This window comes from Dromiciops gliroides, chromosome 1 (genome assembly GCF_019393635.1).
Source record: "Dromiciops gliroides isolate mDroGli1 chromosome 1, mDroGli1.pri, whole genome shotgun sequence".
Taxonomy (NCBI): domain Eukaryota; kingdom Metazoa; phylum Chordata; class Mammalia; order Microbiotheria; family Microbiotheriidae; genus Dromiciops; species Dromiciops gliroides.
The window spans coordinates 64,357,159-64,493,571 of record NC_057861.1 but is presented as its reverse complement, the minus strand read 5'-3'; the positions used below and the strand labels follow the sequence as shown (position 1 = coordinate 64,493,571).

The window sequence follows — 136,413 nt, the reverse complement described above, 5'->3', positions numbered from 1 at the left end:
TCAGGCAAGAGAGAGGAGAAAGGGAGGGGCAGCTAGATGGTGCAGTGTATAAAGCACCACCGGACCTGAATTCAGGAGAACCTGAGTTCAAATCCGGCCTCAGACATTTGACATTTACTACCTGTGTGACACTGGGCAAGTCACTGCACCCTCATTGCCCTGCAAAAAAGAATATGAGCTTGAGAGCAAGGACTTGTCTTGCTTCATTCATTCATTCATTCTCATTCACTTGTACTACTTTAGTGGCTAGAAACAAATTTAGCCACAAGTTAATAAGAATAATTAGTCGAAGGGGCAGCTAGATGGCGCAGTGGATAGAGCACCAGCCCTGGAGTCAGGAGTACCTGAGTTCAAATGTGGCCTCAGACACTTAACACTTACTAGCTGTGTGACCCTGGGCAAGTCACTTAATCCCAACTACTTCACTAAAAAAAACCAAACAAACAAACAAAAAGAATAATTAGTCGAAAATAAGAAGCTTTTCAGGCTTTTTTCGCCCTGTGAGAAAATAATTAATAATGAATTTCTTGGAGGGACTCAGATCAGTTTCAGTCCTTTCTCCCCTCCCCTCCCCCATTCCAGAAAGTCCAGTTCTGGAGGAACTGCAGCAAATCTTACCTGGGACAAACCCAAGGGAACAAAAGAAATGGAGATTGATTCTTTTGTTTAGCTAAATGAAGAATCACACCTAGATACTGGAATTTGCCCTTCTTTTACATACTCTTTCTTGAGTTCATTTTTAATTTAGTCCACCCACCTTCAAATCATATAAAATAAGTGGAACTGAATGGTGCTAACCAATTAACTTAGATCAATGTATAATGACCCCTCCCCCCCATCTAAAGAGGATAAAACCCTTGGCTATGTCAGAGTCCCACTCTTGGCCCTCTCTTTACCCACCCCCTTGGCTCTGAATGCCTTCTCTTGGTACTCGCTTAGGACTATGTAGGTATGAAGGCCTTGAGACTAAGAAGTTAGGAAGACGCTCAGTCAATACTTTACTAATATCCAATATTAATTAATAATAAATGTTTACTACCAAGATTGTTATAATAGCCATTAATATATAAATAACAAGCAATTGATTTATAAAGTACAGTAGGAGCAATACTTTTAGAAAACAGCCACATTCCAGGTGAAGGTTTAAGTTCTACTCCTAACAGCCTTATGAGCAACAGCCACAAGTTGTCCTTGGTCTCATTCTCCTCTTTCCTCCTAACAACTGAATCTATTTTAACCTGTTAGTGGAATTGACAACCTGTTTTCAAATCCTGACTCAATAGCTAAAATTTTATAAAGCACTGCTTTATGAATATCACTTCATTTGATCCTCACAACAAGGGAAGGGGAGATAGGTGTTCTTATTATCCCCATTTTACAGATGGGGAAACTGAGGCATATAGAGTTAAGTGACTTACCTAGATTCACACTGCTAATAAATATCTGAGGTCCTATTTGAACTCAGGTCTTCCTGGCTCCAGGCCTAGCACTCTACCTCACCAACAACCTTTCTTAGCCTGTTTCCTCATCTGTAAAATAAAGTTAATAATACCTATAAGGTTGTTCTGAAATGCAAAGCGATAATGTAAAGTGTATTGTAAAATTTAAAGTGCTATATACATTTTTGTTGTTTGGAGGCACTTTTTTATGCCATTTGTTGTGGGTGCCAAAATGGCTGGTTGTCACTCTTACTATATACACATTGACTTCAACTAATTTCTACAAATTACTATAAACCCTAAAGTAGTAGAACTGGTGGTCTTGGAAGAATGCACAGAATGAATGATTGTATGTTAATTTGTTTAGTTCTACTTTATTAAATCCTAGAAGTTTTATGTAAATTTAATTCCTTATTTTGTGGTTTATTTTTCTATCAATTATCAATATGTTTATAATAGAAATATTTAAGAATTCAATAGCATATTTATTAGAGAAATGCAAATTAAAACAGCTCTGAGGTACTATCTCACACCTATCAGATTGGCTAATATGACAAAAAAGGAAAATAATAAATGTTGGAGAAGCTGTGGAAAAATTGGAACACTAATGCATTGTTGGTGGAGTTGTGAACTGATCCAACCATTCTGGAGAACAATTTGGAACTATACCCAAAGTGTTATGGGACTATGCATAGCCTTTGACTCAGTAATACCACTACTAGGTCTGTATCCCAAAGAGATCATAGAAAAGGGAAAAAGACCCACATGTACAAAAATATTTATAATAGTTCTTTTTGTGGTGGCAAAGAATTGGAAATTGAGGGAATGCCCATCAGTTGGAGAATGGCTGAACAAGTTATGGTATATGAATGGAATGGAATACTACTGTACTGTAAGAAATGATGGGGGGCAGCTAGATGGCGCAGTGGTTAAAGCACCGGCCCTGGATTCAGGAGTACCTGAGTTCAAATCCGGCCTCAGATACTTGACACTTACTAGCTGTGTGACCCTGGGCAAGTCACTTAACCCCCTATTGCCTGCAAAAAAAAAAAAAAAAGAGAGAAATGATGAGCAGGCAGATTTCAGAAATACCTGGAAAGACTTACGTGGACTGATGCTAAGGAAAATGAGCAGAACCAGGAGAACATTGTACACAATAACAGCAACATTCTGTGTTGATCAACTGTGATAGGCTTGACTCTTCTCAGCAATACAATGGTCCAAGATAATTCCAAAGGACTCATGATAGAAAATGCTCTCCAAATCCAGAAAAAAGAACTGTGAAATCTAGATGCGGATTAAACCATACTATTTCTAATTTTTTTGTTTTTTGAGGTTTTTCCCTTGTGTTCTGATTCTTCTTTCACAAGATGACTAACAAAGAAATATGTTTAATGTGATTGTACATATATAACGTGATAAAATAATGGGATTTGGCAGCTGCCCAAGGGACCCTACCTGAAGATTGATTTGGAATTGATTAAATTGGGTGAGACTGAGAAACTAAGAACCTACCTAAGATTGATAAAATCAAGACCATGCCTGGCTGACCCTGAGTGGGGTGTTGTTCTCAGAGGCTATGGACTACTACATCAACAAGAGACCACCTTCAACCAATCAGCTTGAAGGACCTCCCTTTTCAGAGAGGGAGACAGGAAGTAGGAAGGTGAGGGTGGCTCACTGGATCAGTCTCTTTTTTGTTTGCACTTCACCTTGGCAGCAGACAGGGAGGGAAAAGGAGAATTGGCCTCTTTTCGTCTAGGACTTCAGTAGTGGCAGAACTTCATGTGGGCTGCTAGGGAAAAAAGGTTTCTCTCTGGTTATACCATATGAATCTAAGCTAGGGTTTTCCATTCTATAAGAGATCTGCTCTTATCCTATCTCTCTTCACTAACTTCTTTTTTTTTTTTTCGTTTTACAATTTTTTTGGCAAGGCAATGAGGGTTAAGTGACTTGCCCAGGGTCACACAGCTAGTAAGTGTCAAGTGTCTGAGGCCAGATTTGAACTCAGGTTCTCCTGAATCCAGGCCCAGTGCTTTATCCACTGCACCACCTAGCTGCCCCCTCTTCACTAACTTTTTTTTAAAAAATATTTTCCACTGTGAGTCTTTTGGAATTGTCTTTTTTTTTTGGGGGGGGGTGAGGCAATTGGGGTTAAATGACTTGCCCAGGGTCACACAGCTAGTAAGTGTTAAGTTTCACTAACTTCTAATACGACTTTAATAAATACTTAAAAGCCTGAACTCTTGCTGAATTTATCAATAATCATAGCCAGTTCCCCCCTTCCAAAATGGGGGGGGCAGGTTAGGACCCACATTAGATTTTAAACATCACAAACATATATCAGATTGCTTTCTGTCTTGGGGAGGGGAGACAGAAGGGAAGGAGGGAGAAAAATTTGGAACTAAGAATCTTATGAAAACAAAAACAAAACAAAAAAATTCAATGGCATAGCAGTTAAAGGATAAAAGCAGTTTTCAATAGAAGAATTAGAAATGATTACCATGTGAAAGATTACACCAAATCACTAATAATAAGAAAATTGAGAATTAAAATGACTCACACACTCCAAACTGACAAAAGATAGAAATAGTGTATGTTGGAAGGGCTGTGGGAAGAAAAGCATACTGATACACTATTGATGAAATTGAATTGCTCTGACTATACTGAAAAGCAATTTGAAATTACACTAAAAAGAAGTGGCCATATTCTTTGACCCAGAGATCCCTTTGCTAGTCATATACCCCATGGAGACTAAAGATAGGATGAGAGATCCCATAAAGTCCCAAATATTAATAACAGCACTTTCATAGTAACAAAGAATTGGAAACAAAGTAAATGCTTATTAATTGGGAAATGGTTAAGTAAATTGTGGTGGGTGAATGAAATGGAATATCATTTCATCAAAAGAAGTAACATATGAAGGATTCAGAGAAGTAGAAGATTCATAAACTGATCCATAAAAAAAAGTGCACAATGAATAGAACAATATAAATGGAAAGAACAACAAAAAAGGAAACCAAACATTGAATACTTAATGACTTATATTACTTACTAATTAAAGTATTCTTTAATACTTATAATGACTAAGAATTTTGGCCCTTGAGAAGTTTAAAGAAAAAAATATATACCTTTCTTTCCCTTTGGAAGAGGTGCGGGCCTAGGTATATGGACTATTATTTATACAATTCACAAGCTGTTGGTTTTTGCTGAGCTGCTTCCCCCTCAGCCTTTTAAAAAAAAATCTTTATTACAGGGGATGGCTCAATGGATAGCAAAGGCAGGAACGATATATTTGGAAATTAAGATGATGTAAAAACAAAATAAGATCAAACAATTCAAGTGAAAAAATAATGACACAACTTCAGGGTGGGAGAGACATGGTGGAGAGAAGAGAACAAGCATTCATATAGTGCTATGTGCTAGTTACAATGCTACAGGAGCTGTGGGAAAAGAGTCACATTAATATTCCAATAGTAGAACTGAATGGATCCGGGGGGCAGCTAGGTGGCACAGTAGATAAATCACCGGCCCTGGATTCAGGAGGACCTGAGTTCAAATCTGGCCTCAGACACTTGACACTTACTAGCTGTGTGACCCTGGGCAAGTCACTTAACCCTCATTGCCCCACAAAAAAAAAAAAAAACTGAAGGGATCCAACTTGTCTGGAAAACAATATGAAACAATTTTCCAAACAATATGGAACAGTGACCAAACAGTCCATACCTTTTGACTGAGAAATATCACTATTGAGACAATATGCCACTGAGATCAAAGACAAGAAAAGTCCAAAATATGGCAAAATGTTAATAGCTGTACTATTTCTTTTTTTTTTTGCAACAAACATTTATTTTGTTTTTTCCAGTTACATGTAAGGGTAGTTTTCAACATTCATTTTTATAAGATTTAGAGTTCCAAATTTTTATCCCTCCCTCCGTTTCCTCCACCGTCCACAAGACAGCAACCAATCTGGTATAGGTCATATATGTTCGATACACAAGTGCTCTTTTTTTTTTTTTTTTGGTGAGGCAATTGGGGTTAAGTGACTTGCCCAAGGTCACACAGCTAGTAAGTGTCAAGTATGTGAGGCCGGATTTGAACCCAGGCCATCCTGAATCCAGGGCTGGTGCTTTATTCACTGCACCACCTAGTTTCCCCCCACAAGTGCTCTTTTTAATCAGTTTTTTCTATGGGAGTGGATAGCATGCTTTATCATTAGTCCCTTGGGATTGTCTTGGATCATTGTATTGCTGAGAGTAGTTAAGTCATTCACAATTGCTCATAGAACAATACTGCTGTCACTAAGCACAATGTCCTCCCCGTTCTGCTCACTTGACTATACATCAGTTCATATGCGTCTTTCCAGGTTTTTCTGGGATCATCCTGTTTGAAATTTCCTATAGCACCACACCACTCTGCTACAATCATATACCACCACAACTTCTTCAGTCATTTCTCAATTGATGGACATTCCCTTGATTCCCAATTCTTAGCCACCGCAAAGAGTTGCTATAAATATTTTTTGTGCAATTTTTCCCCCTTTTCTCTTTTTCACAATTACTATTGTTAACTGTTATTATATTATTGTTAACTTCCATCCTATTCCCTTCCCCATGATATTTACTCTATTATCTATCTTCTTTCACCCTATCCCTCTTCAAAAGGGGTTTTCTTCTGACTATCTCCTCCTCCAATCTGCCCTCCCTTCTTTTGTCCCTCTCTCTTTATCTCCTTCTCCTATTTTCCTGCAGGGTTAGATAGATTACTCCACCCAATTGAGTGTGTATGTTATTCCCTCCTTGAGCCAATTCTGTTGAGATTAAGGTCTTTGAGCCTATTCTGATGAGTGTAAAGTTCATTTACTACCATGCTCCTTCCCCCATCTCTTCCCCCACTCCATAAGCGCTTTCCTGTTTCTTTCACGTGGGATTTCACCCCAGGCTACCTCTGCCCTTCCCCCTCACCCAGTGCATTCCTTTCATCCCTCAGTGGTTTTTTTTGTGTTTTTTTTTTGTGGGACAGTGAGGGTTAAGTGACTTGCCCAAGGTCACACAACTAATAAGTGTCAAGTGTCGGAGGCTGGATTTGAACTCAGGTCCTCCTGAATCCAAGGCCAGTGCTTTATCCACTGCACCACCTAGCTGCCCCCTCACCCCTCAGTTTTACCCTAAAGATGTCATCATGGGGCAGCTAGGTGACACAGTGGACAAAGCATCCACCCTGGACCCAGAGGGACCCCAGCCAAAACCCGGCCTCAGAAACAAGACAGTCACCCACTATACAACCCCAGCTATGTCTCCCAACTCCAATTTATGGTTCTCTAGGGTCTTGTATTTGAAAGTCAAATTTTCCATTCAGTTCAGGTCTTTTCATCATGAATATCTAAAAGTCCTCTTTTTCGTTGAAGTCCCATTGTTTTCCTCTGAAAGAGTACACACAGTTTTGCTGGATATGTGATTCTTGGTTGTAATCCCAATTCCTTTGCCCTCTGGAATATCATATTCCATGCCCTCTGGTCCTTTAACATAGAAGCTGCTAGATCTTGTACTATCCTGACTGGGGCTCCACAGTACTTGAATTCTTTCTTTTTGGCAGCTTGCAATATTTTCTCCTTGACCTGGGAGCTCTGGAATTTGACTATAATATTCCTGTGAGTTTTGCTTTTGGGATCTCTTTCAGGACATGATTGGTGGATTCTTTCAATTTCTATTTTACCTTTTGTGTCTAGAATATCAGGGCAATTTTTTTCTGACAGTTTCTTAGAAGATGATATATAAGCTCTTTCCTTGATCATGGTTTTCAGGTAGACCAATAATTTTCAAATTCTCTCTCCTGGATCTATTTTGCTGGTCAGTTTTTCCAAGAAGATATTCACATTGCCCTCTATTTTTGTATTAATTTGGATTTGCTTTATTGTGTCTTGGTTTCTCATTATGAGAAAATAATGGGATTTGGCAGATAATCAAAGGCCCATCTGGAGATTAATCTAAACTGATTGAATTAAGTGAGAGTGATTGACTTTGCTGATGAGCCTACTTAAAGTTAATCAGATTGTAACCACGCCTGGCTGGCCCTTAAGAACGTATTGTTCTCAGAAGCTAAGGACTTTGAACTCAACATGAGACCACCTTCAAGTCCAGTGAACCAATGGATTTGAATAACACTAACCAATCAGCTTGAAGCAGTGTGTAAGGACCGCCTCTGCTCCAGACCTATAAAAAGCTTACACACTCAGTTTTCGGGGACAGTTCGTGGTTGAAGCAGGCTTGTGGTGGAGGACTTGAGGAAGAACCCAACCAGGCTGGAACTCTAGGCTACATAGGCCTTTTCTTAACTTTCTGAACTCCATGTGTTTCCCTTTTTACAAATATCTAGTATGCTTTAATTAATGCTTAGTGCCCAAAGACTGGTGCTAAATTTTCTAATTTAAGGCAACCATGCATTTAGATTTTAAACATCACAGCATAAAGTCACTGGCTTCCATTTGTTCAATCCTAATTCTTAGGCAATTATTTTCATCAGAGAACTTTTGTATCTCCTTTTCCATTTTCCAACAGCTTTTCAAGCTGTTGACTTTTTTCTCATGTCTTTCCTGCATCACCCTCATTTCTTTTTCCATTTTTTCCTCTACCTCTCTAACTTTATCTTCAAAGTCCTTTTTGAGCACCTCTATGGCCTGAGACCAATTCATATTTTTCTTGGAAGCTTTAGATATAAGGGCCCTGATGTTGCCATCCTCCTCTGAGGGTGCACCTCAATCTCCTTTATCACTAAAGAAACTTTCTATGTTCCTTACCTTTCTCTGCTTATCTTTCAGTTCTTTAAAGTGGGGCACTGTTTCCAGGATGTACTGTCCCAATCTTCAGGGGGTCCCAGGTGGTATGATTTAAGGAGGGACAGGTTCTTCACTCTCCTGGCCTGTTCCCTGGTCCATAGATGACCCCAGACCAAATTGCTAATCAACCAGCTTTGTGTGCTGTGGTTGTCAGCTCTGATGAGCCTGTGCTCTTACCCCACCTGGGCCACTGTTACTCAAGCCTACCTCCTGGTTCCCAGCAGGGGTGAAAAACCCAAGTTCTGCCTCAGCACCAGCAGAGACCTCTGTAATCTTCCCCCTGCCAAGGGCTCAGCCCTCTCACCAGACTGTGAGCTTAGTTCCAGACAACACTGGCACTGCAACTGATTCAGAGACTCTGGCGGTCTCCTTCTCTGGTGAGGCCTTCCTGGGACTGGATCTGTGTCAGGGTGACTGTGGGGTTGACTGTGCTGTCTCAGCACAGCAGCTCCCTCCTTCCGACCTTCCAAGCTGTCTGTGATGATTAAAATCTAATGTGTATCCTTACCTGCCTCCCAGTGTGGGGGGAAGAAGTAGCTATGGTTTACTTATAAATTCAGCAACAACTTAGGCTTTTAAGAATTTATTAAAGTATAGTAAGGGTTAGCAAAGAGAGAGAGAGAGAAAGCTACCTTCACCTAGCTATCCAAGAGAGAACACATGAAGTTCAGAAAGATAGAAAACCTGTCTACCCTGGCCTGCTTCTTCTACCACCATGAGCTTGTTCCAACCACCAAAGAACCAGTTTCCCAATCCATTTGAATGGAAGCTTCCTGTGAGACTGGAAGAGGGGCAGTCCCCACACAGCTCCAAGCTAATTGGCTGGTAGTATTCAAGTCCATTGATTGATATGACTTAAAGGGGGCCTTTGAATAGAGGCAACTTCCAGGACACCAGGCAGTTTCCAGACACCAGGATGACCTAAGATCATGTCACAATGTCTCTCTCAGCAGGGAGTGGCATCCTGGTTCTCACACATCCTTGGCTGGAAAATGATCTCAGCACATTCTTCTGTGGATTTTGTTGCTCCAAGGATTGTCCTCTGGCATTATTTGGATGTTTTTTGGAGCGTTCATGTAGTGAGTTTGAGAGTTTACTGCCTTTCCACTGCCATCTTGGCTCAGCCCCGGAAGTCTCTGTACTTTTTCTTTTTTCTTTTTTCCAGGGCAATGGGGTTAAGTGACTTGCCCAGGGTCACACAGCTGGTAAGTGTCAAGTGTCTGAGGCCAGATTTGAACTCAGGTACTCCTGACTCCAGGGCCAGTGCTCTATCCACTGCGCCATCTAGCTGCCCCAATGAAGTATTTTTAAAAAGCAAAGGAGAGGGGCAGCTGGGTGGAGCACCGCCCTGGATTTAGGAGGACCCCAGTTCAAATCCTGGCTCAGACACTTGACACTTGCTAGATGTGTGACCCTGGGCAAGTCACTTAGCCCCCATTGCCCTGCCAAAAAAAAAAAAGCAAAGGAGAATGGGTGAAGTCAAAACAATGGTGGGGGGTGGAGGAGAGGCTGTGATTCCCACAAGTTCCAGATAAACCTGTCCACTCATGCCCAAATAATGTGGTAAAAAAAAACAACAACCAGAGCAGTCTAATGCACATAAGAACAGAGTGAGACTATTTCTCAGCAAAAGAGGGCAATTCCAATCACCTGCTGATCAGGCTGAACATCTCAGCTTGCAGTCTGGACCCAGCCAGGGACAATGCTTCCAGCACCTGTCAGAGTCTTCAGCACCAGCAGCTTCTGAGGCTCTGATCATGGACTGGTGAGAGGGTTCGGCAGTAGGCTGAGGTGAAGTTGAGGCAGTCTCTGCTGGAGTTGGGGCAAATCGCCCTGGGTCTGAACCAGTAGGCTGAATCCAGTGGTGGTGGCCCAGTGGGGGAGGGGCACAGGCACTCCAAGCTTCCGACCATAGAGAATCAGAGTTCAATCAGACTTCTGTTTCCACATCGAAGAGAAAGCGGGCCATGGTTACTCACTGGCCCGGCAGGCTGAGAAAAAGCCCAGTCATCCCCTGGGCCACGCTGTAGATTGAACAGTGTGTCCTGGAAGCAGTGCCACACTTTAAGAAGGAGTTAAAGGGCAGCTAGGTGGTGCAGTGGATAGAGCACCAGTCCTAGATTCAGGAGGACCTGACTTCAAATCTGGCCTCAAACACTTGACACTTACTAGCTGTGTGACCCTGGGCAAGTCACTTAACCCCAATTGCCTCACCCCCCCCCCAAAAAAAAAGGAGTTAAAAGCCAAGAAATAGTAAGCCAGGATGAGTAGGCAGAGAAAGCAGAAGACCATCAAAAACTTCTTTGGGGGAAAGGCAGACCACAATACAACCTCAGAAGAAGAAGAAGAAGATAATAACAGGGTCAAAGCTCCAACACCCAAAGTTCCCAAGAAAAATATGAACTGATCTCAGGCCATGGAAGCTCTCAAAAGGGACTTTGAAGAGAAAGTAGGAGAGATAGAAGGAAAATGTAGAGAGAAGGGAGGAAAGAATGGAAAGAGAAATGAGAGCAATGTAGGAGTCATAAGAAAAAGAGGAAAAAATGGATTTTCAATGAGAAAGAGAACTGTCAGGCATTTGTTATGAAAAGACCTGAACTGAATAGAAAATTTGGCTTTCAAATACAAGACCCTGGAGAAGCATAAAAAGGTAAACAGGAAAAAGACTTCATGAGGGATATTAAAAGATCAAACTGTTTATATTCCTACATGGGAAGATAATACTTCAAACTCAAAAGAACTATCCCAGTCAGGAATTCACAGAAGACACAGGTCTGAACTGAATATGAAGGGATGATATCTGTAAAGCATTTATGTTTTGTTCTTTGTGGGGCAGACAGGGTGGGGTGTCTTATGTCTGGGGTCAGATTTGGGCTTGGGACCTCCTGGGTCCAGGGCTGGTGCTTTGTCCACTGTGCCACCTAACTAACCCATGATGACCTCTTTAAAATAGTGTTGAGGTATAGGAGAAATAGACTGGGGGAAGGGGAAGGGGAGAGATGGTCTGGAGAGAGGTAGTTCACAAGAAGGAAACAAGAGGGGCAGCTAGGTGGTGCAGTGGATAGAGCACCAGCCTGGAGTCAGGAGTACCTGAGTTCGAATCCGGCCTCAGACACTTAACACTTACTAGCTGTGTGACCCTGGGCAAGTCACTTAACCCCAATTGCCTCACTAAAAAAAAAAAAAAAAGAAGACGGAAACAAGAAAAAAGCTTATGGAGGGGAGGGGAAGAGGGGGAAGGAGTTGGGGAGTGAGTGAACCTTAATATCAGAATTGGCTAAAAGAAGGACTAACATACATACTCAAGTAGGTATAGTAATATATTTTTTCCCTGAGGGAGGGGAGGGAAATTGGAGGGGGGGGGTGAAGAGGGGGAGGAGGGAAAGGCAGATTGGGGGAGAGAGCAGTAAAAAGCAAAACACTTGAGGAAGGTGAAGATGTTCTGCATTACTGCACAAGTATGACATATTGAATTGCTTGATTTCATAGGGAAGGGTGAGGAGGGAGGGAGGAAGAAAAATTTAGAACACAGAATTAACTCAAAGACCTTAATCTCATCAGAGTGGGCTCATGGAGGGAATAACATTCACACCCAATTGGGAGGAGTAATATATTTTAAAACAATGGCATTGGAGAAGAGAAGCTCACATAGCATTTCCCCCCTCTGTAATAAACCCGGCATAAATTATTTTATATTTGTAGTTATTGGTGGATAGGTCATTCTCGCGCCCCCTCCCCCCCCCCACCATGAACTCCAGGTGGGCAAAGACCTTGTTTTATCTAGACTTCGTATTTCTTCCAGTTCTCACCATAGGCCTCTGAACATATTAGTGACTACAATACAATTCCACCAATTTTTTTTTTAAGTGAGGCAATTGGGGTTAAGTGACTTGCCCAGGGTCACACAGCTAGTAAGTGTTAAATGTCTGAGGCTAGATTTGAACCCAGGTACTCCTGACTCCAGGGCCTGTGCTCTATCCACTGTGCCACCTAGCTGCCCCCCACCAATTTTTCTTAACATACACTACAATGTGAGGCACCATGTTTGACATTAGGAATAGGAAATGTGCTGTGTTTTGCAGCTGCTTCTTCAGTCTAAGAGGTCTCTCACAGAAGGTGCAAATTAGATTAGAAACAAAAGAACTTTATCTGTGGTATTTTACCTCATAAGGAAAGGGTTGTGGTTAAACTTGGGATACCAAGGAACATGAAGAAGTAGAGGTAAAGGATATACCTGGTTTATAGTCTCCAGAGAAACAAAGAAAATTGCTTCCAGAAGGGACAGGACATCTGTCTGGGGTGCAGGAGGGGTGGGAATCTAGACCAAGGGAACCACCATCTTCAAGATGCAATAAGAGGAGCAAAGGGTCATAGCGAGAGGTGACCCCCTGCTCTGCCATCCAAGTAATGCTAGGTGCTTGTCACTTCTCTTATCACACAAAATAGGATTGCTCAGGGACAACTAATAGGATACAGTGTTTTGTGGAGAGGGGCAGGGTCTCCCTCAGGTGTGTCTGACTGATTTCCTACCCCAACACCCAGACATTGCAGCAATAGGTAGCAAGGTTAGATAGGAAAGTTCTAGAATGGGCAATTCCAGGAAAAGGTTTAGAATAAATTACTGGGGGCAGCTAGGTAGTGTAGTGGATAGAGCACCGGCCCTAGAGTCAGGAGTACCTGAGTTCAAATCTGGCCTCAGACACTTAACACTTACTAGCTGTGTGACCCTGAGCAAGTTACTTAACCCCAATTGCCTCACCTAAAAAAAAAAAATTACTGAACAGGAACAGGGGCTATGTCTAGGGCAAAGAAAGTCAGGTGAAAGTCTAGGTACCTAAAACCAGAGATGTGTTTTCTGCACTAACCTAAAAAGCCAAAATAAAGTAGTTCCTGCCCACAAGGAGAATTGAACTGAATATTCAGGAAGAGAGGCAAAAATGATACCACCTATGGCCTCAGATTTCTGTACATACCCACAGAAAACATAAGTGATTAAAAAAAAAAGATAGGGGCAGCTAGGTGGCACAGTAGATAAAGCACTGGCCTGGGATACAGGAAGACCTGAGTTCAAATCATCTCAGACACTTGACACTTACTAGCTATGTGACCCTCAGCGAGTCACTTAATCCTCATTGCCCCTCCCCCCCAAAAGGTAAATTACAGATCTTAATGTAAGAAAATAAAATAAGTATTATCCAGCAGGACTTGATAGAAGTAGAAGGTGCCAATGAAGTGGTATACTCTATGTAAAGAAACAGGCCAAAACCAAGGCACTTTGTCTATACCTTGCACATAGTTAGCATTTGATAAGTGTTTTTCCATGTATTCATTCAGTCCTCATCCTTCTTGACCTTTGAGTACCTTTTGACTCTCTTAACCATACCCTCCACTAGGATACACCCTTTCCCCTCAGCTTTGATGTTCCATTTCAGTCTCCCTCACTGGATGGATCATCCATGACCCATGCCCTAAATTTGAGTGTACCCCAAGACTTTGCTCTGAACTTTCTTCTCTCTCAATGATCTCATCAGTTCCTTTGGGTACAATTAGCATCTCTAGATAGATATTCTTTTTTTTTTTTTTTTGCAGGGCAATGAAGGTTAAGTGACTTGCCCAGGTTCACACAGCTAGTAAGTGTAGTAAGTGTCAAGTATCTGAGGCCGGATTTGAACTCAGGTCCTCCTGAATCCAGGGCCAGTGCTCTATCCATTGTGCCACCTAGCTGCCCCAGAAGAAATCGTGGAGAAGAGGTCCATCTTCTTCATCACTACCAGCAACAATTGCCGACCAAATGCCACCAACAGGCAGACTAGCAGACAAGGGCCCTGGCAATGGCAGCAGCCCCAGACCACCATTTCTACTTCCAACTCAGCCCTCACAACTATCATCCAGGGAAGCAACTACTGTGGAGGAGGGGCCAGCCATCCTCACCAACTGCCAACCATCTGCCATACAACAAAAAGTCATGCCAACCTAGCTGAAGTAATAGGGCACCCTGAGGAAAAAGGGAAGGGGGAAGGGAACATCTATTTATTAAATACCTACTATGTGCTAGGCACTGTGCTAAGCACTTTACAAATGTTATCTCACTTGAGATAACAACGAAGCATTGCATGTGCCAGGCCTCCAACTTGACTACCATCTCCCCCCAGATCCTGATGAAATAAGTCCAGGATCCAAAGCCTAGGAGCCTTGGGAATAATGATGCTTCCAGCCCAGTGTCCTGGGAACCAACCCCTGTGGCGATGTAGCCTGGCAACTGCTCCTGCAGGTGCAATAGCCATAGCTATTAGAAACCCAGAAAATTCTTGCCACCGAAGTCCTTGGCACCCGCACATGGTCGAACATTAGAAGCTGTTGGAATTTTATTTGTGGAAATGACATTAAAGAAGAGGCAATGCTTCGCCAAACCCTTAATAAATGCCTCATTCATTCATTCATCCATTAACTACTTCCTAGTACCAGACATTTGTGCTAAGACTAGAAATATAAATAGGGCTACAAGAAAGACAGTTTCTATCCTCCAGGAGTTTATATTCTATCAGAGGAAGATTAAAACATAAAAAGAAAAAAGAAAAGGGTGGGATAGGATGGGAAGTTCTCCTAGTGGAAGGGGTTGGGTTGTAAAACAGAAGTCCAGGAGAACTGGATTGAATGTATCAGACCAACTCAAAATGTAAATAAGGTATAAACAAGTCCTTCACCATTTTGAGAAGTTTTAAAGCTCTTTGAGATGTTAGATAATGACTTTCTTCCTGGAAGAAGAGTCCCAGGTCTGTGTTTGGAGGCCCAGCATTCCCTGGTAGATGTCACCATGGAAACCACCTGCTTATGGATGAACTAGAAATACAAAATGGTCAGAGATATAGAACTGGAAGGTACATTAGACAGTGCCTACTCCAACCCCTTCATTGGACAGATGAGAGCAGATAGGTTAAGGAACTTGCAAAAGGGGTAAATAAAGGGGTGCTCAAGGTCTTAAAGGTAGGAAACAGCAGGACTAGAATTTTAACTCAGGTTTTCTGACTCAAAAGTAAGCACTCTCGGGCCAGCTAGGTGGCACAGTGGATAGAGCATCGACCCTGGAGTCACGCGGACCTGAGTTCAAATATGGCCTCAGACACTTGACACTTACTGGCTGTGTGACGCTGGGCAAGTCACTTAACCCCAATTGCCTCACCAAAAAAAAAAAAAAAAGTAAGCACTCTCTCCCCTCTTCTCCGAGCTGTCTCAAGTTTCTATAGCCATCTTCCACTTCTGCAGTGGATAATGAAAGATTTGCAGAAGTGGACAGGCTATCAAAACCATTAATCTGTTTATACTCAAATGGGAGATCTTTGCCCACTACCCAGTGAATTGATGCCATCTTGGAGAAACTATCCTTCCCATCCCATCCCATCCAGCCATCCCAGCAGTCCCCCAAGCCATCTTGCTGTCTGCCTACCAGGTAGCTAAATACTTCCCATTGCCCCATTTTACTTCTTTCTCTGGGAACAGTAATCAAATCAGCAATTCCTTGCTTCTGGAAAGGGCCTATCAACTGACTGCCTATACACAAACCCATTGTCTCCATGACTTCTCAGATCTTTTTGGGACTCCATGACTCACTGTCTCTGTGATTCTCTAATCAAGAACCAACTCCTATTAATCTTTTTTGGGGAGTGCGGTGGGGCACTGAGGGTTAAGTGACTTGCCCAGGGTCACACAGCTAGTAAGTGTCAAGAGTCTGAGGTCAGATTTAAACTCAGGTCCTCCTGAATCCAGGGCTGGTGCTTTATTCACTGAGCCACCTAGCTGCCCCAACTCCTGTCAATCTTACCTCCCAAATATTTTCTGTATCCTTTCCCCTCTCTTGCCAGTTCCTTAGTACATGCCCTCTTTATGACCTTCCTGGACTATTGCCCTCATGTTCTCTGTGGGCTTCATGCCCAGGCCAAACCAGACTAAATGCCAATTCCTGAATTGATTATGCACTTTCCCACCCCTGTGCCTTTGCTGAAGCTGTTCCCTCTACCTGTAATGCTCTCTGACACTCCTCTCACTTTATATGGCAATGGAGTCTTAGAAAATTTAAGGAAAGTCTGATCTCATAGGTATCATTGAGGCTCCTTGGGATGAGGCAACTGAAAGGAGAGATATCTATTTATCCATCTACTTCTAAAGGAGAGAGAGAGAGAGAGAGAGAGAGAGAGAGAGAGAGAGAGAGAGAGAGAGAGAGAGAGAGAGGTCATGGGGGTAATGGGTTTGGAGTCATGGGGTCCTTAGGAATTCCTCCTTTAAAAAAATTACACCTTCTCACACACAAATCCAATTAGAATAAGATCATCTTTTATTTAGGTGCTAGGGAGAGGAAACCAAGAGAGAAGTCCTTGGACTTCTTCTCATGGGGAGATAGAATGGCACAGAGACATGGTTCTCTGAGATATCTATCTCCTCAAGCAGGAGAAAGGCAAAGACTTTTATAGAGGACTGATGGTATGATCATCTGACTGTGGAAAGTTCCCTTATTGGGGGTAATCACCCAAGGGTGGAACATCCCCCACTGGTAGTGTGTAATTTAAATTTCTAAATGTGGATTCTAATCTGTCCCCCCAGTTTGGGGGGAAACTGACTAAAATCACTGATAAACGAATTTAGGCTTTTTAAGGGTTTATTGAAAGATAGTAAAAGAAAGAGAAAGATTGAGAACAGATTTCCTATAACCTGGCAATTCTAAACTTCCCTAGCTTCTACTTCTGAAGTCCTCTGCCTCCACGCTGATCTCTCCCAGCCAAAGAGCCCTAGCTCTTTTGGCATCTTCTGATTTCTCCTTCCTGTTCTCCTCCCAGAAATGGGAGGTTCTTCAAGCTGATTGGTTCGCTGGGCCTGAAGGTGATCAAAGTTCAAAATTGTTAGCTTCTGAGAACCATGCTTTCTTAAGTACCCTTAAGTACCAGCCAGATGTGCTTACAATCTAGTAAGTGGTCAACAGTCAGTCGCCTTATCTAATTCAATCAATTTAAATCTCCAGGTGGGTCCCTGAGTATCTGCTAAATCCATTATCTTAACACAGTAGTATGCTGGGGGAAGTTGGGCAAAAGGTGGGTTTCAATCTCTTGAGCCATCTCCACCCCAATGGTGCCCACTCAGACAACAGCTATGCCTAATGGGCTTATCTCTCTTGCTTCCAGGTGTGTCTGTCTTTTTGTCAGCTGGGGAGTTTAAACTTTAATAGTCCTAACCCCATAACAGATAGATAGATAGATAGATAGATAGATAGATAGATAGATAGATAGATAGATAGATAGATAGATAGATAGATAGATAGATAGATAGAGATAGATAGATAGATAGATAGATAGATAGATAGATAGATAGATAGATAGATAGATGGATGGATGGATGGATAGATATAGAGATATAGTTGTGTGTGTGTATGTGTGTGTATATATATATATATATATATATATATATATCTACTAAGTAGATAGATGCATTGATAGATAGATAGATGATAGATCTCCCATATCAGCCATGTATCTCATCCATCACACATACATAAATTTATCTGTGTATATATATATATATGTGTAATGGATGGGATACATGACTGAAATGGGAGATCTGTCCATCCATCCATCCATCCATCCATCCATCCGTCTGTCTGTCTGTCTATGTATCCATCTACCTAGTACATGGATAGTGTGAGAAAATAAATTATTAATAATGAATTTCTTGGGGGGATCCAGAAATTAGTTTTTGTCCTTTCTCTCCCCACCTCCCCCATTCCAGAAAGTCCAGTTCTTGAGGAGCTTCAGCAAATTTTATCTGGGACAAACCTAAGAGAACAAAAGAAATGGAGATTGATTCTTTTGTTTAGCTAAGTGAAGAATCACACCTAGATACTGGAATTTGTCTTTCTTTTACATACTCTTTCTTGAGTTCAGTTTTAATTTAGACCACCCTCAAGTCTTGTCAATCAATGGAACTGAATGATGCTAACTATTTAGCTTAGATCAATGTACCATGACCTGTCTCTATCTAAAGAGGATAAAACCCTTAACCATGTCAGGGTGGTACTCCTGGCCCTCTCTTTACTGGCTCCCTTGGCTCTGAATGCTTTCTCTTGGTGTACACTCTTCCTCTTACTTATATCCAATATTAATTAATAATAAATGCTTACTACCCAAACTGATATAATAGCCATTAATATATAAATAGCAATCAATTAATTCATAAAGTACAGCAGTAGCAATAATTTTAGAAAACATAATACATTTATCCACTGCACCACCTAGCTGCCCCTAAACCTCTTCTTTATCCTTACCATGACCTTTAGTCTCAGCCCCTCCCTTTTCTCCTTGTACTTCTGAACCAGGGTAGAAGTTTCATGATTAAAGAGAGTACAGGGGCAGCTAGGTGATGAAATGGATAAAGCACCGTCCCTAGATTCAGGAGGACCTGAGTTCAAATCCAGCCTCAGACACTTGATACTTACTAGCTGTGTGACCCTGGGCAAGTCACTTAACCCTCATTACCTTACAAAAAAAAAGAGTACATATATGAGAGATTCAATGGATACACTTTGGTAACTGATTTGATTTGGAGGGATGAGATAGAGGGAAGAGTCAAGGGTAACTTCAAAGTGGTAAACCTGTTTGACCAGAATGATAATGATGACTGATATATCAACAGAAATGGAGACATTTTGAAGAGTGATAGCTTTGGCAGGAAATAATGATACTTTCTGTTTTGGACATGTTGAATTTGAAATGGCTCCAGGAAATACAGGAGGGGATGTCCAGCGGGCAGACAGTAAAACTGGATTGCTCAGGAGAGACTGGGGTCTGGATATATACATATATATATATGTACATATACATATATAATATATATAGTATATACACACACACACACACACATACATATATATATGTGTGTATATATATATAGTGACAATTGGAGTGACGCCCCTTGCTGAAGAGATACTGTAGGAAAGCTCCGCCATGAGGAAAAGGCATCTGAGGGCAAGCCATGTGGCTTGGAAGGTCAGTTCCTTGGCGTCAGGAAGTGACGTTTGATGTTTCCGGTTTAGACCGGAGGCTTGTGGGATGAAGAAGGGGTGAGGCTTTCTTTTTTTTTCTGTCAGGACCTTGTGGGGAGTGGAGCAAAAATGCTGGCTCCCTGAGATAGATAGATGTAGGCACCTTGGCCTCTTTCTCTCTCCTCAACAAATTCTTATGCTCCTTAATAAATGTTTAAAAGTCAAACCTCTTGTTAAAGCTTCTAATTCACTGGTGGCCACTCATTAGAATTTTAGACAGTATAGCTAGAATTTTAGCCACATTACAGAAACCAACCATACATATATATATATGTTTTTATAAAGATAAAAGAGTATGCATGCTTTTTATAGTTACTGATCTCTTGTTTACTTTTGGGGCATGACAATACCACCTGCCAAAAAAACCAAAACAAAATGACCTGGCATTCTCTTAGCAGTTAGTGGTTTTAGCAGTTAGTCCATAGAATTAGTTCACTAGTCTGTCTACTTGGGAAAGGCACAGAAGATTGATGTTGAGTTGAGATGGAATAGGAAGAAAATAGTGGGCTGAGTTGCATTTGGGAAATCTCATAATACTTTTCAAAAACCCCATTCTATTGCCTAACAGGAAAACTCAGCTTTTTAACACCTCCAGATGATGTAGTAGATCTCTGAATGATAGAACACTGCAAGCTCTGAAGAATTAAAATCATGGGCAACCCCCAAAGGATAATAGAGAGAGAGAACCATGGTGGTTATAAGCAGGCTGCATTTTTTTTGTGTGTGTTTTGTTGTTTGTTTTATTGTTGTTTTTTCACAGGGCAGTAGGGGTTAAGTGACTTGCCCAGGGTCACACAGCTAGTAAGTGTCAAGTGTCTGAGGCTGGATTTGAACTCAGGTCCTTCTGAATCCAGGGTGGGTGCTTTATCCATTGTGTCACCTAGCTGCCCCTAGACTGTGTTTTATTACCAAGGATTATTTGCTCATCTTCATGAGCACCCATGAAATGTTAAAAGTCCAGAGGATGGCCTCTAGGCTTCTGGGTAGATTGTTTGTGAAGGGCCTGTGGGAAGACATGGATAAGAATCTCAACAGATAAAAAAGCACAAATGTATTTCTATTTACCCTGATGGAAGGAATGCCTAGATGGGAGTACTTCATAGACTCATTGAAGTATTATGGTAAAACTAGTTTAGTACTGCTGTGGTACAACTACCATTATTGTGACTATAGAGAAAAGTCAATAATAAGCAAATTTGCTTATCTATCCAAAAGTCCACTATTTCAGTAAATGCTTTTGCTGTGAGCCATGTCCTCTGCCTGACCAGGGTAAAGGTAAGCATGTTTTTTTATTTTATTTTATTTTATTTTTTGCAGGGCAATGAGGGCTAAGTGACTTGCCTAGGGTCACACAGCTAGTAAGTGTACTCCTGAATCCAGGGCCAGTGCTTTACCACTGTGCCATCTAGCTGCCCCTAAAGGTAAGCATGTTGATGGGGAATCATTAGCTATAGTATGGCTATATAGAATGGATCCACGGACTATCTTGAACCTGGGATAGTTATCTCCTAGGAGAATCAACTTGTGAGTCAGAGTTGGAGAGGTTATACTATATATATATATATATATATATATATATATATATGTCTTATCTAATAATAATAATAATAATAGCTAACATTTATGTAGTATAATCCAGGCACTGTGCTAAGTGCTTTATAATTATTATTTCATTAGATCCTCACAACAACCTTAGAAAGTAGGTGCAAATATAATTCTCATTTCACAGATGAGGAAACTGAGGCAAATAGGAGTTAAATGACTTCTCCAGGGTCACATAGCTAGTAAGTATCTGAGCCTGGATTTGAACTTAGGTCTTTCTGACTCTAGGCCCAGCACTTTATCCACTATACTAGCTAGTTGCCCCCAATATCTATAAACTCGATCTAATCCAACATTTATTAAGCACCTACTATGTGCCAGGTACTGTTCTAAGTGATGGGGATACAATTAATAAAAAGTAAGAGAGTTTCTGCCCTCAAGGAGCTTAAAATCCAAAGGAGGAGAAAGCACAAAAAAAGGAGATGGGAAGTGGGGTCCAGGGGGAGGTGGGGGAGGTGTGGGGGGGTGGGAGTTGTATTTTGTCCTGTGGAATTGAAACCAGACTGGGCAGTAGATATAAAGTAGAGTGAGCTGGGAGTCCACTTTCTGATCCCTATAAAGTAATGCATTTGGAGAAGTTCAGTATTTTCACCTCCAATGAGAGGAGAGAGGAGGCTGAGGGAAGGTGGTATCCATCAAGGCCTGAGTTAGCAGCATGGTGGTGAGTTCAGAAGTGATGAGCTTGGGTGGGGCATCTTGTTGGAAGACCAGACAGGGCAGTGGATTCAAAGTAGAGAAAAGTGCTCCATAAGGGCAAGAACCAGGATGTAGAGGTAGCATTTTGTATCTCAAAGAATGCAGAAGAGAACTGGATTTAAATCATGCCTGCACTTAGGAAAATAAGAGTATTTCCTTTATTGATAAATAGTAAAAGGATATGAACAGGTAGTTTTGTTTTGTTTTGTTTTGTTTTTTTGTAGTTAGAATAAGGTGGTAGTTTATTTAGAGGCAAGGGAGGGGAAGGGTGGGGGGAGGGAAACCATGAAAGAAATCCTTGGACTTCTCATGGGGAGATAGGCACAAAGCACGTGGTTCAGAGGTACCAATCTCGAACAGGTAGTTTTCTATGGAAGAAATCCAAGCTATCAATATCCATATTAAAAAAATTTCCAAATTGCTAATAATTGGAGAAAGGAAAATTAAAGAAACTCAAAGTTATCATTGTATACCCATCAGATTGGCAAAGCTGACAAAAGGGGAAAGGGACAAATGTTGGAAGGGCTGTGGTAAAACTGGCATACTAATGCACTGTTGGTAAGGCTGTAAGTTGGTCTAGTCATTGTGGAAAAAAATTTGGAATTCTAGGCCAAAAGTTTCATAACTGTGAATAGCCTTTGATCCAGTGATACCAATACTAGTCCTATACCCCAAAGAGATCAAAGAAAGAGGAAAAGGACACATATATACAAAAGAATAATAGCATTTTTTTTTGGTGAGGCAATTGGGGTTAAGTAGTTTGCCCAGGGTCACACAGCTAGTAAGTGTCAAGTGTCTGAGGTCACATTTGAACTCAGGTACTCCTGACTCCAGGGCCGGTGCTCTATCCACTGTGCCACCTAGCTGCCCCTCATAATAGCATTTTTTATGGTGTCAAAGAACTGGAAAATAAAGGGGTAACCATCAATTGAGAAATGGCTGAACAAATTATTGTATATGAATATAATTAAATACTAGTGGGCTAAAAAAATGATTAAGGGAATGGGATCAGAGAAACTGGGGAAGGTTTGTATGAACTGTTGCAGAATGAAACAAGTGGAATCAAGAGGAACCTTTATCCAATAACAGCAATGTAAAAATAAACAACTTTGAAGGATTTAAGAAGTCTGATCAACTCAATGACAAACCACAATTCTATTGAACTGATAATAAAACATGTTACCTACCACCTGAAAGAGAAGCCATGGACTCCCAGTACAGATTGAGACATTTTTTTGGACATGGCTGATATTCAAATTTATTTTGCTTAACTTTGCATATTTGTTACAAGGATTCCCCCTCCTCTTCGGTGTAAAGGAGGAGGGATAGAAAATAGATTTTTTTGGTTTTTGACCAAAAAAAAAGCTAAAAACAAATCTTGCTTCTATATCTAATACCTGGGTGACAGGGCAAGTTTCTGAACTTACTCATCTATAAAGTAAGAATGATAATACCTGCATTGGGAGGACCAAATGAGATAATAGAGGTAAAGTTCTCTAAATATCAGCAATTTTATCTACATTTTGTATCTTGCCTAGCATTCATCCCCATAATCTATAGAGTAGGTGTTTGATACTTGTTAAATTGAATTGAATCAAAGAGAAGCGCAATGTGAAGCAATAGCTAGAGAGTATAGGCCTTGAAGTCAAGATGGCATGGGTTCAAGTCCCACCTTTGACATACTGGTTATGTTTCCCTGGACCAGTCACTCAACTTCTTTTATTTTTTTAAATCTATTTTTGGGTTGAGTTTTGGGGGGGGGGGGGCAATGAGGGTTAAGTGACTTGCCCAGGGTCACACAGCTAGTAAGTGTCAAGTATCTGAGGTCAAATTTGAATTCAGGTCCTCCTGAATCTAGGGCCAGTGCTTTATTCACTGCGCCACCTAGCTGCCCCCCACTCAACTTCTTTTTTTTTTTTTTTTTTTTTTAGTGAGGCAATTGGGAGGTTAAGTGACTTGCCCAGGGTCACACAGCTAGTAAGTGTTAAGTGTCTGAGGCCGGATTTGAACTCAGGTACTCCTGACTCCAGGGCCGGTGCTCTATCCACTGCGCCATCTAGCTGCCCCCCCCCTCAACTTCTTAATGCCCTGAGTAATTCTTTAAATTGAAGAGAAGATTGTGATGAAAATGAGTGGGAGAAGTTTGTCCCTGGGAAATCACCAGTCTAGTCTCTATCCCTTACAATTACTGCAAGGACTATCTTTTGCTTTTCTTTGTATCTCCAGCATTTAGCAGGCTAATTGGCTATTTAGTAGGTACTTAATAAATGCTAATAGACTGACTGACTGGCAGACCTGAGTTTTTAAAGTCCAACTCCTTGGAAAAGCCATCCAAGCTCATCTCCACCTAACTTTCCTCTCGCTGTGCAGTCTGACCTCCAAACTCTTTCCAAGTTTACCGTTGATCTCTTAGTTGCTAAAGTGGATGATTGTCCCTTCTACTTATCCTTCTAGACCTTACAACTCTCTTGTTTCTTCTACTTCTCTGTCCCTTTTAATAGGCAACTAGAGGGCACTGGCCCTGGAATCAGGAGGACCTGAGTTCAAATTTGACCTCAGATACTTCCTGACTATGTTACCTTGGGCAAGTCACTTAACCCTGATTGCCTCCAAAGAAAGAATGAGAGAGAGAGAGAGAGAGAGAAAGAAAGAAAGAAAGAAAGAAAGAAAGAAAGAAAGAAAGAAAGAAAGAAAGAAAGAAAGAAAGAAAGAAAGAAAGAAAGGAAGAAAGAAAGAGGCAGCTAGAGGATGCAAAGTGGATGGCATGGTGGATAGAGAGCTGGGCCCAGAGTCTTTGACCTAAATCTAAATCTAACCTCACATACTTACTAGCAGTATGACCCTGGGGAAGTCACTGAACTTACTGTTTTCTCAACTGTAAAAAGGGGCTAATGATTGCATCTACCTCTCATCAGCACCCATGGGCTAAATGATCATTTCTATGGAGATGACCTTGTTTTTATCTTCACAGCATATCTGGTATATGTCCTCTTCTCTCTACCTATACAGTCAGAACCCTAGTTCTGGCCCTTATCACCTTTCAAGTGGATTATCAGAACAGCCATCCATTTAAATTAATTAATTATTTATTACAATTTTTTTTTTGAGGCAATTGGGGTTAAGTGACTTGCCCAGGGTCACACAGTTAGTAAGTGTCAAGTGTCTGAGGCCAGATTTGAACTCAGGTACTCCTGACTCCAGGGCCAGTGCTTTATCCACTGAGCCACTTAGCTGCCCCTAGAATAGCCGTCTAACTGGTTTTCCTCCCCTAAGTTTCTCTCCATACCAATCCATCCTCCAGTCAACTTCAAAAGCGACTTTACTAAAGCCCAGCTATGATCATGTCACCCACGTCTGCTCAATGAGCTCCAAATGCTCCCAATTAACTACAGAATCAAATATAAATGCCTTGGTTTGGTACTTACAGCTCTTTGTAACCTGTCCAGTCTTCTTATGTTCTCCTCTCATTTATACATTCTAGAATTCAGCCATGCTGGTCTCCTTGCAGTTCCTCAGACATAACATTCTATTTCCCATCTCTGTGCTTTTGCGTGGGCTACCCCAATGCATGCCTGGAATTTGAAGCCCCCTTGCCTCTACCTCTTGCTTTCCTTGGCTTTTTTCAAGACTCAGCTCAAATCTTATCTTCTGAAAGATGACTGGTGCCTTCCCCCACTTTCACCTACTTTATATATCTTGTATGCACTTAGCTATCAACATGTTGCCTTCTCCATGAGAATGGATGTTTCTGAAGAGTAGGGACTGTTTTTTGTCTTTCTTTGTATGCCCATTGCTTAGCACAGTGCCTGGCACATGTTGTTCAGTTGATTTAGTCATGTCTGACTCTTTGTGACCCCGGTTGGGGTTTTCTTGGCAGAGAAATTGGAGTGGTTTGCCATTTCCCTCTCCAGCTCATATTACAGATGAGGAAACTGAGGCAAACAGGGTTAAATGATTTATTCAGAGTTGCACAGCTACTAAGTGTCTGGAACCAGGTTTGAACTCAGATCTTCTTGATTCCAGGCTCAGTGCTCTATCCACATCGCCACCTAGCTGCCCATCCTGGCACATAGTAAGCACTTTATAAATGTTTGTTGATAGACTGAATGATTGACTGATTATATATGGCTCTCATCTTTCTTCTGAGCTCAATGCTGCTTTACCATCTGCAGCTAGGTTTCTCACAGACATCTCAAATTCAGCATGTCCAAAATGGAACTTCTTATTTTCTCTAGCTTTCTTTCAAACTTCTTTATTTTTATTAATGGCACTATCATCCTTCTAGTCCAACTCTTCCCTGTCCCTCACCTCTTGTACCCAATTAGTTGTCAGATCTTGTTGATTCTACTTCCACGATATCTTATCCTCTTCATTCACATTGCTACAACTCAATAGCCTCCTAATTGGTCTCCCTACTTCTATTTCCTCTCTTGAATCTATTGACCGCACAGATGCCAAAATAATCTTTCTAAAGCACAAGTCAGACCATGCCCCCTGTTCAAGAACTTTCAATAGTTCTCTTTTATCTCTTAGATAAAACACAGAATCCTTATAGGGGCCCTTCACAGTGTGAATCCAACTTGCCTTTCTAGACTTATATAGCTCTCCTTCATGTACTCTACATTCCATCCTAGCTAGTGAACTTGCCATTCCATTTCCTGGCTCCTTGCCTTTACATAGGCTATCTCCCATCCCTGTAGCACACTGCCCCCTTACCTCTACATTGGAGAATTTCTAGCTGCCTTCAGTGTTCAGTTTGTGGGTCATTTCCTATAAGAAACCTTTTCTGATCTCTCTAGCTAGTGGCAATGAATGGTCTCTCCTTCCTCAACAGAATATGTCTATACCTACACCTACACCTACACCTACACCTACACCTATACCTACACCTACACCTATACCTATACCTATACCTATATCTATAATCTATCTATCTATATCCACAACTATACCCACATCTATATCCACATACACACACACACACACACACATATATATATATATACCTATATCTATATATCTATCACTGTTTACATGATATCCCCCCCACCGACAATGTTAGATATGATAATTAAATACTAACCCCTGAAAGTGATCATGTGTGTATAGAGCAAAAGGAAGGTCCAGGACAGAGCCTTGTGGGTGCTCCCATTTAGGGAGATGGATCTAGATGATGATATAGAGAAAGGGACTGAAAAGGAATGGTCAGAGAGGTAAGAGGAGACTCAAGAGTGAGCAGCAGCATGAAAATCCAGGACAGAGAGAGGATATAGGAGAAGGGGGTTTGGTTAATGGGGCCAAATGCAGCAGAAAGGACAAGGAGGATGAGGACAGTACATAGCAATGAGGGAGTGGTTTGTAACAGTGGAGAAAGCAATTTCAGTTCAATGGAAGGGTCAGGAACCAGATTTCAAGGAATAGGGAGGGTGGAGAAGTGAGTAGGAGGAGATGAAATGGAGGCAAGGAGTATAGATGTTATTTTCCAGGCCTTGGGTTGTGAAAGAGGAGGGTTATCATAGGATAGTCAGTGGGGATAACAGACTCCAACAGAAGTTTGCAAAGACTGGGCATATTTGTAGGTGATAGTGGAGGAGACAGGAAATAGGGAGAGACTAAAAGAAGTTAGAAAAGGGATATAATTAGGGTAGGAAAATCTGGTAGAGGGGGTTGGAGAGGATGTAATCAAGGGCATGCAAATTAAGGGATTGGCCTCTCCAAAGAGAAGGAAGCAAATAAGCATTTATTAAGCTGGGTGCCCTGCTAATAGCTTTACAAATAATACTTCATTTGGCTTCCACAACAACCCATTTGCTCATCACCCTTTCCTTCTGGACACCGTTTCCTTCCTTGGGTGCAGTGATACTTTTCTCCTTTGTAGGGTAGCTAGGTGGCACTGTGGGATAGAGCACTTGGCCCTGAAGCCATGAGGACCTGAGTTCAAATCTTACCTTAAGCACTTACTAGCTGTGTAACCCTGGGCAAGCCTCTCTGGAGGAGAGACTGAGGTTGGTGACCTTGCACAGGCCTCCCTCACTTAAATCCAATTCACTGAAAGTCATGACTTCTGTTATGGTCCCCTCCCATAACGAACACAACTTTTTTCCTTTAGCCTTCCTAACTAATTGTTCCTTCTTAGTTTCTTTTGTTGAATCATCATCTAACTCTATGAACAAATTGTTGGTGTTCCCTAAAGCTCTGTGTGTATGTGGTGGTGGGGGGCATTCTTTTCTCTCCCTAAACTTTCTCTTTTTGGTAATTGCATTAACTCCCAAAGATGCAATTATCACCTCCATGCATGTGTGTTTTTTTGTTTTTTGGGGTTTTTTTTGCAGGGCAATGAGGGTTAAGTGACTTGCCCAGGGTCACACAGCTAGTAAGTGTCAAGTGTCTGAGGCCGGATTTGAACTCAGGTCCTCCTGAATCCAGGGCTGGTGCTTTATCCACTGCTGCCCCACTTAATCTATATCTTAAAAGGATGCATGTGTGTTAAGATAATGGATTTAGCAGATACTCAGAGACCCACCTGGAGATTTAAACTGATTGAATTAGATAAGGCGAGACTGTTGAAGGCTTGCTTGGTTTGCTTACTAGATTGTAAGCACATCTGGCTGGTACTTGAGGGTACTTAAGAAAGTAATTGTTCTCAGAAACTAACAACTTTGAACTTTGACCACCTTCGGGCCCTCATTTTGAATTTTAAATTACACACATGTGATAACCAAATCTCCAGATCTCCTCTTATTTCCATCCTGAACATTAGTCCCCTATTGCCAGCTACCTGGTAAGAGATACCTCTTCTGCACAGCACAATGGATAGTGCCCTGGACTTGGAGTCAAGAAGACCTAAGTTCAAATGTGACCTTAGTCACTCACTGGCTATGTGACCTTGGGCAGCTCACTTAACCTCTCAGCTTCAGTTTCTTTGTCTATAAAATGGTGACAATAGCATCTACCCTCATAGGGTTGTTTTTTGTGAGGATCAAATGTAAAAAACAACACCCCTTTTCTTTGAAAACCTTAAGGTGCTGCCTAAATGATATCTATTGTTATTATATCCTACAGACATCTCAAATTCAAACTATCCAAACCATTCAAAGTAGGATTCATTACTTCCCCCAATCCATCCTACCTGTCCTCCAAATTTACCTATTTCCATTTACCTATTCAGGGTATTACCATTCACCTCACCCAGCTCTGCAACCTTGAAGTTACCTCTGACTTCCAGTTATCACCACCCATTTTCCATTGGTTACCTTGTCTATAACACCTCTTGCATTGATTCCCTTCTTATTGCTTCCTCAGACATCACCCCAGTTCAGGCGTAAACAATCTCTCCCTTAGCTACTTTTCACTGCTTCCCATTTCTCTCCTTTCAAAAAGTTCTTCCTTCCACACTGCTTGCAGAAAAACTTTGTTAAAGCACAGGACTGAACATGTCACCCCTTTTCTCAAAAAAAAGTATGGCTCCTCCCGCCTGCCACCCAACTGATTTTAGGATAACATACAAATTCCTTAGCCTAGGATTTAAGGACCATCCCAGTCTGGTCCCAACTACCTTATTTTAGAATCTCTTTTTAAATAATAGCTAGCATTACAATACAAACAACTCTAATGTTCCGCCTCACCCTCATAAGATGGGCAAAACTGACAAAAAGGGGAAAATGACAAATGCTGCAAGAACTCTAGGGAAAAAGGTACATTAATGCACTGTTGGTGGAGCTATGAACTGGTATGTGAATTTGGAACTATGCCCCCAAAGCTACTAAACTGTACATACCCTCTGACTTAGCAATAATACCCCTAATAGGTCTTGTGGAAATTTATTTTGATTTGGGAACCCTACCTTTAGGCTGAGATTAGAAAGCCTCAGTCCCTCTTCTGTGTGGGAGGTGCTGGTGCCCCTCCCCCTCTGCTTCAGCTGAGCCAAAAACCCCGTGGGCTGTACAAGACTCCAGGTCAGACAGCTGGGGGAAAAAAGCCCCCAGCTCCCTCTGACCTGAGCGGAGCTATCCGAAAGATCCTGGATAGCTTGTGCTGAGGCACAGGATGCTCGAGCGTCCCCCCAGCCCAGCCGCAGCCCTGGCTGGCGGATTAGCTTGGTCTGTGGGGGCGCAGGAAGCCCCAAGATTTGAGTAGAGAAAAGATATATATATATACCTGGGAGTTAGATTAGAGGGGGTTGAGATGAACAGTAACGCAGGACTAGGAGCAAGGAGGAAAGGCCGGCAGACAAGATTAAGAGAAGCACAGAAGCCGTCAGCACAGGGTACAGGTTGGAGAAAGTGAAGATTAAGAGGAGTTAGAAGAAAGTAGCTGAGCAGGGAAAGTGTAACATACCCTAAGGCAAGATGAAACTACTGTGCTATAAGAAATGGAGAAGGGGCAGCTAGGTGGCACAGTGGATAGAACACTGGCCCTGGAGTCAGGAGTACCTGAGTTCAAATCTGGCCTCAGACACTTAACACTTACTAGCTGTGTGACCCTGGGCAAGTCACTTAACCCCAATTGCCTCGCTTTAAAAAAAGAACATTGATAAAGCTAAAAAAAAAGAAATGGAGAAAAGGATGTTTTCTTTCTTTCTTTTTTGGTGAGGCAATTGGGGTTAAGTGACTTGCCTAGGGTCACACAGCTAGTAAGTGTTAAATGTCTGAGGCTGGATTTTAACTCAGGGCCCATGCTCTATCCACTGTGCCACCTAGCTGCCCTGAAAGGGATGTTTTCAAAGCAACATGGACAGACTTGTATGAACTGATCCAGAGTAAAGTGAGCAGAACAATTTATATAATAATTGCAATATTATAAAGACAATCAACTTTTGAACTCTGATTAACCCAATGACCAATCACAATTCCAGAAACTCAAGATGAAACATGCTACCCACCTCCTGATAGAGAGGTAATGGAGTCAGAGTAGAGATTGAGACTTTTTTTAAAAAAGGAAATGGCCAGTATGGGAATTTGTTTTGCTTGACTATACATGTTTTTTGTTTGTTTGTTTGTTTTTGTTTTTGTAGGGCAATGAAGGTTAAGTGACTTGCCCAGGGTCACACAGCTAGTAAGTATCAAGTGTCTGAGGTCAGATTTGAACTCAGGTCCTCCTGAATCCAGGGCTGGTGCTTTATCCACTGTGCCACCTAGCTGCCCCATCTATATATGTTTTTAACAGGGGATTTGTTTTTCTCATTTACTTAGTGGAGGGGTGGGGAGGGGTAGGTACTGGAGGGCTAGAATGTGGATCTGAAAATAAAATAAAATTTAATTAAAAAAAAACCCTAGTATTTATATAGTCCTCTAAGGTTTAAAAAATGCTTAAATGTTGTCTCATTTGGTCTTCACAACAACTCTATAAAGGAGGTGCTTTATTATTATATTATAATACTATATCCATGCTATATTATTATGTCAATTTTACAGATGAGGAGACTGAGACTAAGAGTGGTTAAATAACCTGACTGAGGTCAAATGTCTAAGTCAAATGTCTGGGGCAGGATCCAAACTCAGGTCTTCTTGACCCACGTCCTGCACTCCAACTACTGTCTCCCCAACTGCGTAGTTCCTTCATGTACTCTAAGTTTCAGCCAGACTTACCTATTAGATGCTCCCTGAACTCAATATGCTATCTCATCTTTCAGTGGGCTTCCCTTTTACTTTCCTCTTTACTTCTGACTTTCCAAACCTTATTTTCCTTCAAGATTCAGTTCAGGGGCAGCTAGGTGGTACAGTGGATAGAGCACTGGCCCTGGATTCAGGAGGACCTGAGTTCAAATCCAGCCTCAGACACTTGATACTTACTAGCTCTGTGACTCTGGGCAAGTCACTTAACCCCAATTGCCTCACCAAAAAAAAAGAAAAGGAAAAAAAAAAGATTCAGTTTAGCTCAGGTAATATTTCCTAAAGGAAGTCTTCCCTTAATGCCTACAGCTTTTAATTCTCAATCTCTCCTAAATTTTCCTTGTGTTGTACTTATTTGTCCACATGTCCATAGGATCAATAGATTTTTAGCTAGAAGGAATCTTAGAGGCCACAGAGCCATATACCCCTAGGAAAATGTATGCTCTTTAAAGGCAGGCACTGTTTTGTGTATATCTTCAAATTCCCATTGCCCAGCTCTATGCCTTGCACATAGTTGGTGCTCAATAAATGTATGTTGAATTGAATCTCCTATACTCTCCCAGGGGGTCAGTTATCAGTTCCATGCAAATTACTCTCAAATTAACATATCTAACCCTAAATGCTTTCCTGATTTTCATTGTCAATTGCTTGCTGGGACTCTCCTTCCAGTAGGCATCTCAAATTCAACATATGCAAAACAATTCAAATAATTGCAAAGTTGGAAGACGCCTCAGATTCCATTCTAGTCTAACCCATGTGTGAACAAGCACATACTCTCTACCATACCTGACAAGAGTCATCTAACCCTACCCAAAGAATTCCTGTAAAGGGGCAACAATCAGGTCACCCCATTTTAATTATTTTCCCAAATGTCCTAAATTCACATGGTAGGCACTTAATAAAGGTTTGTTGAATTGAATAACTTCACCCAAAGCAATACCATAATAAAGCAACTCCAATAGGATTATAGATTTGCTCCCTATCACATCCAGGATCAACTATAAGATCCTTTGTTTGGCATTCAAAGCCCTTTATAACCTTCTCCCTCCATCTTCCCAGTCTTTTTACACCTCACTCACTCCTTGACCCATCATCTTCCATCCAGTGGCATTGGCTTCCTGGCTGTTCCTCAAACAAGACACTCCATGTCTCAGTTCTGGGCATTTTCTCTGATTTTCCTCCATGCCTGAAATGCTCTCCCTTTTCATCTCTGCCTCCTGGCTTTTTTGGCTTCCTTCAAGTTTCAACCTCTACAGCAAGGCTTTCCCAAGTGCTCTTAATTCTAATGCCTTCCCTTTGAGATTATCTACAATTTGTCCAGTCTATAGATTGTTTATACATATTTGTTTGCATGTTGTCTCCCTGTTAGACTATGAGCTTCTTTTATTTATTTTTTTGGGGGGGGCAGGGCAATGGGGATTAAGTGACTTGCCCAGGGTCACACAGCTAGTAAGGGCTGGTGCTTTATCCACTGTGCCACCTAGCTGCCCGAGCTTCTTTTTTTAAAATAAAATAACCTTACATATAAGGTTAGTTTTATTTTTTTGGGGGGGGGGTGAGGCAATCGGGGTTAAGTGACTTGCCCAGGGTCACACAGCTAGTAAGTGTTAAGTGTCTGAGGCTGGATTTGAACTCAGGTCCTCCTGAATCCAGGGCCAGTGTTCCATCTACTGCACCACCTAGCTGCCCATTAAGGTTAGTTTTCAACATTTGTTTTCATAGGATTTTTAGTTCCAAATTTTTCTCCCACCTTCCCTTCCCTCCCTCCTCCCCAAGACAGAAAGCAATCTGATATACGTTATATATGTGCAATCACATTAAACATATTTCTGCATTAGTCATCTTATGAAAGAAGAATCAGAGCACAAGGGAAAAACCTCAAAAAAGAAGGGGGAAAAACAGCTCAAAAGTGAATTCCTGGAGCAGCAAAATCCACAGAAGAACATGCTGAGATCATTTTCCAACCAAGGACATCTTGGAAGGTCTGAAGGAGGAAGCTGCTGTGCTGAGAAAGGAATGGTGCCCAACCCCCACAGTCTCACTGACACAGATCCAGTCCCAGGATGGCCTTGCCAGATAAAGAGAACCCCAGAGACTCTGAATCAGCTGCAGTGCCAGTGTCATTTGGAACTAAGTTCAGGGTCTGGTGAGAGGGCTGAGCCCTTGGCAGGGGGAAGATTACAGGGGTCCCTGCTCGTGCTGAGGCAAAACATGGGTTTTTCACCCCTGCTGGGAACCAGGAGGTAGGCTTGAGTAACAGTGGCCCAGGTGTGGGAAGGACACAGGCTCATCAGAGCTGACAACCACAACACACAAAGCTGGTTGATTAGCAAGTTGGTCCGGGATCATCTATGGACCAAAGAACAAGCCAGGCAAATGAAGAACCTGTCCCTCCTTAAATCATACCACCTGGGAACCCCTGAAGATTGGGACAATGCAGCCTGGAAACAGTGCCCTACTTTAAAGAGCTGAAAGTCAAGTAAAAGAAAGGCAAGATGAGCAGACAAAGAAAGGTAAGGAACATAGAAAGTTTCTTTAGTGACAAGGGAGATTGAGGTGCACCCTCAGAGGAGGATGGCAACATCAGGGCCCCTATATCTAAAGCTTCTAGGAAAATATGAATTGGTCTCAGGCCACAGAGGTGCTCAAAAAGGACTTTGCTATTCCCATATGAAAAAATGCTCTAAATCTCTAATGATTAGAGAGATGCAAATTAAAACAACTCTGAGGTACCACCTGACACCTATCAGATTGGCTAAAATGACAAAAAAGGAAGATAATAAATGTTGGAGAGGCTGTGGGAAAATTGGAACACTAATGCATTGTTGGTGGAGCTGTGAGCTGATCCAACCATTCTGGAGAGCAATTTGGAATTATGCCCAAAGGGCGATAAAGCTGTGCATACCCTTTGACCCAGCAATCCCACTTTTAGGTCTTTTGCCCAAAGAAATCATGGAAGGGGGAAAGGGACCCACATGTACAAAAATATTTATAGCTGCTCTTTACGTGGTAGCAAGGAATTGGAAGTTGAGGGGGTGCCCATCAATTGGGGAATGGCTGGACAAGTTGTGGTATATGAATACAATGGAATACTATTGTGCTGTAAGAAATGATGAGCAGGAAGAGTTCAGAGAAACCTGGAGGGTCTTACGTGAGCTGATGATGAGTGAGATGAGCAGAACCAGAAGAACATTGTACACAGTATCATCAACATTGAGTGTTGACCTACTGTGATGGACTATATTCTTCTTACCAATGCAATGGTACAGAAGAGTTCCAGGGAACTCATGATAGAAGAGGATCTCCAAATCCAAGAAAAAAAAAGAAAGAAAGAACTGTGGAGTATAGATGCTGATTGAACCATATTATTTCTTTTGTTTTGGGTGCTGTTGTTTTTTTTTTCTATTTTGAGGTTTTGCATCACTGCTCTGATTCTTTCTCTTGTAACAGGATTAATGCAGAAATAGGATTAATGTTATTATGTGTATATATATGTGTGTGTATATATATATCTATATGTATATGTATAGATATATATAGATATAACCTATATCAGATTACCTGCTGTCTAGGGGAGGGGGGGAGGGAGGGGAGGGAGGGAGGGAGAAAAATCTGAAATTGTAAAGCATGTATAAACAAAAGTTGAGAACTATCTTTACATGTAACGGAAAAAATAAAATATCTCAAAAAAAAAAAAAAGGACTTTGAAGATAAAGTTAGAGAGGTAGAGGAAAAAATGGAAAAAGAAATGAGGGTGATGCAGGAAAGACATGAGAAAAAAGTCAACGGCTTGAAAAGCCAAATGGAAAAGGAGATACAAAAGTTCTCTGATGAAAATAATTGCCTAAGAATTAGGATTGAACAAATGGAAGCTAGTGACTTTATGAGAAACCAAGACACAATAAAGCAAATCCAAATGAATAAAAAAAATAAAGGGCAATGTGAAATATCTTCTTGGAAAAACTGTTGACCTGGAAATTGAGCCAGGAGAGATAATTGGAAAATTATTGGTCTACCTGAAAACCATGATCAAAGAAAGAGCTTAGACATCATCTTCCAAGAAATTGTCAGGGAAAATTGCCCTGATATTCTAGAAGCAGAAGGTAAAATAGAAATTGAAAGAATCCACCAATCATTTCCTGAAAGAGATCCCAAAGAGAGTCCTCTTTTTTTGATTCGAGACATTGGCTTGGTGGCAGGGAACTTCAGAAGTGAGAGGTTTAGGAAGGCAAGGATTTCCAGGCTATAAGAAATCTGTTCTCAATCTTCCTCTTTCTTTTACTATCTTTCAATAAACCCTTAAAGTACCTAAACTCGTTTATCAGTGATTTTAGTCAGTTTCCCCAAAAAAACTGGGGGGACAGATTAGAAACCACATTTAGAATTTTAAATTACACAGCAAGGAGGAAACAAAACTTTCACTCTTTGCAGATGATATGATGGTATACTTAGAGAATCCTAAAGAATCAACTAAAAAACTACTTGAAACAATTAACAACTTCAGCAAAGTTATAGGATATAAAATAAACCCAAATAAGTCATCAGCATTTCTATACATGACCAACAAAGCTCAGCAGCAAGAGATAGAAAGAGAAATTCCATTTAAAGTAATGGTAAGGGCAGCTAGATGGCACAGTGGTTAAAGCACTGGCCCTGGATTCAGGAGGACCTGAGTTCAAATCCGGCCTCAGACACTTGACACTTACTAGTTGTGTGACCCTGGGCAAGTCACTTAACCCCCATTGCCCCACCAAAAAAAACCAAAACAAAATAAACAAACAAAAAAATAAAGTAATAGTAGACAATATAAAATGCTTGGGAGTCTACCTGCCAAGACAAACCCAGGAACTCTAGGAACACAATTACAAAACACTTTTCACACAAATAAAATCAGATCTATATAATTGGGAAAATATCAATTGCTCATGGATAGGCTGAGCTAATATAATAAAAATGACAATTTTACCTAAATTAATTTACCTATTCAGTGCCACACCAATCAGATTACCTAAAAATTATTTAATAGAGTTAGGAAAAATAATAACAAAATTCATCTGGAAGAACAAAAAGTCAAGAATATCAAGAGAACTAATAAAAAAAAATGCACAGGAAGGTGGGCTAGCTGTACCAAATTTGAAGCTATACTATAAAGCGGGAGTCATCAAAACTATTTGGTACTGCCTAAAAAATAGAGTGATGCATCAATGGAATAGGTTAGGCATAGGAAACACAGTAGTAAATGACTATAGTAATCTACTGTTTGATAAACCCCAAAACTCCAGCTTCTGGGACAGGAACTCAGTATTTGACAAAAACTGCTGGGAAAACTGGGAGATAGTACAGCAGAAACTAGGCATAGAACAGCATCTTACACCTTATACAAAAATAAGGTCAAAATGGGTTCAAGATTTAGACATAAAGGGTGATACCATAAATAAATTAGGAAAGGAAGGAGTAGTTTACCTCTCAGATCTATGGAGAAGAAAACAATTTATGTCCAAACAAGAGAGAAAATATTATGAAATGCAAGATGGAAGACTTTGATTACATTAAATTTAAAAGGTTTTGTACAAACAGTAGCAATGCAGCCAAAATTAGAAGGGAGGCAGAAAGCTGGGAAACAATTTTTACAGCCAGCATTTCTGACAAAGGCCTCATTTCTAAAATATATTGGGAAGGGGCAGCTGGGTGGCGCAGTGGATAGAACACCGGCCCTGGAGTCAGGAGTGCCTGAGTTCAGGTCCGGCCTCAGACACTTAACACACACTTACTAGCTGTGTGACCCTGGGCAAGTCACTTAACCCCAATTGCCTCACTAAAAAATATATATATATATATATATTTATATAGGGAACTAAATCAAATTTATAAGAACATAAGTGATTCCCCAATTGAGAAATGGTCAAAGGATATGAACAGGCAGTTTTCTGATGAAGAAATCAAAGCTATCTATAGCCATATGAAAAAATGCTGTAAATCACTATTGATTAGATAAATGCAAATTAAAACAACTCCTCACACCTATCAGATTGGCTAATATGTAAAAAAAAAAAAAAAAAAGGACTGTGAGCTTCTTGAAGGGAGAGACTGGTTTGGGGTTTTCTTTGTATCCCCAATGCTCAGTATAGTTCCTGGCACATAATAGGCAATTAATAGATGCTTATTGACTGACTATAAGGGATCTTGGAAAGTATCTAGTTTGATTTTTGCTGAGGCTTAAGAAGGTCAAATGCCTTGCCAAGTATCCACAAGCAGGAAGTGGTGGAGGCAGGATTTGAATGTAAATTTTCTGAAAAGTATTATTTCCTTTGTACCAAAGTCCCAAGATGTCATTCCAGGTAGAGTGCTCTTGATTCTGGCCTTTCCAATTGCTTCCTTTTTCTCCTCTCCTATTTCTAGCATGTCACTCCTCTGCTCAAAAACCTTCACTGGCTCCCATGAGCACTAGGATAAAATACAAAAATGTTAAGATCCTCCACAATCTGGCTTCAATTTACCTTTCTGTGAGAATTTCATACTGCTTTCCTTCATATACTCTACAATGGCTACTCCAGTAACTAAACTAGATTCTTTAACTATTGCTCTTTATCCCTCCTCCATGATTTAAATATCTTTCTTCTTCATCTACCTCTCAGAATCTTTAACTTCCTTCAAGGCTTAGCTCCAAGTGCTGCCTTCTATAGGAAACCTTTCCTAATTCTCCCAGACCACTTGTTATTTCTTTCTCCCTCCTCAAATTAGTTTGCATTTATTTGGGTACATGACTTCTTTTTATTTATTTATTTGTTTGTTTGTTTATTTATTTATTTTTTTGGTGAGGCAATTGGGGTTAAGTGACTTGCCCAGGGTCACACAGCCACTAAGTGTTAAGTGTCTGAGGCTGGATTTGAACTCAGGTACTCCTGAATCCAGGGCTGGTGCTCTATCCACTGCACCATCTAGCTGCCTGAGATACATGACTTCTTGATGACTGGGGCTGTGCCAAAAAAGTTAGTCCCTGACACCTGTGACCCCTATGACAGTAGACAAGTCTTCCAAGCCTTAGAAACACTCTAACAAGTTGCTTGAGGAACAGAGGTGAAGTGACCTGTCCAAGGTTGATGTGGAATGGAATTAGTTGATCTGATTGATTGTGAGGCATCCCAAAGATTTACAAGACTCAGTGACTCAGTTTCCCAAGTTTTACTGCAATACTATGAGTGACCACAGGGAAAGCATCATGGAGGTGTCTCTTGAATAGAGAAAGGAAAGGCAGTTGTATTTATAGTATGGATAAATTGATTATCAGTCTCATTATAATAATCTCCACCTTTGGGAGGTACAGGGGAGGGCCTATCCTAATTTGGCGTTCCTGGGGTCCTAAGCCAACCCCCTAGGCAGGTACCTTTTTCTGTGGAGGTGTGTTTTTGGGGTTTACATGTCATAAGGTGAATCTGGGGACAAACTTGGACTTTTCTGTGCATGTTACCTCAACTTTCCAAGGTCAGAGTGTTTCTGTGCTTTTCATTCCCAGGCCCAGTCTCTGGGCATTAACATGAATTTCTATAGCCTGTCTCTATGTTTTTGTTGTAGTTAGGGTCCCTATGACCTGCCTCTTTATGTTCTTTATTGAATAGAATTTTATTTTCCAAAATATATGTAAAAACAAATTTTAACATCAATATTTTAAAAATTTGTGTTCCAACTTCTCTTCCTCCTCTTTTCCCACCCCCCACCCACTAGAACTCAAACATTTCAAAATAAGTTATACATGAGTGGTCATGGAAAACATTCCCACATTAAATAGTCTGTGAGAGAAAACAGTCAAAAAAACCCCAAAACTTCAGATTAAGGAATTGACAAAGAGGAAAAAAATTTTTTTTTAAAATTGTGTTTCCATCTGTTTTCAGAGACTATCAGTTCTTTCTCTGTAGATGGGTTGCCATTTTCATAAGTCCTTCAGGGTTATATTGGATCATTGCCTTGCTGAAAATACCCACATGCTTCCCAGCAGATCATCTTACACTATTGCTGTTATTTTGTATACAGTACATTTCACTCTGCTTCAGTTCATGTAGGTCTTTCCAGGTTTTTCTGATACTGTTCATCATAACCTGAATAAAGTACCTTAAACTTGACAAAGAATTTTCTTCATATTACCCAGCAAAGTAGGTACCATACATTTTGCCATTATAATCAATCATCATAACGATTTCCCTCTATCCTATTCCTTTCCCATGATATTTACTCTATTTTCTATCTTCTTTTAACCTATTACTCCTCAAAAGTGTTTTACTTCTGACTGTTCCCTCCCCTACTCTGTACTCCCTTTTTTTCACCCTTCCTTCCTTATCCTCTTCCCCTCATACTTTCCTATAGCATTAAATAGATTACTCCTCCCAACTGGGTGTGAATGTTATTCCCTCCATGAACCCACTCTGATGAGTTTAAGGTCTTTGAGCTAATTCTGTGTTCTAAATTTTCTTCCTCCCTCCCTCCTCACCCCTCCCTATGAAGTCAAGCAATTCAATATGTCATACTTGTGCAGTTATGCAGAACATCTTTACCTTCCTCAAAAATGTTTTTGTTTGTTTTTTTTCGGTTTTGGGGGTTTTTTTGTTTTTTTTTTTTTTGTGGGGCAATGGGGGATAAGTGACTTGCCCAGGGTCACACAGCTAGTAAGTGTCAAGTGTCTGAGGCCGGATTTGAACTCAGGTCCTCCTGAATCCAGGGCCGGTGCTTTATCCACTGTGCCACCTAGCTGCCCCTCCTCAACGCTATTTTAAAGAGGTCATCATGGGTTAGTTAGGTGGCATAGTGGACAAAGCACCAGCCCTGGACCCAGGAGGTCCCAAGCCCAAATCTGACCCCAGACATAAGACACCCCACCCTGTCTGCCCCACAAAGAACAAAACATAAATGCTTTACAGATATCATCCCTTCATATTCAGTTCAGACCTGTGTCTTCTGTGAATTCCTGACTGAGACAGTTCTTTTGAGTTTGAAGTATTATCTTCCCATGTAGGAATATAAACAGTTTGAACTTTTAATATCCCTCATGAAGTCTTTTTCCTGTTTACCTTTTTATGCTTCTCCAGGGTCTTGTATTTGAAAGTCAAATTTTCTATTCAGTTCAGGTCTTTTCATAACAAATGCCTGACAGTCCTCTTTCTCATTGAAAATCCATTTTTTCCTCTGAAAGATGATGCTTAATTTTGCTGGGTATGTGATTTTTGGCTGTAGTCCCAGTTCCTTTGCCCTCTGGAATATCATATTCCATGCCCTCTGGTCCTTTAATGTAGAAGCTGCTAGATCTTGCTTTATCCTTATTGGAGCTCCACAGTATTTGAATTCCTTTTTTCTAGCTGCTTGCAATATTTTCTCCTTGACCTGGGAGTTCTGGAATTTGGCTATAATATTCCTTGAGGTTTTCCTTTTGGGATCTCTTTCAGGAGGTGATTGGTGGATTTTTTCAATTTTTCAATTTCTATTTTAGCTTCTGCTTCTAGAATATCAGGGCAATTTCCCCTCACAATCTCTTGGAGGATGGTGTCTAAGCTCTTGTTTTGGTCATGGTTTTCAGGTAGTCCAGTGATTTTCAAATTATCTCTCCTAGATTTATTTTCCAGGTCAGCTGTTTTTCCAAGGAGATATTTCACATTGCCCTCTATTTTTTCATTCAATTGGGTTTGCTTTACTGTATCTTGGTTTCTTATAAGGTCACTAGCTTCCATTTGTTCAATCCTAATTCTTAGGCAATTATTTTCTTGAGAGAGCTTTTCTATTTCTTTTCCCATTTGGTTTTTCAAACTGTTGATTTTTTTCTTATGACTCCTGCATTGCTCTCATTTCTCTTTCCATTCTTTCCTCCCTTCTCTCTACATTTTCCTTCTATCTCTCCTACTTTCTCTTCAAAGTCCCTTTTGAGAGCTTCCATGGCCTGAGACCGGTTCATATTTTTCTTGGGAGCTTTGGGTGTTGGAGCTTTGACCCTGTTATTATCTTCTTCTTCTTCTTCTTCTTCTTCTTCTTCTGAGGTTGTATTGCGGTCTGCCTTTCCCCCAAAGAAGTTTTTGATGGTCTTCTGCTTTCTCTGCCTACTCATCCTGGCTTACTATTTCTTGGCTTTTTACTCCTTCTTAAAATGTAGCGCTGCTTCCAGGACATACTGTTTGTGCTACAGCGTGGCCCAGGGGGTGATTGGGCTTCTTCTCAGCCTGCCTGGCTTCCCTCTTTATGTTCTTATGGTGATTAATGTGGGAAACAAGAACCTAGGCCCTGACTTGTATTTTTTTTTTAGTGAGGCAATTGGGGTTAAGTGACTTGCCCAGGGTCACACAGCTAGTAAGTGTTAAGTATCTGAGGCCGGATTTGAACTCAGGTACTCCTGACTCCAGGGCCGGTGCTCTATCCACTGAGCCACCTAGCTGCCCCCCCCCACTTGTATTATTGAAGGATTAATCCCTTTCAGAGCTGGGGTCTGAATCCCTCTTAGAGCTCTGTGAGGAAACGGAGAATGGTCTCCTCTCAATAAGAATATAATAGTCACCATTCAAATTATACTCCTCTGGACCTGTTTGAGGAAAAAGGTCTCACAGTCCCCCTCCTTTCCCTCCAGCAAACAAGATCACATGGTTCTAGGAGCCCTGAGCTGGTCTCAATTAGGTTCTCTTCTGGGCTGTGTCCATGTAAGGGAAGATTGAAGAAATGCCTCTGTGTCACCTCCCCTGTTGGATAAGAACCCAAAGAATAATTATGGAAATTAGTGGTAGGAATACTGTGTTCTGGTTAGCTAGTTTTTGCCCTTGAGTAATTGGACCAGTGATGAAAAAGGGGAGGGTCCATTCGTGTTAGGGACTAGGGTTTTTAATGGGGCCTGTGAGCTCCAATCCCCCATTCTTGGCACCCATCATCTGCACACTGGGTTGCCCATTCTCAAAAGAATGACAATAAATGAGCCTTTGACATATCACCGCCACTGAGTTCCAGAGAATTTTTGAGCAGGAGTCGTTTTCCTCACAAGCTCAGATCTAAATCAGAGCCTGGGTCTTAAGTTTGTTTGTTAACCTTTTTTTTGCCTCCTACATCAAGGTCACATAGCCAGTCAGTGTTAGGGTGAAGTCCAGCTCTTCATGATTTCAAGTCCAGGAGTCACTACCTACCTCTGTTTCTGTGTAGCAGACTCTTTTTCTTTTTCTTTCTTTTTTTTTTTTTCTGGGGCAATGAGGGTTAAGTGACTTGCCTAGGTCACACAGCTAGTAAGTGTCAAGTGTCTGAGGCTGGATTTGAACTCAGGTCCTCCTGACTCCAGGGCTGGTGCTTTATCCACTGTGCCACCTAGCTGCCCCCCACTTTTTTCTTTTTCTCCCCCCCCCACCCCACAGCAGACTATTAAGAAATGTTTATTTAAAAAAAAAAAGGAAATGTTTATTGTATCAAATGAAATTAAATTAATTCCACGCCCACCCCCCACTGCTGTGGGAATACATCAGGACCCCAAGAAATCCAAAAGATCCCAACCCCCAAGGCCAAGGGAAATACAGCTCTCTCTCCCACCTCAGGTATGAAGTGTGGTTGGACTTGATAAGTACACTGATAAGCAATACCAAGGTCTACAAGATGATATGCAGGATATGGATGGATGCTGCCTAAGTTAAAGATGCCCCATTATTCCAAAATCCCTTCCCTGTTGTTTGCATTTTCCTCCCAGTGCTTTGTAATGCCTTTCTCTCCCTTTGTTTTGTAAAGATACAAAAGACCAGGTCTTCTACTCCACAGGGACAGTCACTATGGTGATCTGTTTCTAGGCCCTATTCCTCTCCTGATAAATTCTCGTTTTATTTTACAAGATTATTATTATTTTTTTTTTTGGCGGGGCAATGGGGGTTAAGTGACTTGCCCAGGGTCACACAGCTAGTAAGTGTCAAGTGTCTGAGGCCGGATTTGAACTCAGGTACTCCTGAATCCAGGGCTAGTGCTTTATCCGCTGCGCCACCTAGCTGCCCCCATTTTATAAGATTCTTGATGAGCCTACAATTCTTTGGGTGAGCTAGCCCCCCAAACTAGGTCCTAAGTTCCCCCAAACACCACCTGCCTGTTAAAGGACCAGCCTAAAGGCATAATAACTGTAGGATTGGTTGTGAATCAGTAAACAATAATCAATTATTAATTAATTATAAATGCGGTATTAATGAAACAACAAGCACCTAATATAAAGTGAGAAGACCTCAGCAGTGCTAGGAGTAAGGCTTCATCACAGGGGCAGAGAAGCCTTTATCTTAAGGTAATCCCATCAAAAACCAGAAGGGCTGCTCAAATCCACCCACTGATACTTGACACTTACTAGCAAGTGTGTCCCTGGGCAAGTCACTTAACCCTTATTGCCCTTCAAAAAAACAAACAAAAAAAAGAAAAGAAAGAAAAGAGAAAGGGCTGCTCCAGGAAAACAACTGATACAGGACTACAATAATAGAAAGGAAAATAACTGTGAAAGAAATAAGAACTCAGATCAAGGCCACCACCAATCTCATGACTATACAAGGCTCTTCTCACCTCTTGTCAGAGAGATGATGAATGTCAGAGGGAAAGAATTAGATGTACATTTTCAGACACTGGGCCAATGGGAGGATTTCTTTTGTTTGACTGGACACATTTATTTGTCACAGGAGAGAGCTTCTACTTGAGAGTGAGGACAGTTGTAGGGAACTGATAGAGATGCAAAAAGAAAAAAAGAAGAAAGAAGAGTGCCAATAAAATAAATTCTAAAATACACAGAAAAAAAACAAACCCCAAAACAGAAATTCAGAAAGAAATACAGACAAGCTGGGCATTTTTGTTACCATCGTGCCAAACCTAACGCGTGCTAAAAAAGAACTAAGAAGTTTAGTTTCATATGCAGTCTTCTTTACTGTTCTTTGTACAGCAAAATGGTCATGTTTGTTGATATTTATTAATTTAATAATAATAACAATAGGGGGCAGCTAGGTGGCGCAGTGGAAAAAAGCACCGGCCCTGGATTCAGGAGTACCTGGGTTCAAATCCGGCCTCAGACACTTGACACTTACTAGCTGTGTGACCCTGGACAAGTAACTTAACCCTCATTGCCCAGCAAAAATAAAAAATAAAAAAAAAACCAATAATAAAACTTCAAAAGGTTGGTCAGTGGGGCAACTAGGACCCAAGTCCCCGCCTGCCTCTTCAGTCTCCTTTGCTGGATCTTCATCCATATCACCGCCATTAACTGAGGGTATTCCCTAAAGCTATCTCATGGGTCCTCTTCTCTTTTGTTTATAGTGTCTTGCTTGAAAGGGGCAGCTAGGTGGTGCAGTGGATAAAGCACTGGCCTTGGATTCAGGAGTACTGGAGTTCAAATCCAGCCTCAGACACTTGACACTTAACTAGCTGTGTGACCCTGGGCAAGTCACTTAACCCTCATTGCCCTGCAAAAATTAAAAACAAAACAAAATATAGTGTCTTGCTTGATGACTTCATCAGCTTCTACCAGTTCAATTATTATCTCTATGCGGATGACTCACTACTTTATATATCCTGCCATAGTTTTTCTCCTCAGCTTCAGTCCCATATCACAAACTGCTTATTAGACATTTTGAACCACATCTTCCAGGCATCTCAAACTTAACATGCCTCAAGATAGAACTTATTATCTTTTGCCCAAAACTCTCCCTTCTTCCAAACTTCCCCCTTACTGTAGAGAGCATCACCATCTTTTCATTCACCTAGGTTCGCAGCCTCGGTGCCATCCTCGTCTCCTCCCTCTCACCCCATATAAACAAGTACTTGCCAGATCTTGTCATCTCTGACTTCATAACATCTCTTGTTCTCTCTCCTCGCACAGGACCACAACCCTGCTATGGGACTTTATCACTTCTCACCTGGACTAGTGCAATAGCCTTCTACTTGGTCTCCTCCCTACCTCAAGTCTCTCCCCTTTCTAATTCATCCTTCACCCAGATGAGTGAAGATGAGATTTTTTCCTAAACTGTAGGTGTGTCTAAGTCACTCCCCTGCTTAGTAAACTCCAGTAACTCCCTATTACATCTGGAATCAAATATGAACACTTCTCTTGGGCATGGAAAGCTCTATGTAGCCTGGCTTTTTCCTTTCTGACCGGTCATCTTATTCATTATTTCCCTCCACACACTGCATGGTCCAACTATACTGCCCTACTCACTGGTTCTCACACACAGTGCTCCATTTCCTGTCTCCAACCCTTTCCACTAACTATCCCCCATGCCTGCAGTGCTTTCTCTTCTCACCTTTGCTTTAAAGAATTTCTGACTTTATTGAAGATTCAGCTCAAGCGCCATCTTCTGGAAGAGGACTTTCCCAGTTCCCCAGCTACTAGTGCTTTCCCCTCCTATTTTTGTATGTATTGTGGCCATGTGTATCTATATATGCACATATTGCCTCCCTTATTAGAATGTAAGCTTCTTATGGGCAGGGACTGTTTTGGGATTTTCTTTGCATTCCCTCAGCATGGTGCCTGGCATAAAATAAGTGCTTAATAAATGCTTGTTTGTTGGTAAACATGATTTGTTTAGGTAGCAACTATTAAATTGAAGCATAAACAGGTTTCTTGGTTTCTTGACTTAATCAGAGCTTATCAAATACATACTAAGAAACTTCGGAGGGGGCAGCTAGGTGGTGCAGTGGATAAAACACTGACCCTGGATTCAGGAGTACCTGAGTTCAAATCCGGCCTCAGACACTTGACACATACTAGCGGTGTGACCCTGGGCAAGTCACTTAACCCCAATTGCCTCACCCAAAAAAAAAAAAAATACGAAGACTTTTAGGACCTGTTGTTAAAGAAGTAGAATGAAGAATGCAATATTCACAATGACTATAACAATGTAAATGGTAAGAACAATAAAAGAAAATGAAATATTGCATAATTATAATAATCAAACTTGCCCCCAAAGAAGAGAGAGAAAACACACCTCCTTCCTTTCTTTAACGAGAAGAGGGACTATGAGTCTGAAACATTGTATATCGGTTGGTGTGTTGGTCAATTTTGTAAAACTCCATCCTCTTCTCAATAATTCTCGGGAGCTCAGCAGCAAAGTGACAAAGGCTCTTTATTTCCTTCTCATGAGAAGGAGGCACCCTAGTGTGCAGCTAGTGGGTGTCCAGAAAGGGGGCTCAAGTCCATGTTTTATATCCTAGTCTCTATCAAGAATGGACCCTCCCCTTTTTCATCACTGGTCCGATTACTCAAGGGTTACAATCTAGGTGCAAAAACTATCGAAGTATTCCTACCCCTCTTCCTTGTATGGGCATAGCTCAGGAGTGGACCTTATACTTCCTTATATGGACACAACTCTGGAGCAGACCTTATTGAGACCAGGGCTCCTTGAAACATGTGATTGTGTTAACCTGAGGGGGAAGGAGGGGATCTGAGACCTTTGTCCTACAAACAGGTCAGGAGGAGTATGACTGACTGTTATATCCACATTGAGAGGAGACAACTACCCATTTTCTCACACCCGCCTTCTTTTTTATTCTGTGCTATAGCAGGTGGCTTGCTATATTCTGCACTATAACAGGAGGGATATGTATGTATATATACACATATATATGCGAAGTTGACATAAAAAGAAAGATAATAATATATTTTTTTTTTGCGGGGCAATGGGGGTTAAGTGACTTGCCCAGGGTCACACAGCTAGTAAGTGTCAAGTGTCTGAGGCCGGACCTGAACTCAGGTACTCCTGAATCCAGGGCCGGTGCTTTATCCACTGTGCCACCTAGCTGCCCCAAGATAATAATATTTTAAAAAAATAATCATTTCTTCAATTCCAGAATCATATATTAAGCATCTATTGTGTGCAAAGCACTGGGCTATGACTTGCTCACTACAAAGACCAAAAAAAAGAAAGAAAGAAAGAAAGAAACCGTGTTTGCCTTCAAGAGGCTTAAGTTCCAGGAGGGAGATATACCATAGTTGAACTTCTCAGAGTTTTTAAAAAGTGAAACTACAAGAAGGTTTTTTAAAAAAATAAAATATTTCTAAATTAAGTCATTTCTATAATACACCAGGCCAAAAGTGATTTGCTGGGGATTTTGCTTGGGGAGATTCTTGTTTGGGAATGGGTTGTATGGGGCAGCTAGGTGGCTCAGTGGATAGAACACCGGCCCTGGATTCAGGAGGACCTGAGTTCAAAAGTAACCTCAGACACTTGACACTTATACTAGCTGTGTGACCCTGGGCACGTCACTTAACCCCAATTGCCTCACTAAAAAAAAAAAATTAAAAATTAAAAAAAAGGGAATGGGTTGACTTCAAAGATCCCTTCCAACTTTAAGATTCCATGATGCTGCAAATCATTCCTAGGCCATGCCAACATATTATTCTCTGCCTCCTTCTCCTCCTCTTCCTCCTCCTCTTTCTTCTAAATGAGGTCAGTATGGTCAAGTAGCTGGCCTGGGAGGGAGTGCTGGTCTGAACTACCCTTCTGACATTTTCTAAGTGGCTGAGGGGCAACTAGTTGGTGCAGTGGATAGAACACTAGCTTTGAAGTTGGGAGGACCTGAATTCAAATTTCACCTCAGATACTTACTAGCTGTGTGACCATGGGCAAGTCACTTAACCCTAATCGCCTTAAAAATCACCCAGGGTCATCACCAGTAGTCTTAGTTGTTGTTGTTGTTTTTTGTTTGTTTGGTTTTTTTACCAGTAGTCTTGATGTGTATCTTGCCAGTGGACCCAGATGGCTTCAGAGGAGAGAGTGAGGTTGGTGACTTTGCACAGCCCTCTCTCGATTAAATCCAATTCAGTGCAAGTTATGACATCACCTCGATGTCATGGTCCTTTTTGAGAATGAAGGACAGGCAAGGATAAGCTTGGTGTGACTGTGGACAAGTCCACTCTACCTCAGTTTCCTCATCTGTAAAGTGAGACTAATGATGCTTATGATACCAAGGTTGCAACAATTCAAAGTGTGCTGACTCTGAAGTCAGAGGTCCTGGATTCAACCTGCTTCTTTCCTCCCTACGTCCCTTGGCTTCTCTGGATTTCAGTTTACTGCCCTGTAAAAATAAGCAGGTTGGTCCCGAGGGCCTCTGAGGTACCTTCTGCTCTACGATTCTCCCTCCCAGGGTAGTGGCTGTTGGGCGGGGTCTCATGAGACCCTAGAGAAGTGCCGGCTGTTTTTATTACTAGATGGTTCCTCCCAGCTCTGCCGTTCGGAAGTCTCGGGGACCGGGTGCACTGAGCATGACAAATGCCTGTAGCAGCAGCACTGGGCTCCCAAGGACTTCTGCCTGGGACCTGGGAGAGCACAGGCAGAGGAGGGAAGGGAGGTGTACGAGCGTCGGGGCTGGAGCGTGAAGTTCACGATGCTGGCCGATAGGGGTCGTCCCAGAGCGCCCTCCCGCTCCGCAGCGTTAGGCGCATGCGCACCTGAGGCTCCCTGCAGAGGCTTTGCGCTTCTCTCCTCCCCGGCCGTCCCCTCCCCGCAGCTTCTCCAGGTCAGGGTCAGTTAATGCACCGACCTCTGGCCCCTTCTTGGAATGCGTGCGGAAAAACTCTATGAAGGCCTGGTGCCTGGAGGGGTGAGGGGTGACCTTTCCAGATTATTTCAGGATTGATAGACATCTGGCAGCAGCTGGATTTGCAGCTGGTGCCCTGGCTCCTTGTTCTAAGAATCCCCTGAAGAAGCTGACCTTGCCTCATCCCCTGCTGCACTGACCTTTCTGCCCTAAAATTTCAGAGAGGAAAAACTTTAGAGGGGCCTACACTATGAGCTTGTTGAGAGAAGGTTGTTGTGGTTCAGTAGCATTCAGCTCTTTGTGACCCCATTTGGGGCTTTCTTGGCAGAGGTGGTTTGCCATTTTCTTCTCCAGCTCATTTTATAGATGAGGAAACTGACTTGCCCAGGGTTTCACAGCTCCTCAGTGTCTGAGGCCAGATTTGAATTTAGGAAGAGGAGTCTTTTTGATTCCAAGCCCAACGCTCTGTGCACTTGGCAACCTAGCAGGAACTGTGCCTTAATCTAAACTCCATTGTTCAATTAACTAGCTCACTTATGGTCACAGAATATCTGGGGTGGAATTTGAATCTATATTTGTCCTGAATCCAGGACCAACTCTCCTTCCACTAGGATACCTGACAAGTAGCCATCCTGTGTTCTTTTGCCAAAGGCTTGTTGATTTCACCTCAGCAACATCTCTCACATATGCCCCTTCTCTCCTCTGATACTGTCACCCCTCTATTGCAAGCCCTCATCACTTTGCACCTAGACTATTGCAATAGCTGCTGGTGGGAATCTTACCTCGAGCCTTTCTCCACTCCAATCCATCCTCTATTCAGGCACTAAAGTGCTTTCCTAAAGCTCAGGCCCAACCATACCACTCCCCCCAACTCCAGGGGCTCCAAATCATCCCTAGGATCAATTACAAAATCCTCTGCTTGGCATTCAAAGCCCTTTATAACCTAGCCCCTCTGCCTTTCCAGTCTTCTTACACCTCACTCCTTTAACACATATTTCATATTTTGTTTCTCAAACGAGACCCTCCACTCTGAGCATTTTCTTTTGGCCATCCCCCATGGCTTCCTTCAAGCCCTAGCTATAATACCACCTTTTATAAGAAGCCTTTCCCAACCTCTCTCAATTCTAGTGCCTTCTTTCTTTCATTTCCTATTTATTCTGCATGTAGTTTGTTTTTACATATTTGCTTGTTATCCCTCTAATTAGATTAAATTTTTTTGGTTGAGGCAATTGGAGTTAAGTGACTTGCCCAGGGTCACACAGCTAATAAGTGTCAAGTGTCTGAGGTTGGATTTGAACTCAGGTCCTCCTGACTCCAGGGCTGGTGCTCTATCCACTGTGCCACCTAGTTGCCCCCAATTAGATTATCAACTCCTTGAGAGCAGGAAATGTCTTTGCTATTTTTCTTTTGGTATCCCCAGTGCTTAGCACTTCCTGGCACATAGTAGAAACTTAATCGATGCTTTTTGGTTTTCTGAGGCAGCCCTTTCTATGTTTGGTTGGCTCTAATTGTTAGGATTTTTATTTCTTTGTTTTTATAATATTGAGCTGAAATCTTCTTCCCGATAACTTCTACCTGGTTTAACCCTCAGGGGAGGGGCAGCTAGGTGTCGCACTGGATGAAGCACTGGCCCTGGAGTCAGGAGGACCTGAGTTCAAATCCAACCTCAGACACTTGACACTTACTAGCTGTGTGACCTTGGGCAAGTCACTTAACCCTCAATGCCCTACAAAAACAAAAAAACAAAACAAAGCCCTCAAGGGAGACAGACAGTCATCCTCTTCCTTCTAGTAAAAAGCTTCTCGAACTGTGGGTGCCATTATATGGGGTGGAGTAACTGAATGTGGTGGTTGAGAAAAATTTGGCAACAGTAAAAGGTTATTGTACACCTATTTTATATACCTACATATCCCGGGGTTGTGAGTGGAAAAAGTTTAAGAAGCCCTGAAATATTAGAATGTTAGCTTCTTTAAGGTAGGGGCGTTCTCACTTCTCTATCCTTGTATCCAGATGCCTAACAGTTCCAGGCACAGAGCAGGTTCTTGATAAATGCTTAGGGATTGATTGGTGGGACTCTCAAATGCACAGTTTAGTTTCCCTTACTTTTCCCCCCCTCCAGGCTAAACCTTTCCAGTCCCTGTACCTTGAATGTTCATTTCTTTCAGTCCTAGGCGGGAGGTCTGGTTTCCTGCTGACATAACAGCATCTCCTAAAGACAATGGGAAGGGGGTAAGGTGGTGTGGTTTGCTTGAAGCTTATATTGTTATTTATTTCTGTAAGCCTACAGATGTAGGCTAGCTATAAGGAAAGACTTTCTTAGAATGACCACTTGTCCAGGAATTTATTGAGGAGATTCCTTTTCATCTACCTTTAGGCCCTCTATTGTCCTCTGAAATCTTATACTGTTTATATGGTGTCAGCAGCTGAGCAGGGTTATTAAGCTAGGTTCAGGGGTCAGCACTCCCACATCCATCTAAGATGCAGAGCTATATGGGGTATAAAGTTCACCCATTCATGATCCCATCCTCAGAAGTAACTCCTCCTATCCCTTCTCCAATTACTCCTAATATTTCATGTACATGAAAATGTTCATGGATGAGAGTCACATGAGATGGACAGGCATGAATGATTTACAATCTGCATGCACAGTGATGAGGACAGAGATCCATTTGAGTAAAATATTCTGCTGGATATTAATTGTTATTTTTCTCACTACTCTGGCATCAGAATAGACCAAGCCCTATATAGAATAGGATAAGGACTGTACCTGTGATTTCATTGGAATAGGAAACTTCTAGGGGAGGGCTTTCTCTACCAATGCAAGTTGGCTTCTTGGAAGCAACTTTTAGTCCTAGAGAGTTGTCAATCTATATAGATAGAAGAAATGACTTGCTAAGGGTGACATAACTGGTATGTATTAGAGGTGGTATCTGAATCCTTACTTGTCTTTGAGGCCAGCTGTCTATCCACTGTGGCATGCTGCCTATAAAGGGAGTTAAAAATTGGTTTTCCGGATTATATTGGGCATCTGGGTTAGAGGTTCTTCCACTGAGTTTGTGGCCTTGAAAAATTCACTCCCTCTTCAGTTTCCCCTTCCTATAAAATGAGGATAGATTAGATAAATCATAGATAATAGATTTAATAATACTTGTTTACTTTTCCATTTTGTCTGCTTAAGTTAACATTCATAAGCCCTCCATATCTTTGTATAGGTCTTCAAGAATTAGTGTGGCTGAAAAAAATTAATTATCTGGTGGTCAATGTCTTGGGCCTACTAACCTGGCTCACTTGCTGAAACAGGGGACTTCTTTCCACATAGGGAGAGGGGTATTAAACTATCATCACCTTCCCTTCTAGTACACTTTTGGATAATAAATTACTCTTCTCTCACCCTGTTACCCAAGGCACCCTGTCACTATCAATGAGGGGAGCAGAGGTTAGGTTTCAGGAAGGGGTAAGTGGTAGAAAAGTGTGTCCTCTTTCTGATTCTTGTGCCCTGATCACAGACACCAGAGAGAACCATCTGTGATTCTTTTTGATCGTAGTCATCTCTTCTCTCTCCCAACTTTTGTCACTGTGTCCTTATAGTCAGAATCTATCTGGGGATCCCAGGGTAGCCAACCTTGCTTCCTCTACTCTTTCTACCTCCCACAAGTCCTTTCCAAGATGAGTTCCAGTTACCTTGAAGAACCCCTGAAATGTAAAAGGGACAAATGTGATGTGACTGAGACCAGATGAATCCTGCCCTCTGAACTTGGATTGGTTGGTCCTTATGTTACTTGATGAGATAATATTTGTAAAGTACATAGCATAGTGCTTGGCATTTTGTAGGCTGTTAATAAATTACTTATTTCCTTCACCTCCCCTTTATAGCTCTAGGGTCACCTCTATAGCACATTGAGGACTTTGGTGGAAAGTTTTGCTTTATGTATCAAAATTCTTCCATACTGACAACTTTCGACTATACAATTCACTAAAAATGCTGTAAGTGTTAAGGCGATGTTACTCAGTTTCTAAATCTGTAAGATGGGTATAGTACTTTCCTCACAATGAAGCTGATAGGGGAAAAAAAGCCTTTGTAAACCTTTAAGTTCTTTAGCACCATATCATAAAGAACCAGGTACTTGGCCCTTCAAGCTTATAAACTAGGTCGCTCCATTTAAATAGATGGTATTACACCAGCATTAGCACCTTAAGGGTTAAAGGGACCTCTGGCGCATGTGCATTACGTCGCTTCTTCCCGCCTCCCTCGCAAGAGTCAGCTGACCTTGCAACCGGCGTCGGGCTATAAAAGTACGGGGCGTTGACGTCAGCGTCCTCTTCCGTCGTCGCCGCCGCCATTCTCGGCGCGACTCACCCCATTCGGATCGCGAGCCGGAGAATCCACCGCCATCCGCCACCATGGTGAGGGCCGCCGCCCGCTTCGGGGATCGAGGCTGCGCCGGAGGCCGTGCGGGCCGAGGGGAGCCGCTCTTGGGCTAGGAGAAGTCGGGGAACAGGCTGGGGGAGCCCGGGGAAGGCAGATGGGGGAGAAGAGGAGGAGGCCGCCGCTGCTCCCTCGGCTGCCGCCATTTCGGGGAGATGCGGCAGCCGGCGGTTCCGGGCGCGCGCCCCCGCCCAGCCTTTTCTCCGGGGCCTCGCACGGGGGCGCGCGGCGCCCCTTCCCAGCCGCCCTCCCCAGCCCCGACTTTGGGCTCGGTCCCCTCGCCTTGGGCGGGCGCTTCCAGGGGGGGGGGGTGCGCTTGGATTGGAGCCGGGTGATGTGGCAGTGAGAGGGGGAAGGGGAGGGAGTTGTGGGTGGGGGGGAAGGGAGGCGCCGGTCCCGCACTCGGCCCCCCACTCAGCGCTGGCCGCGGGCGGTACTGCAGCGGGGCCGCGCCCGGCGGGGAGCAGAGGACCCCGGAAAGGGGCCGGGAGCCCGCGTTAGCCCCGTGGGGCTGTTTGCGGGGATGAGGGGGAGCCTCCCGCGGCCGAGGCGCCCGGGCCTTTTGGGTGACCTTGGACATCGGTAAAGAGCTATCTTTGGTCATTTAGAAAAAATGCTCGGGGCGAGCCCTGCGGTGCAGGCGAGGAGGTGAGCAAGGGCAGGGAATGGAGGAGCCTAGAAGGAAACCCCGAGTCTGGCGCTAGTGGGGCCCGAGAACGGATGACGTGTATTGTGCTAACACCATCGATTTCTCAGCGAGTTGGCCTCGTTCCCGCCTGGTTCTGGGAAGAACGTGTAAGCCCTTTGACCTCCCCTGACTGTTTTCCTTTGCTTCCTAGGTGAACTTCACAGTAGACCAGATCCGGGCCATCATGGACAAAAAGGCCAATATCAGAAACATGTCCGTAATAGCTCATGTGGATCATGGCAAGTCAACCCTGACGGATTCCCTGGTTTGCAAAGCTGGTATTATCGCTTCAGCCCGTGCTGGTGAGACCAGGTTCACTGACACGAGAAAAGATGAACAGGAGCGGTGTATCACTATTAAGTCAACGTAAGTCTGTGCAGGTGCCAGGAAGTTAGCGTTCTGATGATTCATAGGCATGCCTTTTCCAGTTTTACTTTTTATGTGCTACCTTCCTTCCCTCATTATTATTCTCCCTGCATTGCTGCTTGTATTTGTATTCCCAGGCTTAGCACAACTTTCAACTCAGCATTTAAGTCTTATATTGGTATTGGGGGTTTTGAGGAGTTTACAAGCGTCTTCAGTGATCTGGCTAAGCAGCTTCAGATCAAAACTTTGGGACATGGTTGAGACCTCATCCCTTAGAGAATGATTCTGAAAGCAGACCTTTTTCAGGGGGTCTGAGGTAAGACTGCTGAGGTTTTTTACCGTCTAATAACACTAATTAACCTATATAAACAAAAGCTCTTTGAGGTGCTTAGTAATTTTTTTAAGGGTGTGAAGCAGTCCTGAGATCCAGAAGCTTGGAAACACAAAAGAATAGTGCTTTCCTAATGGAGAGTAAAGTGACTAAGTGACCTGTCATCTGGAGGGGGGAGGGGAAAAGGGAAAGGCATTCATTCAAATTTCTGGGAAAAATAAGACTTAGAGGCAGCACTCAATTTCAATGACTTGGAAATTTAATGTCATTCCATGTCAGATTTTTGGCTTGTGAATGTGAAGAACCTTCAGAGATGATGAGAGCATCTTAAATTCTACTTAAAGGGATAAATTTTATGTCGGTTTTTAATAGGCTAAACCTTGTAAAATATTCCTATTGAATTTAAATTTGTGAAGGTCCCATCACATTCTGATGGCATAAAACTCATGGGTCCAAACTGGATTTCTCCTCACCTGGTGTTTTTTATCTCTTCAGTGCCATCTCCCTCTTCTATGAGCTGTCAGAAAATGATTTGAACTTCATCAAGCAGAGCAAAGATGGCTCTGGCTTCCTTATCAACCTCATTGACTCACCTGGGCACGTTGACTTCTCATCAGAAGTAACAGCTGCACTCCGTGTTACTGATGGTGCCTTGGTTGTGGTTGACTGTGTATCTGGTAAGCTTGCTTTCAACTCAGTAGCAGAGAGGGTGCTTTCTTTTGATTTCAGATTGCTTGGGACTTGGGTCAACTATCAGGACTGGGCCACTAAAAACTTCACTTTTCTCAGGTGTGTGTGTTCAGACTGAGACTGTACTTCGCCAGGCCATTGCTGAGAGAATCAAGCCTGTTCTGATGATGAACAAGATGGACCGAGCCCTACTTGAGCTGCAGCTGGAGCCAGAGGAACTGTATCAGACATTTCAGCGGATTGTTGAGAACGTGAATGTTATCATCTCCACATATGGAGAGGGCGAGAGTGGCCCAATGGGAAACATCATGGTGAGTCAGTGTGGTCTGGCCAAAAATTTATGGACTAATTGTTGAGGGTGATTAACTGGAGAAAAATTCTTAGCATTGACCCATTTCCAGGTGACCTAGTCCTCTAGGATTTGTTGAAATACCTTAATATTGATTGCCTCTTTTGTTACCTTATAGGTCCAGTTCTATCATAGCTGAAAATTTAATTGTTAAATCAATTTAAGTCAGTTTTATCTATAGCATGGGAATAGTTTAATTTTTTGGTGGAGGGTTAATATTTGGGTACTCGAGGTCATTTCACCTGTGGCAGTATAACTGATAGGTGAGCATGCTCCCTATAGGGGGACAAGGAGTGCTGAGTGTTACAAAGATTCTTCCTTAAACTAACAATACTACCTTTCCTAGCTTTGGAAGCTTTTTTTTTTTAAAGTGGAATTATGTACTAGGGTAATGCCCCTTGCCCCACGGTATAATTTGCCTTTAATAACTAGTTTGATATATGCCTTTCTGGAATGTTAACATAGATGACGTAGATTACTTTGGCATATATGTTGAGAATACTACGGTCTACTTTTTTTTTTTTGGGTGAGGCAGTTGGGGTTAAGTGACTTGCCCAGGGTCACACAGCTAATTACAGTCTACTTTTGACCGTGAATTCACCTTTAGAAACAAATCTGATTGTCACATGGAATTATATAAAAGACTTAACATAAAGAGATCTTGCAAACTTGTTTCACTAGAAATTTGAGATAGTAATATTTGCAATACATAGCTCACAGTTTAGAGAATCAGATGAGCTGTTAATGTGAAAGTTCCCCCAAGGCTGGTCACCTAAACTGTAACTAAATCATCACATAGATTTGTCATTTGGGACATTTTTGTATAGTGCAGGGGGGGTGGTATGTATATGTATGAGTACTGAGTTCATTGCAGGCACTGGGAGTTGTGTTTAATAAATTGTCTTTGAGTTCTTTTGGTCACAAACCCTTAGATAACTATCTGACCTACTTTAACTTTTCAGATTGACCCAGTCCTTGGTACTGTTGGGTTTGGCTCTGGGCTTCATGGTTGGGCTTTTACCCTGAAGCAGTTTGCAGAGATGTATGTGGCAAAATTCGCTGCCAAGGGTGAAGGTCAGCTGGGACCAGCAGAACGGGCCAAGAAAGTGGAAGACATGATGAAAAAATTATGGGGTGACCGGTGAGTGGGTTTAGGAATATTTATCAGTAATCTAGAGATGGCCCCATTTTGTTTTGCAAATAATTATTCCCATAAGTCTTACATTAGTGAGATTTTGAGTATAGGAAGACTGATTAGTATTTTAGTTTGTTACTTAATATCCCTTTTTTGTAATAAGATTGAATATATGTTTTGCTTTTTATCCTTTTTGTCTAGATATTTTGATCCTTCCAATGGGAAATTTAGCAAATCTGCTACTAGCCCTGATGGAAAGAAGTTGCCTAGAACTTTCTGCCAACTCATCTTAGATCCAATATTCAAGGTAAAGGAGATAATGAATTCTGATTTGTGTTCTCAAATATTTTTTAACCTGACTGTTAAGGTGTAGGTGTTCATGATGATGGAATATTTCTTCACTTTGACCTGATGTCTCATGAAGAAATTTAACCTCTGAGAAGCATTGCAATTGTTAATCGGGCAAGATAGGTAAATGTGATTTCTGTAGAACAGTTAGTCATTCCTTAATTTTTTTCCTGGGAAAATTACCGAGACATTTTCAGGGATGAATTGTTTTTGCATATCTGGAAGTAGGAAAACATTTTGCCTTTTAAACTGTTACCCATAACTTTAATCTACATCTTGCTAGGTATAGACCTTGTATAAATGTGTCATTGATACATCATATTCTTATTCTTATAGATGGGCTTGAAACTAAACCTTGAACCAATAGGTTTTGTTTTGATTAAGTGAACTGCTTCCTTTGCCTTAGGTATTTGATGCAATTATGAGCTTTAAGAAGGAGGAGACTGCAAAACTGATCGAAAAACTTGACATCAAATTGGACAGCGAGGATAAAGACAAAGAGGGAAAACCACTTCTGAAGGTGAGGAGGGTGGGTCAATGACAACTTTCAACCTAGTTTATAAGTTTCCCATGGTTGAAATTGTGACCTATTTTCTTGGTCCTGTTTAGGCTGTGATGAGACGTTGGCTGCCTGCTGGAGATGCTCTTCTCCAGATGATAACCATCCACCTGCCTTCCCCTGTAACTGCTCAGAAATACCGCTGTGAACTGTTGTATGAGGGTCCCCCTGATGATGAGGCTGCTATGGGTATGTTCTTTTCTTTTTTAACTTAGGTACAGGCAGAAATCTTAGTTCTTAGTTTCCAGTTGCCCAAGGCAACATTGCTTGTTCCAACAAAGGCCAACCTAGCTAGGCCATTCATTCCATTATCTACTTCCTGACAAGTGACAATTCATTTTGCTGGACTAACTGAACATTCAGATGTTGCAGGTACTAGAGTTTCAACTCTACATGACTTGGCATGTAGGTTTAAAACATGCCAACTAAGCAAGATCAGCTTCTGAATAGTAGCTAAAAAATACTGATTGTTTCCCCCCAAAAAAATCTCCAGGAAGTTGAGTTATATTATCAGTTTGACCATGCCTGAAGTCTCTCATTACTTTTCTTCTCAGGTATTAAAAGCTGTGACCCCAAAGGTCCCCTGATGATGTACATCTCTAAAATGGTGCCAACCTCGGACAAAGGCAGATTCTATGCTTTTGGCCGTGTATTTTCTGGTCTTGTTTCCACTGGCCTGAAGGTCAGAATCATGGGACCCAATTATACCCCTGGGAAGAAGGAAGATCTCTACCTGAAGCCAATTCAGAGGTCAGAAGTTTATCTCTTCTATAAATTATGGAATAAGAAATAGAAGTATCTGAAATTGTCCCAGTACCCTGAAGGAAGAGCATCTTGTGATGTTACACATGACATGCTGGTCCCAAGTTCTTTGCCTTAATGTGATTGGATCAGCTCATCCTTGTAGACAGAATTTTGAGCTGCTCAGTGATGAAAAAATAGCTAGCATTGGAGCCATACTCCTTAGTAGAGCTGTATTGCTTTATATACCAATACATGTTTTTTATATAAAGAGTAACTTTTGTTAAATTCTTATTTGACTTGGATCTTAAAATTCACTTTAGATTTGTAGCCAAGTATTGGCTGCCAGGGACCAGCATAAAAAAGGATAACTGCCATCTTGCTTCATCAACTGCTCAGATATCCGGTCAAGCAAGCTGAAAGACCTATGGGCTGTAGGTGCTTCCCTTATCTTTCCCTTCTTCCTTAGATAGGAGCATTTTGATACTTTTCATTTGCATAGTGGTTGGAAGATATTCTAGACCAGGGGTTAGCAAACTGTTGGTTTTTACATTTCAAAATACGGTAACACTTAAAATGTAAAAACCATTTCAACCAGTCCCTTTTTAGATTAGATTAAAATTTACCACTAGGATGACCTTGCTTATTATGTTACTAGTTCTTGACTTGATAATTTTTCCTTAGGACAATTCTGATGATGGGCCGTTACGTTGAACCCATTGAAGATGTGCCTTGTGGTAACATTGTTGGTCTGGTTGGTGTGGATCAGTTCCTTGTGAAGACGGGTACCATTACTACCTTTGAGCATGCCCACAACATGAGGGTGATGAAGTTTAGTGTTAGCCCTGTGGTGAGAGTAGCTGTTGAAGCCAAGAACCCAGCTGACCTGCCCAAACTAGTGGAAGGATTGAAGCGACTGGCCAAGTCTGACCCTATGGTCCAGGTAGGTTGCTTTGAAATGCGAATTTGACCTGATTTGCCCCCATCAGACTAAATCAAAGGGAATTTACTTGATTTTTAGGAAATTTCACTGGTTATCTTTGCTCAATTGAGATCTGGTAGTTTATCAGAATTACCTGAGAAGACAAGGTCGAGGGATTATATTTTTTCTTAGAACTGCTTTTGGTCCCATCTTTCTTGCCATTTATATTAACAAATGAGACATCTATGGTAAAATAGTTCAAATTCCTTGTTAATACATTGCATCTTTTCTCTTTTCAGTGTATCATTGAGGAATCTGGAGAACATATTATTGCTGGTGCAGGAGAGTTGCATCTGGAGATCTGTCTGAAAGATCTTGAAGAAGATCATGCATGCATTCCCATCAAGGTAAACCCCACCTCTTTGTTTAGTTTTAAGAAAGTAGGAGGGTAGGGGCAGCTAGGTACCTCAGTGGATAGAGTACCAGCCCTGGAGTCAGGAGTACTTGAGTTCAAATCCAGCCTTGACCCTGGGCAAGTCACTTGACCCCAATTGCCTCACTAAAAAAAAAAAAGAAAGTAGGAGGGTAGCTAGGTGGCACAGTGGATAAAGCACCAGCCCTGGAGTCAGGAGGACCTGAGTTCAAATCCTGCCTCAGATACTTGACACTTTGACACTGACCCTGGGCAAGTCACTTAACCCTTATTGCCCTGCCTTCTCCTCCCCCCTCCCCCAAAAAAGTAGGAAAGCCCAGGAGTGTTAATGTCCAACTTCTCTTTAGACTAGGTGGCCCAAATGAGAACTAGGGAGTAATGGGAACTGATGATTGCTTACCCTCAAACTCTTGTTACATAAAAGGCATCTTAAAGACTGTTGTTACAGCTTCCCAGTCTCTTTAAATTCTTATGTATAGGGAAGTATTTTGTGTATCCTTCAGGTGCCATGTATTTTATGTTAGATGAATTTGTATGCTTTTAGTTTAACTGACCTGTATTTTCTCCTTTGCAGAAATCGGACCCTGTAGTCTCCTACCGTGAGACGGTCAGTGAGGAGTCAAATGTTCTCTGCCTTTCCAAATCTCCCAATAAGCACAACAGGCTATACATGAAGGCTCGGCCCTTCCCTGATGGCCTGGCTGAAGATATTGACAAAGGCGAAGTTTCTGCCCGCCAGGAGCTCAAGCAAAGGGCTCGGTACCTGGCTGAGAAGTATGAGTGGGATGTGACTGAGGCCCGTAAGATCTGGTGCTTTGGCCCTGATGGAACTGGGCCCAATGTTCTCACAGATATCACCAAGGGAGTACAGTACCTTAACGAGATCAAGGATAGTGTGGTGGCTGGATTCCAGTGGGCTACCAAGGAGGTAGGTTGCCTTAAAATAAATGATTAGGGGCATTGTATACTTGCATAGTCATCTTTACTTTTTAGATCAAAAGAGGGAGGGTTTGATGAAAAGTGCTTACCTGGGGACAGCTGAGGTTCTAAAGCAGATAAATGATGAAAGGTCAATATACAGGAGTCCATACATAGTATTTTTGTCTTTTTCCTTCAAGGGAGCACTGTGTGAAGAGAATATGCGGGGAGTCCGTTTTGATGTACATGATGTGACCCTGCATGCTGATGCCATTCACCGTGGTGGTGGCCAAATCATCCCCACAGCCCGGCGCTGCCTCTATGCCTGTGTGTTGACTGCTCAGCCCCGTCTTATGGAACCCATCTATCTTGTGGAAATTCAGGTAAGAAATACTTTGCTACACGAGACCTCTTGGGAAACAAAAAAGCTCTCAGGTGCATCTTAATTTATCTTCCAGAGTTATTTGTTATTAATAAGTTAACTTTTTTAAACATTTCATTTAGTGCCCAGAACAAGTGGTTGGGGGCATTTATGGTGTCCTGAACAGGAAGCGAGGGCATGTGTTTGAGGAGTCCCAGGTTGCTGGCACCCCCATGTTTGTTGTGAAAGCCTATCTGCCTGTCAACGAATCTTTTGGTAAGTAGTACATTTTGTAGTAAAAGATTTTTCTTTTTTTTTTTTTATAGTTTTGAGTTGCAATTTTTATCCCTCCCCTCCCTCCCCTCTCCCTCTCCCTGAAGCAGTAAGTAGATAAGGGTTATACATGTACAATTATGTTAAACATTACTGTATTAGTCATCTTGTATAAGAAAACTTGAAAAATGAAAGTGAAAAATAACAACCATCAGGCTGTTTTTCAATAGAAGGGCATACCAGTATTAATGATAACTTGTTTGGGAAACGTGTTTGGGGCCTTAGTTCTGTCACTGATTTGGTAACTTGGCCTCAGTGTCATTTTCCTCATCTCTTAAAATGAAAAAATGATCTCTTCCCCTTTGGTTGTGGGGATCAAATGATTTTACGTATTGTAAAAAGTATATAGTGATTTACAAACAATCTGGGTTTGTTAATTGTAAGGAAACTCATTTTAAGAACTTACATTTTTGATGGGGAGATAACTTCTCAGTTGCAGGTCAGTCATTTTTATGTTTAAGGTAATGTTAAGTTGGAACTTAGTTTTGCTTCTAAACTTTGCCTTTCTCATCCTTTCCCTTATCTGTCTTGTAGGCTTCACAGCTGACTTGAGGTCTAATACAGGTGGCCAAGCCTTCCCACAGTGTGTGTTTGACCATTGGCAGATCCTGCCCGGAGACCCCTTTGACAACACTAGCCGCCCTTGCCAGGTTGTGGCAGAGACCCGCAAACGCAAAGGGCTGAAGGAAGGTATCCCAGCCCTGGACAACTTCCTGGACAAATTGTAAAAGCTCTCTCCAACATCAGTTCAAACTCCTGTTGGACTCTAGCATAACACCAATGCAGCAAATTGTTTAAAACTGCAGTGACATCTCTTTGCATATACTTAATCAGTTCATAGCAACTTGAGACTTTCAAAACACATTGATATTCAGCCTTATAGGTTTCTGTGTTGCACATGACACATTTGGGGCCCACTCGGTGCCATAACTTGAAACATTTCCACTTGATGCAACTTGAGTTGCCTGTTTCCATATTTATTCAAGTTTTCAAAGAGGCAAAAAAAAGTGTCCTCTTTGCAGGGTACATTTGGCCAAGGGGGTGGGTTGGGATGGGTACCAAACATTTTTTTTTCTTCATTTTTCAAAGGGAAACATAGTGCCCAAAAAATTGCAAATGAGTGCATTAAGAGGTTTTGCTTGGGTAAATGGCCTGTAGTGGATCTTCAGGAAGGGTGAGGGGAAAGTTAAAGAGATATATTCTAGTTGGCCAGAAACTAGAAGGCAAGAAAATTTTGTGCAGTGTGATTGTCATCATGAACATCTACAGATGTATTAGTGCCATTGGAATAATAAATTTGATATGGTGATGAATATCAATAACAGTGTTGAAGTGATTCTTTCCAGGTATGGGGTCATCTTACCTTCAGGTATCATTCTTCATGGGGTTGTCAGCACATTAACTTAAAACAGTTATGTACAAAGTGCTTTTCCTGCTTTTGGATTTCAGCTCTTGGTGCAAGGATCCTCAGACCATTATAAGCTCAACAATTAGTTAACAAGGATTTACTGAAACCTGCTAAGTGTTTTGGGAATAACAACTACATTTAATGTTTGATTATGAATGCTTTTTTTTTTGCGCGGGGCAATGGGGGTTAAGTGACTTGCCCAGGGTCACACAGCTAGTAAGTGTCAAGTGTCTGAGGCTGGATTTGAACTCGGGTACTCCTGAATCCAGGGCCAGTGCTCTATCCACTGCGCCACCTAGCTGCCCCCCTATGAATGCTTTTTTAATGAAAAATTGTCCATCCTTGGCATAAGTGGTTAAATGCCCCATTTGGTTCTGTTTGTATGAAACCATCCAAAATAGGATTAGCTACACAGGCTGTATATTATACTTCCATGAAGCGTTCTTCTGAAATCTTAACTGTTCTTGTTTTATCTTGCTTCAGTTTGAGATTGTGACTTGGATAAGCCTTTAAGGACTAATTAATTGAAATCAGCTGGAATCTTGAGATTTTCTATGTAGACTGGTGGCCAGGGACCCTTGCATTCCAATCCTGAAGTGGTGAGGGTGGCTTGAACTGGTGAAGTAGCACTCAAAAAAGGGATGTAGTTGGCTAGAAAATCATCCAGTTTGCAAAAGAAAGGGATGGCTAGTTCTTCCAAGAAGTTTGCCTACAGAAAAAGGATGTAGAAAGCCTCAGTTGTTGACTGGCTTGGGCATTTTTTTCTGAATGACTAAGTTTTCATAGGGATATACTAAAATGACATTTGTTCCCCTGTATGATTTGCTTCAAGTCTAATAGCTTCATGATAAAAAAGCTACCTTGAAAATCCCAACTCAAGCCTTTTAAAATATTAAAAATGTCGGGAGTGGATATGGGGGTGTATATATGGCACTTTGAGTTTGGAAATCTACCTGTGACAACCTGAAGTTAATATGCCAGGATGACATGAGTAGCAGATGTCTCCAAGATATCTCCATGATTATCTCACATCTGTTCCTTTGCTCAACATGACCTTGGGCCCTCCCTATCTCATCTGAACTGCAGTAGCTTGATTTTCCCTTTAATTCCTGAAGTGCAGGTTTGACCAGGTCATTACCCTGAACTCTAGCAACTACTCCCTGTGATCTTTAGGCACAACTGTGAGCTATGTTGCTTTTATTAAAGTTCTTGGCAGCCAGATTGCTTACTGCTTTAGGGAGGGGGGAGAAAAATTTGGAACCCAATCTTAGAAAAATGAATATTGAAAATCCCTTACATGTAATTGGAAAAAAAATACTAAGATGGGGTGTGGGGTGGGGAAATAGTCCTTGGCAGCTTGTCCCCAAACCTTTTCAACTTTAAAGCATTATAGTCTGCATTTTGTGGTCTGTCCAAATTGGGTACCTTACCTGGCACTCCAATAGCTGTGGCTGCCTTGGCCGTCCTCCCTATTTAAAACTCTGAAGCCTCCGGTTTTCTTTTAGACCAAGTGCAGGTAGATGTACAAAGCCATTCCTGACTCTAAGCTGCTAGTATCCTCATCTCTCGAAAAATGTAGGTTGTACTTTGCAACTGGGCCCCCCCCCCCCCTCCCCCAGCCCCTGCATCAGAGCTCCATCATTAGGACCCTTTATTACAGTTGAATAAACGTTTTGTCCCTGCAGTCTAATTGGACCGAGCTTTCTGTGGACAGCCAGCTCCCTTTAGTAAAGCAGTGTGGATGGTGTGTCGCCCCGACTGTTGGTGACCCCATTTAGGGTTTTCTTGGCAAAGATACTGGAGTCGTTTGCTTATTCCCTTTAACTCGTTATACAGATGAGGAAACTGAAGCAACTAGGGTCACACAGTTAGTTACAGAGGCCGGATCTGAACTCAGGTCTTCTTGACTCCTGGCCCAGTGTTCTATCCACGGGGCCACCTAGCTATACCTACTATGTGCCTGGCCCTGGGCTAACCGTTGGAGATTCCCCAAAAGGCAAAAGTTAACGGGGGCTCACGATCTGAGTTTTCTAATTATAACATTTTTTTTCAAGCCTCAAAGCACTTAGAGAAATGTAGAACAATAACTGCATGGGCCTGCACAGAACAGATGTACAAAAGTTGAATGAAGGGGAAAGATATCAGAGTTCGGAACCAAAGTTCCGGGCCATGGTCAGTACTCGGAAGAACTAGGAACCGGAAACCAGTCTTTTCTTCCTCAGCCACGCTAACTTGCATCCCGAGCAGCCAATCGGTTTCTTTTCTGGCCCGTCCTTGCCCCGCCCTTTTCTTCCTCCGTCCGGTAGTGGCAGACAACTTTAGGGCCAACGGAGCGCAGACGGGGTTCGTGGGCGGGACTTTCCCCGAGAAGTTCTTTGGCTCTGATTGGCAAGGGGAAGGAGGGGTAGAAAAATGACAGCACGGTGGAGGCGGGGTAACTTCAGAGCGCGATGTCGTTACGAGGCAGGGGGGGGAGGGAGGCTGCGGATAGACCAATGGAGGCTGGGGCTGGGGGCCGGCGCGGTGACGACAGAGTATGTCGGAATGTTGCAGCAGCGCTGACTGGGTGCTGATGTAAGGGCCGGATCTGCCTTCACTCTCGCCTTCCCTTCCCAGACCCTTGATGGGGCCCCGGCGGCGCCGAGCCTGGGGTGGGAGCCTGGGAGAGGCCCGCGGGCCGAGGAAGGCAGTGCGGGGACCGTTGTGTAGTTTGGGGAGGTCCCTGAGGGGTTAGTCTTTGAGGGGCTCGGTATGGGTGAGCTGGGAAGGAGTTGGGTGGGTGGTACGGGTGGAAGATTGTCCTTGGCCTCGGGGTGTCGTGGAGAGGTTAAGGGCCCCACCTTGGCCCAAGAGGGGGCGAGAGGGGTGTGTGTCTGTGTCCGCGTCTGTATCCGTCAGTGTGTGTGTGTGTCTTTGTATGTTTTATCTCCTTGGGAGTCGGGGGTAAGGGAGGCTTAGCATCCCCAGCCCCGTCAGGCCAACCCCGTTAGGATGAGGTTCCTCCTCACGCCTTTGCTTCCCTGAGCCCTCCTGTCTTTTCCAGGCCTGCTTTGAGGTACTTCCACAGGCATCCTCTCGTCGTCCTGCAGCAGGCTGGGGGCTTCTTTTGGAGTTGAGAACAAGGTGACGGGGCTGACCTGCAACCATGTCCACGTTCAGGCAGGAGGATGTGGAAGACCACTATGAGATGGGCGAGGAATTGGGCAGGTAAGCGCTCGGATAGAGACTGATTATAGGGGACAGCTAGCAGGACAATCTTTGCAAACATTAAAGTGGACTTTCTTCACCTCCTCATTCAGGGAGACAGGGTAAGACAGAAAGACTGGAGGAAAGGTGGTAGGGAAGGGCTCCACCGAGGCTTCTAGGAGTCTGAAAAAAAGGACTGGAGTTCCTTGCTTCATTGTTACCAATCCCTGCTGTTTTTATTTTTTTGTGTGTGTGAGAAAAGTTTAAATCCCCTGATCCAACAAAATAGATGATTTCCTGTAAGTCTGTGTACTTGGTTTGTGCCAATGGCTCAACTCTCCCACGGAGCCTCAAACCTTATATGGTGAGTTTTGTTCAGGCATCTCTCCTAGTGCCGCCTATAGGCCAGTCAGATGATGTCATTAGATAAAAATGTAAATAACTGAGTATTGTGTATGGCTTCTGCTTGAAAAGAGTTTCTTCTGACCACATAGACCTCTTTGTTCCTTTAAATCATATCCTGTTCTTGCCTCAAGTTGAGGCATGTTGCTTAGTAGGATGAAAGTAACTAGATACTTCTTATAACTGTAACTCACATTAAATAGTATTTTAAGGTTTGCAAAACACCTTCCTTACAATAGCCTTGGAAAGTAGGTAGTATGAAATCTGTATTTTATAGATGAAAAAATGGAAGCTTAGAGAAGTAAAGTGACTTGCCTATGTTGACATTGCCTTAGAAGTGGGATTTGAACCCAGGTTTCATGACCCTAATATTCTTATTACTTAACACCATGCTGCCTGATCTTTTGGATTTCTCACTTAAATGAGAAATCATTCAATTTGTGTGGAGCCCCAGTGTGAACTCAGTCTTGTGCTTTTGTTGTTGGGGACATAGAAGAATTGTAAGATGTGGTTCTGGAGTTTGTGGCAGCTAAATACTTGCTGGCTGGCTTCATGGGGTTTGTTTAAAGTATAACTGGACAGACAAAACTTAAGTGAAGAAATGAACAGAATTAATGAGAATTTGTGTGGTACTGACTCTTAGGAAAATAGGAGTTTGGAGAAGGAAAAGAGAATGGTTTTGAGTGGCAGGGAGAGGCTTCTTGAATGAGGGGGGATTTTATTGAGGCTTTACAGAATGGGTAGGCTTTGGAGAGGTAGAGGAGTGGGTAGGCATTCCATGTGGGGGTTGAGGAGGAACAAAGGCTAGGAGTCTGGAATGAGCATAGTATCCTCAGTGTAGTGATGAGAAAGTCTTGGCTGGCGAGGGCAGTTGTTGTTGTAGGGCAGTAAAGCTGGGGAGGTTTTTTTCAGGGAAGTGAGATAAGAGAAAATAGGTAGGGCAGGGCCTGATTAAGGAGTACTTTGCTCTCTTATCCTGCTATGACTTCTGCTTTGTTTTTTTATTTGTATACATTTTTTATTACCCATTTTCTTGCCTTGAAAGTCATCCAACTGCCTTTTCTTCATATTTTCTGGACATCTTGTCTCACCTCCACCATTTGGGACTCTACCCAAAGGAAATCTGCTAACAGTGTCTGAGTATGTGTATGAGTTCTGGGTATGAGGACATCTGGACCCAATCCTACAAAATCATTATTTTCAGGGAACACCCCCAAATTGGCTTACTGTGGCTGTTTTACCATATCTGAGTTATACTACCATGGGCCTATATTCTTACTTCTGGCAGCTGCTGGCTTCATTTTTGCCTAGAGTTAGTAGCCTTCCAGACCTTATTGGAAAGTGTATGTCTGGAAGAATACCAGTCATCTGCAGGTGTCTTGGGTGCTTTGTCGACCATTGTGGGAGAAACACATATGGAATTTGAACACAAGCCTCCCCAGCCCCTGGACGTATGGGAGGAATAAATAAGGGGGCCTGCCTTTGCTTCTCCTAAGAGCTTTTTTCTTTTTCTCTCCCTTCATATTTTCCCCCATCTTGCCTCTTCCCTGAAATCTGTACAGTGGTCAGTTTGCAATTGTGCGGAAATGCCGTCAGAAGAGCAATGGGATGGAGTATGCAGCCAAGTTCATCAAGAAGCGTCGATTGTCATCTAGTCGTCGAGGAGTGAGCCGGGAGGAAATAGAGAGGGAGGTGGACATTCTTCGAGAGATCCAGCATCCTAACATCATCACCCTCCATGACATCTTCGAGAACAAGACAGATGTGGTGTTGATCTTGGAGCTGGTTTCTGGGGGTGAGCTCTTTGATTTCTTGGCTGAAAAGGAGTCCCTAACGGAGGAGGAGGCAACCCAGTTCCTTAAGCAGATCTTAGATGGCGTCCATTATCTGCACTCCAAGCGAATTGCCCATTTTGACTTAAAGGTGAGTCTTACTTTCCTGCCTTACCTTTTCTTGGGTTTTTAAGGGGACGGAGAACAGCTTCCTCAGGCCAGTCTGTTCTTTCTTAAACATGCTATAAGGAAGGCCTTGGTTTGAATACTGCTTCTGTACTGTGACCTTGGGGAAGTCACTTAAACTCTCTTAGCCTCAGTTTTCTTCATTTGTAAAAAGAATGGGTTGATGGGGGGCTGCTAGGTGGCGCAGTGGATAAAGCACCGGCCCTGGATTCAGGAGTTCCTGAGTTCAAATCCGGCCTCAGACACTTGACACTTACTAGCTGTGTGACCCTGGGCAAGTCACTTAACCCCATTGCCCCGTTAAAAAAAAACAAAAACAAAAAAAAAGAATGGGTTGAACTCGATGGCCTCTAAGAACCAAACTCTTAAGGCTGTAATCATATGATCTTCTGGTTTCCTACCCTGAGAATTCTGACCAGTTCTAGAAATGATCCTTTACTCGATACTCTTGCTTCTTTAACCCCTTTTGTATAGCCTTTTATGGAGGAGTTAATTTCTGTTTTTTTTGTTTGTTTTGTTTTGTTTTTTTTTGCGGGGCAATGAGGGTTAAGTGACTTGCCCAGGGTCACACAGCTAGTAAGTGTCAAATGTCTGAGGCCAGTTTTGAACTCAGGTACTCTTAAATCCAGGGCCGGTGCTTTATTCACTGTACCACTTAGCTGCCCTAATTTCTGTTTTTCAGGTATGGGTATTTAAGCCTCCATTTATTGTTTCATTTTTCTACTTTTCTTTCATCTTGGGATTTGGGCCTTTTTAGTTTGTTAATTTCCAGAGACAACTGCCTGTCAGTGCTTGGTCCAAGTCTGGGAGAGTTAGATGCCTTTCTAACATAAGCCTATGTTTCTTTCTAATTTGGAGCATTTGACAATAATTTTTGCACTAGATTTATTCTTAAACCTCCATAAAGTCTGATTTTCCTCTCTTATAGCCAGAGAACATCATGCTTTTGGATAAGAATGTACCCAATCCTCGAATCAAGCTCATTGATTTTGGTATTGCCCACAAAATTGAAGCAGGGAATGAGTTCAAGAACATTTTTGGAACCCCAGAGTTTGTAGGTAAGTGGTCATCCTATGTAGTAGAGGTGATAGGGCCCAGAGTTTTGGGAAGAGGACTGGGTTGAACATTTTAGCACTTCCAATTGATTAAGTTGCTTTTTGTGGCAGACAGAGAGGGTAAGAGGGCTGGCTGCAGCACCTCTTAAAGCCCCAGGATACCTGGATTTCCTCACTACAAATAGTTTCTGTTATGACCTTCTGGATCACCTATTTCCCTGTTTGTCACATTATTCTTTCCTTTGGCCATATAAAAACCCTAGTCCTTAAGTTGTATCTTTTTAGGCCTGTGCCCAGAGTGACCTAACCTTATTGCATGTCAGGGTGTGTGTACCAGAGTTGATCTTTTACAAAATAGGATTGACCCTACTTCTCTTCCTATCTTTCCTAAAGCTCCTGAGATTGTGAACTATGAGCCACTAGGTCTGGAGGCAGATATGTGGTGAGTGAGAGGGGTGATGTTTTGGGCTTTCTGATAACCTTCAGTTCCCCAGCAGTTTGGCTAGGACTGTTTCCCAATGGAAATACGGCTGGACTTATAGTTATAGGCAGTTTTTCTTTATGCAGTGTATCTCATTCCTCTTTATGTACATCTCTTAAAGGAATGGGGATGATCAAACTACTTCCTACCTCAGAACGGCCTTATAAGGCTCAAGAAGGCAGGCCACCTGTGACCGACTCAAATTCCTATAACTTCTTCCCTCACTTGAAACATTGAAACCCAGTGGTCAGGATGGGAGTTGGGCCTGCCATTGACCTTTTGTTTCCTTCTGTCTCCATCTTCCTTTCTCTAGCCAGTCTTTCTGACTTAAAGATGCTTGAGAATGCATCACACTTCACTCCACCATGAGGAGAGCTGTCTTTTGGCCTTCCCTGTCTGGGGCTAGTGACTGCTTCATGGTATTACCTGCCCTCCTGAGCTCTGCTTTGGTTTTCGGAGTGTGGAGATGATTTTTAGGCAAATCTGTATATGGACAATTGAGAGGCACCATAAAGATGATATGGCCCAATTACTTCATTTTACAAGAAGGGAAAATTTAGATCCAGAGAGGGGAAGGTTTTTGGCCAAGTGGTACAAGGGCATACTTGCCAATGTCTCCTGGTCTCCAATTACATTTCTGAAATCCTAGGAGTTCTGTTGAGGTGTATAAACCTTATGTCCTTGCTGTCTTCCAGAAGCCTCCTTTCTGTAGTCTGCTTTGCTTTTAAACTTTTTCCTTCATAGTGGCAAATCCAGAGCGGGGTTGCCACTCTCTGTATCCAGAGAGGCTCTGCATAGAGCTGTGCTAAAGAAACAGCATGGGTTTTACCCCTTCCATGGGCCTTGTTTTCTCTTGCTAGTAGCTCACTGGAGTTGTAGAATAATGTTCCACAATGACCAGATTTCTTCCTTCTCTTTCCCTTCTCTCAGGAGCATTGGAGTGATCACATACATTCTGTGAGTATTTTTATATTTAATTCTCCTTGCAGATATTTCTGGTTAGGAGAAGATATCAATGGCATATCAACTCACTCTCCAACAAGCAATTCTTGAGCATATAGAAAATTCTCTGCCCTGTAATGGGTGTTGTGATGGACAGCAAAAGAGTAGATGTGGTTCTTGTCTTCAGATACTTCCCACAGATGGGGAAGGCAAGTCTTACACATATGAAGTAACTAGAGAACAGAAACAGAAGAGAATTGAGTGCTGGCTTATATGGTACAGACACTATGTCCTTATGATGCTCATTCTGATTGTCATGTTGTATGGCTGGCTCTTTGTTATACCATTTGTTGGCTTTCATGGGGCTCCGTGGTTAGCACTATGAATGGCAGAAGGCTCAGTGGTTTCCTTTTTAAACAGAAAGGTGAAGCACACTTTCCTCACTTATAAGATGAGGGAAACAAAATAGTTATTAGGTATTGGGGGGTTGGGGAGAAAATTCTTGGGATATGCCTTGTGCTTCCTAGAGTTGGCAGCACAGGATGGTATTTGGGGAAAAAGTACTGTTGAAACCCAGACCTGTTATCTCTCCTTCCAAGTGAAAGAATAAGGACCTTGTCCTCTATTTGTGATCCCTATGACTTCTGGGTTTTGTTTACTTGATGTGAGCACTGGGGGGCCTTGGGCTGGTGGGGGCTCTGAGGTTTGGTGAGCCCTCTTTGATCGAGGTGTGTATTCTCTCTAGGTTGAGTGGAGCATCCCCATTCTTGGGTGAAACCAAGCAGGAGACTCTCACCAATATTTCAGCTGTGAACTATGACTTTGATGAAGAGTATTTCAGTAATACCAGTGAGCTGGCCAAGGACTTCATCCGACGACTGCTCGTCAAAGATCCCAAGTATGAGGTTCTGGGGCTTTGGGAAGGGGTAGGGTTGTAATTGGGTGATACCTATGGTGTAGAGGGAAGACCTTGCTTGGGTAGTAATAAGGCTTGGGTTGGAATCCTCGCACTGCTGCTTGCTAATATGTAACTTTGGCAAAGTCATTTATCTTTTCTGGACCTGCTTATTGGTTAAGGGAGGCTTTGAATGGAAATCCCTTCCAAAGCGAGGTCCCACAGGTGCTGGGATACGAATGACTCTATGTTCTCCCTCTTTCTAACAGGAATATTACTCTCTCCCTCCCTTGGCCTGTTGCTTTAGCTGATCTTTCTGTGGCTCAGTTTCTCTGTTTGTCAAATGGGGATAATACATATCATACTTATATAGCATGGTTTGAGGTTGAAATTAGATTGTGTTTGAAAAGAGTTTTGAAAATATAAAGTGCTGGGGCAGCTAGGTGGTGCAGTGGATAGAGCACCGGCCCTGGAGTCGGGAGTACCTGAGTTCAAATCTGGCCTCAGACACTTGACACTTGCTGGCTGTGTGACACTGGGCAAGTCACTTAACCCCAATTGCCTCACTTTAAAAAAAAAAAAGAAAATATAAAGTGCTATGTAAATATAAGGTTGTATTATTCCAGGAAAAGGATGACCATTGAGCAGAGCTTGGAGCATTCATGGATTAAGGTGAGTGGAGTGTAGGCCACTCTGCCCTTGGGTTCACACGGCATTGGGCTAGTAGTTTGCAGACTGTCTCAGCAGTCTCAGTTTGAGCTGAGCATGACTTTTTGAGTTGTTCCATTTTAGCTTGGTTCTTGGGGTTAGAATGGTCTCTTCCCATTTCAGGGTGTTTTGAGGACTCTTCACCCTGTGGTCTGCTAAGGGGGCTGTCATTGGGTAGGGCCAGTAGATAACAAACTAACCATATCTAGGGATAGCATTGTTTGTCTTATGACTCCTTGAAAAGGAACTTGGGGAAATCCTAAAGTTGTACTCCTTTCCTACACAACCATATTTGACTAGATTTTTTTTTTCTTGCATAGTTTTCCCCTCACATTCAACTCATACTGAAAGAATTTCACAGCATTCCCTACTCAGTGCTAGGTCTTGTCATTAGTATAGAGCATTCCCCAGCCCTCCATGTGGGTCACTTTGCCCTAAAGAAGTCTTTGTAAACCCAACTACTGTCTTACCCCATGCAGGTGATTAAGAGGAGGAATGTTCGGAATGAAGACAGTGGCAAGAAGCCAGAGCGTCGGCGGCTGAAGACAACCCGCCTCAAGGAGTACACTATCAAATCCCACTCCAGCATGCCTCCGAACAACACGTACATCAACTTTGAGCGCTTTTCTAAGGTTCTGGAGGAGGTGGCAGCAGCTGAAGAGGGTCTGCGGGAGCTGGAGCGAAGCAAGAAGCTGTTCCGGGAGGACATTGAGGTCCTGACTTCTATCTATGAGGAGAAGGAGGCCTGGTACAAGGAGGAAAATGAGAGCATTGGCCAGGACCTAAGGCTGATTCGTCAGGAGCTACACAAGACAGAGGCCCTGAAACGTCAGGCCCAAGAAGAGGCCAAGGGGGCTCTGCTGGGGGCTAATGGGCTGAAGCGCCGCTTCAGTCGCCTGGAGAACCGCTTTGAGGCCCTGGCTAAGCAGGTGGCCTCAGAGATGAGGTTTGTTCAGGACCTGGTCTATGCCATGGAGCAAGAGAAACTGCAGGATGGGGACTGCAGTGTGCGTTAGTATTTCTCTGGGCCAGAGAAGAGGAGTGCCAAGGGGGGGAGACAGTCAGACTTATTGTTCAACAGCCGTCTGGGGCAGAGGGAAACTGACTGATAAATTGGTTGAAGATGGAGTATCTGGGATTGGCTGCTCTCCTATATCCCTGCTTCTCTCAGGGTACTCTAGCAAAGAGCAGGAACAGTGCTGACATTCCATTTATTTTTACCCTCCCTGGGAGGCTCTGATTCATTTCTGAATCAGAGGGACAGGAGGCAGGAGGGTTGGCCAAAATGGAATGTCAGAACGAGACAAGAATTCACTTTCTGAGTGATATCAATTTCTGCAACATTGCTGCACCCCCTGACTTAGTCACAGTTTGGATTGGGTGAATTTGAAAGACACCAACTTCCTTTATTCTGTGTTGGGACTGAAGAATTTTCCCATAATTCATGCAAATGAGAGACATTCTAAGCTTGAGGGTCATTGCTGTTGTCACTACCATCCCCTAGCCTGCCAAAACAGAAAAAGTACAAATGTTACTTATGCCGCTGGACAGACAGCTGATTGTCTTCTGGAGGAGCTTCACTCTGGTGGATTTTGCCAACAGCCCCTGAATGGAGAACATCATCAACAGTACCTGAACTGACCTTATTTGAGAAGATACCACTGTTAGCTAAGACTTGCAGAGGCATAGGCTCCTGGTAGCTGCAAGCCATAATAGAAACCTGGAACTACATGAGAACAAAATAGGATAGCCTCCCAAAGTTAGACATAATTGGAATACAGACGTAATTTGAAAAATTTAACAAATGCTCTTCTAGCCTTTTCTGTGTAAATGCACTAGGTGAGAGAAAAACCTGCTTCTGCGTAAAGTTACAGTTGATATTAAACACAGACCATTCAAACCCTGTCCCAGCACTGAATGGTGGCCCCGGCCCAATGGCTGTCCTGGCACCCTCCTTACTCCCAGTGCCTCCTGGGTATTGGCCTGCTGGCCGGGTCAGTTATTACCCTGTGAATGGGTGAAAAGACAGGCAGCAGTTCATCTATACTCAAACACTTTTCTTTAGTTTTTGGCCACGGTTGCAGCAAAGCCCTGTGTCATCTGTAACAGTGTTTGAGATGAGACTGTTTAGAGAAGAGCTGAACCCATTCCTTATTTTCATCTCCCAGGCCCATCTGCCCATTCTCTCTGCCTTTCCCTCTCACTGCTGGCAGCTCGATGGCACAAGGTATTCCAAAAGTCCTAGTACAATTTTAATCCATTTGGGCTTAACACCCAGCTAAGGCTTTTGGGACACCCTATATATATATATATATATATATATATATATATATATTTTTTTTTTTTTTTTTTTTTGGGTTAGGCAATTGGGGTTAAGTGACTTGCCCAGAGTCATACAGCTAGTAGTTGTTAAGTGTCTGAGGTCCGATTTGAACTCAGGTCCTTCTGAATCCAGGGCCAGTGCTCTATCCACTGTGCCACCTAACTGCCCTGATGACACCCTATATTTTTTGAAGGCGGATTTCTAGAAATCCTTTAGGCCATTTTCAGTTGCACCCAGGTGAGCTCCTTGAGGGCAAGGACAGTGTTTTATTTTTCCGCATTGGTTTTCTCCATATGAATTACACCTGCACTACCTACCTCAGAGTTGGGGGGAGAAGTGCTTTGCAAACCTTAAAGTGCCATAGTGATAGGAGTCATTATCTTGCTTTTCTCCTCAGCACCTAGTCCATAATACTTTATGCTTGACTGTTGACTCTCCTTTGAATGCTGAGTCAAGCTTCTTGGGTTTGGAGACTTCCTCCTTCCTTGAGCTCCTGGATGGGCAACTCATTGTAGGATTCAGCAAATTCAACCCAACTCACATTTAAGTACCTACTATATGTAGAGTCCTGTATCTACCAAGTACTGAGAGAGAGAGAAAAATCACGTGTTTCCTGCCTTTATGAAACTTCCAATCTTGTAGGTCATATTAAAAAGGGATAAAACCAGAAGGAGTCATTTAATGCACTGGGGTCAAACTCAAATAGAAATGGGACAACTGAACCACAAATGAGGATCTCTAAAGGCTGCATATTGACTTAGAAAACAACATATTAATGTTATCTGTGTTCTGTTGTATTTTTATTTATTTTGTTAAATATTTCCCAGTGACATTTTAATGTGGTTCAGGCCTTGAGTGTTATAGGCTACAATGTGGCTGGGCCTTGTGTTTGACATCTGATCAGCCCTCATTTTACAGATTCAGAAACAGGTCCAGAAAAGTTGTGATATGTCCACAGGAGAAAGGGATGGATATTTCAAAAAGCATGAGTTGTTCATGGGATCCTGGATGGAGAGCTAGAAGGGACCTCAGGGGTCATTTAGTCCAACCTCATTTTTCACGTGATGAAACAGGTTCAAATAATGTAGGGAGTCATTCAGGCTAACTTGCTGAACCTATGACACCCCTGGTCAATCAGAGCCCCAGGCAGTCTTTACAGATCATGTCAAATATTTGTTGAATCAGCAATCGTGCATAGCACTGCCCTCAGAGCATGGGAATGCATAGGAAAGAACATTTATAAACTCATGCCCTCAAGGAGTGGGTCACCTAATGCAAGTGTCCCTTTATGGAACATCTAGATGCTATTCTATTGAACTGGCTGTGAAGAGAATTTAGTTTTCTTATGGGTTTTCATTATAGCATTGGAGATATATTTCCCTAATAGACTGAATCAAATACTTTTTTGTGAGTAATGAGTTCATTTGGTGGTCAGACTTATGACATCATGGATGTTTCTAATTCTAGTATCTCTTTTCTTATTTCACTTCTTTTCTTCCTATCAGCCTTTTCTCAGATCATAATTTCTTCAGTGCCTAGGGATCCCAATTCTGGTCTTAGTTCTTGGAACTTAGTCCTATTCTTTTGGGTTGGGTAATTTAGGTTATATAATAGGCAATAATACCATACTTGGCCACCAGATGCTGCCTTCTAAAAAAAAATCCAAGTTTGAGGTTGTAAGGTTTTGTAAAATGAATTAGTGTCCAACTTTACCTTATTCTGTAAGTGGAAATCTGTAAAAACAAGTTGGCCTAAAGTAAAAGATACCTGTAAGTCTTTTCTTAGCCTAGAGAGTGGTTGGTCACACTTTTAGGATATTGGGGTTAGGAATGGGTTTTTCCCAACTGTAGAAATGAACTCCATGGGAGTTTCTTCTCATTCTTGATGTCTCCTCGTGGAATTATCTTCATATGGACATACATATAGCTTTTTGAAGTTCTAAGGTATTGAAAGGTCTATCCAGTGGAGAAAAATAAGTAAACATTTCCTTTACCATTTACCCTTCCTGGGTCCCTTGAATGGTCATGGAGATGAAGGAACTGGGGCATGGGAAAATCTGAGGGACAAGGGAACACTAGATCAGAAACATGAAATACCTTCTGTTCCAGGAGTGGAAAGGAGTTGGTGCCTGCTCAGGTAGTCACCTCTAAACACTGGCACCCCAAAGACTCATGCTCAAGGTCTGAGATATAGGTGGTGCTACATACCACAACTGTTGGAATTTAAAGTATGATGGTTTGAAGTGTTAGAAACGCCATCTTCCATGGGATTAAATGTGTTGGGGGAGAGGGGAGTTTCTCTGTTTAGCTGTTTATAGAGGGATGGTTAGAGTGGCCCCCAAATCATAATATTGATGAAGCAGAAGCACTAGTGATGGTGAAGGTACCTCCTCCCATCATTCATTTAAAACTATTTATTATGGAGTTTGATTGTATGTGTAAGGCATTCTGCTAGGGACACTAGGGACATAAAGACAAAAATGAATTCATTCTTGCCTTCAAGGAGCTTATGTTCTGCCCAGAAGAGATAAGTGGCCTCGTAGTGTCTAAAGCTTCCTGTAGAGCAGGAGGGCAGGGTATCTGGTTCTAGGGGAGGAGGCTCTACAACCCCCACTCCCTTAGTGCATGACCCCTGCCTGGTCAAGACTTAATGCCTCCTACCCTCTTCCTATGTTGTGTTATTCCCACAGATATATGTAACCTGGGACTCTGTAGTATGCCCTGGTCTATAGCTATTGTATATGCATGTTCCTGAGTGCCTGTAATACACACGCATATGCAATAATATGTCACAAACTGAAAGGAAATAAAACTTTTATATTTCTTAGGCCTCTGGGCTGTATTATAATTCATTCTCTGGGTTGTAGGGAGAAAACCCAATTCTTAAGGCCTACACAGGTTTAATTTTTTAAAAAATATGTTTATTTTTTATTATTTATTTTTTGAGTTCCAAATTCTCTCCCTCTAGCCCTTCCCCCTCCCATTGTGAAGGGAAGCAATATGATACCTTTTATATGTGTGAAGTCATATAAAACATTTCCATATTAGCTTGGTTTAAAAAAAAATAAAGTGAAAAAAATCATTCAATCTAAACTCTGAGTTCATCACTTCCCTCTTTGGAGGTGGGTAGCATTTTTCATCATGAATCCTTTGGAATTGTTGTGGATCATTGCATTGATCAGAGTAGTTAAGTCTTTCAGAGTTTATTATTGTTAACTATTGCTGTTACAGTGACCCCTGCTTCTGCTTGCTTTACTTTGCATCAGTTCATATAAGTCTTCCTAGGTTTTTCTGAAACCATCCCAATCATTTACCACAACCTGTTAAGCCATTCCCCAATAGATGGGCATCTCTTCAATTTTCACTTCTTTGCCACCACAAAAAGAGCTGCTATAAATATTTTTTTATCATAAAATATTGTTTTTTTCCCAGTTACATGTAAAGATAGTTTTCAACATTTGTTTTCATAAGATTTTGAGTTCGAAAATTTTCTCCCTCCCTTCCATTCCCCCTTCCCAAGACAGCAAACTGATATAGGTTATACATGTACAATCACATTAAACATTTCTGCATTAGTTATAATGTGAAAGAAGAATCAGAACACAAGAGAAAAACCTCAAAAAAAGAAAAAAATGCCAAAAAATAGATATAGTATGACTCAATCCGCATTCAGAATCCACAGTTCAGGGGCAGCTAGGTGATGCAGTGGATAAAACACCAGCCCTGGATTCAGGAAGACCTGAGTTCAAATCCAGCTTCAGATACTTTGCACTCACTAGCTGTGTGACCCTAGGCAAGTTGCTTAACCTTCATTGTCCTGAAAAAAAAAAAAGAATTCACAGTTCTTTTTTCTGGATGTGGAGAACATTTTCTATCATGAGTTCTTTGGAATTGTTTTAGTTCATTGCACTGCTGAGAAGAATCAAGTCTATCACAGTTGATCAACACATAATGTTGTTGATACTGTGTACAATGTTCTCCTGGTTCTGCTCATCTCACTCAGCATCAGTTCATGTAAGTCCTTCCAGGTTTCTCTGAAATCCTCCTGCACATCATTTCTTACTGCACAATAGTATTCCATTACATTCATATACCACAACTTGTTCAGCCATTGCCCAATTGGTGGGCATTCCCTCAATTTCCAATTCTTTGCCACCACAAAGAAAGTGGCTATAAATATTTTTGTACATGTGGGTCCTTTTCCCTTTTCTATGATCTCTTTGGGATACAGACCTAGTAGTGGTATTGCTGGGTCAAAGGGTACGCATAGTCCCATAGCCCTTTGGGTATAGTTCCAAATTGCTCTTCAGATTGGTTGGATCAGTTCAGAACTCCACTGTAAGGGCCAAATTTATTATGGAAGAGTTCATTGGGTGGCTCGCCGTAATATTGAGGTTCAGAAAATAATGAGGGACCTCTAGGTCCAAAGTTTCCTCTCTTCCAAACTGCCTTTTTTAGTTATTTCTCCCAGGCTAATAAGAAAGGAGATTAACAGCCTCTTTTACACCAACAAACCAGGTTTTTTAATGGGGATAAAATATACAACAAAGGTGAAGTTAATAAAGCCAGGGACAAGGGAAAAGGGGAAGAGAAGCTCCCTCTCCAGTCTGCTCTTGGGAGCTCACCAACAGGAAAGAAAGCTCCTCTCAGTGAGTGTTCCCTTTTTCTACTTTTTCTCTCCCTCCCCCAAAAGGGAGGTCCTTTAAGTTGCATGGCTGAGAGTGGTCCCCTAGTGACATCAGTAGTACACTAACATGTCACTCAGGGCAGGCCAGGTGTGGCCTATATCTAACCATCCCCGAGTAGGTACTTAGTTGGTTTCTCATTCTCACCTAATTCAAACAATACTAAATCAATCAGGTGGGGCCCCTGGGCTTCTGCCAAATTCCATTATTTTATCACACCACCAACAATGCATTAGTGTTCCCATGTAGTTTGTAAGCCTTTAAGTGTTATATGAATTTCAGCTACTATTACTCCTAATAGACTAATAGAATTAGAAGAGAATCTTCTTAGAATATATGTCAGAACTGCAAGGTATCTGATGTCATTTAGACCAAACCCCTCTTTTCACAGAGGAGGACACAGGCCTAGAGAGGGAAAGTTTGTTCAAGGTGGAACCCAGTTCTCTGGTCTTTTAGTCCAGTGCCCTTTCCAAGATTTGTTTTCTATACAAAATAGCTATATTTTCACCATCAAAAATAATGTAATTATACTATAATTACTTGTTAGAATCACTCATCTACTGTGGCTACATTATGTCTTTATTCAATGTTCTTGCTTAAGACCATTTCTTAAAACAAAACAAAACAAGGCAAAATTGACATTCCTCTCTGCTCTCCCCCCCATCCCCCAACTTTTTTAGATTGTCACCTTGTTAATACTGTTGCTAGTTTTTCCTTTAAGTGATTTGGATGAGACTGGATATGAATCGATACAGTAATGTGATAACAGTTTGAAGGTCTACATACCTGAATTGGCACAAATCTCTCACTGAGAGATTTGGATGGATTCCCTCCATCCAGATCAGTGCCAAACTAGGCCCTCTCCAGAACTTAAGGAAGTTTTGGATCTTGTGGCTTGATGTATATGGGGAATGATTTCAGGGAATATAAAGTGGCCAGCCAATAGTGATTTATCTCTGAACAAATATTTACTGATGCTTACAGTGTGCAGGTATCTGTGAAAGATATATCAGTGTATGAGATGAACATGGTGCCTGCCCTGTGGAGCTGGGAAGATAAGACAGAATGTCTTGAAGAGTACTCACCATACAAGGTTATTTATAGGGAGTGTCAAATGAGTAGTGTAGACTCATTTTCTTTTCTTTTTTTTTGGCGGGGCAATGGGGGTTAAGTGACTTGCCCAGGGTCACACAGCTAGTAAGTGTCAAGTGTCTGAGGCCGGATTTGAACTCAGGTAATCCTGAATCCAGGGCCGGTGCTTTATGCACTGCACCACCTAGCCGCCCCTAGACTCATATTTTCTATGAGAATTCAGAAGAGACAGAGGAGAGATTACCAGACGGGGGGGTGGTCCAAGTAGGTTTCATGGAGGAGGGTAGGACATTGGCTGACCTTGTATATTGGATGGCATTTAGATTTGGTGGTTCTGGGCTAGGCAGTGTGATCAAAGATACGGGCCTGGAAGGAATCACAGAGTTGGAGCTGGAAGAGACCAATGCCCTATTCTAGGGATGAAGGAATAGGCCCAAGGTCACACAAGTATTAAGTACCATATATGTTATGATGTTCAGGAAACAGCAAGGGAATTAGGGTAGCTGAACTGGGAATTTGTTAATGATGGTGTTGGAGGTATGGAGCAGCTAGGTGGCACAGTGGATAAAGCATTGGCTCTGCAGTCAGGAGGACCTGAATTCAAATCTCACCTCAGACACTTACTAGCTGTGTGACCCTGGGGAAGTCACTCAGTCCCAATTGCCTTAAACATCCAGGGCCATCTCCAGTCGTCCTGATATCTATCTCGATACTGGACCCAGATGGCTCTGGAGGAGACAGTAAGGCTGGTGACCCTGCACAGTCCTACCCACTTAAGTCCAATTCACAGCAAGTCATGACATCACCTGGATATGATGGTCCTCTTTGAGAATGAAGGACAAACATAGATATGCTGGAGGTATATGGTGAGACATCCTTCCCTCTCAGGTCCCTTTTCAGACTGTTTGGTCTGTGGAGGTTGATTACAGAACACAACCACCAAGTGGCAGCCTTGAGTTGCATACATTTCCTACTCCAGAGAGTTTGTAGAATTGGACGTGGGCATCTCCTTGGTATGTTCTCCCTGGGAGGCCCTTGAGAGATCATCTGGTCCAATCCCTCCATTTTATAGAGAGGAAACAGGACCCAGAGTGTCAGGAGACTCAGACATGAGAGCATTTTGGAAACTAGAAAGCATTACACACAAGTGAATGGTTAAGAATTCCAACCTCAAGGTTCTATGAAGAGTTAAATTCTTAGGGGAAAATGGGGGTTTAACACATGCCTTCTTCCCCCTCTGTCCAGCCAGGGAATGACCCAGGATGAACTATGGAAGAGGGAAGGAGCATCCACTTTCGGAATTATCTCGTGTTTTTTTTTTTTTTAGCGAGGCAATTGGAGTTAAGTGACTTGCCCAGGGTCACACAGCTAGTAAGTGTCAAGTGTCTGAGGCCGGATTTGAACTCAGGTCCTCCTGACTCCAGGGCCAGTGCTCTATCCACTGCGCCATCTAGCCGCCCCTATCTCTGTTTTTGAACTGTGGCCTCACAGATTTAGAGCTGGACCTCAGAGGCTATCTAGTTCAACCCCCCTGTTTTTATCATAAGGAAGCAGAGGCTTTGAGAATGACTTGCCCAAGATGGCAGAGGTAGATTCAATCTTCTGATTCCATCTTCCCACTCTATCACAGTGGAGCTCACTCTGAGACTCCTGGAGAAAGGGGCCCACCCAAAGCCCTGACTGGTCTAGCAGGGAATCAAGGAGGTGATGCCTGCTCTAGCTCAGACCACCCACCTGGGGGGCAGCCCCACTAGGATCTCCACCTCCTTGGTGATGGAAGGGAGCTGCTACAGAGGAGTCAAGCAGTTTCACTTGTTTCACTGAAGATAACCTGGAATCTCCCACCAGTAGAAGGGGAGGACTGCCCCTCCAGGATCTCCTTGAAAAGCCCCAGACCACTGCTCTAGTATTTGTGTACATTCAATAATTATTTTTCCTTTTTATAGAGCCAGGTTTACCCTCCCACCTCTTTCCAGTTTGCTTTGAAAGCTAAAAGTGAGTTTGCTCCAACTGGTAGTGGGAAGAGCTGGCCAGCATTTTCCCTAGAGGTATTGGGGGATGGGTTGTATGCAGTAGGTCCATTCAACATTGCTGTTTCTCTCATGCAGATCCAAGACAGTATTGCCGAGAACGTTGTGTATTTGGGCAGTGGGAGAAAGCTTTGACCTTTCATTGGGCTTTCCTGCCTGGATGCTTCTTAGGCATTTTTCAGAAAGTTTGTGTTGGCTGTTTTCCTTGGCCCGTCAGTCAGTCAGGGAGATGGTTCCGTAGTGGAAAGAACAGGCCTGGGAGATCTGTGTTGTGCCACAAATTCACCGTGAGACTTGGGGAAAGGACTTTTCCTCAGTGTTTTCACTTTGTTCCTCTGTAAAATTATGGGGCTTGGATTAAGGTTCCTTTTTCAGATGTGAGAGTCAGGGACTACAAGAGGGCCATGTAGAGGTCCAAGTCCATGTGTCTTCATATGGGGCAGAGGGCAGGGGAGTTATTTCCCCTGGCATGGAATGCTGGGAGGGAAAAAATTCGAGGAGGGGCCCGTGGTAAGCTAACAGCTGCTTCAGTTTTGCCCAAAGTTGGGCAGGAAGGCTTGGGTCACCAGGTGGTACTATTAATAACTCTGGGTAAGCCTGTCCCCAGGCTGGCTGGCAGCTCCCATAAAGCCTGAACCGAGGACCCAGAGAGTCTTCTCCAGCCCCCGAGACCTTTAAATCCCATGTTGTGAGACAAAAAAGAAAAGTAAGTACAAGAACCATTCTTCCCCTGCCCCCCTCCCTCAAGGTGTAAAAAAACAGTGGAAGAAGAAAAGTGGAGAAACAAGATACACTATTAAAGGGCCCTTGGACACACAGATCCTTAATGGTATTAAAATGTCCGGGGGCAGCTCAGTGCAGGGCAGTGAGCCCCACGATCTTGCCCCAGCACCGTTTAAGATAAGGGGGTGAGAAAGGGAAAAGGGGAGGAAACTGAAAGAGGGGGAATCAGGCCTTTTCCCACTGTCTTGACGGTCTGGAGCTGCTCAGCTGATCTTGTGCATGCCTGGTCTATGTGAGGACCCTTTTGCTATTCCCTGGTGTTGGCCTGACCACTGGCTGTTTCCCTGAGGGGTGGTAATCAGGACCATTGGTTCTCATGGTAGCAAGTGGTGGGGTCTGAGGAAGTTAGGAATATGGTCCCGTCCTAGGTTCCTCAATCCCTGAGTTTATCAGCCCTTCCTAGGGCACCATTTCCAGTTGGTCCCATCATAGAGAGCAGTAGAAGCTGTTGTCAGTTGGTCCCTTTATTTGGGGGGGGGCGCTATGTTATTTTGGGGAGGTGGTAATTAAGATGAAACTTTGTGGTAGATTTAAGGGCAGAAGCAGGCAGGTACTGGTGGGAGATTCCAAGTTTGATGGCCTTGGGAGCCTGAGGAATTCCCCCAACTCCTTCTGCCTACTTGTAGAATGACCCCTCTTTTCCATGAAGCTGGATCTGTTTGGCTAGACTTTAAATTATCCACTTCGGGTTTCTGGTTATCGTGGGTATCATGGGACAGGGGAAAAAACATTGTATTTGGAATCAGGGGACCTGGATTTGCATCCAGATTTTGTGACACCTGTGACTTTGAACAGGTCCCTACCTCTCTGTGGGTCTCAGTTTCCTAATTTCTAAAATGGGAGACTGAGTGGCTTTAAGGTCCCCTCTGTGTCCAAATCCCGAGATATCGTGGTAGTGTGGGAGCAATAAAAGTTGGTTGAGAACTCTTTGGGGCATGGGTGGGATAAATCAAGAATAGCTCTATCCCATGAACAGGAAGGTAGGTCCCTTAGAGAGGATGTGAATTCTGTGGGCACCTTGCTTTTCTCCTGGTATAAGTGAACATATTCATTAATTTTCACGTGCTTAATAGCTATACTCTTCTCCTTGCCCCACCTCCTCTCTCCAGTTAAGAGCAGTCAGGTGGTGCCTGATGATTGGGCTGCTTTTTTGGATGAGGGGAGGGAGGTAAATCACTGTGGCCCCTGGGTGGGGACTGAGGGGCTTGGGTGTCGCTTTCTTCAGAGTAAATGCTGATGATGGGGAAATGGATTGAGTGGAGCTTGACATGTATAGCAGATGGTCTGCAGAGGATGTGTTTGGAAATGAGAAGGTGGAGAGGGGGGTAAGATGAACATATGTATGTTTATGTGGGTCTCTATTGGAAAAATTTCCCCCCTCTCCCTTACACTACCCAGTAACTTTCCCAAGAGTTGGATTAGGCCTACAATAGGAGGACAAGATGCTATCTTAGGTGGGGTTCATGGAAAAGAGTCTGGGGGCAGCTAGGTGGCAGCACTGGCCCTGGATTCAGGAGTACCTGAGTTCAAATCCAGCCTCAGACACTTGACACTTACTAGCTATGTGTGACCCTGGGTAAGTCACTTAATCCCCATAGCCCCGTGCAAAAAAAAAAAAAAAAAAGAGCCTGGAGGGTCTCTCTTTGCTTATTAAAAAATTATTTATATTTATATAGTATCTCAAAGCACCTTCCTATTTATTCTTCCATTTTGTCTTCATGCCATTCCTGTGCATCTGTGGGGTGTGACGTTATACCCATTTTAGAAATGGAGAAACTAGTCTGTAGGGGAAAAGTGACTTTACCCAAGGGAGTTAATAACAAAGTCAGAATTAGGACTTGGGTCTCCTGGATCTTCCATCTCCCAGGCCAGCACTCTGCTCCCTTATTTCATACTTGATAGAGTCTTGGGCCTCTCCTGTCTTTTCCCAAGTTGAACCAAGTCAAAAGTCAAAGGTGATGGGGCTCTTGGGATTGCTTTGCTCTAAAAGAAGGGAATGACTGGGATCAAGATAATAAAAGTGAGAGCCTTTCTTCCCCCAAACTGTGTGTGGGGAACCCCACTAACTCCCCAACACATGAGAACTTTGTTCCCCGCTCAGAACCAGGTGCCACTCTTGGGGCTTGAGAGCCCTGGGAAGGAGACCTCTAGCCCTGGAGCCTAGCCTCTTTGCCTGGCAGGTGCTTGATGTTGGTGCTGACTTGGCATGGGAAGGTGTCAGCCACGAGATGTCACATTTTGAGGGACAAATCATGTGCCCCTTGGGGAGGAGGTCATGAGACATCCAGAAATTCTTCTCTGGGTTCACCCTCCCTTTCTCTGCCCTTTCCATCTTGTCCTTTTTGCAATCCGTTACTCAACCAATACATCACTCATAGGTACTGAGCCCCTCCCGTGTGCCAGGCCCTCAGGTAATGCGAATGAGACCTATGGGGCAGCCAAGAAATGGTACAAGGGGCAATGGAGTTAAGTCCTCATCATTCTCCTCACCTTTTTACCTATCATGGTGCCCTGCACACAGTAGGGACTTAGTAAATTTTATCTGAATGAATGAATGAGCAAAAGGTCCACTCTCTAAGAACTGGAGGAATTCAGAATGAGAAATAATTGTGGGCCAAAGGAGCCAGGGCAGGAAGTAGCAGGACTCAGTATTATAAGCTTTTAGAGCTAGAAAGGTCTGGAACAAAGTCAAAAGAATGCCAGAGCTGTAAGGAATCTTAGAGAAAGTCTGGCACAACCCTTTCTCTCTCTCTCCCTCTTTTCGTATGCAATTGGGGTGAAGTGACCCAGGGTCACACAGCAAGTAAGTGTCTGAGGCTGGATTTGAACTTGGGTTCTCCTGATTCCAGTGTCGGTGCTCTATCCACTGTGCCACCTAGCCACTACCAATCTTTTCATTTTGGAGGAAACTGAGGCTAAGGTCACACAGGTAGTAAGTAGCAGAACTGAAGTTTGAACCTGTCTGGTTTTAAGCTGGTGCTTTAAGATTTAAAAAAATCAATATCTTTTGTTTTTATATCACTTCAGTTTCTCTCAGTATCCCTTCCAATCCCTCCTTTCCTCTCCTGATAGCCATTCTGGTGCTCTTTGGACACCCCCATCCCCTTGAGAGAGAACTGAGATGTGGAGATAGGAATTGGGATATGAAAAGATCCTGACAAACAGAAATGATAGGCTGGCTCTGAGATAAAATGAAATCCAGTAGGTTAAATACAAAGTCTTACACTTGGCTACAAAAACTTCACATTCAGAGACTAACTAGGTGGTACAGTGGAGAGAGCACTAGATAACAGAATCAGAAAGGCTCATGTTCAAATCTTGTCCTCAAGACACTTGGCTTTGTGACCCTGAGCAAGTCATTTCACCTGCCTGCCTCAGTTTCTTCATCTGTAAAATGAGAATAATAATAATAGGGGTTATTGTGAGGATCACATGAGATAATATGTGTAAAGTGCTTTGCAAACCATAGCACTATACAATTACTAGTTATTATTATTATTATTATCATTATTATTATTACTATTATTACTGGGAGTCAAACCCAGGCCTCTCCTGACATCATCTTCTAGATACACTTTGCTGCAGCTCCCTAAGGAATCGTAGTGTTCAGAAAGAGAGAGGAGATAATCCTTCTGTCTTTTGTGCTGGTCAGACTATATCTGGAGGTTATATCTGCTTTTAAGGGCTATGTTTTAAGAAGGACATTGAAAATGAATGAATGAGTGAAAAAGCATTTATTAAACATTTACTATGTACTAGACTTTGTGCAAAGCACTGGGGAGATGAGGTTAAAAAAGATACTGTTTCTGACCTCAAGGAACTTCATTCTTTTTTTTTTAAAGGAACTTCATTCTAATTAGAAAACAATACATTTGGGGGCAGCTAGGTGGTACAGTGGATAAAGCACCAATCCTGGATTCAGGAGGACCTGAGCTCAAATCCGGCCTCAGACACTTGACACTTACTAGCTGTGTGACCCTGGGCAAGTCACTTAATCCTCATTGCCCCTGCAAAAAAAAAGAAAGAAAAAAAAGAATATAATACATTTAAGGGGAATCAATCAACTAGTATTTACTTAGTACTTATTTATTTTATGCTAGGCACTATGCAAAACCCTGAGGATACAGAGAAAGTCAGGGCCCTTTGTCTGCATGGAGCTCACATTCTGTTTTTGTTTTTTTGTTTTTTGTTTTTGGTGAGGCAATTGGGGTTAAGTGACTTGCCCAGGGTCACACAGCTAGTAATTGTTAAGTGTCTGAGGCCGGATTTGAACTCAGGTCCTCCTGAATGCAGGGCCAGTGCTCTATCTACTGCGCCACCTAGATGCTCCCTGGAGCTCACATTCTAATGGGGGAGAAAACATACAGTTATGTATATGCAAAATCTCATCCATCCATCCATCCATCCATCCATCCATCCATCCATCCATCCATCCATCCATCCATCCATCCATCCATCCATCTATGCCTGGGGTTAGGAAGACCTGAATTCAAATCTGGCCTCAGACACTTACTAGCTGTGTGACTCTGGACAAGTCACTTATCCTTTGATGCCTCAGTTTCTTCCACTATAATGGCCACAATAATAGCATCTACTTCACAGGGTTATTGTGAGGATCAAAGAGTCGATGTTTGCAAGGTACTTAGTAGGTGCTTAATAAATGCTTCTTCACTCATTCATTCATTCACATAGAGTAAATAAGAAACAATTTCAGAGGGAAGGCTCAGGTGTAAGGAGGGGCAGAAAGAGGCATGATATCTGGAAAGGCCTCTGGTAGAGGGAAAGGTGACCACAGGGGGAAGTTTTGACCTGGGGAGGTGGAAGGGAGAGTGGTAGGAGCCAGGCAGCAGGCCCATGGTGAGATGGGCTGGGTGATGGCTAGATGACTGGATAGGAAATGGAACTGGATCATGGTCTGGGATATAGGGTCAGTTAATAGATACAGTGGACCATTTAGATGAGTTTTCACATACTCACCAATCAACTGCGGTGGGCCCTAGGATGGGAGGGTCAAAGGTGAGTGAATCAATTTCCCTAGGGACTGGGGCATGGCTTCAGGAAGATGTGGGCATGGAGATCCAGGCCTCAGGTCTGGTGTGGAAGGTGCTGGTCTGGGCAGAGAGGAGCAGATGTCCAGAGGAGGTGACTGGCATGGTAGAGGGTTTCAAGGGCGTGGTAAGGGTTTGGGGGAAGAATTGGGGATGTTTGGCTTAGTGATAGAGAAGACCTATGGGGGGGGGGTGGTCAGGAAGACATGATTACATTCTCCAAATATCTGAAGGGCTGGTGTGCAGAAAGAGGGACTAAAGTTGTTCTATTTGACTTTGGGAGGAAGAATTAGGAGGAAGGGGTAGAAATTTCTGCTCCCTGTAAGGAGAACCTTCCCAACAAGTGGACCTACCTAAAGTGTTGTGTACTGCTGCTGAAGGTGGCAGGATCCCTACCACTGGAGGCTGGATGACAACTTGTTAGAGGTGTTGTAGAAAAGGGGTGTGTGTGTGTGTGTGTGTGTGTGTGTGTGTGTGTGTGTGTGTAGTGGGGCTGGACTGGATCTTCTCTGAGGTTCCTTCAGGTTTAGAGCTGGTAGGCCCCTTGGAACATGTGGGTCCCCCTTCCTTCTTTTACAGATAGACAAAGCAGAGAGTCATGTATAAATCTCATGAGGAGGGATTTCCCTCATTGATTCATTCCATGTATGCTTGTACGTGGCTTCAGGATTCTATAAGTGAGGTGCGCATATGGTTGACAATGAATTGGTATAGGGTTAGAGCTAGTGGGGTTAGTCTGCCTGAGAATAGAAAGTTATCTCATTGATGAATGTGGGTTACAGCAAAGCTTTCTGGGCATGGCCCTTTTTCATTCATTAGTTGAATCATTGGGAAGATTATCAGAGACAGATGGGCAGAGTTTGGGGGGGGGGAGGCTTCTGTAGGGTTTAAGAGGGATAATGGTCAGGGAATGAGATCATTTGGGGCCTTCAGATTATTCTAGGAAATTATCTTACTACAATTACATTCCCCCTTTATCATCAGGCAGCATGACTTGGTGAAAATGGCACTGGATTCTGTCAGAAGACCTGCCTTCAAGTGCTGGCTCCAGCTTTCATAAGCCTCTCTAAGCCTCAGTTTGTTCATCTGTAAAGTGGAGACAGTAATTCTTGTACTAACTACTTCACAGGGTTATTAGAGCATTAAGTGAATTGGAGTGGGGAGTCCTGGGTTTAAAGTTGGGAGCTTGGGTCTGCATCCTGTCTCTCCCACTTATTAGTCATTTGACTTCAGGTAAGTTGTTTAACCTCTCTGGGCCATTCTTTTTTTTTTTTTTTTGGGTGAGGCAATTGGGGTTAAGTGACTTGCCCAGGGTCACACAGATAGTAAGTGTTAAGTGTCTGAGGTTGGATTTGAACTCAGATCCTCCTGACTCCAGGGCTAGCTGCCCCTGGGCCATTCTTTCTTTGGTTGTAAAATGGAAATAATTTTTGCTTTCTCAGACCTCCCTGGGCCTGTGTTAAAAGTGTTATAAGCCTTTAATTGCTATAAGAATGTGAATTATTATAGCAGTAGTTATTTAGTATCCTCACATCCCATCAACCTTGGAGGGGCAGGACTGAATCCCATTGAATTGATAATAAAACCAAGGTTGAGGGATGGAAAACAATTTCTCCAGGGCTACTTGGACCCAATGGTTCATCTCTAATTTCATTCAAGAAACATTTTTATTATTATTATTATTTTTTTTAGTGAGGCAATTGGGGTTAAGTGACTTGCCCAGGGTCACACAGCTAGTAAATGTTAAGTGTCTGAGGCCGGATTTGAACTCAGGTACTCCTGACTCCAGGGCCGATGCTCTATCCACTGCCACCTAGCTGCCCCAAGAAACATTTATTAAGTATCTATTATATGCAGAACATCTTGCAATCAGGTCCTTGTGTCAGTTGGCTCGTCCTAAACTTGGGGGTTTAAGCTATCCCTTTTGGGTATAGGCTTTTTGGCATTATTGGTATTGGTCTTTTGCCCTGTCACCCCAGGGCCTCCTTGTCTCCTTTCTGTTCTATTCCTGGGTCTAGTGGTGGCTCAGTTTTACATTTCTCCGTGCCCTGGGGAAAAGGACAGTGTTTGGAAAAGGCAGCGTCAGGAGAGGGGAGGTGGGCCTTCTTGGCTGCTTCTGACTAGTCCAGGCTGGGTCAGATGACTTCTCCCCAGCTGTCCAGGGAAATTTCTTTGGGGTTAGGATGGTGGGCACAGCTGTCAGGGGCAGGAACTTCCCAGAATTTATGTTACTGGAGAGTGGAGCTAGGGACAAGGAGAAAGTAGAATTTAACTCTTCCCTTTCGCCCTACCAGTTCTGGGAAATTTGCGTCTGAGTCCCCTGGGGTTGGGATCATTTGAGACCATTCAGTATTTTGTGAATTCCTTTCATAAAGTCTAATCTCTGTCCAAATGGCCCTTTCTCACATCCATACCTTTAAAAGCTCAGCCTAGAATGCCTCCTCCCCTTCTGCCATCATTACTCATCTTTCTCTTTATTTATTTACTCACTCATTTGTTGTTTGGGTTTGTGTGTGTGTGTGTGTGTGTGTGTGTGTGTGTGTGTATATGTGTGTGGGGGGGGCAATGAGGGTTAAGTGACTTGCCCAGGGTCACACATCTAGTAAGTGTCAAGTGTCTGAGGCCAGATTTGAACTCAGATCCTCCTGACTCCAGGGCCAGTGCTCTATTCACTACACCACCTAGCTGCCCCCCTGCAGGTTACATTTTACTCTCTTGTCTCCCTATCTCTCTGGTTCTCTGGTACCCTTAAGGGGTTGGGGGTATCTATTCTCTCTGTCATTGACTCTAGCCCTCACTGATGGTGGTCCTCCAAGTGTAGGGGAGTGGTCATCTGAACACTAGCCATTTAGCCACTAACAGATTAGTTTTTATATAGGAATATTGGCTTCCAAAGGTATAATCCCAAATATACACACTTATTCCCTCAACACGTGGGAGGCATAATTACCTCCTCCCTTTACATCGCCTCAGTCTCTGGGGAGAAGAGGATTAGGTTCATAATTTAGTTCCAGTTTCAAGTCCCAACCCCCCTCCCCCATGCCCAAGTGCCTGGCCCCCTGGGCTTCTCAGGAATTTCATGTTGTGCTATCTCCAAGGTCACCATGGCTTAAACTCCCAGATCCTGTGGGAATCACCCCTGCACCTGAATCTGAGGAGGACAAACAACACAGAACAGAAACAAACAGGGAGCAGGGAGAGAAACTTCCTTCCCTTCTCACTGGTTCACTTCATGGCCTCTTCACTGAGGGTGAACTGGGATCTTCACCCTCTAGACGCAGTCAATAAAAGAGCAGCAGGGAGAGACGGGGTTCGAAAGAGCAGCTGAAAAAGTTCAAGCAGCTAATAAAAGGAGGCTACTCCCCATCCATATTGTATGAGATGATTATGGATTTGAGTCAGATTAAACTCTGAGGATGGGGTCTGGAAGATACCCAGCCCTGCCCCAGTATAGTTAGTTTAAAAGTTTATTGCTTGTCAAATTCTCACTGTCTCCTTTAAGTTTTATTGCCAATTAACAGTATTTTTGCTTCTGCTCAGTCTCCCCACTTGTCAGCTACATATTAGTTTTATCTGGAATCCATCATGTGTCAGAACCCCAGTCCCTGTTGAGTGGGTCGGGGAGTTTGCCCACCAATTCAATACTCGGGACTCAAGAAGAAAGGACAAGGCTCAGCACAGGATGCGGCAATTAAGTTGAGACCAGATGTTAAGTGACATGTCTCTTTTTCTCAGAGCAGAATCTCCTTGACCCTAGGGTCCCAACAATGGATTATTCTTTTATTCTTTATTCTATTTCTTTGATTTCCCAACATAGCCGAAGATAGATTTTAACTCTGTCATGCTTCTAAAATTAACAGGACTACAAAACAATGCTGAAACACCTGAGTGACTCTTCCTGTTATTCAAGTTGAATATCTTTAGAGATAGGGGCCAGCAGAGGGGAGTCAGTGGGAACTGTGAGATCTGAAACATCTGACTGTGTCACTCCCCGTTCCCTCTTCCTTAGGTTTGACCTTGTTCCCCCTCCCCTTTTCCCCCTTGTTCCTGGAACACGTATGCATGTCGCCATACATTGATCACGAGCTAAACACTCACCCTGGGTGAGACAGGATTGGATGTTAGATTGTGAGCTCGCCCTAGTGTGCATGGGGACTCCCCCCCTGACTATCATTCCTATAAAAGCTCAAGGCATGTATTAGCTATTGCGACTCAGTCATTGAGTTTGCCCATTCCTGCAGGAATGTAATAAATCTGTCTCTGCTTGACTTGGTGGTCTCCTCGAGTTATTTGGGTAAACTGAGGTAGTTTGCCCCAAACAATATGATAGGGGATACAGGCCTTCATGTTGTCTGAATGGGGCATGTCCAGACCAGCCTGGGTTACATAAGTATATAATTAAATTCAACACTGTAACTTTTTTTCTTTTTCTTTCTTTCTTTCTTTTTTTTTTTTTGCAGGGCAATGAGGGTTAAGGGACTTGCCCAGGGTCACACAACTAATAAGTGTCAAGTGTCTGAGGTCAGATTTGAACTCAGGTCCTCCTGAATCTAGGGCCAGTGCTCTATCCACTGCACCACCTAGCTGCCCCCGACACTAACTTTTTTTTTTTAAACAAGAAAGTTGCGAGGATTTATTGTACAGGTGCGCTACACTAAGCCACAACGAACAATCAGTCCAAAATGATAGGAGTCCCACGGCACAAAATCAAGAAGTAAGTAGGTGGAATCTGCATTAAGAGGTGGCATGTCCTTTTGTCAGGGAAGTGTCAAATGGTGGTCAGAGTCCTTCGTCAGATGGTAGAACTAGCAGCATAGTGCTTCATAGGGAGATGAAGTTTCCAGATGATTTCTGCCTTCCCGAGAATGTCACCAAGGGTCATTCCATCTCTGCTCCTGTGGCCTCAGTGCTCAGCATGGTCTGATTACTTGGACCTCTGCCTCATCTTTCTCCTCTTGCGTTTCAGCCTATGCATTTGCTTCTTCCTCCACTTGGCTCTCATGGCGCAGTGGAAATTGACAAGATGGCGCTAAGAAGAAGAGCAACACTGTAACTTTTAAAGTGATCCTGCTTCTCTGTGATTCTTTTTGCCCTTTCTTCTGTTCTCTACTGTGCATTTAAAAAAATGCTTCAAAGATCCTCTTTTCTTTCTTTTTGGCAAACCAATGACTGAATTCCCTCTCTTCCTACCCCAATTGGGAAATAAAAAAGAGAAGATAAAAGCCTTACCAAAAATGCAGTCAAGCTAAACAAATGCCCACTTTGTCATGTCTAAAGGTGTACATATCATTTTGTACCTGGAGTTCTTGACCTGTCCATCCTTTATAAATGGTTCTCTGGAAGTGTGGTTGGTAATCACATTGATTGGAGTCCTCAAGTTTTTCAAAGTTCTTTCTGTTACCGTTTGATTACACGGCAAGCCTGGCCTCCTCTTGCCCCCTCTACTTACTCTCTGGTTTTATCTGTAGCAGATACTTCCTTTCCCACACTCTACAATCTGTCTGAATAAGTCCAATTGGCCTACTCACCTTTCCTCTTCCTTGTTCACAACATTCTCCTGTTCTTTTGTTCCCATTGTTTACTATGTCTGAAACACCTTCTCCTTTCTTTCTACTTACTGTATTCTAATCAAGGGCTCCTTCTGTTAATGCTAATACTATTATGATTAATAATAACTGACAGTGCTGGAAGGTTTGCAAAGCACATTACATTATTTCAACTCGATTGCTTAGTGGAAAGAGCTTGGGACCAATAGTCAGGAAGACCTGAGTTCAAATCCCACTTCTCACACACACACACACACACACACTAGCTGTGTGCTCCTGGGCAAGTCACTTAACCTTTGTTTGCCTTAATCCCCTGGAGAAGGAAATGGCAAACTGCTCCAGTATCTTTGCCCAGAAAACCCCACATGGGGTCATGAAGAATTGGGCTTGACTGAATGAACAATGATAACGATAGGCAACATGCTGTCTGTTCCCTCTGTGTCTTACACAGGCTATCTCCTGGAATCCTCTCCTCCCTTATCTTCCACTTCTTAGAACTCCTGGCTCCTGGCTGTCATCCAGATTCCACCCCAGCACCATCCACTTTAAGAGGCTTTTCCTGATTAATGTCCCCATTTCCTTTTATAAATATTATACATTGTTATTCATATATACAATATATTACATAATAATATATATTTACTTTATATATAGCCTGTATTTACTCATATGTGAACTCCTAGACAGCTGAATGTGGAACCAGAAAGTTTAGAGTTCAAATACAGCCTCAGACATTGACTGGGTGACACTGAGCAAACTGCTTGACTTTTTTGTGCCTCAGTTTCCTCATCTGTAAAATGGGGATAACCATAGTACTTACCTCCCAGGATTATTGTAAGGATAAAGTGAAATATTTGCAAAGGACTTTGTAAATCTTAAAATACTATATAACTACTATTATTTGTAATGTATCTAATTATCCCTGTCTTGCCCTTCCATATAAGTTATTTCAGAACAGAGACTATTTCACTTTTCTATCTGTATCTCTAGCACACAGCACAGTGCTCACCATATAGTAGGTGTTAGTAAAAGCTTGCTGATTGATTTGATATATGAAGAAGTGGAGTCTGAAAGAACTTAAGGGACAGCTAGGAAATATAAAAGGCAGGATTTGAACCCGACTTGTCCCAACTCCAGATTCAGCATTTTATTCATTGCCTGCCCATAGGTAGTAAGTCCACCATGCTTTAGTAGTTGACTTTTGCAATTTGTTGATAAGTCAAAAATATTATCACCTGGTAACCAGTTTGATGATCCTCTTTACATTTGACCTTAGACGACTTTTGAGTCAATCACCAGGTTACTACTTGGAGCAGGCAGCTGTTGTGTGGTGGAAAGGTGAAGGTCCAACCTCTTCATTTTGCACATGAGAGCCAGAGAAATGAAGGTCATACAGAGAGTTAGGGACAGAACTAAGGTTTAATTCTAGGTCAAACCCAAGTTTTTTTGTTGTTTTTATTTTTGGGGAGGCAATGGGGGTTAAGTGACTTGCCCAGGGTTACACAGCTAGTAATTGTCAAGTGTCTGAGGCTGGATTTGAACTCAGGTTCTCCTGAATCCAGGGCTGGTGCTTTATCCACTGTGCCACCTAGTTGCCCCCAAACCCAAGTTTTTGTTTAAAATAATAAACATTTTTATTTATAATTTTGAGTTCCAAATTTTCTCTCTCCACTCCTCCCTCCCCTCCCGTCTCTCTCAGGTGAGATATGGGTTATACATGTGCAATTATGTAAAACATGACCATATTAGTCATTTTGTATAAGAAAACTTGAATAAAAGAAGAAAAATGAAAGAAAGTGAAAAATAGCATGCTTCAGTCTGTGTTCCATCAATATCAGTTCTTTCTTTGGAGGTGGATTGTATGTTTCATTATTAGTCTTTTGGGATTATCTTGAATCATTGTATTGCTGAGAACAGTTAAGTCATTCACAGTTCTTCATCAAACAATATTGACGTCTCTGTGCAAAATGTTCTCTTGGTTCTGCTCTCTTCACCATACAAAAGTTCATACAAGTCTTTTCAGGCCTTTCTGAACTCATCCTGCTTGTCATTTCTTATAGCACAATAATATTTCATCACCATCATATACCACAGTTTGTTTAGCCATTCCCCAATTGGTAGGCATTCCTTTGATTTCCAATTCTTAACCACCACAAAAAGAGTTGCTATAAATATTTTTGTACAGGGAGGTCTTTTTCTCTTTTGGGGGATGTCTTTGGAATATAAACCTAGCAGTGGTATTGCTGGATCAAAGGGTATGCACAGTTCTATAGTCCTTTGGGCATAGTTCCAAATTGCTCTTGAGAATAAACCCAAGTTTTCTGATTCTAGGGTTAGTGTTTTTTCTTTTTTTTTTGTTTTGTTGTGAGGCAATTGGGGTTAAGTGACTTGCCCAGGGTCACACAGCTAGTAGGTATCAAGTGTCTGAGGTCACATTTGAACTCAGGTCCTCCTGACTCCAGGGCTGGTGCTCTATCCACTTTGCCACCTACCTGTTCCAGGGTTAGGGTTTTTTCCCTTACACTATGATGCACTGGATTGTGGGTCACAAGACTTGGGTTTAAATCCTGGATGAGCTTGCTGTGTGATGGGATGAGTCATTTCCCTTCTTCAGACCTCAGTTTCCTCATCTGTAAAAGTGAAGGGGTTGTATTTAATCTCTAAGCACCTCTCTAACTTCAAAATCTGTGATTCTCTTTTACCCTTCAATTAGTAACAACATTTTCCTCCTGGGTTGTGGGGTCATAAATCTCACACAAGATACTTTTTGTTGTTGATATGTTAAGGTATTTATAATTTTGTTCTATAGTTATTTGTGACCTATGTGATGGCCTTTCTCCAACACTGCCCCTCAGCGTGGAGGTGACCCTTGGCTTTTGATGGCTGTGCCAGCATGTTCTGCCAAGCTGACAAGGGCTGAGGACAGGCTGCATGACCCACTGCTGACAGATGGGAAGTGATGAAAGATGGAAAGGGTAGAGAATGCATTAGCTTCTCTCTGCCCAGAAGGTTGGCTTTTTTTTTGGCCTGGACACTTGAAGTGTCAGAGAAAGATAGCAGTTATTTATTTGTGTCTTATCCTTTTTTTTTGGGGGGGGGTAGGGCAATGAGGGTTAAGTGACTTGCCCAGGGTCACACAGCTAGTGTCAATTGTCTGAGGTCGGATTTGAAATCAGGTCCTCCTGAATCCAGGGCCAGTGCTTTATCCACTGCGCCACCCAGCTGTCCCCCCATGTGTCTTATCCTTCTACTCGACTGTAAGTTGTATGAGGTCAGGGGACCAGGGCTTATCTAATCTTTGTATCTCCCTAGCCTGCCATGATAAAACTTTGTTGTTGTTGTATTGTGTCTGACCCCATTTGGGGTTTTCTTGGCAGAGATACTGGAGTGTTTTGCCATTTCCTTCTCCAGCTTATTTTACGGATGAGGAAACTGAGGCAAACAGGTTTAAGTGACTTGCTTAGGGGTCACACATCTCAGCTTCTGAGGACAGATTTGAACTCACATCTTCCTGACTCCAGGCCAAGTGCTCTATCCACTGTGCCTTCTAGCTGCCCTAATGAAGCTTAATAGATGGTTAATAAGTTAAAATGAACTGATGGGGGGGGCAGCTAGGTGGCACAGTGGATAAAGCACAGGCCCTGGATTCAGGAGGACCTGAGTTCAAATCCAGCCTCAGACACTTGACACTTACTAGCTGTGTGACCTTGGGCAAGTCACTTAACCCCCATTGCTCCGAAAAAACAAAACAAAACAAAACGAATTGATGATTGCCCACTGGGTGTGGTCACGGTAACACCTTGTGGTCAGACCCTAGAATTGCAGTTACTTGACCTTAGTCTGGTTTTAGATGATTCCTTCAACAGAGATATCCACTCCCCCAGGCTTTAATCAACTGTATTCATGAATAGTTCTGCTGAAGACTTGCATCTCCAAGTAGCCAGCCCTCCATCGATCACCCTCTTTACCCTTGTGTAGGCTGGTCCTCAGACAACAGACGGTGCATTGGGAGGGCCTAGTGGGACTGGAGCTCCTCTTGGATTAGCCCTCATGAGCCCATGATCTTCTCCGTGCTCTGATGAAACAATGGCAGACAGCTGCAATGGAGGGACATTGTCTTTAATTCAGAATAATCCCTGGGTGGCTTTGGGGGTTAGAGAGTATTGGGAAATTGAGAGTATCTGAAAACTATATGGGGCTTTAGTGGATGGCAGGTTCAATGAGTGGGTTATATGAGAAATAATTATTAATAACCAACATCATGGGGAGAGTCAGCTCTTCCCCTCCCCCACTTTTATACTAATGTTGTAATTTAGTCTTCACCTTTGTTACCAACAGATTTGGACTCACTGTTCTGCACCATACCACACCCAGGTGGAAACTAGTGTGCTCTGCTCAGCTTGGGTGAGCTCTACATTTTTTGAATTGATTACCTTATATAGAGATATTTTTCCAATGCTGGGGACTCTCAGTCCTTCCTTCACCTTAAAGCAATCCACCTTTAATTATGTTAACCAATTAGATTTGATTTCTATTTAATGGACCACCTCTTATCCAGAAGGCATTCAAACCTGAAGAAGAAGCCAGTTAGTCTTTTTGAACTATGAGAGGTTAAGGAGTCATTTTTGTCAATCTCTTATTGATAAAGTCAGTTATCATTTACCCAGAATTTTCTCTCTCATGATTATTTTATTTCTCACAGTGACAATAGTGTGGGATGGCAGTAAAAAAAAAAAAAAGCTGATGCAATCTTGGACTTCTTTTTTTTTCTCTTTTTGCTAACAATTTTTTAACATCTTTTTTGGGGTTTTGTTTGTTTTGTTTTTGTGGGGCAATGGGGGTTAAGTGACTTGCCCAGGGTCACACAGCTAGTAAGTGTCAAGTGTCTGAGGCTGGATTTGAATTCAGGTCCTCTTGAATCCAGGGCCGGTGCTTTATCCACTGCGAACATCCTTTTTTTTTAATGATAAAAGTATTTTATTATTTTTCAGTTACATGTAGAGATAGTTTTCAACATTTTTCTTTTGTTTTTTGTTTTGGTGAGGCAATTGGTGTTAAGTGACTTGCGCAGGGTCACACAGCTAGTAAGTGTTAAGTGTCTGAGGTGGGATTTGAACTCAGGTCCTCCTGAATCCAGGGCCAGTGCTCTATCCACTGCACCACCTAACTGCCCCCTCAACATTTGTTTTTATAAGATTTCTAGTTTCAATTTTTTTCCCCTCCCTCCCCAAGACAGCAAATAATCTGATATAGGTTATATATGTACAATAACATTAAACATATTTCTGCATTAGTCATGTTGTAAGAGAAGAATCAGAGCAAAAAGGAAAAACCTCAAAAAAGAAAAACAATATTCCAGATGTGTTCTGCCTGGGGTTAAGTATAGTGGGAATCTGACCTCCTCATCTCTCTTAAAGAAGCCCAAGATTGAACCCTAACCCCAGGCAGAACACATCTGGAGTATTGTGGTCAGTTCCGGGCATCATCAATTTGGAAGAAAATTGATAAGATGGAAAGCACGGAGAGGAGTGTAAACAGGATGGTGAGAGACCTCAAGATCATGCTATAAGAAGATGGATCGAAGAAAACAGTGTTCCTTGGGGTGTTTAAACTAGAAAAGGGAAAGCTATGGTGTGGGGGCAGGGCATGATCACTCTGCCCTCATACAGCTTACAGTCTCCCAGTGCTTGACAAAATTGAAAGATTTCTGATGGAAAAGAGATTAGATCTGTTCTGTTTGGCCCCAGGGGGTAGAATTTAGTGAATTTGAAAAAAAAAATTTAGGTTTGGTGTAAGAAAAAAACTTTTTCGGGGGCAGCTAGGTGGCGCAGTGGATAGAGCCCTGGCCCTGGAGTCAGGAGGACTTGAGTTCAAATCCGGCCTCAAACACTTAACACTTACTAGCTGTGTGACCCTGGGCAAGTCACTTAACCCCCAATTGCCTCACTTAAAAAAAAAGAAAAATTCTTTTTCATACTTAGAACTATCCCAAAGCAGGGTGGACTGCCTGAGGAGGTTGAGGATTTCCCCTCTTAAAGCAAATCCTGGATGATTGTTTAGATATGGTATAGTGGGGCTTCTTTTATGTGCTTGTACTGGTCTAGATGACTTTGGAGGTACCTTCCAACTCTGTAATTTTGTGATTCTGTGAATGTGGTGGGGGTTGGGGTCTTTGATCTTAAGGGTGAGGACAGCCTGGGTACAGGGCATGGTGAGCTCCTTATGGGTAAATAGGGAGATGTTTACTAGTATAATGGTAGATTGGTGCATATCTAGATGATATATGCTAGATCTTGCCATCAGCCCTCAAATATACCACCTTCATGTTCGAGAATTCTTAATTCCCCTTGTCTGCCCAGAATCTTGCTCTGTCTTTCCTTACCAAGCTCTGTTCTTTGCCCACACCATGACCTTTGATCTCAGTTTTCTCCTAGCAGAAGGGGGTGGGGTGTGTGTGTGGGGTGAGATTAGGTTATGAAGGACTCTAAACACCAAACCAATGATTTTGTATTTGATCCTGAAGGTGATAGGAAGCCACTATAGCTTATCCTGTGTGTATGTGGTGTGTGAGTGTGTGTATGTGTATGAGTGATGATCACACCTGCACTTTAAGAAATTTACTTTAGCAGCTGAATGGGGGATGGATTGGAGTTGGGTGAGACTCGAGGCAGGCAGATGCCCTGCCCTCCCCAGCAGACTATTATAATAGTTCAAGCACGAGGTGATGAGGACAAGCAGCCGGACAGGGACAGTGTCAGAGGAGAGAAATTAGATATATTCAGGAGATGTTGCAAAGGTGAAATCAACAGGCCTTGGCAACAGATTAGAGCAGGGACTGCCTTTTTTTGTGTGTGTGTGAGGCAATTGGGGTTAAGTGACTTGCCCAGGGTCACACAGCTAGTAAGTGTTAAGTGTCTGAGGCCGGATTTGAACTCAGGTCCTCCTGAATCCAGGGCCAGTGCTCTATCCACTGTGCCACCTAGCTGCCCCTGGGGACTGCCTTTTGCCTCATTTTCTATCCCTAGTGCTTCGAACAGTGCCTGGCACACAGTCGGCACTTAATAAATGTTTATTGGTTAACTGACTTCTGCTTCTAATTCCACTGCTCTTTCTGCTATATCATGAATGATATAATCACTCACAAGGTCCCTTAGTCTCAGCTCATCTGACTTGATGATGTCTTCCAGGCTCCCTGTTTCTTTTCTTTTCTTTTCTTTTCTTTTTTTTTTGCTGGGCAATGAGGGTTAAGTGATTTGCCCAGGGTCACACAGTTAGTAAATGTCTGTGGCTGCGTTTGAACTCATGTCTTCGTGACCTCAGGTCCAGTGTTCTATATAACATGCCACCTAGCTACCTCTTGCTTAACTTTATACTACTTTAAGTACAATATAAAAGTCAGTTTATTTTTATTCCTAACTATGTGATCATTAGCAAGATATTTAGCCTCTCTGAACCCTGATTGCCTATAAAATGTAAATTGCCTGCAAATTCCTCAAACTCCTTTGGGGAAATTGATTTGTAAGCCTCCAGACACTTCAGAGCCTGTAGAAGAATGAGGGAATTTATTTTCCTGCTTGATCTTAAAGGGAAGAATCAGGACAGATATAGGGATTGCTTTGAATGAGGGGGGGGGGTCACAAGGCTTTCTCCAGCTTTAAAATAGTACCATGGGAAGGCATATGTTGGCCTCCACAAGGATGAGCTCCCTAAAATTTGGAGCTATCTAGCAACGTACTGCACTGCCCTGGGCAGGTTCTAAGGGCCCTTCCAGCTCCCTGCTGCATTCTGTGTGGGAAGGGTAGATTCATGCAGTAGACAGGGATTGAATTGTATGCCCTCTGACCTTCTAGGATCTTGTGACTGAATTCAGAGATGGTGGATATACACAGTCTGCCCGCACACAGCAGACACTTGGTTAGTGTCTATCAAATGGAACGGAAGCAGCTGGTACCAAAAGATAGAAAACCAGGTATGTGTATTTAATGCCTAAGTGGATCGTGGCCATCACAAAATAGATCTTCAAACTGTCTCCATCTCTGAGACCCTGGGCCAGCATTGCCCTTTCTTCAGCTGAGCCAAGGAAAGAAATGATTGCTTGTTTGCTTTGTCCATCCTTCACCAGAGGGAGATTCCCAGATAGTGTCAGATTTGATTCCCCAGGGGCTAAGGAGGCCTCTCTTCAGGGCCTGGACAGATCTGTGGACTTGGTTCAGTGTAGGGTTCCCTTGGGATGATGAACTGCCAAGTCAGTGAGGGGTGGGGAGGGCTCCCTTTCTCAGGGTTTCCCCAGAAGCTAGGAGCAGTTTAAGAGTGTATTCTGGATGTCTTCCAGGACTTGACGGCAAAGATCATCTCTGGAATTCAGCCCATCAAGATGTACTAGAATCAAGAAGAAAAGGGTTTGAGTCGTGGGACCTCAGGGGAATAGTATGATAGAAAGGACATTGGATTTGGAACCAGAAGGCCTGAATTTGAATTCAGACTTTGCCAATTATTAACTGTGTGACGGTGGGGAAATCACATAATCTCTCTGAATCTCATAAAGTCCAAATATAAAATGTGAGTGCTGGATTAAGTGATTTTTAAGATCTCTTCCATCTCTAAATCTTATTCAAAAATTAACTATCCCTCAATCATCAAACATTTCCCTCCTTCTTCTTTTCCCCCAATTTGGGGAGAAAAAAAGAAAGAAAAACAAAACTCTTGGAACAATTAAATGTAGTCAAACAAAGTAAATTCCTATAATAGTCATGACCAAAAGTGTCTCATTCTGCACCCCGAGTCCAGCCCTTCTCTGTCAATTAGTGGGCAGCATTCTTCCTCACTGGTACCCTAGAATCATGGCTAATCAATGTGTTGATTTTAGTCCTTTCCAGATCTACTAGGTAGGTGGAGGTAGCAGGCTTTAGTGGATAGGGTTCTGGATTTGGAGTTAAGAAGTTTTGGGGTTCTATCACCACGATTCTAGGCAGGTCACAACTCTTCAGTTCCCTCATCTATAAAGCAAGGGGTCTTTGTTCAATGCCTTTTTTTTTTGCGGGGCAATGAGGGTTAAGTGATTTGCCCAGGGTCACACAGCTAGTAAGTGTCAAGTGTCTGAGGCTAGATTTGAACTCAGGTCCTCCTGAATCGAGGGCTGGTGCTTTATCCACTGCACCACCTACTTGCCCCCTCAATGACTACTAAGGTCTCTTCCAGCTCCAAGCCTATGATTATGCAGATTGCTGGATTGGGAGACAACATCCTCCCATTGAGTTTGAGAGAACATCATGATGGCAACTATTCCTAGAACAGGTGGGCTTTGATGTGACATGGAAAGGAAGATTTTTTTTCAGGGCAATGAGGGTTAAGTGACTTGCCCAGGGTCACACAGCTAGTAAGTATCAAGTGTCTGAGACCAGATTTGAACTCCTCAGGTCTTCCTGAATCCAGGACTGGTGCTTTATCCACTGGATCACCTAGCTGCCCCCAAGGAAGATGGTTCTGATAGAGGATGCTGATACATTAGCTTTATGCAGTGATGGTGGTGGAGCCTCTGTCCATGGAAGCCCTTAAATCACCTTAAATCAATCCTTTTGGATGGTGAGGAAAGGTTGTTTGGAGGTGGGGGGCTTGACCTAATGATCTCAAGGCTCTTTTAACTTTCAGGTTTTAGAGAGTCATGCTCAGGGGTTGGACTTTGCCAAGACTGGGAGTGGTAAAGAGCTGCATTACTTGCCTTCACCAAAGCCTCACCTTGGTCTTATCTGAGTTAAAAGATGATTTGGCCCTTTAAGTAAAAAAACCAAAGCCAGCTTTGCCAGTTATTGCCTGTATGACCTCGGGCAAATCCCATCCCCAATCTAGCCCTTAGTTTCCTCATCTAAAGGGATTGAGCTAAATGAACTCTAAGGTTTTTTCTAGTTGTAAAACCTTTGACAAAAGGAAGAGTGCCCCTGAGGTTTAGGGGTGTAACTTACCTACATCCACACCGTTGTTATCCATCTCCTTTCTATATTTCTGGTACATGGGCCACACATGGCCATCGAAAAGACCTGGGGGGTCAGGGACCTTGTAGTTGCGGGTACTGTGGAGAGGAATGAGATGGAGAGTGAGGTTGTGGCACCCAGACCCTTCCTGTATGGGGTAGTGAAACACAGAGAGGGGCCCTAGAAGAGATGTCAGAATGGATTACAAAATGTTTTCCTGATAACAGTGAATGATAGTAGGGTATGTGAGTTTATCAAGTTGAGAAAAGTGAGGCTCAGAGAGGTTAAGGGATGAGATACACCTATTAAGTGGTGGAGAGCTGTGCTCTGAACTGAAGGTTCTTGGGGCTGAATGAATAACATCTAGGGGATGTTACAGAGAGAAGGTATGGGCTGGATTAGTTTATGGAAAACATACTGGATTTGGAGTCGGAAGCCCCAAATTCTAATCTTTGCTTGGCTAATTACTATCAGTGCAACTGGGTAGTTCACCTAATCTCTCTCTAAATGAAGGGGGGGTTGGAGTATATATCCTCTAATGTTCTTTTTTTGTTTTGTTTTGTTTTGTTTTGTTGCGGGCAATGGGGGTTAAGTGACTTGCCCAGGGTCACACAGCTAGTAAGTGTCTGAGGCTGAATTTGAACTCAGGTACTCCTGAATCCAAGGCCAGTGCTTTACCCACTATGCCACCTAGCTGCCCCCTATAATGTTCTTTCTATCTTTTAAACCAGATCTTATGACTTCCGAGGTCCCTTCCAATACTGAGATCCTGTGAGTCTGAGACCAAGACTCTTTTATCTGTTTCAAAGCATAGCTGTCACTGTGGGCCATAGATTATCTTCTGCTACCTCCTAATCCTTGCTCCCTTTTCACATATTCCCTAAAGTGTCAGGTGGGTGGGAATTTGCCCTTGTTCAGTGCTTTTCTCCCTTAGTCTCCAGGCAACATAGGTCAATCCTGGGTCGAGGTTCAAGAATTGTTCCATAGTTGGGCATAGCATTTTGGCCTGGAGACAGAGAAATTTCATCCCAACCAGCCATACTTTCTGTTTCCAATTTCTCTTTCTTTGGCTACTATATGGGGTTCTGACCACCAATACCATGGGATGGGGGAGGTCTGTTTCATGTCTTGGGGCAAGACAAGGAGATGGCTGCCATATGTTCTGCCATGAACTCCTGCTCTTTGTGTTCTTTTGCCCCTACCCTCTCTGTGGAAAGTTGGTTATATGAGTTGGTTTTGTTTCATCTCACCTGTTAAACTGTGAGCATTTTGGCTGCTCTGTGTCCAACGGGTATTGGTTAATGGATCACAGGGCCTTTAGCACAGCGCCTTCACATGTTTGCTGTATTGGATTGGCTTGAATAGGATCACAGAATCAATCTGGTTTTTTTTTTTTTGGTGAGGCAATTGGGGTTAAGTGACTTGCCCAGGGTCACACAGCTAGTAAGTGTTAAGTGTCTGAGGCTGGATTTGAACTCAGGTCCTCCAGACTCCAGGGCCGATGCTCCATCTAGCTGCCCCATGAATCAATATGTTCTTGAGTCAGAGTCCCTCTTCTACAATATCCTTGACAAGCACTCATCCAATCACCACTTAAAGACCTCAGGAGATGGGGAACTCATGACCTTATCAGGAAGCCCATTTCACTTTTGGACAATTCTAGTTCTGAGGCAGTTTTCCCTTATATCAAGCCCAAATACAGCCCTCTGCAACTTCTCTCCATCATTCCTAGTTTTGTCTTTTGAGCCCTGTCAGAACGAGTTTAATCTTCCCTACTAGTTTTTTCAGATACTTGAAGGCAGTTATAAATTGATTGCATTACTCCCATCCCTTCTGTCCCCAGGTTCCTAAGTCACCCAGGTGACTGTGGGAGGCATCAGGCAAGATTTGCTCACTGGCCCAGTGCCTGAGCTCTCAGTTTACCTTCTTCTCCTCTTGCATTCCTCATATGGTACGGCCAAAAAATAACGGCGACTGTACAAGTCCAGCAAGGGCCTGGGCAGCAGGGGAGACAAAGAGATGAATGTTTAGTTTTCTAATGATGATTGCCCTTTACTGGAAAGATATTTTGCCTTTCTCTGGCCTTTAGGCATTCTGGAAGATTGGGATTTGGGCTGATGGTAGGCAGTAATTGGCCTTTATAAAATACCTTTAAATTTATGAAGTGCTTTGCATACATTATTTCAATTAATCCTGGCAACAACTCTAAAATAGGTGCAGCCGGGATTATCTCTAGTTTACAGATGGAGAAAAGGAGGCTCTTGAAGGTTAAGTGACTTGTGTAGACTCACAGCAGAGGCAGGTTTCGATTCCAGGTTTCTGATCCAAGACTGTTCTATATATTACCTCGACTCTGGATACTTGGCTGGGTGTGACTAGCTGTAAGTTGTGTTGTCCATTTAAGATTTGGGGTATTGAGGCTAGCATTTTCCTTGGCCAAAGCTTGGTGCCCATGAGACTTAGGATACTAGTTAGAACTTCCTGTGGGAGAGTTCGCTTTTCTCTGCACCCCAAACCCCTACTATATGCCAGTGATTGTGATGGGATCTGGGTGAGGAAGTGTGAATGGTTCAATGCTACCCATCCCAGCAAGGTAGAACATGAGTCTTACGGTTAGGGGATAGGTTCCTCCCTCTTAGGAGAAAACATATAAGGTATAAGTCTCTTGGGGCAGCTAGGTGGCGCAGTGGATAGAGCACTGGTCCTGGATTCAGGAGGATGTGAGTTCAAATCCGGCCTCAGACACATACTAGCTGTGTGACCCTGGGCAAGTCACTTAACCCCAATTGCCCCGCAAAAAAAAAAAAAAAAAAAAAGTCTCTTACCAAAAGGGACCATTTTTATTTAAGCCAAATGAGTCAGTAGGGAAATTTAAAAAAAATTAATTTTTAATCTAAGGCAATTAAATTCTTTTTTAGTTATTGGATTATATCTAACAAAACATTAAAAAAAAAACCACAACCCAACCCAAAACCCACCAAAGGAAGGCCTCTAGCAAATTGAGTAGATTCTCTATGGAGGATTTGGGAGAGGACATGAACAAGGGTCACACAGAATGAGAAGACATGGAGACAGGCAGGATCTCCCCTATGGAGGAGAGCAGACACTGTGATGAGATTATGGTAGCAGTTCGAGCATTGGAGCAACTGGGTTCTGCCATAGACTTCCTGGATGACTTTTGGTACATTGATTAACTTCTTTGGGTCTCAATTTCCCATCTTTACAATAGGGTTTGGGCCTGCCCAAATCACAGATTGTGAACTTTCAGTGATAGTGTCCAAAGCCCTTTCAAAAATTGAAATTCAGACTCCAGGTGTAGCCTCACAAAATGAATTAGAGTATTTGGGGAACCAGGTATTCTGGGTAATTGAAATTTCTGATTGAGGATTAATTGGGAACCTCATTTTTTTTTTTTTACAATTGCTCAGAAACATATCAATTTACCTCTTTCTTCTGCAAGGGATGGTACAGTAAACATGGTCAAGCTGTTTTTGAAGGTGTTTCAGGGTGCCTTGTTATTCTGAACCTCAATAGTGGTTATGTGGTGATAGGCATAGGACAGGGGGTCCCATGGCAGATAATTGGAATCTACCAGCAAGTCTTTTCTTCTTTTTTCTTTTTTGAGACAATCTAGGTTAAGTGACTTGCCCAAGATCATACAGACACTTACTGTGTCTGAGGCTGGATTTGAACTCGGGTCCTCCTGACTTCAGGGGCAGTGCTCTATCCACTGTGCCACCAACTGCCCCTACCAGCAAGTCATGATGCCTTCCCTGAAAGAGCTTCAAGTGGGTGGCCCACCACCAGTCCCCTCCTCTTTGATTGGCTGGGATTCCCTGTGGGGAAGGAGCATAGCTTCCAGTGGTTCCCTTCCTCCAACTGACCCTGGTATTTTACTGACAACATCGCTTCACCCCCTTGAGGCATTCCTCTCTAAGTCTTAGAGAAATGAGAAATAAATTCATAGAATGTCAGAGATGGAAAGACCCTTCTTTAGACATAATCAAGTCTAAGATGAGGAGACTCAGGCCCAGAGAGGAAAGGGGCCTTGCTTAAGGTTGCAGGCTCCTGTTCAATCAGAGTTTGGGGCCACCCTTTGAAGAAAGGATTTGAGGTCATAGCCATATTATATCGGGCATCTCCTGGCAGTTTTTGAGATGAAGGATTTAGTTTGTGATAAAAAAGTTGAAGTGGTTTTTTGTTTTGTTTTGTTTTTTAAGAAGACTGATATGAGGGTGCAGCTGGTTAGTTCAGGCTTTATGGGATAGTACTTCATGGCATCCTTTTTGTGAGTGTGCCCTTTATGGATGCCCCATTCCCTCATCCCTGTCTCAACAGATAGTTCCCTGACTTGATGAGTCTCTCCTTACTTAACCAGGCTGGGCAGCCCATCACCAGACCAGGGCCTCAAGCCTTTCTAGCTTGGTAGGCCGTGTAGTAGGCAGCTAGATGGTGCAGTGGATAGAGTACTGGGCCTGAGATCAGGAAGACCTGAGTTTAAATCTGGCCTCAGATACTTCCTAGATGTGTGATTCGGGGCAAGTCACTTAACCCTATTTGCCTCAGTTTCCTCATCTGTAAAATGAGCTGGAGAAGGAAATGGCAAACCCCTCCAGTATCTTTGCCAAGAAAACCCCAAATGGGGTCATGAAGAGTTGAACATGACTGAAAACGACAGAACAACAACAAAAGGCCCTGCTGTGTGGCATAACTTCCATGAACCCAGTTACCCCCATGCTAGGAAGGGTATCATAGGAGACCCTGGGATCATGGGACCATAGCTCTGGCGCTCAAAGGGCCAGGGAGGCTGTCTTGTACAAAATCCTCTTTCTATAGAAGAATGTAAAGGCTCAGGGACATTAGGGGAACTAGCCTAGCTGATCCAAAGGTAGACTGGCCATCAGGTGCTGATTTTGTGGGGTTAGGGGGGTGGTATCACAGCAGTTCTCGAGTACTGTCTGCTAAGGTGTTGATGGATATCAATCTGAGCTAGCATGCTGGGGGAAGTTCTAGCTCCTTGAAGCACGAGTTGGGAAATGGATGGACCTTGGTTAAGAAGGCTGGAGAAGAGATGCATCCTGGGAATGGCCCTTGCCTCTTACTTGTAACTGTAGAGTAGGAAGCCCTCCAGGATGAGGATGTGAGTATCATCGGAGCCAGGCTTCCCAGAGTCGGGCTGGATGTTGACCCCGTGTGTGCGGGCAAACTTCATCGGGTTGTTTAACCACGCGAGAACTGTGCTCAGCATGGCCTCCATATCCAAAGACTCCAGCACTGGGAGGGGAAAGGAAGACAAAAGGGGAGGAGATAAGGGAAGGCCCTTGGAGGCATGGGCACACAGAATTGTAGAATGTGTACCGTTAGCTAAAAACATTTCTACACATTAAAGAAGACAGAAAAAAAAAAAGATACACTTCCTAGAGCAGACACTTTCCTTACCGTCCCATTGCTTAAAGCCGTCTTCCCCGACTTCTATTTGATCTTGTGGCTGAAATATAGTGAGCAATAAAACATTGCTGCAAACTCAGAATTATCAGTCCCCTAAAAATCTCAGGATGACCACCATATGATAAGATTTAGAGCTGGATGGGATTTTAAAGAGTACCTAGGCCAACCCCCTTGTGCTTTTAAATAATGAACATTTATTAAGCACCCATTGTGTGCCAGCAGTTTTGCTAGATAGGCACTGTGAACACAAACTCAAAAAATGAGATAACCCTGCCTCTCAAGAAGCTTACACCGTATTGGGCAACCACCTCATTTTACAGTGAAGAAGAAATGGTGACCAGAGAGGGGAAGGAGTTTTTCTATGGTCATACAACTAGTAAAATTTGAACCCAGGCCCTGCAATTCCAGGTCTGTTCGGTTCTATCACTACACAGCTGATTCTGACTATCATCAAATGATCCCTTAACAAAACTGTTGAAGGCAACAGGACTTCAGGGAAGCTAATGCACTAATCAGACATTATACAGGGTGGGCCAAAAGTCATAAAGGGGTTTGATGTTTTAGTAACTTTTTGAAAATTATGTTTTCTTTATTTTTTGCCATTTATGAGATTTGATTTTTCACATGTAATGCAAATTCATTTCTTATATATACTGTATATAATACTATGTTATTGCAAATTAAAAACAAAAAATAAAGGAGTTATTAAATGTGACTATTGGCCCACCCTGCATAAGTGAGGCTTTTTTGGAGAGGGTGGGGAGAAGAAGAAAGATACTGCTGAGGGTGACACCTGTGGGTAGTCTTCACCTCTTTTATTCCTGTGTCAGGCCAGCCCACTTCCATTTCCTTAAAATCAGAAGAGAGATAGTAGGGTTTGTGGTGAGTCAGACAGGTAGCAATTGAAGGGCAGAGGACCTTGATGATGGTAAGTTAGGACTCTTGTGTCTAATGCCTAGGCATCTGAGCTTGGGACCTAGGATGTGCTCCTCTGACACTCTACCTTTGGTTGCAGAAATTCAGGATGCTCTGAGGCCCTTTGGAGAAGCTGGGTGAGCCTGAGCACAGTCTCCTTTCACATCATAGGTATGATGTATACAGGCCCTTAGGTGGAGTGTGTGTGTTGTTGTGGTGGTGGTGGTGGTAGTGGTAGTAGTGGTGGTGGTGGTGGTGGTAGTAGTAGTAGTAGTAGTGGTAGTGGTGGTGATGGTGGTGGTGCTGGTAGTGGTAGTGGTGGTGGTGGTAGTAGTGGTAGTGGTGGTGGTGGTGGTAGTGGTGGTAGTAGTGGTAGTGGTGGTGGTGGTGGTGGTAGTAGTAGTAGTGGTAGTGGTGGTGGTGGTAGTAGTAGTAGTGGTAGTGGTGGTGGTGGTGGTGGTAGTAGTAGTAGTGGTAGTGGTGGTGGTGGTGGTGGTAGTAATAGTAGTGGTAGTGGTGGTGGTGGTGGTGGTAGTAGTAGTAGTGGTAGTGGTGGTAGTAGTAGTAGTGGTAGTGGTGGTGGTGGTGGTAGTAGTAGTAGTGGTAGTGGTGGTGGTGGTGGTGGTAGTAGTAGTGGTGGTGGTGGTGGTGGTGGTAGTAGTAGTGGTGGTGGTGGTAGTGGTAGTGGTGGTGGTAGTAGTGGTGGTGGTGGTGGTAGTAGTAGTAGTGGTAGTGGTGGTGGTGGTAGTAGTAGTAGTGGTAGTGGTGGTGGTGGTAGTAGTGGTAGTGGTGGTGGTGGTGGTGGTAGTAGTAGTAGTGGTAGTGGTGGTGGTAGTGGTGGTAGTAGTAGTAGTGGTAGTGGTGGTGGTGGTGGTGGTAGTAGTAGTAGTGGTAGTGGTGGTGGTGGTGGTTTTTATTGTTGTTAGTGGAAGGTGAGATGCTAATGGTACTCAGAGCCAGAGGTGACAAGATCTGGCAGTAGGTTATATCTACTGCAACTACAACCATAGGAGACTTCCTGCTTCTCCCCTCTTGTAGGCTCTCTGGCCCTGTCCCATAACCTTCTTCCTTCTCTTATCTGTGTTGTCCTTTCCCTAAAGCCTGTTCCTTGTGGGTTACCTACGGCCTGAGAATTGTGTGTGTGTGTGTATGTGTGTCTATGTATGTGAGGAGGTTGGGGGGATAGTGTGGGATGTGACTAGGCCAGTGGAAGAGGGAGAGAGCCAGACATCATTCTCCAGACCTAACTTATGTTAAAGTCCCAAACTGCTCAGAGTAGCTACTGCTGCATCAGAAAGGCTTTTCAGCTTGATTCTGACCTGTGCTATAGTCTAACCCAGATACCATAGGGGTGGTAGAAGAGGTTCTTGTTCAGATATAGGGTTGCATTGGATGATGGGAAGAGTGTTGGATTTGGAGTTAGAACATCTGGGTTCTGAGCTGGAACACTGATAGACCCAGTTCTAAACCAGCACATGAATTATTATTATTATTATTATTCTAGGACAGTGAACTCTTGTCAACCTTATTCTAAGCAGGAAACTAACACTGTTCTAGTCTGGAATGCTAGCAAGATGGCAAATGAAATAATATATGCAAAGTGCTTCACAAACCTTAAAGTGCTGCATAATGCTTGCTATTACTACTACTACTACCACCGATGCTAATGATGTTCTAGGATGGAACAGAAATTGTTCTAGGCTCTAACAGGGATGCTGTTCTAGGCTGGAATACTAAGTGTTCTAGTTTAGAACACTCTAACATGACTGCAAATAGCTGTGGTCCCCTGCACTTGCTTCTATTGTTCTGGCCAGAGAAACTACTATTCTCCTGGGCCAAAGGCTATATTTGCTTTCAATGACAAGGTGACCCTCTCTAGGCTTGGGATGATTACCTTGTAAAAGTCATCCTGGTGGATCACACAGCAGTTTGGTAATGTTTTGATGAGTCTATTGGTCAATGTGGTTTTTCCTCCATTGGTCATGCTAGGGAAAGAAGAATTAAAATCAGGTAATCATGGCATATAGGGCACCCCAAATCTTAAGCTTTAATAGTTTAAGGCAGCTTCACACTGCACCAAGATGTCTAGGATACCTGGTATAATTTACCCTTGGATGACAGTCATGGGCATCAGCTTCTTTCCAAGAAGTGACCTTTCACTACAGTCCCTGATAATATCCATTCATTTATTCATCCATCCATCCATCTATCCATCCATCCATCCATCCATCCATCCATCCATCCATCCATCCATCCATCCATCCATCCATCCATCCATCCATCCATCCATCCATCCAAGGCCTATTAAGCTACCAATATATGCCAGGCACTCAGGATAAACAGATAGAAATGGAATGATTGTCCCCCCCCCTTTCCCCACAGAGCTTCTTTTTTTCTGTTTTCCTTTATTAAAACTTTATGAACATCTGGTGCATTCCATTTAGGATGTGTTCTCTTTCAAAATTATGCCACATGGTGTTCATCAGGAGTTCAGCCTGGGACCTCAAGAAGGGGAAAGGACATGTTGATGCAAGAATATGAGGCGATTAAAAATGAAGTAAGTGAAGAGGGATTATAGTGCAGTGGGTAGAGATGCACTAGGTTTAAGTCCTATCTCTGACACATGCTGGCTATGTGACCTTGAGCAAGTTGCTGAACTTTGTAGCCACTTCCCCTCCCCAAGCAACTATATATATAAGGCTGCCTACTGCAGTTCATGTGCCAATCTGAATTGGTGAAAAAAAAAATCTGTGCTAGTCTCCTGGAACCTCCCTAGACCAATGAAGTCACAGGTCTAATCAAAAACAAAAAGAGAAACGGATGGCTAACTAACACAACAGAATTCCATCTTTTTAGAGAGAGCCAAGTGTTTAAGAAAAGCTTAAAAAAAAGAGAGAGAGAAAGAAAAAAGAGAAAAAAGAAAAACTAAAGGCTTTACATCTTTAGGACAACACTCCCACTTTAAAAAATCAGTTTCTAATTTTGTTATACAAATTTGATGAAAAAGATGGCCATTCAGATATAAATACCACTGAGTTTTCTACTTACTTGCTCATTTTTTTTCAATGCAGGCTTCCCCCTTCCTCTCCCCACCCCAGAAAGGACTTCATGGAATCTTTGAGTTAGAGTAGGAAGGGGCCTTGGAGGTCACTATTCCAGACTCCTCCTCATTTTATGGACGAGGAAAATGAAGCCCTGAGAGTTTACATGATTGGTTCAAGGTCACCTGGGTAGCAAGTGGGACAGATATATTTTGAAAATCAGAGCTCATAATTCCAAGGTTGGATTTGAACTCAGGTCTTCCTGACTCTAGTCCTAGTGCTCTACTCTGTGCCACCTAACTGCCCCATATGATAATAATAATAATAATAATAATAATAGTAAAAAGAACAATTGGATATTATATATACATAGAGCAGGAAAGGTCTTCAGAAGCCATCTGACATTTTACAAATCTTAAATTTAAAAATTTAAATTCAATTTAAATTTTAAATTTAAAAAATGAGGAACCTGAGGTCCAGGGAAGTTAAGTGATTTGCCCAAGGTCACATGGGAAGAGTCAGACCCAGTGCTCTTTCCATCTCATTATAATTTTTCAAGTATGGACAAGAAGGAAGGGAGGAAACAAGCATTTATGAAGTGCCTACCAGGGCCAAGCATTGTGGAAAGTGCTTTACAACATTATCTCATTTGATCCTCATAATAACCCTGAGAGTAAGTGCTATTGTTATTTCTTTTTTATAGATGAGGAAACTGAGGCTGAAGAAGGTTAAATGACTTGCCCAAGGTTACACGGCTAGAGTAGCTGAGGCAGCGTTTGAATTCAGATCTATCAACTTGAGCTACCTCACTGCCTTGGAGCATATTTCTTTCCCTCTCTTTTTTGGGGATTCTAGGATTCTGGGAAAAAAAAATTGAAGACCATCTCCTTTCCTTCCCTGGTTCTAACAAATTAACTAGAGTGGCAACAGACTAGTTGGAGATGTCCTTGACAGAAAACGTGCATTGTTCTAGGGAGCCCCATAGAGGATTGGGGGGATAGGTTAGTATCTCATTTGTGCATTCATTCACTCCCCCACTCCTGGGATCTCACCACTCTTTGCCCCTCTCCTTCTCCTTTTCTCTCGACTTCACAGTTTCAGAACACTCCATCTTGATTTCCCTGAATCCAGATGGAATGAGCCTCAGTGAGCCTGCCTGAGAAAGATCCCTGTCCTGGCACGGGGGTGGGCAGACAGATGGGCCTTTTCCCTTCAGGTCTCATTCCTCCCTCTCTACCCATCTACTAGCTTCCTGTCTTCCTGCTAGGAGAGCATCCCCTGCCCCTAAATCCCTATGCTGAATTCTATGCCCCACAAAGGACAAAGGGACACCTCCTTTAGCCCCATCCCAGGGCGTGGCTCCATCTGGTGACCACATCACCTTGTCTGTCCTTCCTTGTCCACCAGCACCCCGGACTTCCCCACCTAGTATCTTTCACATTTTTCCCAGAGCAGCCCCTCCAGTCCCTCAGCAGGGCACCCACTCTATCTCCTACCTTTTCTTCTTTCCCCTCAAATAGCAACTCTGATCCCAAAGGACCTTCGCTCCTCTTCTTTTTTTTGCAGGGCAATGAGGGTTAAGTGACTTGCCCAGGGTCACACAGCTAGTAAGTGTCAAGTGTCTGAGGCCGGATTTGAACTCAGGTACTCCTGAATCCAGGGCCAGTGCTTTACCACTGTGCCATCTAGCTGCCCCCCCTCTCTCCTCTTCTTAGCTACTCTCTCCAGAGGCAATTCCTGATGCTCCCCTCCACCCCCCCAGTAATTATCCAGACTCCAGAGTAGCTGTCACAGACCCATGGTAGCCTCAGATGTAGGGAAAAAAGCCCCAAACAACAACACAGGCATACCCTCCAAAATGGGATTAATAAATTACAATGAAATCTCTCTGTAGGATCCTGATGGACGGTTCTGACATCATTTTGGCCGGTAGCCTTAATTCCACCTCACATTTCTATAAGCACTGTAAGCTTTCCTAAGCACCTTCCTTCCTTCCTTTGTCCTTTTGAGATACAGATATTATTATCCTCTTAATGTAGATGATGAAATTGAATCTCAGAGAGGTAAAGGGATTGGCCCAAAGACACACAGCTTTTCAGATCATTGAATTTTGGAGCTGGAAGGAGCCTTAGCTTCTGGTTAGAGGCAGTGAAGGGTATGTGTGTGTGTGTGTGTGTGTGTGTGTGTGTGTGTGTGTATGTGTGTCCAGACCTGAAATCAGAGGAAGCTGGGCTGGAATCCTGCCTTTGCTTCTTATTCCCTGTGTGACCTTGGGAGAGTCACTTTCCTTCTAGGGACCTCATTTTCCTCATCTGTAAACTGAGGGGGTTGGACTAGGTTATCTCTGGGCTCCTCTCTAGTTCTAAATCTATGATCTTAGTTCAATCCTTTCCTTTTATAGATGAGAAAAACAAGGCCCAGAGAGTGGAAGGGATGTGCTTAAGGACACACAGTCAGCAAAAGGCAGAGCCAGAACTCAGAACTCAGGCCTCCTGAGCTAGTTGTACTATCTACGCTGTGCAGTCTTCAAGGGACCCAAACACCTTCCCAGCGTCCTCTTCTTTTTCCCTTCTGCCTCAACCTCTGCCTTGACCCTGACCCCCCCCCCACTTTCACTAAGCCATTGTCATGGACAACACAAAGCAGGGCACACCCCAGGCAGAAAACCCAGGTTTTGGCCAAACTCACCCTCCAATGCCAATGATGTACTTCATCTTCTGTTCCCTCTGTGGGCTGGGGCAGTACCAGGAGAGGGGAGTGGGAAGCGATCTGAACAAAAGAAAAGGTTCTCAGGCTAAAGCCACAGCCCTGGTTCAGTTTTAGGCTCCCCTCTTGGCCGTCTCCCCTTCTCCTCTGCTGTTCTGTGGCCCCCCCTTACTACTTCATTGAGAAAACCCTGCTGGACTTTATAGCTCCAGGAATTTCAACTTGGCCCCCTGGGAGGAGGAGATAAGGGGGGCTCCCCTTCCACTCCTGACCAATCAGGAGGGCAGGGCCATTTCTGGGGGCTGGGGAGTGTCTTGCGGCAGCTGCACCTGTTCCTCAGCCCCTTCTCTGGTTAGAAATAGCTTCCCTTTGCCTAAATTAGTCACAGGGCATGGGGGAAATGTCACCCTGGCTGGCTCCTCAGGGAGAAGGGGTGGGGGGTTGGAGCAGGAGGCAGGGCACAACTCAGTCATCACTTACAGAGCCTCTGAGCTAGAAATAATATTGGCCTTTCTTGTCCCAGGAGCCCATCTGTGACATTAACATAGCTTCCTTTCTGTTTGCGCTTTTAAAGTGTCAACTATCACACCTCTGAAAATAGAATGTTTGAGTTAGCAGGGAATCTTAGAAGACAGAGCACAAACTAGCAGAGATGGACCATAGAACACAGAATGCTAGAGCAAGGGGGATCTTAAAGCGTAGAACATTGAATATTAGAGCTGGACCTTAGAACATAGAGTGCTCTATAGAGCTGGGTGAGGAAGGGGCATGTGAAAATGGACTCCAGAATATTAAAGCTGGAAGAGCCCTTGGACCAGAGAGCTTAGAATCTTCGAGCCAAATAGGAGTTTAGAAATTCTTTTGGGGTGGCTGCTTCTCTCCCCTGCCTGTATTACAGGTGAGAAAAAGGGCCGGGGAAAGCGAATATCACAAAGTCCACCACAGGTCATTCAGTGGTAGAGGCTAAGGCAAACTCATGCTTACTTCTTAGGGGCTTTTCCATTCACCAGTGATGGCCTTTCATTTCATTGTCATCCTTCCTTTCTCCCCCATCATTTCTTTGAAAGAGGAGGGAGGGGAAGTCATAGAGAGTGGAGGTGAGGGGAGCTCCTGAAATGATGGTGGGGGGAAGAATGGGGAAGCCAGTTGTCCCTGAAGACCAATTTTTCCTCCCTCACCCTTCCTGTCTGTCTCAGACTGCCCATGGAACTGTCTACATCCTAAATCTTTTCCATTCAGGATCCACATTCCCAAGAGTGGATGTTTGTATAGCTTTTTTTTTTTTTTTAGTGAGGCAATTGGGGTTAAGTGACTTGCCCAGGGTCACACAGCTAGTAAGTGTTAAGTGTCTGAGGCCAGATTTGAACTCAGGTCCTCCTGACTCCAAGGCCAGTGCTCTATCCACTGCACCACCTAGCTGCACCTTGTATAGCTTTTGAGGAAGTCAGGTGGCACAATGAATAGAATGCTGGGCCAGGAAGACCTGGGTTCAAATCCAGTCTCAGCTACTTCTGAGCTATATGATCCCAGGCAAGTCCCTTAACCTGTCTGCCTCAGTTTCCTCAATTGGGGATAATAAAATGGGGATAATAACAGCACCTATCAGCTGGGTTGATTGTGAGGATCAATGAGATGTTTGTAAAACATTTAGTGTAGTACCTGGTAAATAGTAGGTGCTTAATAAATGGTTGCTCCCTTACCACTTTAAGGGCGACAAAGCACTTAACGTAAGTCTTGGTGCAGTTTTAAGCTGTTAGAAGTTAAAACCGTGCCAAGACTTTTGGGACACCCTGTATATTATCTCACTTGATCCTGCCAACCACCCTGTGGAGTAGGAACTAGAGAGAGCTTTATCCCTAATGAGAAAACTGAGGCTTAACCTCGGTTAACCTCTCTTAACCTCAGAGAGGTTAAATAACTTGTCCATGTTTGTTAATCACCTTCCCATTTTCACACTTGGCACTGTGGGTCTCACTGGATTTTAAAGTCAGGACGCCTAGATTTAAATCGCAGCTCTGCCAGTTATTATGAACTATAGGGACCTGGGCAAGGAACTTCATATGACTCTTTGCCCTAAAGAGAGCTCAAGGGGCTAATCTCCCTGGTGCTCAGTTTCCTCCTCTGTAAAATCATGTTCGTCCTAGCACTAACATTCAGTATTCTGTGTTTTAAGGCCCCTCCCAGCTCTGACATTCCACATCCTAAGCTCCCTTTCATCTTGGATGGTCTATGTTCTGCATTTTCAGAACTCCTCCAGCTCTGAGGTTCTGTGTGGTCTATGAGCCAATCTTTTACACTAAAGGAACAAGCTGGAGATGCCAGTCTCTGGCTCTGACCTCTGACATAGTTATGAAGAAGGGAATGGAAAGTTGAGAGGAGTTTTCCCTGAGAGCCTCTTTTCAAGAGCACGAGGCTTGGGCTGTGAGAGATTGCTAAAATTCATGGGCAAATGAAGTCACCAGGATTAGTCAGACTGTTGTCAGAGGCTGCCTCTGCCAAATTTACAGGCCTGAGGCCTTGGTTGCCCAGAAGATAGGATGGTCTTGTGAGATATGAACCTGTGTGAAGGCATATAAAAAACCCCAGAAAGTCCTAAATGGGTGAGATGGTTATAGGAGTACCAGATATCCTAAAGGACAAATGGGGATATCTATATAATATTTTACTGAGTTACTATAATTCTATATTACGTTTCATTCACTGTTGTACAAGGACATCAAATTGTAGTGAAGGAAAAGTAACAGGATATATAATTAGGCATATTTAATTATTCTGAATTAAAAGTAATTTAGTATTGGGCAACTGGTTTTCCTTTCAATTTTTTTTCACCTTTCAATATATCTCTTTTTTTTTTAGCTGAATAAACTTTTAATTGATAGGAATAAGAAATAATTTCTCTTTGCCATCATTGAATACAGTCTTAGTCTGTGACTCCTACCCTATCATCTCCTTTTCTTCTCTGAGAACCCCTTAATGAATATGTGTCACTGAATTACTTTCTAGCCTGCCTTGCTTGACTATTTTACCTATTCCAATCTTTCCCAGTTCCCATCAATATATCTCTTAAGATCCCTGGAGATCCCTGCGGTGTTGTAGTCAGGCTTGGGAGTCACTACTCAAAAACTTTCAAAGGCACCCCTTTTCTTTCTGGAAATTGGGGTTAAGTGACTTGCCCAGGGTCACACAGCTACTGAGTGTTTGAGGTCATATTTGACTCAGATCTTCCTGACTCCAGGCCCAGAGTTGGCCCACTGTGCCACCTGAATCACTTCATCACAGTATCAGTAGGAGTTAGGAAGAGCATGGGGGTTGTTCTTATTAACAGATGAGAAAAGTGAGGCCTGGATGGTTGAAGTTGCTTGCTCAGGTGTGTGGGTCTAGTAAGTGTCAGAGCCAGGGCACCACCTCATGCTGGCTCAAGACTCTATCCTCCCTCTTGTCTTTTAGCCATTTTGTCAGTGACTTGGATGAAAACTCAGATTTTAGGATTTTGGCATCATGGATTTAGAGCTAGAAGGGATTGTAGAGGTTGTTGAACCCAACACCTTCATTTTATAGAATACTAAGGATTTTGAGGTTCAGAAAGTTTACTTAATATAGGCAGTAACTGACAAAGCCTGGATTCCAACATTGGTCCTTGACTCCAAATCTAGCACTTTTTCTACTTTGTCAAATGAAGTTGAGGGTAGCTAACATGGGGGCGGGGTGGGACAGGACAGAAGTAGGAGTTAAAGAGATTTTAACAGGTTAGAATATGGGTTCTGAGTTTTTTTGGGTCATAGAACCTTTTAACAGTCTGGCAAAATCTATGGATCCTTTCTTAGAGTAATGTTTAAAGATGCATGAAATGAGTGGGGCAGCTAGATGGCGCAGTAGATAGAGCACCAGCCCTGGAGTCAGGAGGACCTGAATTCAAATCCGACCTCAGACACTTAACACTTACTAGCTGTGTGACCCTAGGCAAGTCACTTAACCCCAATTGCCTCACCCCCCCAAAAAAAATACATGAAATGAAATAATGGGATTACAAAGAAAATTAATCACACGGAAAAAGTTATCAAAATATTAGAAAAAACAAATTCACAGACTCCCCACCCCTAAAATCTATCCATGGATCCCTTGGAGGGAGAACAGTCTGTGGAGCAGAAATGAAGAACCCTTGGATTAGGACAGGCTAAATCTAGCAGATTTTAATTGGGATAAATGTAAATTGAATTGAGATAAATGTAAAGTTTTTTTCTTGGGATCAAAAAGTCAACTGTGCACATATTGTGTGGGGGTAGGCCTGGCTAGGCAGCAGTTTGTGTGAAACAAAGATTTAGGGTTTGTAAATAGACCATAAGCTCAATGGGAATCATTGGTGTGAACTTGGTAGCCAAAAGAGTGATTAGTATTATTGGCTCTATTAGTAGAAGCCTAATACCCAGAAAATTAAGAAGCCCTCTGCTTTGTTCTGACCACATTGGCAGTGTTGGGTTTCATTATGGGTATACTGTATTTAGGTGTTTTTTTTTGTGGGGCAGTGAGAGTTAAGTGACTTGCCCAGGGTCACACAGCTAGTAAGTGTCAAGTGTCTGAGGCTGGATTTGAACTCAGGTCTTCCTGAATCCAAAGCCAGTGCTTTCTCCACTGTGCCACCTAGCTGCCCTGGGTATACCATATTTAGGAGGGGAATTTTGTACTGCTTTATGGTGTTGGCCTCCAATAGTGTCTTCCTCTGATACCCCCTGGTGGTGAGACCCATCCTGCTAAGATGTGGGAAGCTGACTTGGTGATGGGTTGCATTTATGTGGCTATTTTTATGATAATGCAACCTTGTAGAGGAGTCTCCAAATATCTTCTGGAACTGGTAGGGGTGGGGGAATCCTTAATAAGGATAGTGAAAGCCCTACTGTTCTTTTCTCTGAACACACTATATCTGGAGGGTTGTGTTCAGTTTTGGGAACCATATTTTAGGTAGAATAAACTGGACTGACCACATCCAGAGGAGTGGGGATTAAAACAAACACATTATCCAAGGACCAGTTGAGGATTAGCCTGAAGAAAAGAGAAGCCTTAAAGGAAGAAAAGAGAAGCCTTAAAGGAAGAAAAGAGAAGCCTTAAGGGACTCGGATTTGAACTCAGGTCTTCAGGTATGTAAGGGAAAGGAAGTAAGATTAGATTAGGATTGTTCATTTTAGCCCCAAAGGGCAGAACTAGGACATTGGTTGGGGGAGTGTCACAAGGATGTAGATCTTGGCTTGATATGGAGAAGACCTTCATATCAGTCAGATCTATCCAAAGAGGGAGTGGAGTGCCTCGAGCAGAAGAGGCTGGATGACCACTTGTCAGGGATATTATAGAAAAGATTCCTATTGTGTGTGGTTTTATTTTTTAATATAATATAATATATAAATTAATTTAGGTAAAACTATAATTTTTTTTTTTTGGGCAGGGCAGTGGGGGTTAAGTGACTTGCCCAGGGTCACACAGCTAGTAAGTGTCAAGTGTCTGAGGCCGGGTTTGAACTCAAGTTACTCCTGAATCCAGGGCCAGCGCTTTAACCACTGCGCCATCTAGCTGCCTGCCTATCATCTTTTAATATATTGGCCCTATCTACCCATGAACATTGAATATTCCTTCAATTATTTAAATCTGATTTTATTTGAGTAAAAAGGTTTTTTTGGGGGGTAATTTTGTTCATATACTTCCTGGGTTTGTTTTGTTTTATTTTATTTTGTTTGCATCATGACCTTCCCTTTCTCATTTTAATTTTTGGTAATTTGAGGTTTTATTCTCCTTTTTTGGATTAAATTTTCTAATCATTTAAAGTTTTTTTGGTGTTAAACATAACCCAAACCTGGTTGTGTTTGTCACTTTTTTGTCACTTTAATTGTTCTTTTTGTTTTCTATTTAAGGGGAAGGCCCAGAAAATGTATACCATGCTTACTTTTGGTAGTTGCACACCTCCTCCCTGCCCCCCTCCCCCAAACCTGTATGTTAGCTGAGTAAATTTTTGCATACCCAGTTTGAAAAGGACAACAGGAAAAAAAGAAATCTTGCTGGGGAGAGTAAGTCTTGGGTTCTGAGACCTCAGATCAGGCCAGATGGAGCCAGAGTAAAAGTAACCAGAATCTGGAGAGAAAGCCAGGTGCTGAGTTGGGGAATAGGTCAGCAAGTGGGTCCAGAAGCCACAGGGAATATATGCAGGACTTGCAAGTGAGTAGCCAGTATACTACCTTCCTTCCATGCTGAGGAGTTCAAGGGGACAGAGTGCTGCGCCTGGACTAAGGAAGACCTGGCTTCATATTTTGCCCCTGACCCTTACTAGCTATGAGATGATGGGCTCCCTGAGCCTCAGTTTCCTCATTTGTAAAATGAGAGAGCTGGACTAGATAGATTTTAAGGCCTCTTCCAGCTTTAGAAATGATGTAGGATCATAGGTAGTATGGATAGTAATTACTTAAGAATGAGTGGAGGGAGAGTTTAATATCTAATTCATTTTCATATTATTGCCTATTAATCTGTTTAATTAAATGTCTTTGCTTTGAATGTTCTGTCAGAGACTTTGTCTTAGAAAATTATCAGTGGGGTCTCTTGAGTCATAGGCTTAAAGAGATGACTAACTTAGTAGTGCCAGGGACATGGGTGGGGGAGTAATATAGCTGACAAGGGACCATGTTGTATAGGGGGTGGGGCCTAAGGCTATATCTATTTTTATTAATTTCTCCCCTTATAGTAAAAATTTCCTGTCTTCTGTTTACCTTTGGTTTATTAGTTTGTGCCTCTTCTGGTTCCTTTAAATGTGGATTCAATTAATTTAATTTCTCTTTTAAAAATTTATTGACAGGCATTTAGTATCATAACCTTGCCACTAAGTATTGGTTTGGTGATATGTGTCATGGTGCCATAGAAGTAACTTCTTACTATTTTTTTGGTGTTCATTAATTTATTCCTTGTTGGGTGAATTGTTTGTTAATTCCCATATAAGTCAATGCCTCTTGTTCATATTATTATTGTTTCTTTGTAGTGGAGTCGCAATCGCAGATGAACCACAACAGCAGGTGACCCAATGGCCATGGAAAAACTTTTCAGTCATGTCCTTGGCAAAGATACTGCAATGGGTCATTTCCTTCTCCAGTTTACTTTACAGATGAAGAAATGGAGCCAAACAGGGTGAAATGACTTGCTCAGGATCACAGTTAGTGAGTGTCTGAGGCCAGATTTGAACTCAGGAAGGTGAGTCTTCCTGATTGTAGGCCTGGTGCCACCTCTGTGGTATGTGCATACAATGGGATATTATTGGATTGTGAGAAATGGACATTCAGAGAGCCTTGGCTCGATTTGTACAAACTGATGTGGAACAAAGTAAACAGAACAAAAATGACTTCCATGATGCTCACAATAACGTGAAGAGAAGCAGCACAGGAAAACTACAGAGCTCTACTCAATGGAAGACCCTGGGTGACCCTGGATGATGGATGCTTCTGGGGGCCATGCCTCCTGCCTCTCAGCACAGAGGTGCTGGGCTCGAGGTGTGGAGCGACATTGGTATTTTCAGACACAGCCTATATATTGATTTGTTTTGATATCAGGGTCAGGGATGAAGCGTCATTGGTGACAATTATGTAACAAAAGAAGATCAATAAAACATTAAAAAAAAAGATGAATGATGGGTGCAAGCAGTTTGCTGTCTATTACCAACTTGTGAGGGAGAAGTGGTATCAGGGACTCCATTGAGGGCATGAATGAGCAGAAAAGGAGCTGGGTTGAGTGTGTAGTGAGAGTGAAGGGAACAGATGCACAGGCTGGGTGCTATACTGAAAACCACACAATATTTAAAAAACAAAATGAAAGAAAAATCCAGAGGAAATGCCTTGAGCATGTGGGTTAGGTCCTCTATGGAGGATTTTGGAGGGGGGAATGTATAAATGAAAAAACATTTATTGAGCACCTACTATATAGCAGATCTGTACCGGGTATAGGGAATACAAATATTAAAGTGAAAAATCCCCTGTCTTCAAGAAGCTTATATTCTTTTCTTTTTTGTGCGTGTGTGAGGCAATTAAGGTTAAGTGACTTGCCCAGGGTCACACAGCTAGTTAGTGTCAAGGCTGGATTTGAACTCAGGTCCTTCTGAATCCAGGGCTGGCACTTTATCCACTGTACCACCTAGCTGCCCCCAAGAAACTTATACTCTAATAGGGGGAGACAAGATATATAGAAGAGTGGTGGGCAGGGAAGGAATCCTTGGTCTGGGGAGTCACAGGAAGAGTTGGGGGGCCATAGGGCAGTTAGTTGACATGCCCTTTTCAGAAGCAATTGGTAATGTTAATTTAATGTTGTGACCAGAGCAATGGGTGTAAGGGGTCCAGAGAAAGATGTAAGAGGGTATGCACTGTGGCAGGGTGATGGCAGGATGTTGGGTAGATGACAGGATGCTATGTAACACACAGTTTGGGGCCAGTTAGATATAGTGGGCTAGGTAAGTTTGCACTTACTCTTCAGGAAAGGCAGCTGAGCTCTAGGGCCAAGTTCCAAAGCTGAATGGAGCAGTAGGAGGAAGGGAGGGAAGATGCAGCAGCAGGGTAGATGGAAGATACATGGTGAAAGGTATGGACAAAAATGGCACAGAAAGGGTAGGCACAAATGGACATGATCCGTTCTGGTGGAGGCACTAGCCAGCCTAATGGGATCGTGGATCCAATGAATGATTGAAATATTTCTATTTTGATTTTAGAAGTTTAAAACAGTATGTAAGATTTCTTGCCTTCTAAACTTATCTAAGACTTCATGTATGCCAAAGAACATGATTTTTGTGAGCCTTTCAGGGTGTATTTGAGAAATATATATATTTCCCTACTTTTCCCAGGAAGTTCTCATTTCTCTCTCTCTCCCCCTCTCTCCCTCCTTTCCTTTTCCTCCCTGCTGTCCTTCTCTGTTTCTTCCTCTCTCTCATTCTTCCTCTCTCTTTTTCCCTCTTTTTCTCCCTTTCTTTTCTTCTGTTGTGGGAAATTATTATTTCTCACTTGTATTTAATAACTAATTATTGTATTGGGACTAAGGTTTTTCCCCCTTTCTACTTCCTCATCTGGAAATCAACCATCTTATCTGGAAATATCTTAAAGATTTACTTAGATTTATTTTTTATTTTTTGCAGGGCAATGAGGGTTAAGTGTCTTGTCCAAGGTCACACAGCTAGTAAGTGTCAAGTGTCTGAGGTCGAATTTGAACTCAGGTCCTCCTGAATACAGGGCTGGTGCTTTATCCACTGTGCCGCCTAGCTGCCCCCTTAAAGATTTACTTAGGTCAAGATCTAATCAGACAGTGAAGGAAATTCTAAGTTTAGATTAATGGGTGATCCAAATCATGTACCCCAAGACCCTCATTTCAATACAGACCACCTCATATTACTTGGTGACTAATCAGAGTTGATTTTCACCCTCAGGCACCCCCCTACCCCTTTCTTCCTTTTTTCCTTTCTGTTTTTTTTCTTTTTCTGAGGGGCAATGAGGGTTAAGTGACCTGCCCAAGGCCACATAGCTATTAAGTGTCAATTGTCTGAGGCTAGATTTGAACTCTGGTCCTCCTGAATCCAGGGCCAGCATTCTATCCACTGCACCACCTATCTGCCCCCTGTACACCCCTTTTTCAAAAGACTATAAATATTGGACATTCAAGAGTTTCAGTTTCTTTGGTTACTGAGGGGACAGTGAACCTGTTTTTGTTGAATGCTTTCTAGATGTAGTCTAATTTACCCCCAAACTGGGAACTTTTAAAAAAATGTTACACTCTCTCTCCATCTCTCTCCCTCCCTCTCCCCTTTTCTCCCTCAAATCTAGCTGGAGTTAACAATGTGTTCAAGTTTGTAACATTTCTTATTTATCTGTTTGCTTGGTTATAATATTCTCATAGTTGGCTGCTGCAATCTTCTCAGATTATTACTTTTTCTATCAATTTCAACATGTGAAGATGTTAAATTTTTCCTTGACCCAATCCAACAAAGCTGATATATAACTTGGTGCATGTTTATTTATACACGTGAACATTGCATTCAGTTCAGACTGAATGCTTCATTGATGCCCCCCAAATATGAAAAGAACCAGGGAAAGGCTACCATGTTGGGTGGATGCTCTAGGATTTGGAGTGTGGACTTAGGTGTGTGTGAATACTGGTTCTGCTACTTATTACCCTGTAAAACCTTAGAAAAGACACTTAACCTTGCTGGGCCCCAGTCCCTTATCCGTAAAATGAAAGGGTTGGATTGGATACCTCTGAGGTCCCATCCAGCTCTGTTTGTGATCCTGTTGTGATACCCATGCCCAAGTGGGTTAATTGGTTCCCTTGAAGGCCAGCTGTTGGAAACAGCATATGCCCAGGGAGATGTGACTCCTAACTGGCTGAAAGACCTCTGAGTCTATTAAGGGACAGATAAGAGAGAAAGACTTCAGAAAGAGGGAATCAGAGAGGCAGGGTGAGAGAGAAGGCACAAATTTTTTTTTTTTTTGGTGGGGCAATGGGGGTTAAGTGACTTGCCCAGGGTCACACGGCTAGTAAGTGTCAAGTGTCTGAGGCCAGATTTGAACTCAGGTACTCCTGAATCCAGGGCCAGTGCTTTATCCACTGTGCTACCTAGCTGCCCCCAATATAACCTTTGATTCCCAGCATCTGGACCTCCAGAGACTGCTAAGAGCAGACTGCTCCAGGGAGAAAGTTCTTGTCCTGGTCGAACTGAGATTTGATCTTACTCTTAAATTGAGGATCCCATTTTCTCATGTGTATGTTATCATCTACTCTAAGCTATACCCTCCCTTATTTCTCTTTTACTTCTTGTTTGGATAAATATATTTGCTTGCTATCTGTGATTATCTTTTGTGCAATAAACATTTGGTGAGAGGGAGCTGGGACTGGCTAAGAGTAAGCTGTTGCCCTCCCCTTTTGAATAACCAAGGGAACTGACTTTATCCTGAACTCTGAAAAGAACATAATGCCCCTAGACAGCAAATAACTGACGTGGAGTTGATAGTTATGATCCTAGACTAATATCTCTCTTGGAAATAGGAGAGTGGAGGAGTGAGTGCCCAGCCGTCCTGCTCTGCCCAAAGGTGGAAATCACAGTTTCCCTGGAGACAGGGTGGGCCAGATCCCAGATCAGGTCATATCTATCTAAATATATCCTTGAAACATGGGCCACTCCAGGTCCCTGTGGCTCCGGTCAAACCTATTAAACTACAATCCTATGTTATGATTTATGGAAAGACAAGACAAAAAGAGAATGGCATAGGATGAGAAGGCGTGGAGGTCTGTACTAGTCGAAGGAATACCCACACCAATAAAATTCTAGATCTATTAGAATATCTTTTTTCCTTAAAACTAGTGATAAGATTCTTCTCTTTTTTGGGTTGTGTTCTGGGATATCATTAATTCTGATGCCTCCCCTTCTGATCCCACCCTCCAGATACATGACTTTTTTCCTCCACTTTTGATCCCCCCCCCATTTTTATTATTTTCTGAATTTCTTCTGTGCACCATATTCTTGATGTGTGAGGGTTTACCATTTCTAGGTTGACCCAAACAAACCTTCTTTGGCCATCTTGGTGTCATGAAACTTCAGCCTTATGAAAACTCCAACCCCCATCCTGGAGCCCTGTGCACCTGATAGATGAGAGCACACCACATTTAGCTGAAACCAGATCCATCATGCTGTTCTTCCATCTTCACAATGTACTCCAAAACACATACACTCCCCCCCTACACACACTTCCTGGTTTTCCAGCACCTCTAACTTTGGGAAATTTTTAAATGCACACTTCTATTCCTAGAAACATCATGACTTCAGAAATCATCAAGTCCTACCCCTTTATTTTACAGATGAGGAGCCTAAAGGACAGAGGGGAAGTGACGTCCAATTTCACCCATAGGGTAGATAGCAGAGCTGAAATTTGAACCCAGGTCTTCTGACATCAGGTTGTTCCCCCTCCCCCCCCCCCATTATACCACACTGTCTCTTTACTATAGTATGTTGTTCTCGGTGCTATTTCCTATTTTTTATCAGGTTTTTTTTCATTCTCATCTGAGGTTTCTTAGTTACATTTAGTTCTTCTCACCTAGTATTTGTGCTCAACTATCCTATCCTACTTGAATTCCAGTTCCTTAAGAGATCTAATGTTCTATTTCAAATAAAACTCATTTTAGATCTGGAAACTGGGCTAAGATTAAGATGGGGGGGAGGGGAAAGGAGTATGTACTTATTAAAAATCTACTATATGCCAGGCACCAGGATAAGTATGTTTTATACACATTATTTGATTTGATCCTCACAACAACCTTGGGAGGAAGGTATTCTTATTATGCCCATTTAACAATTGAGGAAACTGAGGCAAATAGAGGTTAAGTGATTTACCAAGGGTCACACAGTTAACAGGTGTCTGAGGTCGGATTTGAACTTAGGTCCTCCTGAATCCAGGGCCGGTGGTTTATCCACTGCACCACCTAGCTGCCCCCTGGACTGTTTTTTCATTTCGTGTGTTGTAAGGAAGGGTTCAGCCTAGTAGATGCAGGAGCCAAGTCACCCTCTGCCCTATAGTCTTTTTTTTTTGTTTTTTTTTTGTGGGGTTTTTTTTGGTTTTTTTTTGCAGGGCAGTGGGGGTTAAGTGACTTGCCCAAAGTCACACAGCTAGTAAGTGTCAAGTGTCTGAGGCCAGATTTGAACTCAGGAACTCCTGAATCCAGGGCCGGTGCTTTATCCACTGTGCCACCTAGCTGCCCCCTGCCCTATAGTCTTTAAGCCAATTACTTAGAATGTTCAGTAAATATTTATTAAGACTTTCTTAGCTTCTGCAGATGGAGGCATAATGACGGATGTACAAGAGGTCAAGGAAATGGAGAACTGGATCAAGGAGAGAGAAACTAGGGGGAGAGGGACATGGTGGGAATAAAGACATTTGACTCCTTTTTAATTTTCCTTATTCCCACTCAAATTCCACACACTTCTATCTGCACAAGTGTTGTTGTTTTTTTTTTTTTTAATCTGTATAATGAGGGAGGTTGGACTAAATGACTTCTAAGTTTCTTTCTAGTTTTTGGACCCTATGATCCCAAACTTATCATCTCACCTTGGGTGAGATGTCAGATGCACAAATTTAGAGAATTCACCCCCAAATACTCACAAGGACTATTTGTGCCTGACCTGTGATAGAGCCTTCTGAGTTCAAATTAGTCTGATCATCCACATTTGGACGCACTGTACCTTGACCCTAACATAGAGGTGTCATTTTGGTCCTCTCTAAGAACAATGGACAACAATTAACCTTGGGTCAACTTGTGCCTTTCTCTTTTAACCTAAAAAATAGGATAGTCTCTAAATACCTCAAAAAACCAGGCCATTGATCTGACCATGTGTGGCATTTCTTAAGTATACTTCCTCACTGGGTAGTTGTGGGCATCTCAGCCTCAGTTTCCTCATTTGTAAAGCAGACATTTGTGAGGAAAGTGCTTTGTAGACCACAGAGTGTTAAAGAAATCTGATCTAATATTACTAAATATTTGTTTTCATTTGTTGTTTCTTAAGGGGAAGTTTAAATATGTTTAAGGTCTGCCCTATATTTGAGGTCATGAAGGGCAGCCCTGATCTCTATTCCTTAAGGCCCTGGTCAGATATGGAATCCTGGATTATCTTGGATGGATCATGGTTATATAAAAACCCCGGGGGTCATTTTTTTGTTTGTTTGTTTGTTTTTTTCTTTTTTTGTGAGGAGCAGGGCAATGAGGGTTAAGTGACTTGCCCAAGGTCACACAGCTAGTGTCAAGTGTCTGAGGCCGGATTTGAACTCAGGTGCTCCTGAATCCAGGGCCGGTGCTTTATCCACTGTGCCACCTAGCTGCCCCCAAGGGGTCATTTTTTAATGTAACTTACCTCTCTAGGCCTCTGTTTCCTTATTTGTCAAATGGGGATGAGACTTATATGATCCATTTCACATTTTTTGTGTGTGTGTGTGAAGAAAATGCTTTGTAAACCTTAAAAAGCTCTAGCACTGTGAGTTATGGAGAGAATCATAAACTCATAGATAGATTCAGGGTTGGAAGGGACCTTAGAGGTCATCTAGTCAACTTCTCCATTGTACAGATGAAGAAACTGAGGCCAGAGAGGGGAAGTGAATTGCCCAGGGTCACCCAGGGGGTTATTGGCAGAGCTTCACTCTACTTCATTAATTCTGATTTTGCTACATCTATTGGATGCCATCTACATCTAGCAGAGAGCCAGAATTCACAAACCTTAGATTAGAAACCTAGCTAGAACACTTACCACCTGTAAGTGCCTGGAAAAATCACTATAACTCTCTTACCCTCACTACACTGGGGCTAATAATTCTGGCAACCCTTACCACACAGGGCTGTGGAAGCAAAAAGTGCTCGTAAACATTCATGTGATTTAAAAGTAGATTAAGGACACATTTAAAAAAAAATTATAGACTTAAGCCTTCCCTTACACAGTTAGCCTTTCCAATATACAGTATATACATTATACAACTGACATTTAAATTCCATGCAGTGACCTATCAACAGGAAGGGGAAGCATGTTGGGATAGGATGATATAACTGGTTATCGCCCCCATCCAAAGAGCCGGCTGAGGTCAGTGGCTTTGTGTCCATGGGGAGTAATTCTGAATGTCCATGATACTGTGAAACCCTTCCTCAAAAATATTTCCCTTTAAAAAGAAGAAATATATACCTAGTTAATAATCACCAAGTTTGGCAAAATCATATTTTGCTGTGGAAATCCTTTCTGCCAGCAACATGGCAATAGCTTGTCGGAGCTGGAAGGGACCTTAGAATATGAAATGTTAGAACAGGGAATATTAGAGCTAGAAGAGATCTCAGGACCTAGAATGTAGGATGTCATACCTATAAAAGGCCTTGGAATAGGGAATGGCAGAGCTGGGAGAGACCTTAGAACAACAGATTGTCAGATCTGGGAGGGCCTTAGAGCACACAATGTCAGAGCGGGGAGGGGCTTTACAACTCGGAATGTCAGAGCTGGGAAGGCCCTTAGAAGACAGGATGCCAGAGTTAGAAGGGATCTTAGAATATGAAGTGTTAGAACAGGGGATATCAGACTTGGAAGGGATCTCAGGACCTAGAATGTAGGCTGTTGTAAGTATAAAAGACCTTAGAATAGGGAATGTCCAGAGCTGGGAGACACCTCAGAACAAACATTGAATGTCAGAGCTGTGAGGACCCTTAGAACAACAGAGAACATTTGAGCTAAAAGGTTCCTTAGAATAGAGTATTCAGGATGTCACAAGAGCAGAGCTAGTCTAGTTAATTCATCAAACAGTACTAGATAATTAGCACAAATTAGCCTCAATTACAGATACAGATGTTCTAAATAAAGCCTATTCCTTCAGCCACTGAAGAGTAGTGTGGCCTAGTGAAAAGAGCCCCAGATTTGGAGCGCTGGCACGTGTATGATGTTGAGCAGCTCACTCACCATCTCTGGGGGTCAGTTTCTTCAACTGTAAAAAGATGGGGTTTGACTCAAAGCCTTTTCTTTTTTTTGGCAGGGCAATGGGGGTTAAGTGACTTGCCCAGGGTCACACAGCTAGTAAGTGTCAAGTGTCTGAGGCCGCATTTGAACTCAGGTCCTCCTGAATCCAGGGCCCGTGCTTTATCCACTGTGCCACCTAGCTGCCCCACTCAAAGCCTTTTAAGGTCCCTTTCAGTCCGGATGTTCTGCGGCTATATTCTAACAGCCCATTCCAGTTCTAAATCCCATAAGCCTATGAAGTGTAGGCATCCCTCATAGCCTGGTAGGTTCTCTCCTTAGACTAAAATACTGCAGAGATCTGTGATTTCATTAGAGGGGGTGGGCTTTCTATACAGAGGCAAATTCAGCTCCTCTTTACCAAAGCAAGCAATCTTGAGGAGTTTCTGGGTCCCAAAGTCCTGAATCATCCCCTGGTGGCCAGGGTGGTAATGGTCTCTGAACCCAAGTTCATTTGGTTAGGAAAGAGCTTGCAAAAGATTCCTGCTTCTCCACAGGGGATCACAATTCCACGACACTTTAAATTGTCCCAAACATTTTGTTCTTGACGAGTCTGTGAGGCTGAACAATTGATCATTCAGCTGAACCCTCAAAGCCTTTTCTGGTATGACAGCATTCACCAGGGCTTGGGTTCTGGGGGCCCAGCCTCCAAAAGCCCAAGGTTCCTGGCAGCCATGGAAAAGTAAAGCATCAGAGGGGTGCCTGCTTTTGTTTATGAAATGTTGCAGAATCCACCGGTTTCCATTCTCATGAAGTTGGCTAAAATGCTTAGACGTGGCCATTTTCAGTGACACAGGCCTTGCAGGAGCCTCCTCGATTTAATGGCCTTTTGCTTACAGACTTTGGATCATAGCCTCATAGGGTTAGAGATGAAGGGGATATTAAAAGCCATTGAGCCCAACCCAACTCATCTTACAGATGAGGAAACTGAGGCATAGAGACGCCAAATGACGTGTCTAAGATACACAGCTAATAAGGGTCTGAGTTGGAATTTGAATTTCTGGACCCTAAGTCTAGTACTCTATCTACTACACAATGCTCCCTCAACTGAAATCATTTGCATTTCTTCTTAGGGTATGGTACCATTTGGTCACAAGGTTGGACAAACTCACCTGGCACTTCCATGTCTTTTTCTAGGCACATGATTGCAAAAATCTCAATGAATGTTGATGTCTATCTCATTTTTGGAACCTGTGAAGGAAACCTGCTTAGGGAGGGTTTGGAAATGGTAACTACTAACCTAAGTTTCATTCCAGTTTGGGTAGAGAGAGCTGGAATAAACAAGAGCATCTTGGTTTGGACAAAACCTACCATTTGTTTAGTCGGATTGTTATCCTGGGATTTATTCCTTCAGAGAGTGTTGGGGTTTCTTGAGGGCTGGATAGACTTAATGAGAGTGAGAGACAGGGTTGGTGAATGAGTATTAGAACTATTGAATGTCAGAACTGGGAAAGACCTTAGAATACACACAGACTGTCAGATCTGGGAGGGCCCTCAGAACACAGAATGTCAGATTTGGGAGAGCCCTTAGAACAAAGAATGTCAGAACTGGGAGAGCCCTTAGAACAAAGAATGTCAGAATTGGGAGGGCCCTTAGAACACAGAATGTCAGAACTCAGAGGGCCCTCAGAACACAGAATGTCAGAGCTGGGAGGTTCCTCAGAACATAGACAGTCAGAACTGGGAGGGCCCTTAGAACATAGACAGTCAGAACTGGGAGGGCCCTCAGAACACAGAATGTCAGAACTGGGAGGGCCCTTAGAACACAGACTGTCAGAACTGGGAGGGCCCTCAGAACACAGAATGTCAGATCTGGGAGGGCTCTCAGAACAAAGAATGTCAGAGCTGGGAGGTTCCTCAGAACATAGAATGTCAGAACTCAGAGGGGCCTTGGAACACAGACTGTCAGAACTGGGAGGGCCCTTAGAACACAGAATGTCAGAACTCAGAGGGCCCTTAGAACACAGACTGTCAGAACTGGGAGGGCCCTCAGAACACAGAATGTCAGATTTGGGAGAGCCCTCAGAACACAGAATGTCAGATTTGGGAGAGCCCTTAGAACAAAGAATGTCAGAACTGGGAGAGCCCTTAGAACAAAGAATGTCAGAACTCAGAGGGCCCTTAGAACACACTGTCAGAATGGGGGGGCGCCCTTAGAACACAGACTGTCAGAACTCAGGGGGCCCTTAGAACACAGAATGTCAGAACTGGGAAGGCCCTTAGAACACAGACTGTCAGAACTGGAAGGAGCCTTAGAACACAGACTGTCAGAACTGGGAGGGCCCTTAGAACACAGACTGTCAGAACTGGGAGGGCCCTTAGAACACAGAATGTCAGATTTGGGAGAGCCCTCAGAACACAGAATGTCAGAACTGGGAAGGCCCTTAGAACACAGAATGTCAGAACTGGGAGAGCCCTTAGAACAAAGAATGTCAGAACTCAGAGGGCCCTTAGAACACACTGTCAGAATGGGGGGCGCCCTTAGAACACAGACTGTCAGAACTCAGGGGGCCCTTAGAACACAGAATGTCAGAACTGGGAAGGCCCTTAGAACACAGACTGTCAGAACTGGAAGGAGCCTCAGAACACAGACTGTCAGAACTCAGGGGGCCCTTAGAACACAGAATGTCAGAACTGGGAAGGCCCTTAGAACACAGACTGTCAGAACTGGAAGGAGCCTTAGAACACAGACTGTCAGAACTGGAAGGAGCCTTAGAACACAGACTGTCAGAACTGGGAGGGCCCTTAGAACACAGACTATCAGAACTCAGAGGACTCTTAGAACACAGACTGTCAGAACTGGGAGGACCCTTAGAACACAGACTGTCAGAACTGGGAGGGCCCTTAGAACACAGAATGTCAGAACTGGGAAGGCCCTTAGAACACAGAATGTCAGAACTCAGAGGGCCCCTAGAACATGCAATATCAGAGCTGGGGGAGGGCCTTAGAACACAGACTGTCAGAGCTGGGGGGAGGGCCCTTAGAACAGAATATCAGAGCTATACTTAGAACACAAAATGTCAGAGCTGGGAGGGCCCTTAGAACACAGAATGTCAGAACTTAGAGGGCCCTTAGAACATGAAATGTCAGAGCTGGGGGAGGGCCTTAGAACACAGAGCATCAGAACTATGCTTAGAATACAGAACGTCAGAGCTGAAAGAAACCCTAGGATACAAAACATGGAATATCAAGCCTGAAAGGGACCTTAGAAAATCACCTTTCTGAGTGGGGAGGGCCCTTTGCAATTCTCTGCTCCAGTCTCTTTATTTTATAGAGGGGGAGACTGAGACCCAGAGAGAGAAAGCAGCAAAGTCCCATAACTTATTAGCAGTAGAACACGGCCTAGACCTCGGTCTACCAGGTTCCAGTTCAAGGTCTTCCAACTATACCATGCAGCTGCAATTCATATTTAAAAAACATGTTTAAAACTGTAAGAGTTAACTCAGCCCAGGACTTTCCAACCTAGAAAATGTTCTAAGAGACCAAGGAATCTGAGCTTTGTAAGTGAAAGTTGATGTCTATCAGTATTTTTTTTTTTTTCCGTCTTCTGAGAGGTGAATAAATCCCCAAATTCACATGAGGGCATAATCAAAGAGTCCTTTGATCTGGAAGGGATGTGAAAGCTGACCTCTTCGTTTGACAGGGATGAAGTGACTTGCCCCAGCCCACCCAGCAAGTCAGCGGCAGAGATGGGACTATTACCCAGATCTCTTGCCTCTCTGTCCCGCTGCACCATGCTAGTTTGCGGGGATGAACATGGGTGTTTTCCAGAGTTGTTGATTGCCTTGACACTGAGTGATGACACTGGGGGTTTGAGACTCAGGGCAGAGTACCTGAACAGGATGCAGAAGGAAAGCCCATTTGCCCATCTTGAGAGTTTGGCAGGGGTGGGGAGGTGGGGAGAAGGGTCATGTCTTAATCGTCTTTTTTCATTCCCCAGGCCTGCCTTTGTCTAACAATGGCAGTCAGAGAATTTGTGGTACAGTCCTCCATCCCCTCCCTTTTAAAAAAAGGGGTGTGGTCCTTGGGGTGGGGGTGGGGTGGGTGAGAGGCTGTTGGAGGAAGTTGTCTGCAGCACAGGGGAATGGCTCCTTGTGCGAGTGTGCTAGGCTGATGTAGAAGAAATCCTTGGGCACCAAGCAGTCTATGATGCTTTCAATAATCCCAAAGTCCTCTGAGGCCTCACACTTCTCTTCTGATGAAGAGTTGTGGTCAGCAAACCATCTGGGTCCTCCTGGGCCCCACATCCTTTCCAATGAGTAAGGGGCACGTGAGACTCTAGAAAAAGATGAGCTAAGTATTCATATGTGCTTGGAGCTCATTGGTCTTGCTTAGGTATGAAATCTCTGCAGGTCTCAGTCTTCCTTGTCCTCAAGAGAACTTCCTAGCTGTAGTCAGCTTAGAAAATCTTCCTTAGCACTGCCATCCTTTGTAGCTAGGGTAGATAGATGGCCTGGGTCAGAGTTGTAATGGAAACAAGAGCTTAGATCATGGGAGTTGCTCAAGAAAGAGTCCAAAGTACCGCCCACATCCATTGCTTAAAGTGCACCGCCTGCTGATTTCTCACCTCTCCTGTCTCCCTTTGAGTTTTTCTAAGCTTCTTAGAACCACATACTTTTGGCAGAGCGTGCCATTGCAGACAGCTCTGATTGTTAGAAAGTTCTCCTTTAGGGTTGAGTTGAGATTCACTTCCCCGTGGCATCTGTCACTCCTTTTTCCTAGTTTTGTCCCACGTGGAGTCAAACAGAACAGGTTGGCTCCTTCTTCCATGTGACAGCCCTTCAGGATCTTGTCCTCAGCTGAAAAAATGGAAATTCTCCTGAACTAAAAGTACGCACGGACATCCAATAGTATGGTGTCACTTGCTGTCACATCTGCATTCCTGGGATGGTGGCCAAGAGACCTTCGAACCACA

The 136,413-nt window shown here is 43.0% G+C and overlaps 3 protein-coding genes, 1 long non-coding RNA gene and 1 other non-coding gene across 10 annotated transcripts; 4 read left to right on the top strand and 1 right to left on the bottom strand.

Annotated features, from left to right (window-relative positions):
- The first annotated feature begins 53,036 nt into the window (after positions 1 to 53,036).
- EEF2 (eukaryotic translation elongation factor 2) lies at positions 53,037 to 62,675 on the top strand. The gene is made up of 15 exons (XM_043976863.1): positions 53,037 to 53,160; positions 54,022 to 54,236; positions 55,063 to 55,244; positions 55,357 to 55,568; positions 56,569 to 56,747; positions 56,943 to 57,048; positions 57,496 to 57,609; positions 57,699 to 57,837; positions 58,203 to 58,398; positions 59,074 to 59,332; positions 59,611 to 59,718; positions 60,319 to 60,672; positions 60,863 to 61,045; positions 61,167 to 61,299; positions 61,891 to 62,675. The coding sequence occupies exons 1-15, from the start codon at positions 53,158 to 53,160 to the stop codon at positions 62,082 to 62,084; spliced, it is 2,577 nt and encodes an 858-aa protein (XP_043832798.1). The 5' UTR covers positions 53,037 to 53,157; the 3' UTR covers positions 62,085 to 62,675.
- Positions 57,117 to 57,182, top strand: LOC122737793. Its single transcript, XR_006354568.1, has one exon. It is a non-coding gene; the product is annotated as a small nucleolar RNA SNORD37 (small nucleolar RNA).
- A 2,528-nt stretch (positions 62,676 to 65,203) lies between the features above and the next one.
- On the top strand, positions 65,204 to 74,703 carry DAPK3 (death associated protein kinase 3). 3 transcript variants are annotated; one of them, XM_043978300.1, is made up of 9 exons: positions 65,204 to 65,338; positions 65,808 to 65,971; positions 67,915 to 68,275; positions 69,239 to 69,368; positions 69,759 to 69,807; positions 70,777 to 70,803; positions 71,534 to 71,686; positions 72,310 to 72,355; positions 72,871 to 74,703. In XM_043978300.1, the coding sequence occupies exons 2-9, from the start codon at positions 65,910 to 65,912 to the stop codon at positions 73,405 to 73,407; spliced, it is 1,365 nt and encodes a 454-aa protein (XP_043834235.1). In that variant the 5' UTR covers positions 65,204 to 65,338; positions 65,808 to 65,909; the 3' UTR covers positions 73,408 to 74,703. The 3 variants fall into 3 exon arrangements, with proteins under 3 accessions (XP_043834235.1, XP_043834237.1, XP_043834234.1); XM_043978302.1 differs by having other exon boundaries at positions 65,267 to 65,415; XM_043978299.1 differs by lacking the exon at positions 65,204 to 65,338 and adding an exon at positions 65,347 to 65,493 and having other exon boundaries at positions 72,871 to 74,702.
- An 8,346-nt stretch (positions 74,704 to 83,049) lies between these two features.
- Positions 83,050 to 123,952, top strand: LOC122728574. Of its 4 annotated transcripts, XR_006353296.1 has the most exons (5): positions 83,050 to 83,226; positions 101,748 to 101,866; positions 110,329 to 110,399; positions 112,673 to 112,785; positions 122,985 to 123,952. It is a non-coding gene; the product is annotated as an uncharacterized LOC122728574 (long non-coding RNA). The 4 variants fall into 4 exon arrangements; XR_006353297.1 differs by lacking the exon at positions 110,329 to 110,399 and having other exon boundaries at positions 83,058 to 83,226; XR_006353295.1 differs by lacking the exon at positions 112,673 to 112,785 and having other exon boundaries at positions 83,077 to 83,226; positions 122,985 to 123,951.
- On the bottom strand, positions 101,873 to 116,295 carry NMRK2 (nicotinamide riboside kinase 2). The gene is made up of 7 exons (XM_043967307.1): positions 115,958 to 116,295; positions 112,123 to 112,213; positions 109,305 to 109,353; positions 108,968 to 109,139; positions 105,789 to 105,860; positions 103,857 to 103,963; positions 101,873 to 102,276 (listed from the first exon to the last, which is right to left on the bottom strand). The coding sequence occupies exons 1-7, from the start codon at positions 115,981 to 115,983 to the stop codon at positions 102,191 to 102,193; spliced, it is 603 nt and encodes a 200-aa protein (XP_043823242.1). The 5' UTR covers positions 115,984 to 116,295; the 3' UTR covers positions 101,873 to 102,190.
- Positions 123,953 to 136,413: the final 12,461 nt, after the last annotated feature.

What these genes read in the sequence shown, in the direction of transcription:
- EEF2 (XM_043976863.1), top strand. An exon ending in TGTGGTTGACTGTGTATCTG is followed by an intron (nt 55,245 to 55,356) that starts GTAAGCTTGCTT and finishes CACTTTTCTCAG; the next exon opens with GTGTGTGTGTTCAGACTGAG. An exon ending in TCTATCTTGTGGAAATTCAG is followed by an intron (nt 61,046 to 61,166) that starts GTAAGAAATACT and finishes CATTTCATTTAG; the next exon opens with TGCCCAGAACAAGTGGTTGG.
- DAPK3 (XM_043978300.1), top strand. Translation starts at nt 65,910, where the DNA reads ATGTCCACGTTCAGGCAGGAGGATGTGGAAGACCACTATGAGATGGGC. An exon ending in TTGCCCATTTTGACTTAAAG is followed by an intron (nt 68,276 to 69,238) that starts GTGAGTCTTACT and finishes CCTCTCTTATAG; the next exon opens with CCAGAGAACATCATGCTTTT. An exon ending in TGGAACCCCAGAGTTTGTAG is followed by an intron (nt 69,369 to 69,758) that starts GTAAGTGGTCAT and finishes TCTTTCCTAAAG; the next exon opens with CTCCTGAGATTGTGAACTAT.
- NMRK2 (XM_043967307.1), bottom strand. Translation starts at nt 115,983, where the DNA reads ATGAAGTACATCATTGGCATTGGAGG. An exon ending in TTCCTACTCTACAGTTACAA is followed by an intron (nt 105,861 to 108,967) that starts GTAAGAGGCAAG and finishes CCTGCTGCCCAG; the next exon opens with GCCCTTGCTGGACTTGTACA. An exon ending in GAATGCAAGAGGAGAAGAAG is followed by an intron (nt 103,964 to 105,788) that starts GTAAACTGAGAG and finishes TCCTCTCCACAG; the next exon opens with TACCCGCAACTACAAGGTCC.